Source organism: Haemaphysalis longicornis, unplaced genomic scaffold (assembly GCF_048455015.1).
Source record: "Haemaphysalis longicornis isolate Haplotype H1 unplaced genomic scaffold, Haemaphysalis longicornis Haplotype H1 scaffold_29, whole genome shotgun sequence".
NCBI classification, from domain to species: domain Eukaryota; kingdom Metazoa; phylum Arthropoda; class Arachnida; order Ixodida; family Ixodidae; genus Haemaphysalis; species Haemaphysalis longicornis.
Window position 1 is genome coordinate 2285273 of NW_027526331.1, and position 144179 is coordinate 2429451.

At 48.3% G+C, this 144179-nt stretch overlaps 3 protein-coding genes and 1 pseudogene across 4 annotated transcripts; 3 read left to right on the forward strand and 1 right to left on the reverse strand.

The window, feature by feature from the left end:
* Positions 1-14855: 14855 nt before the first annotated feature.
* On the forward strand, positions 14856-71536 carry LOC144173115 (uncharacterized). Of its 2 annotated transcripts, XM_077701629.1 has the most exons (3): positions 14856-15256; positions 28455-28703; positions 70153-71536. In XM_077701629.1, exons 1-3 carry the CDS (start codon positions 14972-14974, stop codon positions 70633-70635), a joined length of 1017 nt encoding a protein of 338 aa, XP_077557755.1. In that variant the 5' UTR covers positions 14856-14971; the 3' UTR covers positions 70636-71536. The 2 variants fall into 2 exon arrangements, 1 of the variants encoding a protein (XP_077557755.1); XR_013323159.1 differs by lacking the exons at positions 14856-15256; positions 28455-28703 and adding an exon at positions 51266-51722 and having other exon boundaries at positions 70153-70515.
* On the forward strand, positions 51652-62414 carry LOC144173127 (uncharacterized). The gene is made up of 4 exons (XM_077701644.1): positions 51652-51722; positions 54532-54624; positions 61109-62063; positions 62145-62414. Exons 1-4 carry the CDS (start codon positions 51652-51654, stop codon positions 62301-62303), a joined length of 1278 nt encoding a protein of 425 aa, XP_077557770.1. The 3' UTR covers positions 62304-62414.
* Positions 62764-67765, forward strand: LOC144173128 (uncharacterized; annotated as a pseudogene).
* A 29276-nt stretch (positions 71537-100812) lies between the features above and the next one.
* Positions 100813-135182, reverse strand: LOC144173094 (uncharacterized). Its single transcript, XM_077701607.1, has 5 exons — positions 135046-135182; positions 107345-107477; positions 106227-106366; positions 102425-102545; positions 100813-101954 (listed from the first exon to the last, which is right to left on the reverse strand). The coding sequence occupies exons 1-5, from the start codon at positions 135107-135109 to the stop codon at positions 101744-101746; spliced, it is 669 nt and encodes a 222-aa protein (XP_077557733.1). The 5' UTR covers positions 135110-135182; the 3' UTR covers positions 100813-101743.
* Positions 135183-144179: the final 8997 nt, after the last annotated feature.

Genomic DNA, 144179 nt, shown 5'->3' on the forward strand with positions numbered 1-144179 from the left:
GCGGTAAAGACGGGACAAAAGTAGAGACCACACAGGACTAGCGCTAGACATCAACTGAAATTTTTACTACACACATCAAAAGATATACAGGAAGGGCGCATGCGTGAACATGCTCAAAGCACAAAGAAAAAAGACAAGGTCAAGTGGTGCATTTTGTTACGCACGTGGCAAGTTCGCATCCAGATAATCTATTTCCTTTTTTGATGAACTAATAGATGCCGTGCTTACACACTTTTCACCGGCTTTCATGATGCACCACGCTTCAAACAATTCACGGCTGGCTTGGTCCTTAAAACAGCACAATGTTACTGTCTTCTCGTAAACTGGAACACAGTGTGGAACGCACCGGCAGCGGCGGCAATGGTCAGCTAAATGGCCCCCCGCAGCGAGCGCTTGAACAGCTGTACGGTGCTCCCAGAGCCTGTCATTTATGCACCTACCAGTCTGCCCAATATAGCATTTTCCACCAGATAGAGGCACTTCGTATACAACACCTTGTTTGCAACCAACAAACAGCGTGGCATGCCTCTTCTTCGGTTACCCTCCTTCTCACCATTCACAGCAGAGCACATTCGTGCTAGTTTTTCTGGGGCGGAGAACACAACGTCGGCACCACATTTCCCCTTTCTAAGGCGGTTGGAGAAATTGTGCACGTAAGGGACGACCACAGGCCTCCTTTCTTTGCGAGGTTCATCTCCGCCCTTGACGCCGTGCCCCTGACTTGACGTCACGCAATAGGCTTTCAACCACTGCTGCTATTACTTCCCGAGGGAAGCCGGCATCTTTCAAACGTGCAACTTGGTGCTGAACACTATCGGCGACTTGGTGCTGACAAGACTTCTCGAGGGCACCGCGAAGACAGCTAACACCAATACCCCTTTTCACTATCTTCGAATGCGCTGAACGATAATCCAAAATTGCCTTTTTTGACCATGGCTGATATGCCCAACACATGTGTGTTCCACAGAAATAAAAACACACATCGAGGAACTGCAAGGACCTATCATTTGGTAATTCATGAGTGAATTCCAAGCCGTCAGAGCACTCCAGAAATGTTTTCTTAACTGTCTTGACTAAAAGGTTTACTTCTTCTGGCTTCACCGACCTAGTAACAATCATGTAATCATCGACATATCTAAATATCTTTGCTGTCTTAGCCGTGTCAATATATGCCTCAATGCTGCAGCGCCAGACAAACGTCTTCAAATTTTCCATCTTCCCACACACCATATCCAACTGGAATAATCTGCCTGTATCTGTTGTCTGCAGCATTGATGGGATTGAACATATAGAAAATTGAGACAGTATGTTGTTACAAGTTACTGTATTTTACCCTGTGTTGTCGGTTTGTTTATATTTGAGTGATTCCTGCTTGGGTCCTGTGTGGGGCCTGCAGTATGTCATAAATAAATAAATAAATAAATAAATAAATAAATAAATAAATAAATAAATAAATAAATAAATAAATAAGCTGGTCCGCAGCAACACATGCAATGTACACTTAACTCTTAAGCCAAATACAGCCACCATAGCACATTGTTTTCACCTGTTTTGCAATTCACACAGTGAGAGCAGAACTGCTTAAATATGCTCCTTCTGGAAGCGTCTTTTGGTAAACTGGTCTATAGGAATGCAATAGTCATCACTTCAAAGGCTCTGTGACAAGCTTAATAACACCCACGCTTTGCAACTGGTCAGCTGTACACTGAATTTGCATACCAGACACTTTCCTAAGCGGTCGCCAGCGACAAAGAAAAAGGGGGGTGGGGGGTCACAAGAGATTTGAACCCTGGAACAACACATTTAGCAACGGAAGCGCACACCAAAGGGTCATCCTGTCTGACTGAGGAAATCGTCCGAGCAGTAGTAAATCATTGAAGGACTCAGGCCAGTTATCATTGCGCCTGCCGAAACTTTAGCGAGTTACAACTGCCGTTTCGTCAGCACGGAACGCTAGTGAAGGAAAAAAAAGAACGAAAGCAACATGGTCGTTTGCGCTATCACAGAAAAACATCGGGGCACAAAATGCAATTTCCGGGCCAAAGGTTGAGCCGATCACATGTAGGGTGAACGGTAGATCTACGTTTGAGAAACAGCCGCTCCAACTACGCGGCGACTGGCGAACGGTTGAGGCACTTCGAAATCTACAGCGCCGGCCAACACCCGAGAACGCGAAATCACGCACAGAGGCACGGTTGAAGCACTTCACGTAAGAGCATGAGGAGAGGATACAGTAGAGCGCACACTGCGTATCCAAACAGTTGCCGCTTCACGTAAGAGAACGCGAAATATCCAACACAGGCACGGTTGAAGCACCCGTAACTTCGCTAGGATACGAAGGATTAAGCGTTAAATCCAAAGCGCGGCCGTCGCAGAGAGCGAAATAAAACACGCCGATTGATACACTTGTCGCTTCACGAAAGTGCCCGAGCAGAGGCTAGCGCAGAGCGCACACTTCTCCGGCGATATCAGGGCGGTCCCAGAGCGCGGGGAGTGTGCACAACGGCGGAAAAGCCAAGCGCCCTTCGCCTTTCCCACTCGCACTTCTCCGTTTCACCCTTTCGCGTCTGAGCGTCCGGGCAATTTATTTCACGCCTCCCGGCGCTCTGCTTCCGTGTTACCGTATCCGGAGCCCGCAACCGGCTTGCGTTGCTCTGGTCAGCTCGGGTGTTGGGAACTTTAGGCTTAGCGTCCTGGCGAATATTTGATCGCCGCTATCTGTGCAACTGCGAATGACAATCCGTAACACAACTTTTCACCACACTATCATCCCCTTTCTCGCATGTGAAACTTTATTTTAGCTACAACTGCTGTTTGAGCGATCGGTGACCGAAACATCTGCGTAGCCTGTCTCGATGCTTCCGCGCAGGTATCGCCAACTCTCGGCCGCTCGGCGCACCGCGCGCCGCGTCATCCACAGCCGTCAGCATAGGCTTGCTTCGCGGCAGGTATCTGATCGCCGCTTTTAAAATAAGTCCTGAGAACAATCCCTAGCACAATTTTTCACCACACTAACACCTACTTTCTCGCAGGTGGCACTTCGTTTTAGCGATCAGATTGATTCGTAAGAGCAGCGACAAGCGGTTGCTACCGTGGTCTGCGCCGGTTCGATCCGCTGAGTGTGCCGAGCTGGCAGGCGCGACCGGCGTGTGCGTGGATTGTTTCCGATGCAGAAAACGCTTCACGATTGCCTGCTTTATCCATTCCTTGCGTACAAACGCGCGGAATCTACAAATTCAGCTCAGCGATCGTCGTAGTTGACCATGGAGCAAAAACAGTTGGCGGAGCGGCGCCGACGAGGCATCGCACACCCGCATCGGGCCATGTGTCTCAAATTCACGCGTACGACTAGTCGTGGGGACAGTCGTAACGATCAGTCGCATACGAATCGCGTGTACCAATCGTACATGTGTCTAGCGCTTCAATCGGGCAAGGCCAAGGCCATTCCTCCACGTGAACGGCGCGAGACCATGTCGTCACCTGCGCTCGCTGTGGTTCCGTCGCCGCCGCCGCAGCCGCCGCCGCCGCATCCCCCGCCTCACAATGCGTCCGACCGAGCGCGATTTATTTTAGATTTGCAATGCTTTATGGGAAACTGTGTTGTTTATTTCCGTATTTTCAGCGTGTGGATTTTTGCAACAACTCGGATAATCAGCCGTCACACGGAACGAACGGTACGACGCTACGGAGTGCTAAAACACGTTTTCCGTCTCACTACACGGAAAGAACCCGGTACGTGCGCGCGCATGCGCAGTCGGGTTCCGGTAAACCCGGTAGCAACGTAACGAACGGAACGGCCGGAGCATACGGACTGCTAAAACTCTCTATTGAGGGGACTGCGTAAGCCGGTCCCAGTCGATGACGACGTTGGCGTACTTGTAAAGCGGCGTGGACTCTAGGTGTTTGAGCCAAGCGTGAATGTTGCTTCGCCGGAGAACGGCACACCGGTTATATGCGCAGCGCGCCCGAAGGAGAGGAAACCGCGGAAGAGAGAGTACTGCACATGCGCCGGCCCCAGCGCGTCTGCCGCGGCTATGACGCAACACAATCCAACACAATCCACTTTAATCCAATCCAAATCCAATCCAAGCCAAGCGAATCCAATCCAATCGAATCGAATCCTATTCAATGTTCCTCGCGAGAGAGTGTTCGCTATCGGAGAGGAGAGGGGGTGAGCGGCGGAGAGCGTAGCTGGCGCGGCGAGGAGAATAGGGGAGGGGTGGACAACGCCGACGACGACAACGACAACAACGACGACGCCGGAGGGACAAGGCGAGTGAATCAGATGCTCTGCATCTAAAAGAACAAACCGACTAGCCCGCGAAACCGCACTCCGGGCTCCCTGCAACCGCATCCAGACCCAGAAAAACCGCATCACACCAAAACCCATCACACTGAAAGATCTACAACACAACCCGGAAGCTTACCCTAAACGAAACACACACTTAACCACGGAAGAACAAGTCTTATACCCTAGTTACACGGCGGAAGTAACTGCAGTTAATTTTAGCCTTGGTTACTAAACTTCAACCGCGGTTATCACAAACTGCGGTTTGGCTGTTACACGCGAAATTCCGAGTGTGGTGACCGCGGTCACTTGGTTGTGAGCGTAACAAAAATAAATTACCATACTTTTAACTTCACGATAAAAAACAAAAGAGACAGTGCAGACAAAAGGAAATATCGTTAAAGCAGTCGCTTTAGACCCAAACGCAACGCACTAGCGTGCGGCGAGGAGAGCGGCTTCCCCAACAGCTCGCAAAGGCTTGGTTTGCTTACGTCTGTTCGGTGTTCGGAACTTTAGGCTTATCATCGCGGTGGATATTTGACCGCCGGTATCTCTACAACCTTCATAGCCTTCATAGATTATGAGAAAGCATTTGACTCGGTCGAAACCCTAGCAGTCATTCAGGCATTACGGAACCAGGGGGTAGATGAGCATTATGTAAGAATACTAGAGGATATCTACAATGGCTCTACAGCTACCATCATCCTCCATAGGGAGAGCAGTAAAATACCTATAAGGAAGGGTGTCAGGCAAGGAGACACAATCTCTCCAATGTTATTCACAGCATGTTTACGAGAAGTATTCTGAACGTTGGATTGGGAACAGGTGGGAGCAAGGGTTAATGGAGAATACCTCAGTAACCTCAGATTTCCTGATGACGTTGCCTTGTTAAGCAACTCCGGGGACGAATTGCAAAGCATGCTTTCCGCACTGGGCGAACAGAGTAGAACCGTGAGCCTGAAAATTAATATGCAGAAATCTAAAGTGATGACCAATAACCGAGGGACAGCACAGCGGTTTGAGATAGGTGGCGAGGCAGTGGAAGTGGTATGCGAATATATCTGCTTAGGCCAAGTTGTTACCCCAGATCCCAACCATGAGGTAGAGATAATTAGAAGGATCAGAATGGGGTGGGGTGCATATGGCAGACATTCGCAGATAATGAATAGCAGCCTACCATTGTCGCTGAAGAAGAAGGTGTATGACAGCTGCATCTTACCGGTACTCACCTACGGGGCAGAAACTTGGAGGCTCACAAAGGGTTCAACTTAAATTGAGAACGACTCAGCGGGCAATGGAGCGGAAAATGATAGGTGTAACATTAAGGGACAAGAAGAGAGCGGAGTGGGTCAGGGAGCAAACTGGTGTTAAAGACATATTAGTAGAAATTAAGAAGAAGAAATGGACGTGGGCAGGGCATGTAATGCGAAGACAAGATAACCGCTGGTCATTAAGGGTAACAGAGTGGATCCCTAGAGAAGGCAAGCGTTGCAGGGGGCGGCAGAAAGTTAGATTGGCAGATGATATCAAGAAGTTTGCGGAGATAAATTGGTCACAGTTGGCACAGGACCGAGGTAACTGGAGAATAATGGGAGAGGCCTTTGCCCTGCAGTGAGCGTAGATAGGCTGGTGACGGTGGTGATGATCTCTACAACAGCGAATGACAATCCATAGCACAACTGTTCACCGCACTAACATCCAGTTTCTTTCATGTGGAAGATTTTTCCAGCGATCAGATTGATTTCGAAGAGCGGCTATAAGCTGTTGCTTCCGTGGTCTGGGCCGGTTCGAGGCGCTAGCCGTGCCGTGCGTGCAGGCGCGCCGGCGTGTTTCCAGGCAGGGCCGACGTGCGCGGATCGTTTCCGAGTGCTGAAAACGCTGCATGATTGCCTGCTTTATCCATTTTTTTGGCGGACGGCGCACGCAATTTACAAATTTAGCACAGCTTTTGTCGTAGTTGATCGGGTGGATCGGGAAACGAGCCGCTGCTGACGGGCAGTCGCGCTGATTGCGAGAGCGACGCAAAGAACGCAAGCGCCTCTTGGGGGCAGCTTTGGGGCGCCCGCTTTCTGAGAACCTTCCTCTCCTCCGAACGCCAGGTGATCTTTTTTTTTCTCCTCCGCTGATGCGGTGCCACTTGCGTCCGAACTGACTTGTGCGATTTTGAGCACTGCGACTGCGGGAACTGCGGTTACCGTGACCCAACTGAGGTGGCCATGCTCAGTTTGCGTTCACCGTGGTTAGCGGGGTAACCGCAGTTTCGTCTGTCGTGTAACGCAGCAAACTGCGGTTTTGTCTAACCGCGGTTCGCTTAACCGTGGTTAACTGTGCCCGTGTAACTAGGGTATTAGTGAGTCAGGCGCAAACGGGAACCCTCATAACCCCAGCAAGAATGGCCTTTTACCAAGGAAGACGACTCGCACAGTGGTCAAGATGCCAGGGTGTGCTGGACCAGCGTCACCTTTTCAGCAACTGCAACAAGGCACCAGGACAAGAAACCATTGTGGGACTCTCGTCACGTGATGACCAAACCGCCCTAACCGCTTTCATCAAGCAAAACCTGGATCGCCACCGCTAGGGACATCGACAAGCCCCCGACAAAGACTCAACCTTGTCCACACGGCGCCGCCTAGGAAGCCACGACAGGCAACCTAGAGGCTCCCTCAACAGAGGGCACCTATATCGACAAAAGATAAATAGAATAAAGCTTTCATTCATTCATTCATTCATTCATTCATTCATTCATTCATTCATTCATTCATTCATTCATTCATTCATTCATTCATTCGGCAACTTGTTTCTATTTTTAGCCGCGGGCACACATTACCATTTGCTAAACGGCTCCACTGTTAACAAATGTGAATTCCTGTTCGACACCGCAAACCACCAGAGGCGAGTGCCGCATTTACCACGGGCAAAGCTAATCGATCACCTACCAGTCGCGCTTCACCTTCCAACGCATACTCAAAGCTGAAGCGCATATTGAAAGCTGCAAGCTGAAGCTTAAAAAAAAAATAATGTTAGACGTAAACGCTCGAAGTGTCTTAAATTAGGTACAGCAGTTTCAAAACTTGTGTACGGTGTTGCACGGATTCCTTTGAACACTAAACCGTATACTGCGCAGCGGTTCACTTCAAGCATAAAACAGGGCTGAGGCGCTGAGGATTACTGTGCTGTGCTAGGACCTCTGACACAGATGTCGCAAATGAATGCGGATGGGCTGTGCGAGCATGAGTAGTTTCCTCCTCTACAGCTGTTCTTGCTGACCGGATTTATTCTCGTTTCAACTGTATTCACGGGGGCCACCCAAAGTTTCTCCCGAAAGTACGCTCCCAGTCTGGCGGACTAGCACGAGAATCGGAATAACTTTAGATACGTGTCGTTAGCGCCTATATGCAAATACCTCAAGGGCCGGGAGATTTCCGCTGCACCGCGGTTTTTCTGTAACTGAATAACCTTGATTGGTTGTAGGGTTTAACGCGCCGACGCAACGCAGGAGATGAGGCGTGCCGGAGTGGAGGGCTCCGGATTAATTTCGACAACCTGGGGATCTTTAGAACGTGCCCCGAAATCTCGTGCACACGGGCGTTTTTGCTTTTCGCCTCCATCAGAAAAGCGACCGCCGCGGTCGGGAATCGAATCAGCGTGATAGTAGTGCTCAGCAGCGCAACGCCTTAGCCACTGAGCCACAGCGGCGGGTAACTGAATAGACTTGCTATAGGCAACCGGCACTGTGCACAGGGCGCTGTGACCAGAGCTCTCACAGACATCGCAGGACTGTACGGCCTAACTCAAGCCGGTGTACTTTGGCCGGTGATTTTCTGTCCGACCTTTTTCTGGCAGACGTGTTCGGCCCGTGTCCAAATGTGGGCCTTTTGGCCTTATACGGCCGTACTCCCATGGCTATCCAACGGCCAGTGACCGTCGGCCAGTCGAACGGCTTACGTTCATACGGCCAGATTCCAGCCATAGGGCTCCGGCCATTCCAAAGCCACCCGTGTGCAGCCGGAGTACGGCCACCGGAGAACAGCCGAGATGCGTTCGTCGGACTCCAGCCGGACTAAATCTGCCGGAGGTTCGGCCATGCTACGGGCACTGGAGTTCAGCCATAGTAGGTTAACTGTACTGAGGCCGGTGGACGACCACTGCATGCAGCGCAAGCAGATGACTCAATCGCGCTGTTCAGCAGCACAAACCCACAATTTTGGGTTTACTGCGCCCACCTCAAAGCGATCCCGCACGCCAGCATCAGCCGTCTAGCCTTCAGCGCAGCCTTGCTTAAGTATCAGCCTGAGTTGACAGCAAAATTTATTTATTTTACAGGGCTCACAAATGGTCGTTACTTTATTGCTATACCTCTTGTACTGTCAGATGCAGAAAATATTCATTTCTTTGCAGAGATGCAACAGTTGTATTGTCCAGGTCCTGATATCTTCTGTGGGACGGCTTACCTGTGATAAACGGGGGAAGGAAAGGGGAGGAGACGGGAGGTGCATAATTTTGTGGGTTCAATTTCACAAAGATGAAAGTGTCGCTTTTAGCCAATTTCTTTTGGGACAATCTTCCTGAACACTTCCATGCTCTTACTAAATCAACTATTTTTACAACAGTTGTTTGACCAGTTTAGTTGTATATAAAACCGGCGCGAATGCCTTTACGAAGCGTTTTGATACCCCACAAAGTACTCAGGCGTATTCAACATAATTTCTTTCATACAAACATTATGTCTAGTTTTCGACCATTTTTCTTGCAAACAAATTTTCTACTCGATCAACTTTTCTGTTGATATTTCGCAGGGCTGATCGTAGGAGAGATCGAACAAGTACTTTTATTTTCAATCTATTGTTCATGTTTTTTTCATGAGTTACGTGCACACCACTTAATAGGCCAAAAGAACTTAAGTTTCCTCTAATGTCGTACTACGTTAAAAAAATTCCAGACGCGTTGCGAATGACGCCCTGCTTCTGGTGGCTGCAGTTGTATCCTGCTGTGTTCACGCAAGGAAAGGCGTAAGACTAGAGTTTCATAATTTGTTTCAAACCAATAACATAGCAATGGTAGTATGCATACAGCAAACCTTGCATACCGCAATAAATAAAACAATAAATATTTGATTGGTTGAGTTTGAATTCGTCGAGGGCGAACTGGCGGCTCCGCAAGTATATTTATTTATTTATTTTTCTATTTATTTATTTATTGTTATTTATTTATTTATTTAATTCATACCGGCTTCGCATTCGCATGCATTACAGCAGGGAGATACATAACACTAAGAATGAAATTTGAGACCAAATAACAAAATAATTGTACAAAGCGTGGTGAAACTCGTCATTATAAAGAGGGTATAAAATCATACATGATTTTACACTCTCGTAGTGATCTAAGATAAAATTAATCGCGCAAGGCGTCTCCTTTAAAGGATAGTTAATAATTTGCTTTAGGACTGCGGTCCCACTCTGGGACATGTAGAATGGCGCTTGGATATACTTCTCCCGTTCAATTCCAGTTTTCGAATGATAGATATTACGAAAAAATCCCAACCTCAGGTTTCGTCTGTGATCTTTCACGTCTTACCATTTAAGTTTACTTTTACTTTCCCTCATTCTAAGTTGACAGTGCCAATTACCTAATACGAATAGCACTGCCCTATTCCGTATACATATGTTTTCGAGCGTACCAACCAGCTCTTTGGCGCAGGGATCCCAGAAAACACATGCGTACTCCAACTTTGAGCGCACATGACTGAAATACGTTTGTTCTTTTGAGTAATATAGAGGTTCGCTGAAATTTTGTCTGAGGAAGACAAAAACTCATCCAGCCGTTACTTTTATGTAGTGAACGTGCCTTTTTAACCTCTAACCTCTCGTTAAATACACTCCTAGTTATTGATATTTCCCGGCCGTAATTAAAGCAGCGTAATTTACAGTATACGTATTCAATTGGAATGAACGTTTTCTTGTAAAGGTGACGTTAACACACTTTTTAACTTTCATAGACTTTTCCGAATCAGCACAACCGGATGTTATTAAATTCGAATCATGCTGCAGATATATTCGAAATCACGTTCATTCGCTACAGTTATGCAAACTACACAGTCGTTCGCGACCATTTTGAACAAACATTTGAGGCCAATAGTAATATCATTTATGTATACAGAAACAAAAGAGGGCCCGCAACTGAGCCTTGGGGAATTCCTGAGGTCATAGGAGCATATCCGGACAAACAACCATTGAGAGCGACCGACCACTTTCTTGGAGAGAGATACCGGGCTATCCATGCAATAACCGATTCATTCAGTTTATAGACCGCAATATACTAATAAGAAGCTCATATAGAACACCGCCAAATGCTTTTTTGCAGTCTAAGAAAATACAGTCAACTACTTCAACTTTATCTATTGCTAGAGCGAAATCGTGCGTGAACTCAGCAATCTGCGTTGAGCAAGAAAAACCTGACGAAATCCGTGTTTGCTACGATGCTGGCAATTATGTCTAACAAAATGAGTCATATCCGAAGTGTAGCTAAGCTCACCTTTATACACAGAACTATATTAGCATCCAGGCTTCGTCATTGACAAGGCTCTCTTGTTATCGCAAATTTAAAACGACACTTGGTTTTAATTAAGCAGTCATAAAATCCGAGGAAGTATCAAAGTGCAGTGCACGAAGGTGAGCATGAGCTTAGCCTCTTCTACGTTTATCACCAACAAAATAGTGCAACATTGTTTTTCGCAGTATTATTGTAAGAAGAATCATCGAAAACTTGCGCTTTTGTGCGCCCCTGCCTTTCTTTGGTGGGGAGTCCTTGAGATGGCACCGATTGAAATCCTGCGTGGTGGCCGCTTGCTTGACGCCCTTTAAGGCCAGTTATTTTCGGTGAACCACCCGCCGCGGTGGCTCAGTGGCTAAGGCGTTGCCCTGCTGAGCACGAGGTCGCGGGCTCGATTCCCGGCCGCGGCGGCCTTTTTCTGATGGAGGCGAAAAGCAAAAACTCCCCCCACCTCCCCTAAGGGGATCGTGCAGAAATACGAATTCATTGGGTGCACCGATGAGTGCGCTGCGAGTAATTATTATTAATGGCGTAATTAAATGAAGAGAGCCGTGAGTGTGAACGTACCCATTTATTCATTCATCAGCACCTGTTTGTGTTATCGTTGTACCTGACGGCCACAATGACCGCCTTGTGGTCGCTAAAGTGCACGGTCAAAGGGTCTTTGAGAAGCATACGCGCGTCACAGTTTCGCGTAAAGACCAGATCAATGCAACTCCCGCGAATGGTAGTGGGGCACGTGTTGGCGGAGCCGGAAGAGAGACACCGCATAGAGTGCTTGGTGTGCATGGTTCATAGTCCGAGCGCGGAGAGGATGAGCGCCCGAGCTCTCTCTCTCCGCCCGAGCGAGCTACGCGATGCGAGCGCCCTCACCCGACCGCGCACACTCCTCCTCTCGCTTACCCTCCGCTGCTCCGCGATGCGAGCGCCTCACATGCCCGCGCGCGCTCCTCCTCTCTTTACCCTCCGCCGCTCACCACCTGCCCGGTTGCTAGGCGCGCCACATCCGTTGATAGGGCGCGCGCGGGAGCGGAGAGATAACACCTGCGCGGACGCCGGCCAACGTACGCAAGACAACCCCCGACTAAGAAATGCATTCGCAATTAAAACGCCCGTGTGTACGAGATTTCGGCGCACGTTAAAGAGCCCCAGGGGGTCAAAATTAATCCGGAGCCCTACACTACGGCGCGCCTCATCGCCTGCGCTGCGTCGGCGCGTTAAAACCCTACAATCAATCAATTATTTTCGGTGAACCACGGCCATCTCGGGTCGGACATCTCTGCCGGGTCGATGTCTCCAATGCTCTGCCTTTATTAAAGGGGCGAATAGCGTGGAGTTATGCGTCGAAGCCGGCGGGCGGGGAGGGGTATAGCGGCTATGACTGCCGAGGCTTAGCTCACCCGCCCGTGTGGCACAGTCTTCTTGCAATACATGGCATTACGATGGCCTAAAAGGTTACCTCGTAACTTCCAGCGAGTCTTTGAACCTTTCCCGTTCACCTATAACCACTCATTACTGTTTGACAAACGAAGTTCGTTCACTTAAAACGTTGAAGCACCGAGCGGATTAAACGTGTCTGCGTCGTTTAGCTCCCTAACGGCTTTTTCTTCTGTTGCATCCCTCGGGCCGCACAAAGGCGCGCCGAAGAACAGAGCTTACGCCGGTCAGCAAGAGAGCAGAACGTCCCTTTATTGTCAAAGCCAGGCTTGCTTATATGTGGTTCGAACGTAAGAGAGGAAGGGGGACGAGGGAGAGGAGCGGCGATAGCTGCCGCCGCGACATAAAGAAAGATGCGCACGTAACCGTGCGCGCCACGGAATGGTGACGTCGGCGCAGAATATGCAACATCTTCACCCAGGAAAAAACCGCTCCTACACCATCCTGTCTTTTTTCAACCAATAGGGCATGAGATCCGGCGCCCAGACGCATGCCGTTATTTTGCTGTACGCCGCTTACCGAAAGAATGGCGTATAACCTGAGACCTTACGTCGGCTGGTCTGCTCCTGAACACCGGTTGCCAAATATTCTGCGGCCGTTCGCTTGCCGTGATTAGGCCTAGGACCGCTAACGGAATAAAAAGCGTACATTCTGGGGCCGTACGTCGGCCGGCGTCCATCATAACGCCGGTTGCCTAAAGAAAACGAATATTCTGCCGCCGGGCGCGCGGTTAACCGTTGAAAGAGCTGATGCGCGGCAGCGGCGCTCCGGTCGGTCTCTTTTCGAACACTAACGGCAACAAGAATACGAATAATCTGTGGCCGTTCGCTTTCCGTGCTTCGGCTGAATACCGCTTCCCAAAGAAAAAAGGGATGTCCCAAGGCCGTACTTCGGCCGTTTTCTGTATGAACATCGGCAGCCGAAAGTGAACTTAATATTTGACAGCCGGGTACCTGCCGTTGTGTGTCTGAACACCGGCGGCCGAAGAAACACCGCAGCGCTGGTTGCCGAAAGTTGGCTGTTAAACGAATGATCAGTGGCTGCCAGAATCTGGACGCTGGCCGAACATGCCAGAAAGCGGCCGTAGACGGGCCGGTCATGGGACACACTTTCTGTACCGCCTGTTTCTAATAAAGTCACCTATGGGACATGCTAGGGCGTCGTTAAAGGAGTGACCCATTCTCAACGAGTTATACCCTAGTTTCTGCAGGGGGAAGTGCCAGCGGTCAACGGTGGTGACACTGAGGCGAGCCGTGAAGATTAACAAGCGTGATGAAAACGTAGGGTCTCACTTAGATTTTTTATTATCTTGTCATCTGCGCCACTGAAACTTGTCGTTTGTCTCGGTTTTTGTTATCATGACGCCGCCCGAAACGACTACTTCAACGGGTTAATTAGTGTCACTAGATTCAGAGTTCTGTCACTGCGGCACGCAAGTGAGCAACGGTGGCCATTCTGGTGTTGCCAGATTGCCGCTTTTGCGGCCTCACCTCTTAATTTGACAAGGTCATTGGTACACAACACTGCCGAAGACGCACAAAACATGGCCTCTTTGTACACACTTTTGCAGGTGAAATGCAGCAAAGCGCGTTATCTGTGATTCGCGTTCGGAACGGCGCCAGTAGCGCGCAGCCGCAGAGTAGGGAGGACAAGCTGGGACTGCCACTGTTGACCGACAGAAAATGCATAAACCACAAAATGGCGGTGCCCATCCGCGTTGGTGGCGTAAACAAATGTCACGTGATGCGAACTGACGAATGATCACCGCGGCGGCAAGAAACAATAGAACAGAGTGCCAATACTCTGTTATCTTATCTAGCGGCACTAGGGTTAATCATGGCTGTTGGTAGGGTAAAAGCGCCGAAGCTTACGTAAATTAAAGGCTACTAACAGAGCCCGAGTTGAAGACGGTATCTTTCACGATAGAAGTGACGTCCCCAACCACCATGATATAGAAAAGGACACTGCTGCTTGGGCTGAAAACATCAGTGCAACCATTGTTTCCTGTATTTTATCAATGCCAAACGCATCTGACCCCAGCGGCCAACCAAGCCCTACTCCGGCCACTCTCCCCCAATTGCTAGCCTTCCCAGCGCTTTAGTCACGTGACCGGTTAATGTCGGGGCGAAGCGTGGTAGAAAGCGATAACGTCGGAAAAATGTGCTCCGGCGCGACGCTGAGTTTTTTATCGCTGGCCAGAGCTCCGCAACTTCAGTAATCTAAAACGTCGGTTGCCTTGGCAACCAGGCACAAGCCGCTCTCGAATTAAGTTACTGTTAGGTGATCCCGGTTAAGCTCACGTCCCCACCTTGCGATATGTGGGCGAAACAGGTGATCTAGTCCTTCCCATTTTGAAGCGGGCGATGCGTTTGGCATTAAAAAAATACAGGAGGCGATGGTGCAGCTAGCCTATACAGCTCCAGATTGTCGTTATGATGTTGTCTTTAAAAATTCCCTTTCTTCAATGTGAGCGAAAGCAGATTGTTCAGGCACTATGGGGTTGCCTTCATCTTATCTATCATGCGCTGGTCGTGGTCGGTGCAGCCACGGCGGCTTATCGACGCTCTTTTCTCGGAAACCAAACAACGCGCGTCAGCCGCAGACTTCGAGAGGCGGCTGATTTTTGTCGTGCATATCAGATGCCCTGCAACGAGTAGAGTGAGCGCATACGCCCTCCGTCTGTGCACGCCATTGAACATGGCTCATAACAGACAGGAGTTCGCACTGGTTGGATATTCCGAACACCTTGAAAGGAGGCCCCTGAAGTTTGTGGATCCCATTCCTGCGTCCAGAATCTGCAGTGCGTGTGGCAACATTCCGAGACTGACCTACATTCTTATGTGTGGCCACGCCTTCTGCGAACCGTGCTATGAGAGCTGCGCCAGCACTTCGGAGTGTGTCTGTCCACTGGACGGCGATGTTTGTGACAGAGATGACGTCACCAGGAAGGAGTACAAGGTCGAGCAGCTACTGGGGAGAAAGGTGAGGATCCATGGGTGGGGGCGGAACCACCCGAATTATTGTATGGGGATAGGCATGGCTCCTTTACTAAAGAGAACAAGTTTTTTTAGGTCTCGTCTGTACGTTTTTCGGGGGACGTGAATTGCGATTGTATTGAGTATTTTGTGTCTTGGACCTCCGTCAATCTCCCGTATGTCTCCCCATTGAATCGATGCTCCCTTCGGACGCTTTGATGCGGTAACAACTGGCGGGCATACTGCGATTCCGAGAACTTCGGAAAAGGATGGACGCGTTACACAAAAATCGGCGTTTCCGTGTTGGTAATAATGCGAAATAAGACGGCTGGGAAAAAGTGATACGGCTAGCCCAAATTAGCTTTAAACTTTCCTTTGGTGCACACCTAAGTTTTGCCCAGGAAGCCGAATATTTGCTTCCTACCGTTTGGCCTTCACAGGAAGATGTGCTGATGGAATTAAAGGACAACGAATAAACACGAATCTGAAGACTTTCATGCCACAGCGGTAAGCAAAGAAATAGGGCAAAGCCCTCTAAGCGTATTTTTTCTTGAACAGCGCTGTATTAATTTAAAACTTCAACAGACAAGGGAAGAGCACAAAGGGACGGAACGAAGCGCTTCGTTCCTTCCTTCTGTGCTCTTCCCTTATCTGTTGAAGTTTTCATACAGCGCGGTTCAAGAAGATGTATAACCAACAAGCCCCGTTTTAGCCTTGCCCTAAGCGTAGCGCAATCTAGCTGCCAGGTTCTAAAGATTTGCGCTCGTGCTGGAGGCTTTTTCAGTGCCACAGCCAGTTAAGGGGCATTCATGCGGGGGATAAAATCCATCCGATCCTCTCCGCGCCGCCTATCACGTGATCGCACGTCACTCATGCGTGCCTAGACATGAGGGGCAGCCGGCAGATGCGTGGGCGGCGTGCCCTCCTGAGCGGCGCCGCCAGGATCCGTGGCGGCCACGGCAGGGATTTGGCTGTGCTCGCAAGTGCTTTTCGCCCGTCTGGCAACTTTCTTTCATCGCTTTTCGCGATTCGCTCTTGTCGTAGTTGGTGCTGATAACTGATACGGAGAAAACGCCGGGCCGAAGTTTCTGGCATTCGGTCGCTGTACCCAACGTACCTCACATCAGCGGTATAGGGACCGGGCGGAGACGGTATGGCACCACCTTCGCTTCAGCGAATAGCGCCGGCCGTGTGGAACCGCTCGTCAGTGGAATGCCGGCGGCGTAAAACTCCTCGAAAAAGGTACGCCTCCTAAACAAAAAATCGAATTAGTTTGGGTCCCAGCCGACTCCTCTGTTGAGGGCACCCGCCGCGGTGGCTGAGTTGCTAAGGCGTTGCGCTGCTGAGCACGAGGTCGCGGGTTCGATTCCCGGCCGCGGCGGCCGCTTTTCTGATGGAGGCGAAAAGCAAAAACGCCCGTGTGTACGAGCTTTCGGCGCACGATAAAGATCCCCAGGTGGTCCAAATTAATCCGGAGCCCTCCACTACGGCGCGCCTCATCGCCTGCGTTGCGTCGGCGCGTTAAACCCTACAATCAATCAATCCTCTGTTGAGGGCAACGAATATGCTCATCAACAGACCCGCGCCCTCAACTCCCGGGCCACCGGGGAGGAGGGAAGGAAATGGCAACCCATCACCCGTTACACAGATATAGTCAAGTATTACAGGGACGGTAGGAAGACGTCATGGACGGTAGGAAGAACCCACCACTCCTTGACTAGAGCCGAACAACCGATATACAGACACCCCCCCCCCCCCCCTGTCTGCACAATAGAATGTACCCAGAGATACACGAGAACAGATGCCCTCACTGCAATGCACTAGGCCCCCTCCAGCACGTCATAGGAGAGTGCAATTTCTCAAAAGACCGCTCCCCACCTATACCCATAAGTAATCCCCCTACTATCCTTACCCTTGACGAGCGATGGGAGATTTTGCTATCCGGCCCCGCCCTGGAAGACCAGCTGCGACTGATCCACAGGGGCCGGGAAGCCCTGGAAGCATATGAAACCCGTGAAGAGGAGCCACCCCATCGTGAGCTTAACGCACTCTATTTCATAATAAAAGTTCTTTCCTCCTCCTCCTCCGGCGGCGGCCAGCGCGGCGAGCTTGCTCATGGCTTTCTGTCGTCCTCCTGCGGTGCGGCTTTCGGAGCCTCGATAACCACAAGGACTTTTTCAGATCAGTAAATCTTGAGTGGAGGCGACTTTTAGGAGGCATGCAATTTGTATAATTTACGCCCATACCCAGAAATTGCAAATCTCTGACTAAGCTTAGCACCCAAGCTGGGAGTTCAGCGGGAAGTGGAAATCCGTTCTCTTTGCGGAAATTTTTCTCACAGCGCAGTTTGGCGCATCGAGGAATATATTGTAGCTAAATGCTCCTGGAAAGCCAGCCTGGGCAGCCGATCTAAGTACGCTTGCAGTTGGTGAAGAAATTGGCCTCACGGACGAGCAAAAAACAAAGCTTGGACAGCTAATAAGATTTACCCCAAAACATAAAGGCTAAGGGACGGCGCTACTTCGATACTCACGGTGAAAACGTAGTTAATTTCACATAAATGCATTTGCAACAGCCATCGGGAAACGTTTACAGATAAATTCCCAATGACAGCGAAAAGGTACGTCTTGACGCGGAAAAGCATTGCTTTATGCCTGTAATAAGTCTTTGTTGCTGGCTAGCTGGTTAATAGTTTTGAAAAAAAGAACAATTACTTTGTGGCTGAAGGACGAGATATGTCTTGAGGCGGAAAAGCATTGCGTTATGCCTGTAATGAGACTTTGTTGCTGGGTAGCCGGTTAATGGTTTTTCAAAAAAAGAACAGTTACTTGGTGGCTGAAGGACGAGCGACAGAAGCATGATAAAAACCAGCCCTCCGTTCCACAACTGAATGCTCCGGTCGCGTTTTGTATACGCTTGGTTAAAAAAACTGCTCCGCACCGAAACCGCTGTCACAAGTTGTAGGATCAAACAAAACCCACGCTATAAAAAAATTGCAGAAATGCTGACAATAGTCTGTTAATGCATAAAAATTCTTATGCGTTTTTTTTTTAGTTTCGCCAACCTTACGGTTTCTGGGAGGCATTAAATGCATAAATCCAGACAGCTAATCAAGTTTTAGCGCAGATTTGTTCGTACTCAGTTTTCTTTTCTTAACTGTTAGACACGCATGAAAGTGCGGGATTACGTTGAACTGCAACGTTAATTATTTTCGATATATTTTTATTTTCGTGCGTTTCTTGCAACGAACAATAGCTGTCAGATTTGAAAGGTTTTGCTGTCACTGTCCTAATTGGGCGACTTTTCTTTCGCTTGGTCATATTGTAGTTTTTTTGGTTTAATGATTTACATTTGCTCTTATTACGTTAAATGTATTGCTGAGACATTACGCGATTTGCGTTGTGGTGGAAATCTTTGTTGCGTTACGTTTGCTGGAAGAGGCTTTCGTCCTGCAGTGAACACAAACAGGCTCATGATGATGACTGGGCCGACAATGCTTAAGCAATAAAACACACCGGCCAGCGCAAACACTCTGCCCAATTTTTTAAGGCCTTGGCAGCCTACCAATGCCTGCCTTTATTTCACACAGGGGGTTAAATGGGGAGAAGAGAGAAGCATTGTAGCTTGGGGTGTTAGGTGGTTGAATAACGTTGGCTCTCGATACAATGCAAACGCGGGAGTTCCGATTCAGACCTCAGCCTCCCATGATGTCACTCAGAAAAATTGAAGGCCCGAAGTGTGCGGTTTCAGAAATAAATTGTAAACTGCCGCGACAATTTCACGGCTACACGGTAATCGAACAACTCGTACGTAAGTGATTTCTATTCAAGACGCACTTATCAAGGTATCCCACCGTTACGGCGGGTGTCAAAACGGTTGTTATTGAAACCAGGGGGAAGATTAAACTAGTAGAAATAGGTACTAATAAATTTCTTCTTTCGCAAATCGGGAGCAGCCAGGCGTACAGCGCCCGCAAAAAGCGCCCATGCGAATGAGGCGCGCAACCGGCTGTGGAAGCGTTCGGCGAGTTTGTTGTCGTTAGTGAATCTAAAGGCTGCATACATGTGCTAGACGTCCTTCCACGGCACATATCCGCTCACAACACCTAAACGTTAAAAGTACAGGCGCAAACGCGACAAAAACCACGGAAGACTGCGTTGTCCAGTGCGGCGGCGCATTCCAATTACGAGGGGAGCCCCAAGTATACTGCCACCACCCGTCCAGCTGCCCGGACCGTATGGGAAATTCCACGGAGGAAGAAAAGATTTAGGAGGGAGCATGACGTCAGGTGGCCCAGCTTTGGCAAGCCTACCTCCTCTGGCGCCGCATTCTCCTCTCCTCGGGCTCTTCCCGCGCAATGCATTATGGATGATTGACCACTTTCAGCCCCGCCGTAGCATTTAGTGGCTGCGGCTGGCTGCTGGTGGAGAGAAAAAGAGAGAGAGAAAAACGTTTAATAATACGACCCATGTCCGGGTCCGTGCTCTAGGAGGTTGAGATCAAACGACCTCCCCCTGATGGTAAGCAGGTGCTGAAGGAGAGTTGTCCACGAAGAGGTCGTCTTGCCGAGGTGGGCAACCCAGGCCTCCCAGGAGGAAATGTGATGAGGTAGTGAGCGACGTTGCGGTGTGTGGGCTCGGGGACAGGTCCAGTAAGTGTGGGTGAGTGTGGGTATGGCGCCGTACACTTGGCAATGTGGTCTACAGTTGTCGTTTGGTAGGAAGCGTGCTTGTGCTTGCATTAGGAGTGTCGCGTACTTCTTCGGAAGAGAATCAGGTGGTGTGGGGAGTTCTCTGTGGGCTATTCGTTCCTGATGGCGCTCTTTCCTGTCCTCTGCCGGGAAGTAGTTCTCGGGCCAGCCCTGGAAAGTGTCGGAACACCAGGCCGTTGAGGCTTTATCTGGTGAAGGTAGAGCCGACCGGCGTTGCTGAAGACGCCGTAAGACATATTTCGGCAGTGTTGCGGTCTCACCCTCGTTTCGTGGATGTACTGTCGCTGTTCAAAGCGACACAAGACGTAGATTCCTTGCTCAGGAAGCACCCTCATGATCTGCGAGCCGAATTTGACTTTTGTGATGGAGGCGAAAAGCAAGAACTCCCGTGTTTACCACATTACGGCGCATGTTAAAGAACCCCAGGGGGTCACAATTAATCCCCAGCCCTCCACTACGGCGCGCCTCAACGTTAGCGTTGCGTCGGCGTGTTAAACCCTACAATCTATCAAATTTGACTTCTGACGTCTATTGTTCGAACCATGACCGGCTTTGCTGGAACACGTGGCAGTAACCATAAACATCCACAAGCATGGAGCAGCCTATGGCTACGCAGCGTTTGCCTGATTTACTGTGACGATTGCGCTTGGCACTCTTCTAAAACTTATCGCGTCACCTTCCCTTTGCATCACAGCGCTGTAAGGAGTGTCCTATCACGTGAGAGGTGGTGCGAAAATCTTTGGTTTCGCTCGCGTGCGCATTTGCATACGGTCACGTTATCGGTGCTCCGGCATGGTGGCACGGTGTATGTGCCACCATCGTCGTGATGTCGTTTGTGGTGCGTTGCTGTGTACTTCAGTGCACATGCATTGGAAAAAAAAGCTGCAGAACCACTGATGGGGCTCGGGGGACGCGAGAAGAACGGATCATTTTCCAGCCCCACGTCGCAGACAGTACGCGGACTGGTTGTCCGAGGACTGCTCAATCCGTGCTATACGTTTCCGGGAAAAACGAATGCTAGATTGCGCCTGGGAGGAACTATCGTGAGTTCTGGACTGACTGCACCCTTGAAAATAAACGGTGGGTTACGTAGAATGGGGCCTGCGCGGAAAAGTTGAAAATATAAAATGATCAGAACCGAGAAAGTGCGGTGTGCTTTGTAAAATAAAATGTAAGTCGCGGATGTCGTACTCTGTCATCTCCACTTTTGCACGGCGGCGGACACAAATTCGACAGCGGCGTGAACTTCGGCGAATCCCAAAGCTGAATAAATAAACGTGTTTTCTGTCGCTCCGTCCAACCACTTGGCCCGCACGATCAGACCGCTGCGCGTTTCGGGTTGCAGGCAGTGCTGCGCGCAAATCCCGGGACGGTGACTCGTCGCCGAAACTCGAATACCCTGACGGAACGGGCAGATGCAAGCACGCAGCGCGGGCAGGCGGCCACATGAGGCTCAAAGAACTACCGCTTGCCTGTCACGTGAAGGAGGAGCCCCCTTGAAGTTTTCCTTTTTTATCTTCTATGACTAAGCTTCACAACCTTCAAGTGATGCTCCCTCCTAAACTTTTCTTTCGTCCATGGGAAATTCCTATAAAAGCCAGTCAAGGGATCAGTGCTGCCAGACAGGTGAGAATTCCGCCAACAGCGAAGGATTCTCCGATGAGGAGGGGATTGTCTGTTCAACTTCAAAAAATCGTACTTGATACCAGTGGCGCCGCTCTCCGAGGGCCCTCTGCATTCGCTCGTGCCAAATACCTCGCATGTTTATGCGCGAACGCGTGACGTGGGGTCACGTGATACGCCAAGTGGGAAGGGAGGCTTGTTTCCCCCGTATGAATCTCTCGTTACGGGTACGAAAAGACAGCATCATGTTAAATCGTTGGACTGTTCAGCGCAACGCTTGTGTGTTGAATCGCTCATTTCATCCCGCATTGCGGCTTAACAGGCAGGAAGCTGCGGGCAAACCATTCGTATCAGACAAGGTCTATTATGCTTGCGGGGTTAAAAAGGAGTGGTTCGAAAGGCTTGCTTGCACTTATCGGTAAGATCCATGCGCTAAGCTGACGCTTGTTTGTTCAAAACTAGATGGTGGTTTTAAGCGCAGGGTTTGTGTTCTTTCTTGCCTCCATCGATGACATTTGAGGGAACACGAAGGCTAGATTTGAAGTGATGCATGCTGCGGCCGCAAATTCGCTAGGCACCGCAGGAGGATAACATGCGCACCTGAATGTATAAGCAACGTCACCCCATTGAGCAGACATTAAGTTAGCATTGAGCAGTATTCCTAAGCAAGGTGAGATAACCGCGCATGCGCGGATCTTGTGAATCCATCAATCTTATCGCGCACCATGCACCAAAGGCTGGCGCCGCGTTTTTCGTATTTCCTTGTAACCCCCTGTACAGGCGACCAGTGCTTTAGCAGTAACGGGCGAAACAGATAGGCGTGCATGTGAACGAACTATTGGCCAGGAGATCGTCCTATAGGTGGCGCCGCTTAAGTTAGGGGGCGCCACGGTCAAGTTTCTATAGAGAGGTAACAAACGACAAAAATACATGGTTTCTATACGGCACTAGTCGGTCAAACAAGATTCCTTTAATGCACGCGGAAATTATGCGCAATGGGGCAGTGGAAATCTACAAAATACACATCAGGCATTAGCCTGCATAGCTTTCCGCAGCCGGAAACCCAACGCAAGCTCTGTTTATCAAAGCTGAAAATTTGAAGGAACGTTGGACTCGTTCTGTAGTACACTTCAGCGCAGAGTGTTTCAGGCGCATCTCAGACGGAAAGGATAATAACAGCGCAGAAATCGCCCGACACAAAAAGCCGACCCAAAAGGCTTTGCAACTATTCGAGGAGGTGAAAAGGCTGATTTTTTTAAAAGAACAGCTGTTCCGTCAGACAATTTACCCGTGGTTAACATGAGAAACCGCCGAAATTTGCAAGATTTTCGAGAATTCGCATTCAACGTTCCGCCTTACCGGGCAAAAAAGGAGTTTGGCTCTAGGTCAATTTTGATGAACGCTGTGTGTACGTAGTACGTTCCATACCTACGAATTTAGTCGCGAGTCAGTCCGGCAATTTATAAGGCCCCGCTTGCGAAGACGATTGTACCCCACAGTGCACGCTACGCCGAAATAAAACTTAAAACATGCTAAAAGCTGCTCTGAAAATATTTTGTTACTAGCAACCTTCACTTCAAAATAACTTACGCGAGAGTTGTCTAAAAACGCTTTCATTTTATTAAAAACGCGTGCAGGTAACCTCAGCGCCAGTGACCTGCAACGCTGCAGGCCGCAGGCCACCGTTAAAACAAGCTGATGTTTCCAACATGAAACCGCTGATGAAGAAATGGCAGGATACGGCTCCGCGAACGAACAAAAAAAAAGTGCATAGCACAATAACACAGAACGATTTATTTTTAATTTTGCACATGCTGCGCAACAGTCAGGACCGCGGTACTTACAGGTAGCAACGCAAAACACGCTCCCAGCGCGGACGACCTGTGATCCGCACAAAATAGGCAGCGCTACACGTACCCCACACTCTGTGTTGTGAATCGGTATCTAATGGTCATTACATGTCGTCGGAGAGCCGGCAGCTCATATAAGACGGGCGAGCTGACACGCAGACAGTGATGGACCAAGCACAGGTAATTGAAGGCAAACCGCGAGATGAACACACCATATAGTTTCATAACATAACTCTATGTGACATGCACAACGACAGAGACGAGCTAACTCAATGAGCGATAAGCGCACATTTCCCGCGCAGCCTTAGCCCGTCGAGAAAATCAGTACGTTTCAAACAGAAGCTGTCGCCGCGACACCAACACTCATTAGTCTAAACAATCACGCGACCCGCAACATTTTACTGTAAGGTCGAATCCACAAACCGGTATTCAAAACGACGCCTTCGAATTCACAGCAGTTCATGAACTACTTTCTACATGCTCTTTTGTCTATATGGCATCATCGCGTTCAATACAAGGACGCCTAAGAACGTTCACCTACTCGCGACAAGTTTGCGGTCTATGCGTAACTGGTTCTCAAATATTTTACAGCTCTCATGAATAATCCTACAGCACCATATGCAGCAGAAGGCGTAGAACATACCCGAGCTGGACTCTAGCGTCCATTGTCGTGAAAATGATCACCTCCTTTTCCTACATCAAGGTCGCTAAACTGGCCGGAAATGCAGCACGCGCCTAAGGGATGCAGGCCGCCATCTAAGGGGGAGGAATTCAGGGGGACTCCCACTTCTCCTTCCTGCTCCCGCCCAGTTTTTGACCAAACCAAAGCCATCATCATCATCATCATCATCATCATCAATATTATTATCATCATTTCCTGCATTAACGGAGCAGCTTCCCTTCGTAGTGTTTACTGCATCTCTCCGAAAACATTTTCTGGAATAATGAGCTTCTTTATTCTGTTAGGTTATTAACTCGTTTAATGATTCGAGTGAACATGTGGCTTGATATAAAGCGCACGGCAGCAACACCTCGTTGTTGAGACATGGTTTCGCTTTGTGCGAGCATATGAGGGAGATTGCCTTAACAGCTAGGAAGATTCAACGGATTAGATTAAGAAGGGGAACGAAGTAGAGTCATTCCCTGTAGCAATCACTACTCTGCATATTCTATATAAATCAGTTGTTACCTGGATGATTTCGTATCCTTGTGATAGCACTCAGAATACTATGTAACTCCTTTTGTAAACCCTGCGTCCTTTTTTTGTGTTATTTTTTTAGATTTTGCTCGCGCAGTTTTTTTTGGGGCTATTGCTATAATGTTTGTCTAACTGTAGTGTTGATGAGCGTATATTATAGTATGAATTGCTTGCACATGTTTCCAGTGCGCTGGACACCTGCAAACGTGGGGGCCTGCGGCTCGGTCAAAATGTTTTTCCTCAGCATTTTCCGCTGGCATCCAGAATCAGGCTCCCCGTAATGCAAAATAAACGATGCTAAGTGAAGTGGACAAGAGCGTTCAGTGACAGGGGGCAGAGAGAAGGGGAGAAGGTGGTTTGGGGATGAGGAAGTTGAAGGTGGATAAGAGAGGAGGTCAAAACAAGAAGGAGAGGGGAGGGAAGTGGAGGGGTAGCGTAATTACCTCGGGAGGGAGGCCTCCTGAGACTCTAACATCTGTCTTTAAAATAAAGCTTACTCACTCTCTCTCTCACAGAGGTGGCCGAAACTGTATGGTTCGACCTTCCTTTCACCAAAGCAAGAATGTACGCTGGGGATTTTTTACCCTAAACCAAAATATACTCGTCACACTTGAGCTACGGTTGCCGCCACAAGCATTGTTGGCGGATCTGTGAGGCGCAAGGCAGAAAAAATGAAATCGGGAGCTCTGCGTTTTTATGAAAAATAATCTGGTGTGGTCCTTCAGACTACTCAACCTCCAACGGGAGGCGGAAACGAATAAAGGAATAAAACATTTATTCAGGGAGATAAGAGCATTAGCTTGTTGGTGGAAATGCTTGTGTGATGGTAGGGCAATTCCTTATGGGTGACGGCACGAACGGTGGACCGGGGAGCCTCGACCGACGGATGCAGTGAAGCAGGATAGACAGGCCTTCATGAACGGGACATCCTATACAACTTTAGCATTAGCCCATCTTGTTATGGACAGCACGTGTCGAAAGGAACGCATGCGTAGGCTCCAAAGAAACGGACCCGTACCGATGTCGCGAGTTCGTCTTCGCCGGCTAGCATCCATTATCCTATGCACCCGCTGTTTTCCTCGAAGGAGGCGCCTAGGCGGCTTCGAGGTCGATTTCGAACCTGAATGACTCCAAAATCCAGAGGCTGCGGTAATCGTTCCCATGATCGGCACACACTCGCCTGAGTTCAGTGGTGCTCATTTCTCAAATCCAAGCAGTCGGCTGTGTTACGGTTCTCCCAGCCGGTGTAGGTTTAGCGGTGGAAGATTTTTATGCTGCTCCGCACGTTGAGGTCACGGACGGTTGTTTGCCCGGCAAATCATGCCTCCGTGTAAGCGCAGGTTTGTCAATCAAAAATTCTCATCAACGTAAGTGATTGTTGAGCGTGATTCTTATCCTTGCTTTTCATACATCAAGAAAATATTGAAACTGCACGTCTTGTACTTTCTCTAAAATTCGGGTTCTGCGGTGAAACGAGAGTTACGGATGAACTTCGACCTCCTGGCTATTCTTAAGGTGCGGGAAATATTCCACGTGCAGGCCTTTCTTGTTTCCCCAACGAAAGAAGTCCTGATCGAACAAAAAGCTGATAGCCGGCCATAACACCAGCAATACGGACAGCTTACGTTTCCGGCACCCAGAAATAAGGATATCAGGATCCAAAGAGAAACAAGCACGTGCGCGTCAGTGGTGGGTATTTAGCTGCAACTTTGAAACGGGAAGCTGTCACCTGGAAGCTTACTGTTTATTCGGCTTGTTTAGGGAACCCACGGGTGCTAGTAAACAACAAAAAATGTGGCTGATCGTTTTTTAATTGGAATCGGTAAACCACGAAAGGGAAATGAGCCTTCACAGGAGCATTTGAATGGTAATCGTGCATCGATATGAACGTGTACATCGCTATGTTTATATTTCGTCGATATGGCACCGCTAGGCGCATCAACATTAAACACTGGATTACACGAGCCGGAACTTAGCGTAAATCGGTTTGAAACCCCAGGCGCTCGCCAACCATGCGAACGAAACCGAACAGGTTTGTCGGCGAATCGTTTGGGGAAGTTACGGTCCGCTACAGCGACAGGAGCATGATTTGCGGGTCGGCAGCAATCTTGTGGTTGTGCTTAGCAAGCGACGTCCTGCTGGCGGCTCGCTTCGCAGAGGTGCGACCACATTGGTCCTGCTCCGTGGAGTGTACGCCAGACGCTTGCGTTGCGACGAGCTCACCTTGTGGAACGCGGCGGCGCTATTCAAAAGTTTCACATAAGCGGCGGACAGATAAACACAGCAGCTTCTATACGCTGCCCTATCGAGGCGCCAACTATCGGCGCTCATTAGCGTCATGACACACTACTTCGCTACAGCTCTCCTAGACGGCACCACCATAATGGAGAAGTTAGATAAAGGGACATCAGGCGCGTTCGTACAGCTATCCGGGCGTGACTTCATGGCTCAGTTCGCAGAGCGTTTCGCACCTCCCGTGTAAGCGAGACTGACCGTTGGCTCGAATCCTAGGGCCGCCGCGCCGAGGGAACTTTTTCTGGTGATGTCATTTCCGTACGGATATGACGTCCGTGAGGTTCGTGTAGGCCGGCAAAAAACACTTTCCTGTTGAAAATAAACTTGACGCAGCATGTTCTTTCGGCTACAAAATTCAACGTATCACTTAAAGACGCACTGACACCAATTTTCGGCGTTAATAGTATTGCACAGTTCGCTTCCTTCACTCAACAGAATACCCTGGCTGAAATATTAGTGGCCTGCGACGAGAAGAACATAATTCAATTCGATCTCATTTATCGCGCCCAGGGAGCAGCGCGCTGAGCGGTACTCAGCAAATGGACATCAGCGTGACATCACCCCGTGAAGCCAAAAGAAGTGACGCGACAGCGCTGGTCAAAAACTCGTGACGTCACTTCACGCGCGTGGCCCCACGAGCGGCGAGCGGGCGCAACGCCCTCTCAAGCGGGCGCCGGTGACGTCCGCACAAAGCGGTCAGGTCACGCCGGGATTCTGTCATATGCGCCGTTCGGGATAAAAGCGCCGGAATTTGAAACAAACTATTTTCAGGCCGTTCAATGTAATTAACTATCGCGCGCTGAAGTATTTGAAGTGCTGTTTCAGGTTCGCCAGACCATTAAGCATCGTTAAAAGCAATAAAAGCGTAACATAAAATTTTCGTGTCAGTGCTCCTTTAAGCTTCACACGCGGTTCCTAGTCCATGTTTACGGGAAGAAATGCAATGACCACACATCTGCAAACTTCGGTCGTACTATACTGGGACAGCGGGTTGCACTCAGCCTACAAAGCCAAGGTACGGTCCAAGCACCAGCCTTGTAACTGTATTGCAGGGCCGTAATGCAACCGCCCCTTCGGCAGCACGCAAATTTTTATGCGTGAGTACCGAATAACATACTCATCTGAGTCATCACCATCGCCTTGCAGCCCGGTGCTGTGAATAGCCAGCCTGCGTATGTTAAAAAATCGTCACATACCTTTTCTCTTCTCAGCAAATGTCGTCGAAAGTCAATAGTGTTTTGCCTCTGACACGTAGGTGCCTCCCCTCGCCCTCCTCCCTCCCGCCCATCTGCTTACCTTTCATGGTGTTAATCTTCTCCAGTCTCGTTCCTCCCATGACAAACGTAATGAATGTTTCCTGGATAGAGAGAAGAAACATTTATTAGAGCAAACGGTGGTGTTTGAGAGAAATTCAATTTTTTTGCGTTGCGGTGCTATGGCGCAATTTGTTGGGGCCTTTTCTTACTGAACCTAAGAACAAGTTGTTTTCTTGTTTTCTCACTTTTCATTTTTTGTGCCCTCCACACAGGTGCATTGCTGGAACGAAGTCAACGGTTGCGGTGTCGTCCTTCCAGCTTCGCAGATCGCCGAACACGTTCGCCAGGATTGCCAGCATCACGTGACCCACTGTCCCAACTGCTCGGCGGTGGTGCTGAGCCACAACATTTGTGCGCACCTGAAGACTCGATGTACTACATGTGTAGTGCATGCTGCAGCTGAAGCACGTCAGGGGGCGGATAACAACGAAAATTCCCATTTGGCGGCTTTCGAAAGAGAGGTAAAAGAGCGAGTACGCGAACTAGATTCCAGGCTGGCTCAACTGTCGTTGGATAGTGGCTTACAGAACGACAAACTCGCTGAAATTTGCCACAATATTAATCACTTGAACGAAACACTAAAAGGAAAATTTGGGCCAGCCTCAGTTCGAACGCTCAATCGCTTGGAAGAGACCGAAGAGGCGATAAAAGCCATTCTAGCTCTCGAAGAAACGAGAGAAGTGCGAGTGGGCGAACTGGATTCGAAACTTTCTCAATTGTCCTTGAAGAGCGACTGTCTTAGTGACAAACTTACTGAAATCTGCCTCATCAGTAATCATTTGAAAGGAGCACTTACAGAACAGTTTGGTCCAGCCTTAGAGAGCAACGTAGCTGCGATAAAAGCCCTTTACACTGAAAAAAGCGAATCGTTAAGGACCACAATAACCTCAGCATTGGCATCGATTCCAAGCGACCGGGGAATGCATCACCAGGTCATAAGAGGATATGCAGCACTCAAGGCAGAGGCACTGAAAGATGGTTATTCTCAGAGTACGAGTGACAAGGTATACCTGCGGCGTTACCTGATGTCTTGGGGAATTCGCTTCCAGAAAGAGGGTGACACCATTTACGTTGCTTTGCTTATTCAACAGCACGAGGGTAGAGAGGATGACTTTGTTGACTGGCCATTTACGAAAGAATTGAAGCTTTGCGTCATCCACCCGGACACTCGACAAGAACGGCACCTTTGCGGGAAACCAAGCACCGAGGAGGCTAAAAGGAAGTGGTATTGCAGACCAGTTGGGGGCAGCAACAACGCCGTTTATTTTGCTTCAACGTGGGTTGAATCAAGCGACATTGAACGTGAGGGTTATGTTAAGGAAGATCAGTTGCTGCTAAGGCTCGAGATGCTTTAATGATGGTATGTGCGCATGCATAGTGTGTATGAAATATTGCTGATACTGAACACCTCGTGCATACGACATGATTATAGAAACAATCGCTTCGTTTAGTGTGCCCTAGAATCAAGCACACGTTTGCACAGCTAGTGCGGTGTAAGCAGGGATCTGGTAAAATATTGTACATTCGAAACGCAAAGAAAGCTTTGTCTGAATAGAGGTAATTCCTATCGGCATGCTCAAAATAAGGTTCGTAGTGATGATATGCTCTCTCCGTTTTGATTTCTTGTTGAACAAAGAAACGAGAAACTTGGCAATGTGGGCAAAGAAGAAATGAACGAATTAAGTGTTCGCTAGCAAAAGGTATGCGGACAATAAACTGGTACTTCAAGGGCTTGTATCGGCCTTTAATGCAGGAGTAATTCAAGGCTCAGAAACCATTCACAGATCTTTGTCTCGACATTTATCTTGTTCCTTGGAAGAATTTTGGTGTTACATTAAATGTAAAGCTACTGGGATGTCTCCAGTTTTGTTCCAGTGGTGATAACAGCGATCCCAAGTAAAGAATGCTACATAAAGATGCTACGAGCATTCCTCCGGAGTTTCGGAATGTTCGGTCTGTGAATTTGGTGTGCAACTATGTGGTGCACTTTTTTTTGTAAGTTTCCCTACAGTATTTTCGGCGTTTGAGATTGTCTGTAACGCTTTACTGCTATGCTGGCAAATTATGTTAGGCTGGGGGCGCATATGTTGCTCTACCTTGTTTCTAGTGCTTTAATACTGTGCTGGAAAATTATATTCGGCAGGAGACGCATATGTTGCTGTACCTTTGATGTTTTCATCTCTCTACTTAGAAACACAACATTTTTCAGGAAGCTGAGTGGAACGGGATAAACCATTGCTGTGCATTCAACATTTCTTTATTGACCCCATCTAACTTTCCGTTGGTAACCTTACGGGTTCGCCCGGTACGCAATGCTAACACTAAAAGACAGCTTTCTATGAAGCTATAAAGTGAATCAAGCGAAAATACATCTTAGCACACGCGCACCAAATAATTCCAGTAAGCATGTATATTGAAGGTTAAGGGGCCATTGAATAGGCACTCTTAAAGCCGTACCACGCAAGACAAGTCCGTTTGTCCTAAAGAATAGAGGAACAAACGAAATCTGCAATGAACTAGGCAGCTTGGATTTGTTTTCTGTGCTGACCAGTGGGTGTACCTAAATGTTTTCTACGACGAAGATGGAACCAACAATTGGGTGGGATGGAGCTTACCCCCGAAGGAGGATTGGAGGGCTGAGAGGATCCTTCGATGGTTTAGTTTGTTCAAGTGCAGCGGTGGTGGTGGCAGAACTTTCGTCTGATTCGGTAATGTGGACCGGTTCAGAAAGTTGTCTCTTCTTTATCAAACAGGGCGAAGCATTGGAATCAGTGTTGGATTTTCCTACAAAGAAGCTTCTGATGTCCATTTTAGCTTGGCAGTGACACCGCACTTGTCTAAAACTGCTCCTAGATGCTAGCAGAAGCGAGCTCACTCTGGCGCATAGAGGCTGCGAGGTGCACTGTGCCCTAGGACCACTTTTTTCCGTTCTCTTTACCCTGCGAAGTACACTTCCAAGAGTGGGTGAGATTGCAGGCACCAACGTTGAGCCATTTAGCCAGCTGAATGGCTGAACGTTGGTGCTGCCGATTTTATTTGTCGCTGCTACCTAGCAACACAAAAAAAGGTGGCTGACGCCTCGTTCACAGGAATCGGTAAAACACGACAGTGAAATATGCCTTCACTGGAGAACCTAAATTTTTTTTTGCATCCGTATGCGATTGCACATCGCTAATAATATTACGTCGGTATGGCCCCGTTAGACGCATGAACGTTAGACACTGGATTGTACGCGCCGGAGCAATGCGTAAATCTGACTGAAACCACAGCTCCTTTAAAAGCGTGCGAACGAAACCGAACGGAAGCCGAAACCGAAAGCAGTAGGTGGCCGAGGGTGCCCCGATTCCCCACGTCCCGCGTACACGAAGACGCTGGCATCGAGGCGCCAACTGTCGGCGCTCATTAGCGTCATGATGAACTACTTAGCTTCGCCTCTCCTGGATGGCAGCACCATCTGAATCCAGAAGAAGGTATTGGGGAAGATAGAAGGTGCGTTCGTACAACCCTTGCGCTTGCATTCATAGCCCAGTTAAAGGAGCCATGAACACAAAATACAAGTTGGGTTTATTAGAAAGACTGCTTAGGCCCGATAACAATGATGCCAATATCATCGCAATCTTTGAACAAATAACGGAGATATTAAAGAAAACGCGTGAAGCCAAGGCGACCCCCTAGCCAATTTCCCGCAACTTTTCTATGACGTCACGGAACCTTGTTTGTGCGATTGGCGGCCGCCTAACTGACCTGTCGCGACGACACATGACTGGACGTCTGTAATGGGGCCTCTAGTTCCATTTGACCGCATCAGTTGAATGCTAACGTGCAGTTAACGCACTGAAAATTATGTTTTATTGTTGGTCCGTATGACGTCATTCTTGCTCATAACACGTCACTGTGGCGCAAAATTTGAAAGTTTTTAAATACTTCTTGCTTTTTTTCCGTTAAAAAAACATCTTTTGTGGCTCTAATGGAGCTGAGTGAGATACTGAATCCTAGTTCTTTCAAATTAAATGAAGTTGTATTTTCTCTTCATGGCTCCTTTAACATAGCGCTGAGTACCTCCCGTTGCGACGAGAGAGTTCGTGGCTCGAATCCGGGTGGAGCCGCGCCGATAGCACTTTTTCTGGCGACGTCCTTCCCGTGAAGGATATGATGCCGGTGAGATCTGGTGTGTATCCGGGCATTAAACACTTTCGTGTTGAAAAAGAGGGGACATGAATTCTTCGCCTTTCGAACAGAGGTCACAAGTTGGACTTCAGGTGGCCCCGGGAACTCGTAACTCCACTTAGAGAGCAAAAGTGGTATCGAGAGGCGACTGGCGAAGCCACAACACTGTGAAAAAGTAGCACTCAGCAAATATCTCTTCGACTACATACGCAGAAGCACCTTGCCCGAGTTTAAACAGGTAGGACGTGCAGCTGACTCGCCTGCAGTCGCTCTATTTATTTTCTTGGTGTTGATGGCTTTTCTGGACTATTGCAGCGAACACGCCAGAGCCTGCCGGATCAGAACAGATTACCGTGCTCCCCGGAACTCGTTTCATATACTCATGACTTTGAAGCTTTAGGAAAGCTTTGCGGTAAAGGATAATGTACGTTCCCACTCCGATAAGCACATTCCCACCAGTATGTTTCGTTGAAGCAAATGGGACAGATTCCCGCACTTCGAAGACATTTGACACAGGCCAAGGCCCCAGAATGGCTCAGCACCTGCAGTTAGGCGAGGGGCCTTTAACAAAGTACCCAGGCTTTGCTAATCCAGGGAAGAACATAATAAAAAATGAAGCAGCTTGCACCGGCGGTGCCCGGCTGGAGAAACAGCAGAGCTGGCGAACCCCTCTCCCCTCGTCAGAGACCCGGCGCATCATACGAGTTTTCAAACTTGCCGCTTTAGGTTTTATATGACTGGCATGCCGAGATCGTTGTGTCCGCAGGCTTTTACACCCCTCCCAAAGTGAACCACGTTAGCTCGCACTAGAACCCGGGGCAACGGGCTTCGCGAACTCGGTGTTTGTAGCGCGAGCTGTTATGTGCTCTCACACGAAAGATCACGCCAAGAACGCTGGGCAGGGTGTTCTCCAGGGTCGATCGGTGACGGGAGGGGGGGCGCGATGACGTCATAGCTAGGTGAGGCTTGGCTGCGCCTACACGGCTCGGTTGAGCCGGGCGCCTTGCGACGGAGGAGTTTGTTTTGCTAGTGTTATTCTCTTTGCTAAAGACAAAGTACCGAGCTCAAGGTTACGCAGCTCTGCTGTTAAAAACTTTGTTTTTTTTTTCAGGGAAAATACCAGCTGTAGAATTTGCTCGGTGAAGGCTACCAGAGGTGGCTTGCTTACATTTTTGTTTGTTGTGTCTATTCGCGATCTCGCCCAGGAAAGAAATGCCCTATCGCCTCCCTGGGGACGAAATGAAGATTCTGGAGAGTATATAATTACCATTTTCAGAGGGATATAAGCAAGCGCGACCGTAGCGGAAGGGCTGAGGATAAGTGGAAGGGGGCAACAGCTGGGAGGGGGGGGGGCAGTGCCCTTTTTTAACCCCCTGCTTACGCCCATGGATACGGTGGACGCACTTCCCCTTGTCAAGGCGTTCGTCCCGCTTTTACGCTGGAGCGGCGCAACTGTGACCTCAATCACTCTCGAAACAAGATTAAACTGCCCAAGGCGGATGCACTGGAGCACGATAGCGCACGTGTGAGAACCGGCCACATCCGACCAGATCTGAAATACGTACTAGGGGGCCGCCATGCACAAGGGATAACTGTGGCTGTGCTGTTTTCCAGTCTCCAACGCGATGGCGTGGTCTAAAAACCAAGCTCGAGCCCCGCGTTGGGTTCTTTTAGTTCGCAGCCCTTTGGCGGCCGTCTCTGGGCTGAGTCGCGTCGCATCGTCGCCGTAACCGAGTGAACGATGGCAAGACCGAAGAATAACAGAAAGCGAAGGCGGAGGGTGTCGCGAAATTCTGAGTGGAGGGCTGCTCGCCGTGGCGGGTCGAGCCCTCTACGAAAGTGTGCGGTTGAGGAGGAAGGGGGGGGGGGGGGTAATTATGCGGTGCTGGCATGAGACGCTCGTCTGCACTAAGCTGGTGAAAACGCGAGGGGGAGTGCGCGTGACGATAATGTGCGTTTCCTGCCCTAAGACGCGGGTCACGGTCCCTTCCTGATACGCACTTCGCGCCGCCGACGCAGAGGCTCATGATCGCTGCCGTCGAGAGAACCCACGAGTGAGTGCTGCCTCACCGCGCCGCTGCTGCGCCGAAATAACGAATAAGGGAGTAGCGTATTCCCCGGCTAATTTTTTTTTTCTTTTTGTTCGCAAGTATGCCGCAATAAATCTGGTTCTCCACCGTCGGGCGTCGACAAGCTGCGTCGGCCTGAAGCACAGCTCAGCTAAACGTAACAACGCACAAAAATATTGACGCCATAGCTTACGGTCTCCTTAACAACGCAAAGCTCAAAGAAATCAACTCGGCCGATCGTGCATCTGTCGAGCCAAAGGGTAACGGTGGGGACAACAGAAACGGGGAGGCTCATTCTCTTGCGCCTGGAACGGGCGACCCTACTCAGAAACCAGGCTCTCCTCACTAGAAATGTGCCTCATACGATTCGGAGAAATTTATTTGGGCCTGTCTTACCCCGCAATGTGCATCCTGTGCGTGCATTACGAAGATCGTATAGACCCGAGCCCGAAAGATCTTTAAAATCACCGGTATACGCCCTTCATCAGCGACACGGATGCGGCGTTTTACCCCAGAACAGCAGCCACTGTCGTTTGAATCAATAAACACCGATGCAGCCTGTGAAACCGCGAAAGAAGTCTCCTTCAAGCAGAGGAAGCGGTGATCGCTCTTACGCTAATTCAACGCCGCAGAAAAGTCAGTGCATACATGGCTCCCAACACGCGTGTTGCTAGTTTGCAGACAATCGACTGCACGTCACAACGCTTCAAATAATCTTTCAGACTACGGACGAGAATAGAAAGAAGTATTTTTTATTGGTCGAGCAGGGGCTGATGTTATGGTCCTCGCCTCGTGAAAGGTAACCCTAGCTAGTACGGGATTCCTTGTCTTCGACTTGCTGCCCTTGCTTTGTTCGCCAGGTTGAGCTGGCTTTCCAGGTCTGAGCTGGCCAGGGTAGCCATTCACTGATAGAAGGTGGCATTGGAAAGTGGGGGAAAATCTGGAGCGCGTTGGCACACCCATACCATGTGGAATAGGGTGCCAGGCTGCGTAAAGTGAGCATAGAGGGAAGGTTGTTGGGTGGGGAAGATGAGGTGGAGGTGGGAGGGATGGGTATTCATTTGGAGCCACCGCAAAGTTGTACCTTTGTCTCGGGACTGCCGCCAGTGTGATGGTGGGAGGCTGCGGCTAGTTTGCCTGTGATGGGCGAGAATTTCTGTGTAGCCAATCAGTGGGGGGAGAGATCTTTGGGGGGGGGGGATGCAGAATGGCCACCGTCGGCATGGGCTTGGTGTATAAAATCGCAAGCCATGGCCTGAGTCGCTTCATTGATGGGGATGGCGGCACGTCCAGGATCACAGACGATGCGTATGTCAGGGGTTGTCGAGCAGTATTCAGTGAGGAAGAGTAGGTCTGATAAACAGATGCGGCCAAGCTGACAGTTTCGGCAGGCTGTCTCCAAATCGGAGAGAATAGTGACAGGCTCAGGGCGGGAAGTGGTGGCCAAGGAAAGCGACATCGACTGAGGTTGTGATAGTAGTGGCTGCATCGATGCGGTGGCCAGTAATCGTAACTACACCGACGGGAGCAGTGGAGGTTGTATTGGCGTTAGCTCACAGCGGCTAACCCGGCAGGAGATCGTCAATTCTGTGGCTCGACATCCGACCCGCTGAGCCAGTGTTGATGGCACCGCTACCGAGCACATGCATCCTCACAGTATTCTCTCCGGTAGAACACATCCTGCATCTCACAAATCACTACTCAGAAACCAGCAAAGAAAATTCTGCGCCCCTCAAGTTAATTTCTTACTCCAACAGAAGGCGCCTCTTTTATCTTACAGTTTTTTCAGCTTGGCCGCTTTTGGGGAGTACCCGGAACCTTCAAACACATGGTAGGTGGCTGCAAGAAACCTACACTACCCCAAACCTCCACCTTTCCACAGTTCTTTGGTAGAGAGCCTTCGTCACTTCCGGCGTCGAAGATCCGCTGCGCTTAATCGGAAGGTGTGCCGAAATGGCCCGAGATCAAGACGTCTGGAACGAGGACGCCGCTCTGAAGTTTTACACTGAAGCTGTTCTTCATCGAGGCTTTCATGGAAGGAGGGCGCTGCCATGTGGAGAGGCCGTAGACTAGCGAGAGGGAGAACAAGCGCCTGGCGCAGGAGGGCGGAGCCAAAACGCGGGTGAGAGCACGCGCGAAGCGCTGGTGGGCGTGGTTTAGGAGAGGAGGAGAAGAGTCCGCCAATTGGAGAACGCGCGTTCAACAGATGGTTCGGAGGGGCGCGCATATTGGCCGCGAGGCCCACCACTGGAGAGGCCGGCGCTGCGATCGTTTTGACGTCACTTGTAGGATCACCGTTCCTATCTTGCTGCGTAGCTGGCTTGCAGCGCGTGACACTTCGCTTAGGAAGCGCGTTCTAAAAGTATTTTCGTGTTAATTTCCTTCGTTTGAAGTTAATTCTCAGTGCGTCAAGCGCAGTTCGACCTAATGGTGACTGTATAACTGTATCAACTGTAGTAGATTATCCGCAAACACCATGAACGTTGTGGTGTATTACCCATGCGACCGAAGCGTAAGCAGCGGCTTGTTTCCCCGATCAACAATCTGGACTAAGACGATCGCCGAGTGAAGTTTCTAGATTTTTCTTGTTTGCAAGAAATGTATGAAGCAGGAAATCGTGAAGCGTTAACTGCTCGCAGAAGCACACACACCCGCCGTGCCTGCCCGCACAGCCGACGGTGCGGCTCGAACCGACGCAGGTCGGTTCGAGCCGCGGCCGAGGCCGTGCAGGTATCTTGATCGTCGATCGCTTCAACGGAAATCACCGCGCTTACAGAGTTCCCAGCATGGTGAAACGTTCTGTTAGGGACTGTCACTCGCAACACTCGCAACTCTAACGGCGGTGAAATATCTGCTGAGCCGCCAAGCGTAAAGTTCCCAACATCCGATTACGTGCATCCGAAGCCGGATGCGAGCTGTTGGCGAAGGCCCCCCCGTCGCGCACGCGCGTGTTGTGTCTGGGTTCCTCGAACTTCTTGGGGTCCCCAACCTCGGTTCTCCTATTCTAAATATCCCCATTACCCGAAATCATTAACGACGTGTTTCTCCTCGTGCGCAGCCTCGCCTTCTGTGAGCAGTCGTGAGTTTCGAAATTGATGCTTCAGAAGTGCCGGCTTACTGTAAACATACAAAACACGCTGCAGTTATAAATTACCACGCCGAGCACCTAATGAAAACTAAATATAGCCTTGTCCGCACCCGCTCGAAGGCGTTAAAAACTCGCGTTCATACCGTTCATACATTGCGGACAAGTCGCGAAAAGTAAGCATCAGCTGTGCAGAGTACAGGCTACGGCAGTGATCGTTAATCAAATCCGGGCATGACCATAAACACATCATAGGGGAAATAGGCACTGATTAAGCCAAACTGCAGACCAGAACAATACTTTTAAGCATGTGCGGCGAAGCAATCTGATCACCGTTCTCGCGTCATTCATTTACCAGGCAATACGAGCAGTTCGCGCGGTGAGATCAAAAAGTGAGCGACGCGTTTCCGTCGCTGTTACGAGGTGTTTGCTTGCACACACATGTTCCGTCACAAGTATTTCATAATGAATTTACAGCATACTTTTCTCGGCATCAGTTGCATCGTCCTTGGCGTTAGCTGGCTGCGTATGTAAGAGCTGTGGGTCGCGATGGTAGCAACTACCTAAACGCGGCGGTGTCGCCGGGAACAAGCGAGTCACTGTTTGCTTGCCCGCATTATTTGGTTTACAGAAAACTTTTTGGGTAATTTGCATCAAATCCACAAGGAGCGGGCGAGACGGTGTCCACAACAAAAAACACGCTTCCGCATACGCACGGGAAATGTGTTGTAGCAGACGACAACACAATTCGGCGTCCTACAAGTGACGTCACTCGTAGTTGGCGCCACGGTATGTCCTCGAGGCCAATACAGACGTGTGCGCTTGGCGGCTGTTTGTCGATTGTTCGAAAATGGGTAGACTCGCGCGCTCTCCGGAAGAACACGCCGCCGGTCGGTAGCGTCTCCGAGAGTTCGCGCGTGAACGAGAATCACTCTGCTTGCTTTCAAGAGTTCTGCGAAAATTGACCTTGTGATTCGGGAACGCCAGGCAGCTTCGCTTGTAATATAAGCGTTTAATAATAATAATAATAATAATACGTTTATTTCATCATCATTGTACATAATGACAGAAGCCCGCATTAATAACAGGTGGACTGAAGCTGCTGATTCCTAACTTGGCGAACAGCAAGGATCAAGAAGAGAAAAAAGACAACCAAATGTACAGGGCCGTCCACGCTAGGTGCGAACACGGCGCAGCGTGGCCGTGCTCCGCGGGGCGCCAGCGCACAAGCCGCGGCCGCGCATCGAAGCTCAGCGGCGCAGGCGTACAGGGGCTTGGAGGCGGGACTTCGTGTCGTCTGCTAGCGCGGGAGCGCGCCGTGCTTGCTTTTCTGTGAAGCTCGCCCAACTCTCGGCATGCTTGTAGAGTCTTTGCGGGCCGTGACGCGTTGCGAGAAAGCACACTTCGCGCACTGAGGCGCGCTTGTAGTTTCTGCGTAAGTCAACATAGCGCTTCCTTTTTTCCGTGCCAACATCCCAGTTCAATGCATATATTGTTACAAACATTTCTGGACTGGTTTGGTTTATTTAATGAAGAGGAGAGCTGCGGATAATTTTGACCACCAGGATTTGTTTAATGTGCACTGGCATTATGCAGCACATGAGGGTCCGTGCATTTCGAGTCCATGGAATTTTGGCAACATGCGGCTGGGTTTCGATCCCCCGACACTGGTCTCGATATCTGTTGGCTTGTTTAACAGCGGTGCTGTTGTTGCAGGCCGTAAATGTGTGCGGTGTGCGGCGTCATCAGAAAACTTCGGGTCATGGTGACTCCCGCAGTTTACCGCTCATGTGAGCCCGCGCCTCACGACGAGCGCTTGGAGAAGCCCAGGCTTGCGCTTGGCGCTCGCAAAATAAATACCAAGGAAACAGTTCACGTGCGTCAGGTACCTCAACGGGGGGGGGGGGGGGGGGGGGGACAATACAGCTTGCTCTACAGACGCCCATTTCGCGGATGCGGTTGCCGCTGGTTTTAGCGCGTCCTGACGCATTCCACTTTGGGCGAAATGTGCAAACTTGCCGACAAAACGTTCCGGGCCCGCCAGTCATGCATGAGGAAGAAGATGGATATGACGATGACTGCTACTACCGAAGTGGAAAGCGGCCAGAGGCCATGAAATAAACAATTTCAAAGCTAATGCAATGTTTGGTGGTGTGTCTTTCAGTGCTTAAATAGAAAGAAATCCTTCAGCTTCGCTATGGATCACGCCTTGTGTAACCTTGGGCAAGCTTTTTCAATTTTTTTACAAGATCATCGCCCATTGTCGAGATAGTTCAAGCAGCCGCCCAGCAAACGGATCTCACGCATCCAGCACGATCATCCTACTCTCCGGCAGAGTCTTGGGCTGGTCCCACTGTGGCCTGCTGCGTTATAGTTCATATATCATTAGTTGCGAAGCATATACCTGGCTAATTTTTGAGACACAGGGGCCCTACCTACGCTTTCTTTCCACCTGCTACGTAGCCTTTTTTCTGTTCTGATTCGTAATTTCCCGCAATAGGCCTATGTGAGTAATGAAGCTCTGGTCACTAGTTCCATGCCCCACCGTTGTGTAACAGCTTCTCCGTTCTTGCGGTCCATCACTTCTGCGTCCTTCTCCTTACCATCCCAAAACGCATGGCCTATCAACGCCACGAACAGAAAAATGACCAGTATGCTCAATATGCCTTCAACCCAATCGCAAGGATTGTGACAGCTTACTGTAGTTCATCCCCTTTCCATTCCGGCACTGCACGGCACGAAACGACTGCTTTAAATCAATCCTGCTTTGTGCTCAACCTAGGCGCTACCTTAGCCGCTATGCTTCAAATTTCTGCTGTGAAGTCATTCGAAGTCGCGTCGAGCCACCCACGAGCGCTTCCGAGCTGCACAGAGCATGTAAATACTCTGACAAAAAAAAAAAGTGAGCCAGACGCCATATACAGGTAAATATGGCCATATGCTTTAGAGAACACATGAAGAAAATAAAGCTTTGGTTCGTGACCCTCTTTAGTTCCAAAATGTCGTCAAAACCCGAGAACGCCCCACAGCCGCGGTTCACTGGTTATGGTGCTTGGCTGTACTGAGCGGGGAGATCCATGTTCAATCCCGGTAGCAGGTGCAGCATTTCAACACAGGCGAAATGCCAGAACGCGTGTTTGCTGAGCTATATCACTGCTGAGCTTCGGGTGGTCATCCGGAGTGCTACTCTACAGCGCCTCATAGCCAGAGTCGTTTTGCGGCATTAAACCCCATAATCCCAACCAAACCAGTCCTGAACTGTTTGTAACAATATATGCATTGAACTGGGATGGTGGCACGGAAAAAAGGAAGCGCTCAGTTGTCTTACGCAGAAACTACAAACGCGCCGCAGTGAGCGAAGTGCGCTTTCCCGCAACGCGTTGCGCCGCGCAAAGACGCTACAAGCATGCCGAGAGTTGGGCGAGCTTCACAGCAAAGCAAGCACGGGGCGCTCCCGCGCTAGCAGACGACACAAAGCCCCGCCTCCAAGCCCCTGTGCGCCTGTGCCGCTAAGTTTCGATGCGCGGCCGCGCCTTGTGCGCTGGCGCCCTGCGGAGCACGGCCACGCTGCGCCGTGTTCGCACCTAGCGTGGACGACCCTGTACATAAGACCAATACACAGGAACACTGGGTTAACATTTCTAAGCCTTGTTACAAGCTACGACAGAAAAGAAAAAGAAAAAGAATAGAAAAAAAGAGGGAAAAGAAAGGTACACAGTGCAACAAAATTTGGAATAAAAAGCTGCAATGGCTTGTATTTGCAAAAAAAAACACAAAAAAGAAACAGAGAAGACATATTCAGAGGAGGTACACTTATTAGGGACAGAAATCACGAACAAAGAAATAACATGATTTATGAAAGAAAAATGGTACTAACTCTCTATTTGTCTATCTTTCTTAAGTCAATCTTTCGTTTGTGACGTTAAGTCAATGAAGCTGGGATAATTCTTTCCCAGCTTTCAGAAAAAGCTCGCTCCATTTCTCTCTCTTTCTATCTTGTGTAATGGTTAGCATAGCAGAGATGCACAAACGTCAGTGTTTGTACACCTGAAGATGCACACCCTGTTCTCATTTACGCGTGCACGCCACGGTCCTGCCCTGCCTTACATTGCAGTTACCGTTACTAGATTGGGGAACAGGTCATCACCGTCTGTCATTGTCTATCGTCATGGCCTGTCACCGGCAGACTCAGCGGAAGAGAGGAGTCACCACCACCAGTTATTGCACCGACAAAGCAGAATAAAGTTGATCCTCTTATTGTGACATAAGCTTCAATTGTAAATACGTTTTCATCTTGAAAGGGTTCCTAATAATAACTAATCTGCTAAAAATGCCCATCCATTTGAAGAGAAGTACATGTTCTTCAGGATACTCAGGGGCGACTGGGACTTGCCGCAGTGCCTGTAGTTAGATGAGGGTGCTTGCAAAGGCTATGAACAAAAACATGTTTTCGAAGAAAGCATATGACAAAAAAAATTACCTAGATCGGGTACTATTACAACCAGAGCCAACGAGAAGTCGAAGTTGCGCGAAAGGTACATAAAGCCATAAAATACCAACATTAAAAGGGCGTCGCGGGTTCGTGTGACGATGCGAGGCGAGGTGCGACAAGGCAACGATGACAACGTATCGCGTGTCGGGACGTCGGCAAGTTGGAAACACTGTTGCCCTCCGAAGAAACTCATGCACTGCACCAGGTCGTAACCGGGTGTCGGACCACAGGAGGCAGCGGGCAGCATGAGGCAGCAATATGCAGGTCGCACAGGGGCCCGGCGTGCCAATGTAGTCGCGACGGGGCAGGAGGGCGGTGGAACGGACCCTGGTATACAGTATGGAAAGGCGCCAGGTGGACCCCTCACTAGCTGGTGACCTCTAAACCAGACGAGCTTCAGGTCTTCCACATGGACGTAGCTCTGGTTGGTCTTACTTTTTGCAATCCTACAGGCGGTCTCCCGTTTGAGCCGGGCCTCGCTGGTTTCGCTTGTAGCGAGTCCTCATGAGAACACGCTGGACAACAGCATCGTCTTGTGTGGCCTGCCTCTTCTTTCTCGGCTCTCCGCTACCACGTGTCCACGACGTTGCCATCGTGTCTGCTAGCGCGAGCGCCTCACATCACGCCATCTAACATTTGACGCATATAGGGTGAGATTTGAAATTTCGCGTTTGGGTTTAACGCAAGACGCATCTGAAAGATGGAGGCGTACAGTTGTCGGAAAAAGACTGCGCAGTCTTTTCACGAATGTGCGGATCCGTCCTTCAAAAACGCTGCGCATTATTGAGGCCAAGATTACATTTTCCTCTTTCAAGTTTTTTACTTGCGTTATCCCCCGCCACCCCTCCCCCACTTCCACCACAAACACCAATCGTTACTTAGCGTTTTGAACGGCGACCGACTGTGGTGGTGACCCCGTGCTACTATAACCGCACACACACTGGGATGTTCGTTTCCAAAGCCCCGTGCTTCAAAGCGGGGGATCTGGATAGGCGAGGGCCTTATTTGTCTTACTAAATGGGAAAAGTGGCCGTAGTCGTCATCGTTATCAGCGTCAACAGGAATGGCACCCAAATGGCCTCCGATGCAGAGAAAACAAAAAAAGTACACAGTTTGGTTCGTGGGGTGAATTGAAGGCGGGGCAGAGCAGGCCGCGAGTGCGAAGCGGGAGGCAGTGGTCTCGCAGGGCAGCGTTCCTAGAGGAGGTAGAGGGGAAGGGAGCTACGCGCCACTGACGTTTACTGCCGATTCCTTTGCGCGAACTGTAGAATTTGCGCGGTGACGGCGCTGGCATTCTCGGTCGAGGGCCCGTTGACGTTCGAGCTGACACAACGCAGGCCCGGCTCCGCTGCTCTAGGACATTTCAGAATGATTTGAACTGTGTTTAATTGTTTTTGCACTCATAACTAATAGAGAAAAACCGGCGAGGCTAATCTTTTCGCAGATAGGTAGCGCCATGAGCTCATATGCAAGAGATCGGCTCTGCGAGCATACCGCGTTTCCTTCTGTATTGCTGCTGTTGCCGCATTGGTCTAGCTGTCTTCGATGTGATCCCGACGGAACCGCCCGCGAGGAAATCAACAACTGTTGGAATAAGAGACAAGTACGAAGAGTTCTGGGCCTCTAGCACTGACAGAAATTCAGCTCGGATGTGCAAACATCCCAGATACCACAGCTTGCGTACTCCATTCGGCGGATGTTTTGCAGCAACGGAAATATAGCTAGATGGAGAGTTTTCGCTCACCTTTTTGTGGCGGCCCGCTCAGCTGCTGGTGGCTCGATCAGCGCAATCAGAGCACCAGAAGCAGAAAGGCTTTAAGTTCACCTATAACCGTATCTCCCTCGAGGGAGAAGGATTCTCGCCGCTGGGCATGCTCTCTGGGTGTGTGTAAGAACTACAAGAATTGATGCTTAGTTCATAAAAATGAAGCAAAATGCCGTTATTATTGCCATTTTTATTTCTTTTCAGATATTTTTTGTCGCAAAACCTGTGTAATTGTTACAAAGAAGTTTTAAAAAGCCGCTCAACTTTCGAAAGCCAGGACAAGGCTGGCTTTTGGGGGCCGCGGTTCTTGGAAAGTTTCTCACCGATTGCGTTCTAGACATCGTAGAGGTGTGAGATATCTTGACGTCTTTCGATGCGCTTCGGCGTTTTAGTCGCTGATTTTTAACTGGATAAAACCGAAAAAAATACGGAATCAGTTACGGTTCGGGCTCAGGCATTCCTTTTGTTCGGATTCAATTTGGGTTCGACAAAATCACGTAAGGACCGCATAGAAAGCTTGAAACGGTTGGCGAAGCGGTTCATTAAAATGAATCATCACTTAAATGAGAAATGATGTAGTATTTTAAAACGACTATCAAATCAAAGTACAAAGAAAAACTCAAAATGCTGCTGTTCCCCAATCATAGTTGCGCGATTTCAAAGCAAGCAATCATTTATGCAAGGTATTAGGAACCCAGATAAAGTAGTGACAATTTCGCAACTACTTTCCCGCCAAGACTTCATGTTGTCCCCGCGACTATACACCGCCACGAAATATGATGGTGGGTTATACTTTCTACAATTTCTTTTTTGTTGAAATTGAAATCGCCGCTATGAATTCGCCCATCAGGCTAACTGTCAATCCCTAAATTTAGGCCAGCGTACTGGCCCGTTTAAATACCAGCGTTTATTACCACTGGCGCACATTTCTTATCAGTTGTTGCATAACAAAAAAAAAACTCTACAACAGCTACGTTAATGCTTCCGATAAATTTGATTATATAGTGACCTAGCATAAGTTTTAGATGCGACACTCGGAGCATCTCTTGTCGGCGGCCCCGTCTTTCCTGCCTACGCCCGTTGTTGTCCGCAGCCACACTCCCCCTCTCCTCTCCGATAGCGAACACTCTTGCGAGGGTCATTGGATTGGATTCGATTGGCTTGGCTTGGCTTGGCTTGGCTTGGATTTGGATTCGATTGGATTAAAGTGAATTGTGTTGGATTGTGTCGCGTCATAGCCGCGGCACTCTCTCTCCGCGGTCTCCTCTCCTTCGGGAGCGCTGCGCATATAACCGGTGTGCCACTCTCCGGCGGCCTTTCGGTCGACGGTTGCTCTCCGCTTGCGCTTGAACCCCCCTCAGCGTCGCATCACACCAGGGTACCCGCGAGGGGAGGTGGGCGTAATTTTTTTAGCTGTCACGTGATGAGGGTGTAAGCCACGATTCTGTTAAAAGTAGGCTTTAGTTATAACTCTCAATCATCGCATTATTGGTCTCACCATTGGAGTGCATTTTGCGATAGCTATCACGGAAGTGTGTGTGACAAAGATTATGTCATCGTACCTCCTGACCATCGGCCATCGTTCCGTCCGCTGCATTGCTAAGTCTCGTAGCAGATTATACCATTACAAACTGAAAAGGAAAAACTGGCGCCCGAAACAGGAGATGGAACGGCTTTGGGGAGACGCTGTTTAATTCGTCTACGGCAGTTCACCCCCGCCTGAACGAGTAGCGAAAGAAGGAAAGCACCGACTTGGGCTCTCAGTAAAAAGTTATTTCTTTTGCAGTGCGCAGCCAGAAATGGCGAAGACCGGAGATGCCGAGCGGAACGCGTTCCGCTCCCCCCTAGCAGACGACGCTCGCTTTCCTAGCGCAACTCGCAACCGCAGCGCCGCGGTGGCGAGAGTCGCGGCCGGCCGCCTTCTCTCCACGGCCGCGGCGGGGAGATACGGAACTGAAACTAAAGCGTGGCAAACTGTTCGCATGGCGACGCAGTGAAACATCCCCCTCGCGAGGGGCACGATCAAATGCAGAGCATTTCCGGGGGCGTACGACGTTAAGTAGTTTGCGTTAGGTTAATGTTGTTGCACTTGTGGCAACTGCTGACGAGAGAGCGCTCGTCAGCAGTAATATTGGCAGCCTCGGCGCACGTTGAGTCCGAGAGACGGGAGAGAGTGTCCTTGAAACGTGCCTGGGCGCGCTATCGAATGTTGATCGCGCCGATAGCGAAACGTCTGAGCCGGGCATGTCGAGGCGAGCGATGCGGACAACTACGGACGCCAAGAACGGGTGACATCGTGAGTTAAAGAAATGCTCTGCATTTAAAATCTACCTCCGAAAAGAAACTAGAGCTGAGAGCTGCAGAACCAGCAGACAAAATGAGCGCCGGGCCTGCGCTTCTGCATGTGTGATCTTCTTAATTACTGTTTTTCATTCCGAGACAAAATACGCAGTGCCTGAAAGGTCGAGTGATGCAGTTTTCTGCAAAATGTATAAGTGCGCACTATACGCTAAGAGTTTTCCCTCCTATGTCGCTTATCCTTTCTATTTGTAAAAAGCGGAACTTTCCGCTCAACTTTTCAGAATAACGAACGATCATACTTGACACTACGGCAATCGCTTCCTTTGCATTGATCACAGGCGTTGTTGGGAAACGTCTTAGAAAGAAATGAATAGAGCAATATCAACGTTTTGGTTTTTTTTTTGGTATTGTGAATTTAGTTGTTTTGAGGGAAATATTTAAGAAAAGGGGTGTGTATTTTTTTGTGTACACACATTTTTTTTTTTTTTGATAATTGGTGTGCTTGATGCCCCGCGCTGCAGATGTCAATGCTTGAATGTGGGCAAGCTGGCTGGAGCAGTGAAACACAGCGAAACTGCGCGGCAGATACGGGACAAACGCCGTACCATCTCTACCGCGCCGTTTTATTATGTTTACCGTGCTTTAACCCTGCTTCTTGGCGCAGCTTATGTTACGGTGCGGCAGAGTAATTTAATCCACCCGGTGAATATGTAACCTTGCTCGATATCTCCGCACATGGACGTTTTCGCTCCGCGGGGAACACCGATCTTACCCGGATACTTGTGGTCAGTAGCAAACGGCTCAGACACTGAGCAACTCCAGCGGTCACACTTGTCAAGCATTTTTGCTTTGCAGGAGTGGAATCTTTTGAACAAATTATGAAACACGAAAATTCTTCACTAATTGTGCGTGGGCCTTCGCCGCTGAGCAGTGGAGCACTCTTGCAGCCTGATTGCTCCAGCGAGGAAGCACTAAGTAGCTTCATATCGCCTACAAGCTGCTTAGAATAAGATTTCGTTTGATTCCGCCTCGCGCTCTGCTCGCGCTGTCAGCAGAAACATACCGTTGCTACACTGTTGCGTATTTGTTTCCCCTGTTGCCACAAAGATAGCGTTGAGTGTTCAAGTGGTCAGGAGGGGGAAATGCGCGAGAGGTGGCGAAGTTTATAGTAAGAGAAATAAAAAGCCTGAATGGCTTTTACTGCGCAATAACAACAATGGATGGTCCAACCCATTCTTCGTGAACCTGTGACCGTTATTTCTGTTTTCGGTTCAGTTCCGATTCGCGTTCAGCGTGCTCAAAAAATAACGGTTCTGGTATGGGTTCAGTTCCACCCCCCCCCCCCCCAAACCGCGATTGGTTCCAGTTGATTTATTTAGAAACAATTATTTTTATTTATTTATTTATTTATTTATTTATTTATTTATTTACAGATACTGCAAATTCCATTTGAGATTTTAGCTGAAAGGGCGTTTCATACTAAACTAACAATACAAAACAATCATTTGCACTTTCAAGGTATCCTAACATATACATACATGAGGGGGATGCATGTTAAGGACTAAACACTTTTCAACACCGGACAATCGTTTGTTGGGGCAAAATTTCCACATTTAAAGAAAAAAAAATAAGTAGGTGCAAGAATGACATTTCTTATCGTAGTTACTACAACGTAGCGTAAAAAAAACCCACAATATGTATATAAAAACAATGACAGCAGCAACCCGTGACAAGCAGATAACAACAATATTCCTTCATTGACATTACACAATGATATGCAAAGACGTATAGAACATAAATAATTGACGGAATTCGCAGGAGAATGGGTTAAACGTTGTCATGTTTTAAGTACTATTTTAGTAATGCGGTAAAATTATTTAATGAAGTGCAGTTTGTTATGAAACGACTTAGCCTGTTCCATTCCCTTGTTGCAAATGGGAAGAATGCATATCTAAATGAGTGTGAGTGAAAGGAACACTCGTTAAGCATTTCGGAATGCGTGTGGCGAGTCATTCGTGTTTGTGTCCTAGAAATGTATTTGGATTTATTAATTCTTATCTCGCCATGAATCAACTGATACATGAATCTTAATCATGAAAGTTTGGCTGTGTTTTGAATTGTTAGTATTCCAGCTTTTCTAATAAGTTCACCGGGCGACTCAGATAGCCGGTACTTATTGTAAACGAACCTGATTACTTTCCTCTGTATGCCTTCTAACTTCTTAATTTGAGTGAGAGTAAAAGGAAACCAAACGATATTGGCGTACTCTAACACAGGTGTGATGAAACGTCCGTATGCAATTAGCTTTGTTTCTGCAGGGGCTAACCAAAGGCGTCGTCTAAGAAACATCAATCGCCGTAACGCGGCCGAAGTTACTACAGTCGAACACGGATATATCGAACTCCAAGGGGATCGCGAAATAGTTCGATATATAAAAAATTCGATATAAAAAATATGGGCTCTGAGACGTCACTTATGTCAGACGATCACTTACCGATCGTCGCATTCAAGAATGACAACTAATTCCGCACTCACGACGCAACAGGACGCTTTATTTCCGTAAAAAAAATCGCTGATCTTGGCCTGCTTCTTCGTCCTGGAAATGAAATTAAAGACGCTGGTCTCGATCTTCTCGAGGCTGCACAACTAGAACATTCCAGCAGTACGCTGCGCCTTCGCACACCATGCACAACACGCACGCAAAAGAACAGCGCGCGCGTACCACAAGGACTTTGAAGGTAACAATTTCAAGGCTCTCTGAACGGACTCCAACAAAGCGCTCGCGATGGTCATCTCTGAGAGAAACAGTGATCTCCGAAAGGTACGGGACAACTCGCCAAACAGCAGCAACAGCAGCAAAATGCAAAAGAAGGAAGAGGCCTCACGCGCCTCCGTTCCCTCTTTCCTTTCCTGAGACGACATCCAGAGAGAGAAAACAAAACTCTTTTTCGGCAAGCCGGGGAACGTACGCAGCCGAAAAAAAAAAGGACGTGCGCAGTCGGGGCATCCCAACTCGCACTGTCAAAATTTTCACATTTTCCCAGCGTTGGGGCTTGTGTGCCAAGAGAGATTTAGCATACCGCGCTCCATCCGCTAACGCTACGGAGGCCGGTAGCGGGGCCCGACTGGGCAAGCGCAAATTCTTTCCGGTAGGGGGGATTAGTTCCGCGAGCCAGTCTTCGCCATGCCCGCGCATTCATCTACATTCTCCTCAACCTCAATCGGGGGTGCAGCGACCGCCGAAGAGCACCTTCCAGCTCGCGCGGCGTTCGATATACCCAATGTCGGGAAAAATACGGTTCGATATAAACGTACGAATTCCTATACTTTTATACAGAATTTTCAAGGGGATAATTTATGAGTTCGATATAGACAATATTCAATATACCCGTGTTCGATATATTCGTGTTCGACTGTACTAGTGATGTGTGAGTGTCCCACCTACGATCTTGAATTATTGTAAGGCCGAGGTATTTATGTTCGTATACTCGCGTCAAGTATATGTTATTAATGGTGCAGGAAAATTCAGACCTGTGTTTTTTTCTGTTTATTGTCAGCAAAGCGGATTTTTTAGCGTTAATTTTCATTTGCCAATTAGGGCACCAGTTTGATTCGGCTTCCAGGGAATTGTTTAGCGCTATGTGATTGTCGTGGGAGTTGATTTCATTATATAGTATGCAATCATCTGCGAAAAGCTTTACGTTCACGGGAATGCTTAGGGGCAAGTTATTCACAAATATAAGAAACAGCAAAGGTGCTACGACGCTACCTTGAATTACTCCGGAAGTTTCTGCTGCTATTGAGGACGTTTCATTGTTTATCTCCACGTACTGTGTCCTATCTCAGTGGTAACCTTTAATCCAGCCAATATCCCAGCAATTTCGTATAGCTGATTGTAATTTTATAGTTATTGTTTGTGCGAGACACGATCGAAATCTTTTGAGAAGTCTAATAAATTGAGGTCTACCTGTTTTGGGTATCAATGCAAGAGGAGAAGTCGTGTATAAGTTCAGCAAGCTGAGTTACCGTCGATAGCCATCTACGAAATTCTTGTTGGGACGACGACATAAAGCTTTTCCGTTCGAGTGAAGTAGTCAAATGTTTAATAATTATGTGTTCCAAAATATTGCATACCGTGCATGTTAGAAAAATGGCTCTGAAGTTTAGGTCATCATTGTTTTTTCAGATTTAGGTATTGGGATTATTTTTGCCTTCTATTCCCTTGGAACAGCACAGGTCAGGAGAGGTTTGCTGAAAATAAATCATACATACTTTGCTATCCACTCAGCATACCTTCTTAGAAACTGCTTTGGTATCTTGTCAGGACCAGGGCTTTTTCTTTCATCAAGGTTCAGCAAAAGGTTCAGTACGACTGCTTCAGTTACAGTGATGGTTCTAGTTGGTTTTTGTCGCATGATTCAACGTGAGGTGGTTTACCGTCAGCGATAGTAGAAACAAATGTAAAGTGTGTATTCAATGTTTCAGCTGTTACGCGGTTTGGTCCTGTGGATGGTTTGGCGGCAAGTTTTTTAGAATTAAGGTAGCCCCAAAATTTACTGGGCGAGTTTTTATAAAGCTCGGAATGACGTTTTTGAAATAGTAACATTTGGCACTTTGGACCTTCGATTTGATGTCAGCAATGGCAGTACAAAGAAGATTTCTAGAAAGGTTCGGTTTGTTCGGTTCAGTTCTTATTCGACACCCTGGGGTAAACGGACTTCGCATTAGTGCTCGCCTTGAGGGGGACAGACATCTCGCAATTAAGTGCGGGAACGCAAGCTGCCGCGACGGTCCGCTCAGCAAGCCCGGCGAGGGAGGTAGACCGTCGAGGGAAGTATGTGAACTTATCTGACGCTTTTATGTCGAACAGCGCTGATAACGCTGAGAGCAGTGCATCCGAAAGGGCGGAGGTGCCGTAATGCACATGTCATATGATTGTTCAGACACTTTGCGGACGAATGCCTCCTATCTAGCAAACATTAGCGATTTTTGGCTGACCGTTTTTCACGGTCCGATCCACCCCGATAGCAAGCGGGAGCGGGACTGCGCATGCGTGGTGCGCTTGGCCACGAACGGCATTGGCTCCGGTTTCGCTGAGCTTGCCGCCTATGCCGCAGCGCACCGTCGAAAACGGGTAGCTAAAACTCTCTATTGTTTGCGCACAGTACCGCCATCGGAATACGTCACGTCGCTTATCTTAAAACGGAAGCGATTCACGTCTGCAGCAGGCGTCGACAGACCGGTTCGTCGTCGTACTCTCCTAGGCTTGCTACGAGCAGGGTTTCAGCTCATGCTCTCCGTATCTGCACGCCGTTGAATATGGCTCATGCCAGGCAAGAGTTCGCGCTAGTCGGATATTGACCTCGATAAGAGGCCCCTCAAGTTCGTGGAGCCCATTCCTCCATCCAGGATCTGCAGTGCGTGTGGCAACATTCCGAGATTGATGTATTGCCTCCTGTGCGGACACACCTTATGTGAACCGTGCTACGAGAACTGCTCGACCACCTCTGAGTGTGTGGTTGTCCACTGGATGGTGAGGTTTCTGCACCAGCTGATGTCATCAGTAGGAAGTATCCAGCCGAGAACCTGCTCCGACGAAAGGTGAGGCGTGGGGGGCGGATTTACGCCTGGTTCCGAGGAGATAGGCGCTTCTCAGTGACTAAACGGAAGAAAGTTTTTAGTTGCATCTGTGCGTCTCTTCGGGGGTGTCACAAGCGAACCTATTGATATCTACGACGCCTATAATCAAGTCATTTTCACTGTTTTTCCTTATTGAATTGATGTTGTCTTCGAACGTGCTGATGTGAAGCAGCTGGCGCGTATCTGCAGCTATTCCGAGAAATTGGGGAAAGGATAAGGCGTTTACACATGGCCTATGATTTTGCTCACTTTTTTTACGACTGTTGTGAATAACGCTAAATTTAATGCCTCACACAAAATTCGCGTTTTTTTGCAAATTAGTGTAAACTGGCCTTCTGTCTTACGCTAATAATAATTATTTTCTGAAGAACTCACGGTTTTCCCCATGGGGGTTGTCACTCGTCGGCATATCAGCTGCTCGATCTCAAGGACATCAGGACAGGGAGTGAATGAATTCGATGCAGAGGGGAGGGCATTCGTGCGTAGAGGCCTCTTGTTATTCAGTAGCAATCGGCTTATATCGGCGGTGCGTTCATGTATCATCGCGACATAAAGTAGAGAAATCGCCAGGAATGAGCACCGAATCCGCCGCGGTGGCTCTGTTGGTGAGGCTTTGTGCTGCTGTGAGCAAGGACGCCGGTTCGTTCCCGGTCTCCGCGGCCCCTTTTCCTAGGTACACGCAAATCGGAAACGTCCATAGGCAGAGATTTTGGGGCACGATTAATATCCCCCAGGTGGCTTAAATCAATTAGGAGGCCTCCACTTCGGCGCAGCTCACAGCGGTACTTGATGTACGCTGTGAGGTTGGGCTTGGTGCGTCTGCACGGTGACGTGGTCAGCAGAAATGGGGTACTTAATTAAAGGGGCCATGCGGACAAAATACAAGTTTGTTTTATCCGAAGGATTCATTATTTTATAGGGGCCTAAGCGCTCGTTCGGCTGCAAACGATGCTATATTCAGAGAAATTAAACATTTTAAGTCAAAATTGCTATTATCCCGCTCAATCATCTACTTTCGTGGCGTCGACAATGACGTATTGAGAGCAGGTCTTTAAAACTAAGTATAGCATTCTGACCAGAGCTGCTACCTTCTCACACGCGCCAGTTTGATCATGGACTTCGCAGGGTGATCTCAAGCGCGGGGTGATCTCAGAGGCCATGGTTTGAATATCTTGTTTATCGCCCACTTTCACAGATGGCGCTGCAATGCTGCTGAAGTGTCAGTGTTCGCACTTTGCTTCTGATCGGACTTTTACACCTGCGGTATTTTTGTTACAGTTAATACTAATCGTTTCCTAAAACTTAAGCTATGACTCGACAAACAAGGTACACGTAAGCGACCGTGCCGCTTGTGTCAGTTCGTCAGCGTTGTTTCTGACAAGTACAGCGCGTCCGACAGCTGTGTTACAGGTGTGAACGTGCAAAGTGCCGCGCTAACTGCTTCTGTGTTTACGTGTTTGTTTGTGACTTTAATTGTTCACCCCGCAATTCTAACTGCTATAAAAATGTGCCCTACATTTAGGCGCAAATAGCTCGTTCGGCAAGCTTATAAAAGCCCGGCCTAATTTGCGTTTGTTTTTGCCGGCCTCAGCCAAGCGCACAGCAGGGCTGAAAAATCGTAGGCTCTGGGGCTGGAAATGAGCGAGTGGGTCGCATGGCCATTCCCTTTGTTCCTAATTATGTAGCTTATTTAAGCGAAATTTAAGTTAATAGTTGTGTCAGCATAATTTTAACGCGGCAGTCTTTCGAATCAACCAAACCTGTGTTTTGTCTGCATGTCCGCTTTAAGGGAAGATTGCGCTTCCACTTTCACTGAATAGCTTACATGGCAATGTTGAAGAGTGTTAGCTAAAAAAAAGTGAGCCTTGATGAAGGCACTCTGACATTCTGATTTGCAGTGCTGGTCGCCTGGCATGAGCGGTTTGATAGGTGCGGCCTCACAAGACGGCTGCTAAGATGCTATAAGGCCTCACGCATAACTGGAGCTCTTTGGTGTTTGTTAAAATCGTCATAGGCGGAACCAAGTTTAACGCCTTTCTACTCCCAAAATAAAAACGTGCACGAGGCTAGTTAGGATGCTTATCCAACACATATAGCGTAGACAGTCCAGATTGGAAGTAGACCTGTGTCGGTTCCGGCGGCTGGCGTTCTTCCAGACACGAAGTTTGCCATGCTCTCCGTGATTTTTGGCAAGCACGATACCAAGGCGATTGGACGAAGGCTGGCCAGAGAATGAGGAAACGTGACTGGGTTCATCATGGGTTTCACGATCGAGAACTTTCAAATTGCTGGTAGCTTGCCACGGTCTCAGATGAATTCCGTTTCATCAAAATAGAAAACTTGCTGGTGTTTATTGATAAGGCATGACAGATGCACAACGCATTGTTCTTCAGCACTTGTGCTGGTGCGAGTGTTTGCTCGTACTAGGGCATGCAGCAATTCAGTCTTATCCCAAGGACTTCGTAAGGCTCCTTACCGGCCGAAGCATCGTGCCGATTGTGGCTTAACATGGAACTTAATATAATACATGGAGGAAAGAAAGCTTTTATTTCCTCCATGATATATGTTTGGGCCAGGGAGAGGAGGAGCGCGGGCAACGGCGACTACTGGACACAGCTACGGGGAACAGTGTTTATTTCACGCCAGGTTCGCACGAGAAACATAATTACTACTGTTCCTGTATATACCTCCTTAGGGGAGCAGAGTTGTGCGTCCATACGCCATCTTTAGTCCTAACGTCGTGCGGTAAGACCACCCGTAACGCGTGTAGGAGCCGCTGCCGGGCCAGTGGCTGCGGCGGCGAGTGGCAGCGGCGCTGGGTGTGCCAGCACTGCAGCTTCCGGGCGCCGAGCCTGCACGGACAGTCGGCTGCTTCTCATCTGAGTTGCTCCCGCGGCGGCCGCCACCGCAACCGCCACCGCTCACTTGAGCAGAACTGACTGGAAACGGGGTCTTCTGCGCAGGGCTCAAAAGCAGGCGTTCCTGCCGCAAGGTGGAAGCCGCGGCATGTGGAAATCAGACGTTCGAGTCTGGCGCTACACGATGTGCAGCTCTAACAATATGAGATGGCTGTGATCGCCTGACGAGGTGAGGTGAAGGCGCCCGCCAGAACAGCGCTAGCTCGGCCACCGTGCTTGCATGATATTAGAAAGGGCGCTTCTCGCTTCAGAAGAGGCGTCGCTCGCAACCGGCTTGATGGGATCCGGGTGTGCGGGGTCGGCGAGCACACCGGCTGTTCGGTCATTTAAAAGCATTTCTCGTTCCGTCGGTGACAAACAATAAAATTTCAAGCGAACTTCATCTGCCAGATAAACGTTCTCGGGAGCCGTCCATGGCTTAGCGAAGTCAAAGCTACTGTCGCCAGCGCGAGAGCTCCTAGCGCGAACCGTTAACGCTCTAGACTACACCAGTTCCTCGCTCCCACTATGTGACACAGTGATTGTCACTAAAAAATGAAAGGAAAGCGGGGGAGAATAATATCTGCTTTATTTACTTATTTCTCAACAAAAAATTCAAGCCGTTCCACTCAACGTGAAAGTTGTTGCAAGTGCACAGCAGTGATTCGCCTTAATGGGCTGTGGCGCTCTTATCCGCTTACGGCTACCACCAATAACACTCTTCGCCTCCCTGTCTCACTCCGCTCTCGATGAATTGAACGGGGGTTTGTCCAATGGAATTCAAATCCCAGGCGAAAATGTGAAACTGGTTCTTAGCTGGAATCAAACTGGTTCCACTTTAACTGGTTTATGGAACTGTACCCAGCTGAGCTGGTCCCAGCTGGACTGGTCCCAGCTGGGAATGGTTCCAGTTGAACTAGTCCCAGTTGGGATGAAGTTGGTATTGTGCCAGCTGGAAATCAGATGGGAATGGTCCCAGTTGGGATGAAGTTGGTATGGTGCCAGCTGGAAATAAGATGGGAATTGTCCCAGTTGAACTAGTCCCAGCTTCTTAATGGTATAAAAAGCTGTGCTTAGCCTAACAAAGTGTGCACACGCCAGGAGTAAGTGAGAAACAAAAAATTTTATTGACTGAGTGGCACTGAATGTTAAGCCTCAGGCTCCCCCAATTCTGCCCCGTCCGCAACCACGCTCTCCGTCTCCGCCTCTGTTGGTCGTGTCTCCACTTCGAGAGCTTTTTTCGCGAGCTCCGCCTTCTTGCGTAGGGCCCTTGTCACATCTTGAATTTTCTCAGTCAAAATGCGAGGCAGCAACACAAGCGTTCCGCTGACATCCAGTTTCCTGGTACGTCCCCAGTGCTCCACAGTGGCTGAAAACATAATTATAATTTAAATACAAAGCAATCTAAGCAATAGTTGCCATATTGTAAATGAACGATGCCAACTGCTACCAAAAAAAACATTTAGGTTATACTTTCTAACATCTTATTCCTTACGTATATTTTTTGCTAGGAATATTGCATTGCCAGTTTGATTGCTGATATAAAACTGAATTTTAAGCAATATTTTGGCAAGAATTTATTAACAGTCACATCCTGCATTACAACCAGGGAAGGGACATTTTCAAGCAAGGCCACCTTTGCTTACCTGCCACTACATCCACTTTCAGGGGTGTGAGGGGATCCTTCGGCGCCACCCCCGACGATCTTTTCGCTGGTGGGAGGTGCCCACTGACGCTTTTTGTTGCCAGCACCTCACTCGTCCAAATGGCCTGGGCGGCGTCCTTGCATACTAAGGTTGCCTTTGTGTTCCCAAGAATTTTGGCAGCCTGGACCGCACTGACAGTCACACCCTTTGCTAAATGGAACTGCAGGGAAACAGATGCAAATGTCAAGAAATTCCAGTAGAAAAAAGTTATTCACACCAAGCAACCAGGTTTTCAGCTTTTCCACCCGAAAAGCCAGCTGTACTGTAGTGCGGCTTGCACTATGAAGTGCGCCCTCAAGCACAGCATTCACATAGTAGTGCACTCTTCACAATATATGCAATCATGTGGATATGCTGAGTAGGTTTCACTTTGGACTTAATTATGAGTAAAACTGCACACACTATGCCCCTCTCCAGCCTGGCAGGCTGCACTATATGCAATAGATCTAATGATGAATGCTTTCTCCAGCTTCAAGTATTGCCACCATGCCAGCAAAAAGAACCCAATTACTCGCTAAATTACCAAGAATTCTACTTACAGATCCATCAGCACGGTAGCTGAAGTCTTGTTCTGCAAAAAATATGAACATTCAATATGATATATTTCACCACGCTTGTGTAAAGATATCCCATCACTACCGATTGGTCAAATGAACAGCTTGACCTACTATATGTATTAGTCGTTGCAACACCCCAAAACCATAAACTGGATCAGCAAGACATGCACTAGTAACTGCAATACAAACTGAAGATTATGCTCAAGAATGTGCAATAATGTATGTCCATACCAGGGGCTCCACTTGGCTGCTCTTTGTTACCAGGACTTTCATGTGCCCCGTTATCTGCAATGGGAGCAGTGGTGGCCACTGCATTGAAAGAAAAGTTTCTTGATTATTAGAAATGCCCGTAGGTCCTAAAACGAAAAGTTACTAGGAACCAAGCAAGCAGTGCATGTTTAAATATTAATATTGCCATTCACAGCAAAGCATTGACACCCTAAAGAATGCTGGGACCAGTACAGCTACTGTACTGACAGCCCTCTTTACTGCAGCAGCCCTTCGCTGAAAGGCATACTTCAGCATTTTTGAACATATCTGCCTTCTTTCAATGTGTGGTCATTTACTATCCACACATGGCCTCATACAAAAGCACTCAAAGTGAAACCAGATTTGCACATTGCAACCAACATCAACAAATAAATGAACAAGATCGCTGTTCATTAGCATTAAAGATAAGGTGTTGGCTAATTGTAAAAAATAGCTTTAAACAGCTACTGCTTTTAAAAGTTAAAGCAGTATTAGTAGCAGCCACATTGTACAGTGTTAACATATGCTAGGTATAGTGCAAGGCTTGCCAGTTTTTGTAATGCCGCGTCTTTCTTCGGACCCAGCGGCAGCAGCAGCAGTGGAGGCAGTCGCACCATTGCTGACCTGACGTTCGGCTAAACAAATGACAAAAGTACAGACAAAATCACAGACCATTCATGCATCTTCACCTCCAGTAAAAGACAGCAGTAGTCAATGCACACGTTACACACAGAACACAATTTACATATTATAAGCAAGTAGGATAGCATTCCTTTGTGCACAAACATTAGGTTACTGAACTAGGCAAGAAAATAACAAAAGTTTTATACATCAAAGCAGTGCTCAGCTACAATGCAAAGTGTTAATATATGCAACTATAGTGCTACACATAGGACTTGCCAGTATTTGCCGGCACCAGTCTTCTTGGTGTAGCAGAAGATGTGGTCGCACAACCAGTGTGAACAGGGCCCAATCTTTGCGCCGAAGTTGCAGAAGAGGTTCCACCATTGCCAGCACGATGTTTGGCTAAAAAAAAAGTATAACTGAAGTTACAGCAGTTACAGACCATGCAAACATGTTGGGCTCTGGTAACAACACCAATGTTTTACATATAGTATGCAATTTGTGTATTTTAAAGGAGTAGGCTGGCATTTCCTGGGGCTTGAACACTATACCAGGCAACATGTCACAAGTTATATATACAAAATTATGCCCAACAAGTAACATCACATATTATATGGTGCCATTATATGCTTGCCATTGTTTGAAGCTTGCAGCCTAGCTTCCGTTCCTTTTGATGTGGCCTCGTTGGGAGTGCAGATACGACGTTCCACTAAAAAAAATGATGTAGTACAGATGAGAGACAAAATTAAAATAATTCAAAAAGGCTATGTCAGCACTCACGGTCGAAAATCTTCGAGTGCAGGCACTGTTGTAGAGAGGTCAGCTGCTCAAAGAGGGCTTTTTTTTCTTTCTCCAGGGTCAGAGCCCTCTCTTTCCAAAATTTTTTGTCCTCCAGGACTTTCCGCAGTTCACTCTTCGCACAAAGGGAATCACTGTCACGGTCGGACTCGCTAGTTGTATCTTTTCGCGCTCTCTTCGCCCCCTAAAACGTAAAAAAAATAGTAAGTGTTCACATGAGCAAATTAAATGATTTAGAAGACTTGAAATATAAATGTGGCCCGTACCAGTCCTCTTGATCCAGTCCGTGATGGACCCGCCTTGTTGTTGTCGAGAGCACTTTCCATGGTCCTTTCAAGTATAGCGCTGTAAGTTTTGGCTTTTACGGCTGCCTGGTTTCGTTTTCGTTTCTGAAATATTGTAGAACATTTAGATGCTGTATTCTATTAAAAGTTTTCACATTTTTCAAAAAATTACCACAATGGGAGTGTTTTGCTAACTGTACAGCCCGGAAAATCTGATGCAACAGTGTAGAAAGAAATGCATTTATTGCCAAATATACGCAATAATTCAGATAACAAATCAGTTCCTTTGAAGATATTTTGGAAAAACCGTTGGCTTGATGAGTATGCAAAACGTTGCTCGAAGGTAGCTTTTTGTGGGCTTTTTATTTATAAATAAGGCAACAGTAGCAATTACTCCTTTGCAATATCAGAACCCTGCTTCCGTCTAAGGGCGAAGCCTACCCCGTTTTGGGCTTTATACATGTTCTACAAAAGAAAAAAATTAACCAGCAAGCAAGCTTTCCTCGCGTGCACAAAAGCTGTTTTACCTTTTATTATTATTATTATTTTCAAAAGGGCAGCCACAAATAGTGACCCAAATGGAAAACTGCAGTGTGAAGGTGCCAGGGGAAATTTGCAAACCCCTGGCACCTTCCATCCAACATCCAACACATCTTTCATGTTGATGAAAGATGCGTTGGATGTTAATTGGTTGATGGCGAATGCACCGAACGTGCTGTCGCGAAAATAAAAGTCGGTACAATACTTTTCTCTACTCCTCTACGGAATGCCGTGCAAATTCGCACACCTGCTTATCGGTTTTCCGCTGACTGGCATTCAGCTCGTCGTGGTCACCAGGCGGTCCGACGTCCTGTGGAACCTTCGGTATGGGCAACCTCTTTGTCAACATCCGCCGCTCAAGATCTTCTTTGGTGTCTGTAGTATGAATAGAGCGCAAGTAAACATCATTCGGATGAGTTTGAACAAGGGGTTTGTGATCATGCAGCTTACCGGCAAGCATGAGCACTTGGGCGTCGTACAATCCCGTGTTGGCGTCCTCCACAGGGTCATGCCAGTAGACGGAATACACGAACTTCTTATCGAAGTCAAACTCGTTGTTCGGGAAGAAATCCGCAATGTCGTCCACGGGCACCACATGCAACTTCTTCGCCTCGTCAATTAAAAATCTAACCACAGCATGCATGACTGTGTTTGCACGTGTGCATGCGCATGCAAGTCACCAATACAACTTATCAGTAAGGGGGACGCGCTAAAACCAACAATTTTGACTTCGCCGCCACACAACAGGCGTGCCAGTACTAAAAAACCTAGCTAGACCTTCGGCGAACAAAGAACGAATGTGAAGAACATTCAAGCAAGCTAGACAAAAGGCAATATATCAACCAAGCAAGCACGCACGCATGGATGCTGAAACCATTGAAGAAATGCAGTAGTGAATTCGCTTGACACCAGCCGAGAAGCACCGCAAGAGGAGCAACGTCAGCGGCGCAAAGCTCTGTAGTGAGGTGCTGCAACTGGGACTGATTGGGTTCCCATTAATCAATTAAAGCCTATAATTCCCGTAACATGGCGATGACGTGAAGAGAAAAAATGAAAATGCGCAATTTGTGAATTACAAGGGTTTCATAACAGCGGTTCTCTCGGACACAACCAACACGTCGCTTGCAACACTAGCGGCGTGGTCCTTATTGTTACTGCCAACCCACTCCCCCCTTCCAAAAAAAGCGTTCTATTTCTTCATATATTTAAAACAAAACGCAATTTTTTTTAAGCTTACTTTTTGCACATTCTTGTTCTGGGACATGCGGAACACGGAATATACGACACCTAGCGCACCTAGCTTGCAACGCGCTTTCAGTTGCCTCACTGAGTGCACTGTCACATCGAGTCGTGCAGGTTGCGTAAGCGGTGTAGGCTCACACACAAGGTACTGGAATTTTTATTTAATGTGTGGCTTGTGCTAACGGCGGCGGCGCATTGCATTGTGCGGCGAACTAGTGAACTGCTGAACGAGATGAGGCCGCGAAAGCGGTATTTGGACGATTTTGATGGCGCGACGAAGGATCTCCCGAAGACTACACGATGCCGCTTAATGAAATGCGACCAGCAAGACATCGCTTGTCTGGCGAGTACCGGTTGTCACTCTGCTGAAACCAGCGCTCAGTGTAGAAACAACGATGTCACACAACCGTGCGATTTCGATGGCACGATTTCTTCTGATCATAACGGCAGTGAGGAGCGCTCACCACCCCTGGATGACGATGCCACACAACTGCGTGATTCTGACCTGAATTGGAGTTCCGCCCACATAGACAACGACGAGGAGCCACCCCTAGATGACTTCGGTGATTGTGATGCAACGTACTGGAGATACGGCCACAACGACGATGAGGAGCCACCCCCAGCTCCCGGTTGTGCACAGGAGGATCCAGACGTTCTTTCTCCCTACGACATAATGGCCCTTACTGTGAACTTTGCAGTCGAGTTTGGCCTGCCCTGGCGAGGCGTAGAAGCTTTGCAGAAACTCATCTGTTATATTCTACGGAGAAAAGACGTCCCTGCAACCAAACATCTGTTTAAGAAGTTCGTGGGTGCAGGAATTGAAGCTGCAAGATTTCACTTCTACTGCGATGAGTGCATGGCGTCGATATCGGAAACATCAGGCCGCCTCGTGGAAAGAAATTCTCAAGAAGGCCAGTGCAGGGAGTGTGGCAAGCCGTACAGTGGTCGCGAGATGATGCGTGATGGGCAGTTTTTTGTTAGCTTGCCTCTTCAGCGGCAGCTTAGTTCGCAACTGGCTGACAAGGAAGTTGCCAGTGCACTTCTGGATCGCCTGAACGTGATTAACCAAAACCCTGGTGAGGTAGAAAGCAAGGCTGATATAACGGATGGAGACATGTACAGGCGCACCAGAAAGGAGATTTCAGAACATGACCTTACCCTGACGCTCAATGCAGATGGTGCACCGATATTTAAGTCGTCAAACTACAGCATGTGGCCAGTGCAGGTGGTGGTGAACGAACTCCCGCGACACATGCGGCAGAACAACGTGCTCGTACCACTGTTGTGGTATGGGCAGTCACGCCCCGATATGACCTTGCTCTTAGGAAGTTTTGTGAAGCAAATGGATGAACTGGGACTCGACGGTGTCTCATGGACTGTGGGCACACAGATGATCCATTCGAAGGTAAGTTTATTAAGCCATACAGACCAATACCAAGTGTGCTGTAGTTGTTCTGCATTACAACCAACTTATGCCATTATGCAGGTGTACTGCGTGAGTTGTACGGCGGACTCTCCTGCACGAGCCATTATGCAGAATATGGCTCAGTACAACGGGTACTACGGCTGCGGCTGGTGCCTGCACCAAGGTGTACCTATCGATCGTAAGCAATATTTTTTTCATAGCTTTCCAGACTTTGACTAGCCCCTTATGAGTGTGGCATTGTTATAAAACATCATAAAAAATGTAATGTACCCTTAATTATTGCATTGGTACTGTAAGAATTACCTTAAGCATTGCTGGGAAGCCCTCAGGCATTATTAGCAGCTTCTGAAAAGGCTATATTTTCTCTGTAAACTCCTATTCATTTGCTCATGAAACTGGGGAAGTAGGTTCTAATTATTCATTTCGGGAATGAATTTAAGGTAAAGAGTGGTCAGGAAAAATTCAGGCAGATGAGGAACTTGCTGGCATGTAATAAATCCTTTCTCATTAGTTGTTTCTAATGAATCCTTTCTCATTAGTTGTTTCTATTTGCACTATTTGCTATCTAAGGACCTTTTTTCAAAGCAGTTGCTGGTTTTATTAGCTTTTTTCACTTGTATTCATTTTGTATCTCATTGAGTTCAGGAATGCTATATTTCTACACCAAACTAAGCTTGACATGGTTCTTCCCACGGTAACAGGAACCATAAAGTACCCTGTTGGTGGTGCTGTGGAAGAAAGGACATCACAGCAAACCCTCAGGATGATGGCTGAAGCTGCAGCTAGCAGTAAAGCTGTTCAGGGAGTTAAGGGGCCCTCTGCCCTGATCAACCTGCAGCACTTCGACATTGTGTGGAGTTTCACTCCGGACTACATGCACTGTGTGCTGCCAGGGGTCACCCGCCAGCTCACTGAACTTTGGCTTGCAAGTGTTGGTGAGCCTTTCTACATCGGCTCACCAGACGACCTCTACGGGCTAGATGAGCGGCTGCTGAGCATAAAGCCACCATTGTGCTTCCCACGTCTGCCACGGTCTCTTCTTCAGAGGAAGTACTGGAAAGCCACTGAGTGGCAGCAGTGGTTGCTTTTTTTTCACTGCCTTGTGTTGTGGGCATTTTGCCTGCTAAGTATTCAAGGCACTACTCACTGCTCGTGCGAGGCATTGCACTGCTGCTGAAGGACACCGTCAGTGATGATGACATCACCGAGAGCACAAAGTGCATCGTGAGGTTTGTTGTAGGAGTGTAGTTCCTGTACGATGAGGCAGAGATGACCTTCAACATGCACCAACTGTTGCACCTGCCTAAAAGTGCTGCATTGCAGGGTCCCCTGTGGGCACATTCGTGCTTTATGTTTGAGTCAAACATCGGCCAGGTGAAGAAGTTGGTGACATCAGCGCATGGAGTCTCGCAACAAATTGTTGAGCGCTTGATGATGACGGCAAATCTTGAGAACTTGAAAGCGCTAGCAAGCACTCAAACGCAGGAACTTCTTTCAAAGTCCCCCACAACAACTAAACAAGCTGTTGTTCCACTCGGAAAAGCACGACCGGTGTCAGCTGCATTGCTTGCATGGGTTCATGAGGAGATGGGAGACATAATAGCTGGGCCTGTTGTGGAACATGACAGAGTTTCAGTGTCTGGGTTTGTGTTCCACAGCCAACAGTACAAACGGCCATACAAAACTGACTCCACAGTTCTGCTAATGTCAGGAACATTTGTCAAGGCAGAGACTCTGCTGTCAGCCACTGATCACTTTGGCAACAAGAAGGTGTTTGCAGTGTCACAAAAGTATGTCACCAAAGCAATCCTGAAAACATCACACATATTGAAGTGTGAAAGCCTAGGTGGAAAAAAGCTTGTGGAGGTGCTGCCTACAGCTCTTCCATGCATGTTCATAAATTTTGGAAATGAAATGTTTGTCACTGTTCTTATGCAAACAGTGCTGTTTGCAAGTTCCTGAGTGGTGTTAAAGGGACACTGAAGTGATATGTAAACATTGCGGGATTACTTGCGCAAATTGTAGTCCGGAGTCCCCAGGCCATGTTTCGGCCACCCTGGGCGCGTTTATGCGATTTTATTTAGTAGAAAAATTAATTCGAAAATGCTGTCCTCTTCTCTTTACGCTCGCCCATTTTCTGCGGCGTTTTCGTGTGACGTCAGGAGGGGATAAGCTGGCAATTGGCTGCGCTACTGCACGGCTCACCGGCCTTCAGACAGAGTCAGTCGGCCCAGCGTTTCGTCCGCCGGCCGCCGACGGGTCGTCGCAATTCGTTCGGCCAGTTGAAACGAAGCCAGGACACGTTTGTGAACGGTAGAATTTGCCTTTCTTTACTTGGTTAGTTTGTACACTGTATCTAGCTCCAAGTCAAGTTCGCTTCACACAAGCGCACATGCGATGCTTCGCTGACTGGTATGCCAGTAGGAAAATATAAGGCCTCTTGAAGGCGAGAGAAGAGTCAGCGAAGTCAATATAGGTACTAAGCAAATAAAATCAACTGATATTTTTACCGTACAGCGTAAAACTAGGGTGCGGGAAGCACTTTTTTGCGCTGGGCGAACAAGCACAGCGGTCAGCAGCACGACTACGCATCTGCGAACGCTTTTCCGTCTACGAAATGCAATTGCTAGACGTGAGCTATTGTGGAAACTCGGGCGACGCTTACTGCACGAGCGCAATACAAGAAATAGTCACCTAAGCTGCTTGAAATGCCAAAACTAAAGAAAAGTGTAAACTGGTTGTACAATATATACCTTATATTACCATGGCAAGGGGAGCCCGCTCCGTGGCCGAATTGTTTGGGGCGTTAGATATGCCACCGCAAGTTCGAAGTCAGGAGTTCGAATCCCCCCGGGTACGTGCTTTTTTTTTCTGTAAGTTAACTTTTTCGTTTTCCGCCGATGTTTTCTATATTGAGTTCACCTTTTTTGGGCCGCAACGTTCATGGCTCCACGAACTAGTTCACAAAACGCGCGCAGGCCGGCACTGGCGCGCTAGCGAGTTCTCGTTGGCGTGCTGTTGCCATAAGCACCGACTGCTTGCAGGCAGTGGGCACAGGCCAGAATAAACAGACCCTTGGCCTGGTGCGAACACGCTTTTTACGACACAGGCATGAGGGAGGCAAGCTCCAAATATGGGGGAAAAGCGCATGACATTTGGGCGTCTGCGGGTACGCGGAGGGCGTTCATGCACTGCGTAGGTTTCGGCTAGTGAATGCTACGATTCCGATCCGTCCTAGGAGGCTTATCTTTATGCATTTTTACAGCTGACAACATGGCAGAAGCGCGGTACGATGATTACTGAGTTATTGAGAATGCCCATCCAACAACACCAACAGTTGTGTTTTACAGAACCGAAACCGAAACTTGTTTGTTTGCTCACCTTGGGCATCGTCCAATCACGGTGTCCGCTCCTCCTAACGTCACAGCTTTAGTTGGTGCGGCCGCCGCAAACCGCGCATGGTAGTTTTTCTTCTTTCGCGCTTTGTAAAATAATTACCGATTTGTCAACCGAATAAACGATGAAAAGTGTGCTAATTTGAACCAGTCTACGCAGTGCAAGCAAAAACGGGAGCTTGACAAATTCACTTCAGTGTCCCTTTAATGCCGTCTGTGGTGTGATTGTAGTGTTGATTGATTGTGGGGTTTAACGCGCCGACACAACGCAAGTGATGAGGCGCGCCGTAGTGGAGGGCTCCGGATTAATTTTGACCACCTGGGGATCTTTAACGTGCGCCGAAATCTCGTACACACGGGCGTTTTTGCTTTTCGCCTCCATCAGAAAAGCGGCCGCCGCGGCTGGGATTTGGATTGTAAACTTACCTAACAATTTCAATGTGATCGCTACTCTGATGGCATATAATGTGTTGATGGCTGGTACGCTTTGTAAACTTGTGCATGTACCAAGGGTTCAAGGAGTGTAGGTGATAAAATGAACCAAGCAGTGTTTCCCCTGTTTTTGAGGTGCGAGTCCAGTGGGCTCTTTTGTAATTCGTACATGTGAGGCCCACAGCCTATTTTCGCTGAGTTTTCTGAGTGTGCCATGATATGTGAAATAGAGACGGTATGTTGAGTGTTTGAATGTTTACCTTGGTGTGCACAATGGCTTTCCAGCTGCCCCCGTATAAGTGTGAAGTCTTGACTCGTACCCCTTTGGTCTGATTTCCTTGTTTTTGGTAAAGAGTCAGGTGTAATATAGCCTTCCTGATCTATCTGTGTTGATCCCTCTGCCTTTTGAGTTGCATGCATCATAGATCCAGGCCATGTTTCTTATGTAAATCGTTAGCCAGCAGGCAGCTGTAGTGGCACAAAGGCTTTTGAGCTGGAGTGGGGACAAAATGTTTTTTCATCTTTTCAGTAATGACATGTATATTTTTTTGTCCTTTGTGGTGTCTGATCTACCAGTGATAAGTTCTAGTGTGAGGTGCTTTGGTTCTGCCTGCACCACGACTAGAGTTGCGATGGTTATTATTTCACCTTTCACTTCATATTTTGTATGTGCAGTAACCTATAAGTGTAAGTGTGCAACCTGTTTTTTTAATGGCATGACATTGATTTACATTAGACTGTGGTATGTATTCTGCAACAAGGCCTTGATTGTTTCCAAAACCTCACCATTTGTGTTGCGAAATGTGTAGCCCATACTTTTGGTGTTCGGTGGTCTTTGATGTTTCAACGAAGTCGAGATATTCTAAAATAGTTCCTCTGAACTGAAATTCAGTTGGATTTTGTGTGCTGTACCTTTCGCCCAGAATTTTCTGCCATGCACTTTGAAATAAAAGTACAATTAGACCCCGTCTCTCCTTTCCCTGCATAAATCAACATTTCTACTGAGACTACACAGCTTCGAAGTCCTACACATCATTGAAAATGTACTTATAAAATTATTGAAGCATTTACTTAATGTGCACCTAAATTATGTTTACTTAGCCAATTGTTTTGGAAACAGAACAGTTGTAAAGATATGTTAGTTGAACAGAACCTGCAATTTACCGAAGTTTCATTCTGGATATGTTAACCTGCCGGCTGGGACACCACCTTGGCTGTTTGAAGTGCCTGCATGTTTGGCTGTGCCTAGAGGGCAAGGTCCCTTCTTACGCTACTGTGTATATACTATTTTAAATTCAGCATGGGTAAGATTGCATGTGTTTAAATTGCATCATAACCTACCGTGGTGCACTGGTGACTCTGGCTAAGGCATTGTGCTGCCGAGCCCGAAGACTCGAGCAATCCTTTCCATGGTGGCTCTTTTTCTGATGGAGGCAAAGAACAACACCTCTGTGTTGATATTTTGGTGCACGTTATAAAGGTGGTATAAATTACTCAGAAGTTGTTTACGACATTATGCCACTCAGCTTCCTTTTCTTTTTCATATATCAACATGACTAAATGTGGTAACTGTTCATTAGTTCATTCCAGCTGATGTCATTTCTTCGGACTGGTTGGGATCACCTGTTAGACGCTCATCCCATCTGGCTTGGAATTTATTCCAGTTGGGATCAGCTTATACCAGTTGGTTTCCAGCAGGTAAATAGCTGGTCCCAACTGGCTGGGATTTATTTCAGCTGGGGCCAGCTGGGACCTGCTGCTCCCATCTGGCTGGGAATTAATTCCAGTTGGGACCAGTTCATTCCCAGCCAGCTGCCTGTTGGTCCCAGCTGGCACCAGTTTATTCCCAACTAGCCACCTGTCGTCCCAGTTGGGACCAGTTGATTCCCAGCTAGTCGCCTGTTGGTTCCAGTTGCAGCTGGTAGTGGGACCAGCTAGTTCCCAACTGGAACCAGTTTATTCCAGTTTGCCCCAGCCAATTCCTAGTTGGGACCAACTAATTCCAAACTAGGACCAGCTGAAACCAACTGAAAACCAGCAGCACATTTTCGCCTGGGATTTCACGTTTTTCGCAGTGCCCGCGCGCCCCCTGCGGAACAGCGCGAGCGGAATCTCCCCCGTGCCGGCCCCTTCCAGTGCAGTTTGCAACACGTCGTTTTTGGAGACGACTTGTTTCGCTTACTACGTGGAAAAACAATCCAACGGCGTTGCTAACTAAATGGACGCGAGAGCTGCCGGTTATATGCACAGATTTTGCCGCAAATGTACCTGCACTTTTCTTTGCGCTAAACAACGGGGAGATACATGACAAGAGCCAGCGGTTCCGACGTTTCCCACGGTTATGACAATATAAACCGCTTGTTTTTTGAAGCCTTTGTTTGGGTCCATTACACCGAAAAGCCGTAGCGCTCTACTTGGGTCCGTTATCTCGCTGTGACGCCCGATTCCGGCAGTGGCTAGACATTAGAGAGTTTTAGCAGTCCGTCCGTTCCTTCCGGAACATTGTTACCGGGTTGACCGGGACCGGTCTGCGCCAGCGCGTGCGGAAGGGCGAGGACGAAGGGAGAGGAGGCGCGGACGTGGCGAAGGCAGGCCCGCGAAACTAATCCCCTACCGTGACGAATGCCCAAGCGCCCAGACGGGTCCCGAACGAGCTACGACGACAAGGCGGGCCCCCAAAGTGCTCTGCACTTAATTAGCCGTCGTCGCTCGCGGAACAAAAGCCGAGAGAGCTATGAAACGTATGATCTTTCAGTTAAAACAAAATCTAATGCAGCCTTTAGTGTCCCTTTAGGTGTACGCGTCGAAGAATGCGTAGTTGCAGGCGGGTTAGACATTGGTCTCGAACAACAAAGTGTGGAAGAGGTGCTCTGATGTTCTATACTCGGTGGCAACTTAAGAACGGCACCGGAAGTTGCCGCTGTGCCTTATCACCGTAGCCGGATGTTTCTCCGCGCGGGGTAAGTGGGCGTTACTGGGAATATTTTGAACATGGCGTGAGCCGTTCCCGTGATTTTTTGGACTTATTATGCTTATAAACGACTCCAGTGACGACAAGCAAACTGCGTGAGACAAGGCAGACGATATCACGCATTCATAGCAAACCCCTTTCAAAACGCGCGCGCACTGACGTCACGGGTCCGGTGCTTTGGCGGAGGGATACACTACAGAGGTGGTGCCGTTCTTGTGTTGCAACCGAGTATAGTCGTCATCGTCATCGTCGTCGTCGTCATCGTAGTCATCGTCGTCATAATCCGTCAAAGCAGAAAGCCCAAAATATACATGTTCTCATGGTGAAGCTTTATTTATTGTCTGTAGAGGAGAGTAGTGTTGCAGTTCTTGGCGTAGTTTGGCGTTCGCATGGTCAATGCAGACAGCCTAAAGTATTAACGTTCGTTCACTCTGACCACCTCGAACGCAGTCTGCTTCTTGCTCCGAGGCACAGAGGGATAACAGAAACGAGTGTGAGGAGTGGGATTGTATGTGGAAAGTTTGCAGAGTTCGTGGATTTTACATGGGTAACATCCGCTTCGCAAAGATTACGAGACACGGTGCGTCACCACACGCGGAAGGCTTTGCTTCAGTTTCGAATTTGTTGAAATATTTTGCCTTTCTGTACAAGCACAGCCAAAAGGTGAATATGGGTGAACCCCAGAAAACACCGCGCCTACGCATTGGTACCAGATTTGTGTATGTACATGCCACAGCCAGCGACAAAAGCAAATACATTTTAGGACAAACGGCTAGCTAGCAGGATGCGGAAGTCGGAAACGGCATTTCAGCCACAACTTACGCATGCATTTTTTACACTGCCCTCCATGCGCCAGCACATCCTTTAAGAAATGGCATACAGTGTTGGGGCTTGATGAACGGTATAGCCTTGAAGCCACCATTTCGACGTAGCTTTAAAAGGGCATTTTCTTCTTGGCTTCCAATCTGTGCGACAACATTAAAAGCCAGTGACCGCAAGCTTTCAGGGAGACGGCGCCCATAGAATAAACTGAGGCCACGGCTCTCTCCGGCTCTTTGTGTCCTTGCGTTCAGTCTTTGCGGAAAAATTCAGACGAAAACAGCTAAGAGCAATGCAACCTTAAATAGTTTAATGCTTAGCAAACAAGGCATCCTTGGTCGTCAAACAGAACCAAAATGGGATACGACACGAGTAGTGTTTCCGTGGTTTGGATGAAACTTGTTGTTGGTTTAATGTTTTCTCGCTGCTTCCTTTTCTATCGTTCCTGTAGGTGCACTGCTGGAACGAAGCCAACGGCTGCCTTGTCGTCCTCCCAGCTTCGCAGATCGCGGAGCATGTTCGCCAGGATTGCCAGTACCACGTGACCCGCTGCCCCACATGCTCGGTGGCGGTAGTGGCCCGTGACGTGTGTGCACATCTGAAATCTCGATGTACAGCGCTGGTACTTGATGAGAGGCCTGAACCACAACAGAGGGCTAATGTCAACGAAAGGACATATTTGGAATTGTTTGAGAGGAAGGTTGAACAAAGAGTACGTGAACTGGATGCCAAGCTCGCTCAACTGTCACTGAAGAGTGACTCTGTGAGTGACAAGCTTATTGAAATTTGCCACAACGATAACCATTTGAAGGAAGCACTAACAGAGCAGTTTGGGACAGCCTCAATTGGAACACTAGATCGTTTGGATCGGAACGAAGCGGAGATAAAAGCATTAGCAGCGCAGGGAAAAACGATCGAACAGCGAGTAGGCTAACTAGATGCTAAGATTGCTCAAATAGCTGTGGAGACTGGCTCTCTGAGTGAGAAACTCATTGAAATGCGGAATAGCATTATTCATGTGAAGGAAGCATTAACAGAACAGTTTGGATCAGGCCTAGATCACAAATTAGCTGAAATGAAAGTCTTTTATGCTGAAAAAATTGAATCTTTGAGAACTAGCGTAACCTCAGCAGTGGCACCGGTTGCAAGTGATCCAAAAACGCATCAGAGGGTTATTACGGGTTATGCGGAGCTCAAAGAAAACGCAATGAAAGATGGTCTGTGTGTTAGCTGGAGCGACAAAGTGTACCTACGGCGTCACCTGATCTCCTGGGGACTGGGGTTCAGAAAAGAGGGTAAAATCGTGAATGCATTTCTGCACCTTCAGTTGCACGAGGGTAGAGAGGACGACTTTATTAACTGGCCATTTACGAAAACATTGATGCTCAGCATCATTCACCCCGAGACGCGACAAGAACTCCATCGTGAAGGCCAGGCAGTTTTGCGTGAGGCTACCAGGAAGTATTTGTGTAGACCAGTAGGTCGCAGCAATGAGCCGGCAGGCTTTGCTTCTACCAGGTTTAACTCAAGTGTTCTCGAACGTGATGGTTACGTTAAGAATGATCAGCTCTTGCTAAGGGTCGAGGTGCTCCTGTGATTGATTTGAAACAGCAACACTTCCTTATAAGAATATGGGGGCACAGAACAACTGGCGCATACAAGATAAGTTCACAAATATTTGCACGTTTTATACAACCTTGTTTAAGCCCTCGTTTGCATCGGTATTACTGTACAAAACCAGAGTGAATAATATTGTGTGTTAGAACAAAAACACCCTGCGATTAACAGTAGACATACTTCGGATATATTTCCTCAAAATAAACTTCCTTCCAACGATCTGCTCTCTCCGGTGTGATTTCTCTTTTCTAAAACGAGAGGAAAGATTAGCAATCAGAACTACGAGAAAATAGAAAAGTGAAAGTGGTAGGTCCACATAAGTATGTGTAGAAAAAAACTGAAATTTCGGGGGGTTTTAATTGACGAAGGGAGGTCCGACAGGAGGCACCCACAAGAGGTTCTTGTTGTGGCCTTGTTTTAAAAACAGTTATTTTTGATGGCCTATTTGAGCGATGAAATTCTGGTCTATCTGTTACTGTATTTATCACCTAAATCCTCGCAAACTAAAAAACTAGTACGCGTTAAATTTTATTCGAGCAATTGTCTATAACTAAAGAGCATTGTTTGCATAGGTGGAATTTTGATAGGGAAGATTTCTTACGTATTCGCACGCTACGTGGTGTGTGCGAGCGACGAGGGGCCGGAGAGCCACATAAGCAATTTTATGAAACGTGATAAGCCATCAAAAACTTCTGCGCAAAACTGCTAGATTCGCCATGCCGGCACTGGAGCGGAACCGCGGAATATATTGACCGGTGTTAACTTCGGCGGACGGTGGTTGACATTACGCTTTAACGGTTCGTACGCTGCTTGGCGTAGCGAGCCGCGGTATTTCCGTTGACCATTTCACTGGTACGCCCCTTTCACGGCTCCTGCCTGTCTTCACGCAGAACCTATACCGGGATTAATCGGCGTCAGAAGGCGTTGTACATACCGTATTTGCTCGCATAATGAACGCACTCGCGTAATGATCGCACCCCTGAAGTTTGTAGTCAAATTTAGTTTTTTTTTTATTTCTCGCGCAATGAACGCATCGCGAACTTGCCGCAGCAGTATGTCCTATGTGTGCGAAGCCTAGCTGATGATAATCGTGCTTACCTCTGTTTCCTTAGCTTTCAAAACAGCCATGGCTACGTTATTGCCGCAGCGTTGCAGATATTAGCGATATCGACAAGCATGCGTTCAATATTGATGAGGAAGAATCTCTCACTAAATGCACATAATGTACTCACAAGACAAAGAAAAAATGCGCTCAGCTTGCTGCGTCGGCCCCGATGTCTGTTTTGATGTCCCACAGTGGGACGGCGGCAGCCAAGGAGGTTATACAACCTCCTTGGCGGCAGCCACTTATTGGTCACCCCTTTGTCACCTCGCAGCAAAATCTTTCCGGCGCGTTCCGTAATTCATGAAAACACTGCATTTAGCGTCACTTTGCAAAACGGCTGGTGTTCGTGTGCGGAGTTTTCATTATGTTTTTATTTATTATTTTCTTATGTTCGTGAGACCTATCGTACAACTTTTGACCCGCAACTTGCTTGCCTTTCTGTGCTCAGCAGATTTTTGCGAAAAATTAACCCCGCGTAATAAACGCACCCCTAAATTTGCATCAATTTTTTGGAAAAAAAAGTGCGATCATTACGCAAGTAGATACGGTATGTTATCCGATGGGCTATGCAAATAAACTGCACAGCAAGTTCAGATTTATAGGGCGTACGGCGGGTATCAATGTTCGTGAAGTCCGGTGAAGGTATCAATCACACTTAATGGGTTAATTACGTGCTTTGGGAGAAATTCTTGATTGCATGTGTTTACGGACATGTCGGGGAAATGCGGAGCATACTATCGTTGATACAGAAGCATATTAGTTTGAAGAGCGTGGTACGCATGTTTTCTGCATGTTTTCCTGGGCCAAAGGAATACGGCACAGATGCTTCTCAGGTAATTGCGGTCCTGTAAGGGCTGCTGCGTGTACATGCTGCTGCCGGTACTTACAATCAGAATTTACGCTTATATAGAAAATAACCTATTCACGTTTCCACCCCAATTAATCGTTTTATGCCAAGAAGCTGCAATCCGTACATATTGTCTTAAAAGAAGTGGATGTGTTTAGCGAAACAAATATGCCGTGAATGCGAGCCATGTCACCATTGCTGTGCTCTCCAAGTGCTAGATGAAGCACCAAGATTCAACGCGGGTATTGCAGGCTTGTTGTGTGTGATGTACGGGCAAAGTCAAAGGTATGCGGGTAAATTCAAGGGGGGCAAATGGGGAACGAAAATGTTTCAAGGCGGCATGCAACCTCTGTAATCATGTTTTATTTGCGTCCTGGCGTAAGTGAACGTGGCCTCTATTTTATTATTCCGAGGTAATGGGAGGAGAGGAGTTAGGGTGATGTATTTTAAAGTTTGCATAACGCAAGTTCAATTCTCGCTTTCATTTTTCCGTTGGAATTTTGTAGTACACATGTTAGGGGGTGATACGCAAAGTTTCAACTTTGCAGTATTGTAAGGTTGTTGGAGCCGTTTCTACATTTTGTAGATGCTTTCGCTCTAGCCGAACATATTTTTGCGAATTTCCCAATTTAAGCGAGTGCACTTGGAATTTTTTTCGTTTGGCATCTTTATTAATGATCCGCATTTGCATTGTTATATCCAATTAATGCCTTTAGTTGTGAAATTATATCTGTTTGTGGCGATACATGGTGTTACACGATTTGTGCTTTCTCAGGATTTTTCTCGTCTTTCTCTTCGTTTCTGTTCTAGTTAAAATATTTTTGTCTTATTCTTTTGGGGGCAGCGTACTAGATGAAAACTGTCGGTAGGCTTCATTACTGCGAAACGCATTGGTTGGAATTCGTGTTTAGGCCCCGTGTATGTGGTCTTACATCATAATATGGCAGCCTTAGGGTGGTTCATTCAACAGCATTTTGGTGTGCGGCGAAAGCGAGACACGTCAAGCGTTACACATGGACCGAAGGCTTTGCTCGTCGATTGCACGTAGAAATGCTTATGCATAAACAATTAGCCACCGCCGTGCTCCTGAAAGTGCAACCGCACACGGAAATGAACGTGCCCACAGCGGTTAAATTCAAGGTATTTTCACGTCTATGCTCGACGTCCACATACCAGTGCTCGCGCACAAATTTGGGGCCAGCAAAAGACGCCTTATTGGGGCGGTCAATCCCTCACATGCCCAAAGAAATGGCCGGGGAAGAATCTTGGAACGGGGGTAAGGAGTATAAAACAGCGTTTAGGGCAGTAGGGATCCTTTGCTGGCGTGAGCCTCATCGAGTTGAGTATCGCAACACTGCACAGGTGAGCCATAAAGGAATGACATTTCCCTGCCGTGCGTTCTATGCCAGAGAAAAGAAGCTGCAATTAGAGAGTTATCGCGCGGCTTGAGTCTAAAATATTGTTTCATAGGCTTATCAGAGGACTTCGTCACTAGCCTTGCGTCGATGTGCTCGCGAATCCACCGTAAGAGAATATCCGCTCAAATAGCGTGCGAACCCCCAAATATCGACTCCTGAAGACTTAAAGGGACACTGAAGTGAATTTGTCAAACTCCCAGTTTTTCGTGCACTGCACAGACTGGCTCAGATTACCACACTTTTCATCGTTATCCGGTTGATAAGTCGGTAAATATTTTATAAAGTGGGAAAGAAGAAAAACTACTATCCGCGGTATGTGGCGGCCGCACCAACTAAAGGCTGTGACGACAGGAGGAGATGCACCTTGATTGGACGATGTCCAAAGGCTTGCATTCAAACAAGTTTCTGTTTCGGTTCTGTAAAACAACATGCTTGACATCCGACGGCATCGTTGGATGGGCATTCTCAATATCTCAGTATTTGCCGTACCGCGCTTCTGCCATGTTGTCGGCTGTAAAATGTCTAAGATAAGCCTCCCACGACGGCTTGGAATCGTAGCAATCACTAGCCGAGGACTACGCAGTGGAGGAACGCCCTCCGCGCCACCGCAGACGCTCAAATGCCATGCGCTTTACCCGCATTTTCAGAGCTTGCCTCACTCATGCCTGTATCGTAAAAAGCGTGTTCGCACTAGGTCAAGTGTCTGCTGATTCTGGCCTGTGCCCACTGCCCGCAAGTAGTCGGTGCTTGTGGCAACAGCACGCCAACGGGAACTCGCTAGCGCGTCAGTGTCAGTCTGCACGCGTTCTGCGAACTCGCTCGTGGAGTAGTGAAGGTTGTGGCCCAAAAATGGTGAACTCTCTTTAGAAAACGTCGGCCGTAAACGAAAAAATAAACTATAAGAAAAAGCATGTACCCTCTGGGATTCCAACTTGCGACTTGAAAAAAAAATAATCCTAGCGCTTCAGACCACTGGGACACGAGCCAGCGCTGCCGAGGCTGGATACATAAGGTATATAATGTAAAACTATTTTACACTTTTATTTAGTTTTAGCATTTCAAGTACCTTAGCTGACTATCTGTTGTATAGTGCTCGTGCAAAAGGCGCCCCCCAAACTTCCACAATGTCTCACGTCTAGCAATTGCATTTCTTAGACGGAAAAGCGTTCGCAGATGTGTGGTGCTGCTGCTGACAGCTGTGCTTGTTCACCCAGCCCAAAAAAAGTGCTTCCTGTTCCCTAGTTTTATGCAGGGGCGTTATGCAGGAAACGTACAGGATTGGCAGCAGCAAGGCGGTTGTGCCTAGCCTACCGAGCGTTATTGATCAACATCACGCGAGAGATGACGCCCCGAACGCTGGCCAGAGTGTTCTCGAAGGTTGAGTGGTGCCGGCGCGCTCGAAGATTTCATAGCTAGGCGACGCCTGTCCAATGTGCCGAATGTTTTCGTTTTGCTCAACAATGTTGACCAATATAAATAATAAACATTGACACCAGATTAGAAATGTAGAAATACTTTGCCTATATAAACGCCTCTTTCGAGAATGCTTTTACCTTCTGGCTGGGCGGCTGAATAGCGGAACAGACAGACAGACACACAGGCAGGTCAAAATTTCGGCGTTTAAAGGCCAAGTGCACTCAAATTTTCTTTTATATGCTGTTTATGCTCTGTTTATGCTGTTTATAAGCTGTTTATGCTCTCAAAATCCTCACGGTGAAGTTCTGAGCCCGACACCGCCCCCCCAGCGCAATAACAACAAGCGTTCAAAGTCGCTCGAGCAGACGACGTTTGCACCTGGCGGAGAGTCGCCGAAACAAGCTTCGAGGGGCCTGTGACGAAAGAGACGGACCTGTCCCGTGTAACTCATGCTTCTCCGGAGAATGTCAAAACGCACTGCCATGCGCACGGACGCGTCCGCTGGGGCCTTCTCTGCTTCGCTGCCGCGCTGTACCGCCGTCCGTATCCCATGAATTAACACTAACCGCATAGGTAGCAACACTGACATTTTTTTTTTCAATGCAATAAAAGAGATTTTAATTAAGGCCCACAGTTGAGCTCATTAGTGCTGACCTGAAACCATATTACCAGCGATGAAAGACAGGGACAAAGAAAGAAGCTGACAGTACGAGTAGAAGCCAACAAACTATACGCGCACTTACGGTGCTTGATAAGTTAGCAACACTTTCTTTACTTGAGAGAGAGAGAGAGAGAGAGAGAGAAGGCTCTTTATTGGAAAAGCAGAGAGGTTTGCCGGCATTTACAGACGCCTACATACTTCTCTGCTGTGGGTTGGGGATGGGGGAAGAAAAGGCCCAGAGCAGAGCTCGGCAGGAAAGAAAAAGAAAAAAAAAACTGTCGTGTACTTGGCGCGGTAGCGGACTTTTGTTCTGAGCTTGGGCCACATAATTTACAATTTTGAAATCAGGCCAACTTCATCCAAATAAGGGAATAAACTCCGTAGAGCTTGGCGCTGCTTTGACGGATGAATCCATGGTCCTAAAATAATTCTGAGTAATTGCATGGTCCCTGTTTTAGACGTTCCATGCTTTCAAGAAAGTGGGATCTAGGTTCCATGTAGGCCGCACATTCTAATAAAATGTGTTCAATTGTTTCGACACAACCACAATTGTCGCAGTGCGGATTTGGCGTCGCTCCAAGGCGAAATAGGTAGCTATTTGTGTAGGCACAGTTCAGGTGTAGACGATGGTACAACGTTTCCAGGTTACGAGGAAGCTGTGTCGGGAGTCCCGACTTTAATTCTGGGTCAATAGTGTGCAAAAAGCATCGAGTATTTTCTAAGTTGCTCCATAAACGGCTTCTTTCAGTCACCGCAAAGTGGTGAGCCATGGCAGAAGCTTCTGTTTTTGTGAAATACACCTTGGGGTATTTTCGGTAAAGCAGGCCCTTACGGGCCGCTTCATCGGCTTTTTGGTTACCTTGATGCCGCTGTGTCCAGGTACCCACTGCGATTTAATGTTGTGTCCGGTAGACCAGGCAAGATGGTGAATGTATGGTATATCACAGGCTGCGATTTTGTGGGGGGAAAATCTTCTTCTCCTACATAGAATTTGCAGAGCTGCCTTGGAGGCCGTGAAGATACTCCATTGGTGCGGCTAATGGCGCAGGATGTAAACGATTGCCTCCTTCAGAGCGTAGAGCTCAGCCGCTGTCGAAGATGTTCGTCGCTCCAGACGAAATGAAAGCATTTCACCAGTTTGTGGTATGTATAGACCTGAAGAAGAGGTATGCATGGTTGATGAACCATCGGTGAATATGAATGTTCTTGCTGAATGCGCTCTATACATGTAGTCTAAAACGATGTGGAGGATTTCTGACTGAGGCATAGTCTTCTTGGGGCCAATTCCTGGGATACCACATTCAATTTGTAGGGGAGCAACGTTCCACGGAGGGAAATGCGGCGGAATTATTGGTCAGGGCTGGGTTGGAACAGACAGTGGTATGCTATGAATGGTCTGGGCGAATCCGGAGCTGCTGCACTTGGAGGGGACACGACTTAAGAAATGACTTCTTGCGTGTAAACGATGCCTCAAGTGCACTCGAATGGTCTCGCCTCTGCCACGGTTCCAACGCTCGAAGATCCCTTCGGAAGTCCAAGACACGTGCGTAGGTTTTTGTTTCTGGCTGCCTCAATGCTTTTCTTGCTTGTCTCAGATATTTTATGCAGGATAGGGAGGCTGTAACGCCGCACTCCATCCACATAGCTCTTGTGCAGCTTGACCATTGAATGGCAATCACTGCCCCATCGAGGACCCGCAAGACATTTAAAGACCTGAGCGGCCGAATAAATGCAGCTCCGTATCCGTTTGGCTTCGGGTGACCAGGCCAAGTTGCGGTCTATTAAAAGTCCTAGAAATTTTTTAACTCGTGCATACGAAAGTATGCGCCCGCCCAGTATCAATGGATAGCGATCTATATTTTTACATGTGAACGCCATGACCACGCTCTTATCTGGAGTAAGTTGAAGGCAGCGGGCTGCGAGCTAGTTAGAAATGTTGTACAGGGCTCTCTGTAATCACTGCTGTGTACATCGTCGGGAACGAGAAGCACACCACACACAGATATAATCTGCGGACAGCGTGATCTTAACTCCACGCGGAAGGATTCTTTTGAATGAAATGAGGGTCAGATTGAACAGGTCCGGACTTAGTACGGCACCTTGTGGTACACCTTTTTCCACGGCGTAATGCGAAGTTGAGCTTTCCGGAGTGGTCATGAAAAGGTGTCGACCATCAAGGTAGCCCGCTATCCATGCGTATAACTTGCCCCCAAAGCCATGATCTTCAAGAGCGGCAAGAATTGCTGTGGGTAGGACTGAATCAAACGCGGCCTTTATGTCCAGGAAAATTGCGGTTGGTATGCATCCAGAACTAAGTAATTCTTCCAGTGAGGACACTAGAACAATGATATTGTCTATCGCTGATCTGTTCTGACGAAAACCATTCATTTCCTGGGGATAAGCCCTTCTGTTCTCGAGAAACCATGCCATCTTGGTATGTATCATCTTTTCCAATAGCTTTCCGATACAGCAAGGCGATAGGTCGGAACGATGGATAACTGGTTGGCGTTTTCCCAGGTTTTAACAGCGGCACAGTTTTTGCAAGCTTCCACTCGGCGGGAACTTTACTTTTTTGGCCATGTTGAATTGTAGAATTCCAGTAGACGGAGTTTAGAGGACCGAGATAGATGCGCTATGGCTTAGTAGCTGACGCCGTCATGGCCTGGTGTGGAGCGCTTGTTCGCATCAAAGATAGCCGAAGAAAGCTCTTCTATAGTGAATAGAAGATCAAGGGCTGGCTCTAACACTTTCGCGGTAACGGAGGAAGAGGCACATACGACTCGTTGCGGAGGCATTGTTGATGATTAAAGAAATTTATAATACTCTTCGGCCACTTCTTACAAAGTTGCGCGCTCGTGCAGGGAGAGGGCAATGAACGGGTGCAGCTGCTGGGTGCATTTTCGCATTCCATTCACAATTCGCCATATGCGTGTCAGAGGCTGTCTGACGTTCAGCGTAGCGCAGAAGCTCTTCGAACGTTGCTGGCGCAGCTTGTTCAGGTGCCGTCTGACATGCCTTTGCGCTCGCCGAGAAGCTCGCAGGTCCTTCATGGTTTTGGGACGCAACGCCTTCCTCTCCGCCCGCCTTCGTATGGCGTATAACCTCTGGTACTCTGCATCCTTTTCTGGTATGTCCTGGCGATGGGTTACGCAGCGCGTGGTGTCCCGCAAACAAGATGCAATCGAATCAACGAGTTCGTCATCTCCAGTCACAGCTGTCACACGTCTACTTGAAGCACTCGTAAATGCATCCCAGTTCGTACATTTCACTTTCATAGAGCGAGAGGTCTCCGAGACGTCGAGGGCGGTTATCAAAATGGGGTAATGGTCACTTCCCCTCATTTCCACGTCAGTGGTCCATGTAAATCGTCGAGACAATGGTGCGGAGACGAATGATAGATCGATGCAGCTGGTGACGGTGGGGGACTTGAGGTATGTGATGCTTCCATCATTGAGTGGTTCAATACCGTAATTAATTAACAAGTCAGCAAGCTTCTGCCCTCTTGCGCTCGTGTGCGTGCTCCCCCACATTACATTGTGTGCATTGAAATCCCCACAAATAATGTAGGGAGCGGACGTAATTTTTATGAGATTATCCAGCCGAGACACGTCGAAGGCAGCACCTGGCTCGAGGTAGGCGGATATTAAAGTGAAGCGTTGACGGCCGATTACACTAGCCCCACATACATACTCATTTGTGTCGTGTGGCGTGACGTCAACTTCAACAAAGGGCATGTCATCACGAAAAGCGACAAATAGCCTGCTTGGCCCATTAAATCGCCTCGAGTGCAATAGTTGATGACCGTTCATACGAAATTCCTCACCCGCACGAGACTCTGAGATGACAACGAAAGGAAAGCGGTAGGTGGTAATAAGGTAACGAAAGTCTGCAAGCTTAGACCGCAAGCCACGAGCATTCCACTGAAAAATTGTTGACTTCCTGTAATTGGTTTGAAGTGACTCCCAAGTGCCTGCAGCTTGCGTTGTTATAGCGTGCTTCCAGACGAACGGCGCTGCTCTGAGATGGAGGCCTTCACCAACTGCTCCAATGGAAACACAGCTTCGACTTCGGGGAGGCTTCCGGAAGATGGAAGTGAACGGACGATAGCCTTGACAGCAGCGAACTGCATTGGTATTAGAACCTGCTCGAGGTCAGTAGTGGGAGGGCTGACTGTCGTCATGTTTCGATGGTCGTTCCATGTCCGCAGGGTCCTGGAGGAGCTGGCATGTTCAGAGTGAGTCGTGGACTTTTATTGTATGTCTTCTGATGACAGCGACTTGGCGTTCTTCTGAACAGACATTCCGTATGACTTGTTAGGTGTCGACTTGAATTGCGACGACTGTTCTGCTCGAAGAGGGGTGCCTGACTTGTTAGGTGCCGTCTTGGTGTGCGATGACTGACCTGTTTGAAGTGAGTTCGTTGACGTAAACACCATTTCCGGGTTTGGGGGTGGGTCATGTCGTCCTGGGCGTTTACCTTGCACATGGTCTATGGCTCGAGCGAGGGTAGCAGCTTTTTTCTTTGGACACGATCCGTATGATGCCGGATGCGATCCATTACAATTTGCACACCGTGGATGGGACCTTGATGTGCAGTCCTTGTGAGAATGCGGCCCAGCACACACTTTGCAACGCACAGGACCATTGCAGTGCTTGTCAACGTGTCCGTGTCGCTGGCACTTGAAGCACTGCGTAGCTACACCCATATTTTCATCTATGGGGTAGCTACAAAACCCAAGGTATACCCGCTTAGGCAACGGGAGTCACTCGCGAACTCCAGAATCACTGTGCCACGTCGCGTCTCTTTGACTGTACCATTTTCATCGGGGACGTAGGACACCTGTCGCCTGGCAGATATGATGCCTTGGTCCTGCAGATACACGAGTAGTTTATTGCCGGTGTACTCTCGGGGCACACCGTGAATCTTGCCAAACGTCGCTGAGTAAGAGCGCGGAACCGAAACTCGGACGGCCATACCAGCGACTTCCGTGACTTGTAATAGCCTATTGGCCACAGAAAGTGTTGGTACCGTGATGACGAGGCTTCCATCCTTGTTTAGGCGATGTGTAAGTACTTTTTCTTGAGCCGACGTGACGACTGCTGCGGCTAAAAGGTTCGGATTCACCCTCCAAAGGGAGCTTCCTGGTTGCGTTGGCTGGAACGTCACCGGTATTCCTACCGGTGGCGCTTTTTTATACTTGACCACTGTAAATGCAGCTTCATCCATTGCCTCGACTTCTTCGGCCACCGTAGCAGCGTCCTCTTGCCCCTCGCCGACAGCCCGCTTCTTCTGGGGAGGTTGGTCTTGTGAAGGTCCAGAATCAGTGTCTCTGGGTAGTGATTTCGGGACGTGTTGGTGACTATGCACTGACGTCATTTTTACGCCGAGGCCTTCCCTAATGGCACCATGGAGCAAAGGCGATGACAGGCACCCACTGGACAGCGGGGCCCGCTCACGAGGTTGAAGGATCCGTTTGACGTGCGGCACTGGCCTTGCAGGCGTCTTCAGGCGATTAAAAAGCGGCAGCACGTAGCAATATGGTGCACTGTGCGGTTGAAGTATGAGTGCGAGCTGCCAGATATGCTTTCTTACTGTCGTGCATTAAGCCATGATGATGCGCAGTCAAGTGAATACACCAAAAGAAATGTATTCCACAGCTTTTTTCTGTGCGCGCCTCACATTGCTGCCAAAATACCCATCTTTGTCGTTAACCAACCCGTTATTGTGGAATAGTGCAGTGCTTTGAATGAAGGTACTTGAAGGCCACGTTGACACTTAAACGTGTCCGGTAGTGTATGGGTCAACGGGCCACAATGGGTCAATTCGTACCGCGCCCCGCAAGCATGACATGCACCGTCTCCGTGGGTATTTAACAAAAACTACCTACAGCCATCGTCCTCATCGAAGCCTATTTCGGCCGAATATAGTACGTGGCCCTCTAGAATTCACAACTGACATATCTGGAGTTTTCAGATGCCATTTTGGGCTGCAAATTTCTAAGTTTATGATTGTGGTTGGCAACTTCTTGTCACTCCTCGCTTTATACGGCCTGTCTAAAGCATATCCTTTGGTTCATACAGAGTGGGGCAACTTCACCAATGCCTTCCTTGGCCATATTATTATTCCAATTTCAATTTCTCTTTGGGCATACGTCTAGGTTTTTTCAATGTGCTTGGTGATTGCATCAATTACGTCGAAGATGCTTTGTATATTTTGCCTGATCTAGCCCAAAACGTATTAAGAGCATCGATGGCAGATTAAAATTTCGTTAATGTTGGCCATTTTATGTGTTTTGTGCCTTATTAAAATATTCTTTCCCCAAATGACTGGGTTCATAATTGTATTTGAACCTCTGTTGCTTTTCGTTTCCTCAATTTCTTCCACCGTCAGTAGCGTGTGAGTCACGTGAGTGCAAGGAAAGTTCCCATCCATCGCGAAGGCCGCCAAGCGCCGCTACGATACTGACGTCATCGCCACGGCCATAGCTTCATCTTGCGAAGCTGAGCTTTCTATGCATCACCTGTGCCGTAGATCGTAACACAAAAACGCACTGCAGGAAAGTCAGCTTTGCACATTGGGTTTCCATAAAGGGCTCATGACGACGATGCTGATGATGATGAAATGCGAAGTGCTCCAGAAAAAAAAATGGCTGCGGCTTAGCTCCGCTAACCTTGGATATGCACAGCAAAAGCTTGGCTTAGTCTGGTTGATTCTTGGTTTCGCTTGGTTAACCTTTGATTTAGCTGTGTTGCCGACCACGTCTCAAAGCCGTTCGGTTCCGTGCGACGCTCAGAGAAAAAGGCCGGGCGATCGCGGCGTTCATTTATGGCGAACGCACTGTTCCTCTTCTCCGGGCGCGAGACGAGTCACGTTGCCCGAAACGACCCAGCGCCGCATGCATTGGAGTCTGCGGGGGTGCTCGGCTGCCTCGGCCGCAGCGGCGGTGGCGACCGCTGTCGGCGCCCGCAGGCGCCAGCAGCGGGCCCGGTGAATCACGTGATGCGCTTCGAGGGGTGTTTCGCTGGGGGTGTACCTCCGATCAAAAGGTCATTTACGCATCCCTCACAAAATCGCTGGACGAAAGTAGTAAAGCTTTCCTTTAAAAAACCCTTCCCGCAGTCCGAACCGAAGCTGGGACTCGCCTCGTGAAGCCGAAGTCTATCCGATTGCGCCGTGTGCACACGGTCGAAGCAGTTTTGATATTGGAATTGCACGGAATTGCACGGGAGAAAGCTTCGCATTTGCCATCTTCCTCTGAAGAAAGGGGCTTTGACTTTGTGTTTATTCGTTGGCATAGAAAAAGGACGGCTTGCTAGTTTCAACGTTTCGCTGGTGATGTTAGGGTAAATATGTTAAGAAGTGTGATTAACGAGCTATTAGAAAGCAGTGTTGCGTGTCTAGTCTCTGACGCGTCTCAATTGAAGCGGGAACGAGGGGTCGGAGGTGAGGTAGGCTGGGATGCGAGTCTGAGGGAAATATAAAAATCCCGGGCCAATTCCCCTAACCTGAAATCTTTGGCGAAGCATGCAGTGTATAAGGGTATTCAAATATAATAAGTCTCGCTCTTGCCACTCGACGAGCGCTGATTGGTCGCCGGAGAAGCGCAGGTGGGAGGAGCAATCGCACGGTTGCTGAGGTGGTGGCGCCCTCTCTTGCGGTGAACCGGATTTAAGCAATTAAAAGAGAGACAGCCTGGCAGTAAGTTGTATTTGTGCCACGCGCCGAAGCATGATAAAAACTATGCTTTACAAGAGAAAACCTGGCATTTGAAATCAATTTAGACACGGAATTTAACAAATTTTTATTAAAGGGGCACTGACACAAAATTTTGAAGGCGAGATAACTTCGGAGATAGATTGGTGGGAACACATATACATCATCTGCAAAATATCAGCGGCGAATACAGCCTAGAACATATTTAAAATCAATTTTAAAGTGTGCGAAACGCAACCGAGCAGCCACCAGAGGACCACGCGCAATCGATATCCCGAGGATATTGTGTAAATAAACAACGTCACGAGTTTGTGTTCGCCGCTTCCGCGCTGCCGTCGTTTTTCGCCGGCTCGCTCGGCTCGCCGCTCCAATCGGAGGGCCGGAGGGCGGAGCTTCTGCTCTCGAGAACGAACGACCCGATCGTTGGCGGCGGAGGCGCCGTGATTTCGTCAGCTCATCGGGCAGCTGGCCGCGACCAAAGTTCTACAGCGATTCCAGGCACTCTGTTTCTATTACTGTTTATTACCATTGGATGCGAAAACGCGCCGGAGGCACGAAAAGCCCACTGAGCAAGCCGCACGGTCGCTGTGCAGGCGGCGGCCACGGCCGCGAAGTGGCCCAGGCCGGCGCAGGTGGCTCGAGTGATAGCTTGTTACCGCTGTACGAAATTGTCCCCAAGTCCCGACCATGGTGGCTTACATGAGAAAGGAGTTAATGATGCGATGGCGGGTTGCATTAAAAATTGTCATCTGCACCGCTTACGAGAGCGGCACTCGAAAATCCGCCGCAGTGCTAAGCCGAACACATCTGTAGGCGGACCTGTAGGCAGACCGGCCGGCTGCTCCCAGCGCGCGTCTTGTCACCCACCGTCTCGAGCGTCGCGCGTCGTTCTTTAACCGCGGTAGCATTTGCACTCGCAGCGCCTGCGTCACATCCACGGTCGCTTTTTAATTAAGCGCCTCACGAGATCAGTACGTGGGGCGGTGGGGGCATTCGCAGAAACTTCCGTCGATGCGGATTCGACAGTGCTACGGCGGCTCTGCTCTGTGATATCCCTCTGTCGGTCACGTGGTCAGCTTTGTTAACACAAAACCTACAAAATCCATCGTTTCGCGGCACTCGCTGAAACCGAAACTGTTACTGGCCGCATTGAAAATGCCTCTAATTAAAGGGACACTGAAGTGATATGTAAACATTGCGGGATTACTAGCGCAAATTGTAGTCCGGAGTCCCCAGGCCATGTTTCGACCACTCTAGGCGCGTTTACGCGATTTTATTTAGTAGAAAAACTCATTCGAAAACGCTGTCCTCCTCTCTTTACGCTCGCCCATTTTCTGTGGCGTTTTCGTGTGACGTCAGGAGGGGATGAGCTGGCAATTGGCTGCGCCACGGCTGCGCTACTGCACGGCTCCCCGGCCGACAGAGTCAGTCGGCCCAGCGTTTCGTCCGCCGGCCGCCGGCGGGTCGTCGCAATCAAGGAGGTTAAAAAAAAATTGCTTGGTCGCAATTCGTTCGCTTAGTTGAAACGAAGCCAGGACACGTTTGTGAATGGAAGAATGTGCCTTTCTTTACTTGGTTTGTTTGTACACTGTATCTAGCTCCAAGTCAAGGTCGCTTCACACAAGCGCTGCACATGCGACGCTTCGCTGACTGGTACGCCAGTAGGAAAATATAAGGCCTCTTGAAGGCGGGAGAAGAGTCAGCAAAGTCAATATATGTACTAAGCAAATAAAATCAACTGATATTTTTACCGTACAGCGTAAAACTAGGGCGCGGGAAGCACTTTTTTGCGCTGGGCGAACAAGCACAGCGGTCAGCAGCACGACTACGCATCTGCGAACGCTTTTCCGTCTACGAAATGCAATTGCTAGACGTGAGCTACTGTGGAAACTCGGGCGACGCTTACTGCACGATCGCAGTACAACAAATAGTCACCTAAGCGGCTTGAAATGCCAAAACTAAATAAAAGTGTAAACCGGTTGTACAATATATACCCTATATTAGCAAGGCTTTCGCGTCCCGCTTGCACATTTTCTCCCTGATATTGTGGCGTCTTCGCTGTCTGTGGACGCAGCCCGAAGCCCGCGAGGTTTCCTCAAAGAAGTGGTTGACACAATTCGCTTCTTACAGGCTCGGTTTAGCCTTGAGTACATATTTACTGCTACGCGCGAGTCTATTTCTGATGCCCTGGTTTCTGGGCTTTTTCCCACACCTTTATATCGTGTTCTATACCTACAGTGTCCGTACCAGGATGTCCTCAATAGAGTGTGTAAAATGTGTGTTCCGCCAGGCGTTAAAACATTTTTCTTTAAATTACACACTGGCACGCTCCCTGTTAAAACTTGGATGAAAGATCGGGGTCTGTTTATAGCTTGGTCGACAGACTGTCGGCTCTGTACTCGACCAGAGACAATTGATCACTGCTTTGTAGACTGCAGAGATGCTGTCTTTTTCTGGGACATTCTACAGCGAACGCTCAAAAAAGACATGGATATTACGCCTTTCTCTATCCGATTTTTGCCATTCGACTATCCTGGTGAGCCACCTTATGACATGTTCGTGTTAATTGGTTTGTACAGTCTGTGGCGATGCCGCTTATGTGATAGGCATGCTGAGCCTCCAAGATCAACTAAGTCTCATTTCCGAGAAACTGTGGCATTTGTACATAGTGTGTATAGTTCGCTTGACCAACCACCCGACTGGTTCCCTCTTTTGAACGCTTGTGTGTGTTTGCCTGAATTTTGATGTATATTTGCTTCTCATAACTTCAGGGTATTCTTTTGTTTGCTTGTATTCCTCCTACTGCAACGTCTGAGCGTATTTTCCCATGTAATAAAGAAAAAAAAAAGAAAAAAAACTCCGTAGCCTAGCAGTCTGGGGCGCTAGGAATTCACCGTAAATGTTTTGCGAGTCACGAGTTCGAATCCCCGCGGGTACGTGCTTTTTTTTTTTTGTAAGTTAACTTTTTTGTTTTCCGCCGATGTTTTCTATATTGAGTTCACCTTTTTTGGGGCCGCAACGTTCATGGCTACACGAACTAGTTCACAAAACGCGCGCAGGCTGGCACTGGCGCGCTAGCGAGTTCTCGTTGGCGTGCTGTTGCCATAAGCACCGACTGCTTGCAGGCAGTGGGCACAGGCCAGAATGAACAGACCCTTGGCCTGGTGCGAGCACGCTTTTTACGATACAGGCATGAGGGAGGCAAGCTCCAAATATGGGGGAAAAGCGCATGACATTTGGGCGTCTGCGGGTACGCGGAGGGCGTTCATGCACTGCGTAGGTCTCGGCTAGTGAATGCTACGACTACAAGCCGTCCTGGGAGGCTTATCTTGTGCATTTTACAGCCGACAACATGGCAGAAGCGCGGTACGATGATTACTGAGATATTGAGAATGCCCATCCAACAAAGCCATTGGTTATGTTTTACAGAACCGAAACCGAAACCGAAACTTGTGTGATTGCTAACCTTGGGCATCGTCCAATCACGGCGCCCCTCCTCTCAACGTCACAGCCTTAGTTGGTGCGGCCGCCGCAAACCGCGCATGGTAGTTTTTCTTCTTTCGCGCTTTGTAAAATAATTACCGATGTGTCAACCGGATAAACGATGAAAAGTGTGCTAATTTGAGCCAGTCTACGCAGTGCAAGTAAAAACGGGAGCTTGACAAATTCACTTCAGTGTTCCTTTAAACAACCGTCGCACGCTGAAGCAAATGAGGTTTCCACAGGTTATAAGTAGGTCACTAGCTACTTATCGCAACAAAAAAAAACAAGATGCAAAATTTTTGTGTCAGTGCCCCTTTAATAGTGCAATAAAATCGCGATTATTCCGGTGTTTGAAATTAGTTTAAATCATGGGAGTTTGTTCTGAATAGGTTTTACCCATTATACACTTGTTTTTTGACCATCGTTTAACTTGATTTACGCGACATGAGACGACGACAGGAGACGCCAACCACCCGAGCCACTGAGGTGCTGCGCCCCTAAAAACTCATCCGCTTACCAGCCGATCCCAACTTCTTAACACGGTTTCATGAAGCCTATATTAAGCGGCTCCTTTCGCCTCTCCACTTTCTGCACACATGCTCGAAGACAAACTATCACGTGTTCGCGCTAAGGTAACCGTGCCGTGTTCCCTATCTCTGTAATTCTTGTGAGCTCGTAAAGTATTTTCTTGTTTTGGAAAACGGTGGTTGGCCACTGCAGTCGTTCCTTAACGCATTACTCGCAATAGCTAGTAAGTCACTTTCCCGTAAAGAAAATGAGCTACACATTTTCCGTATTCTTGTTATCCATTAATGAGCGCTAATATTTAGTTACTTTTTGAGACAAAATTGGCTCCAATCGACGGCGCTGTGAAAGTGCTTGGAAAGCAAACCTCCATGCAAACGACGCCCACAACAATTGCCCATGCGACGTCACTTGAATTCACACACGTGGGCCTACAAAGAGCGAAACCAGAGATTCTGCCAGCCGTTACCTGAGAATCGCGGTGGTGGCGTCCCGACCGCAGCAGCGTCGGCCACGGCAGGGCTCGAGCGGCGGGGCCGTGTGTCGGCAGAAATAAAACGGAGAGGAGCGTCTTCCGAAGGGTGAGGAAGCAGCGCGGCACGCGCGGCTCCTGCCTCATCTCTCTCACTGCCTCCCCCTCACTCTTGTTTCATGTCTCACCCCCGAAATGCGCCCTCCTCCTCCTCAGCCGCTGAATCAAAATCAGCGTCTGTCCCCTGTCTCCACGTGTGTGCGTAGCTTCTCTTCGCGACCAGGTTCGATCCCTGGCGGTGCCAGTTTTTTATTTTTCCAGGTTGGCGCACTTTGGCTATCGTTGCCCTTGCACCATAAAACAAACAGATACATATTTAGCTGCAGGTTGGGAGTTTCATGTCGCGCACAGCACGACTAAACCTTTGGATAGTAGAGGTTCAAAATTTTGCTTTAAAACGTGTGCAACTCAGCTGACACAACCTTGTCTTGAACCAGGCATGGCCTATGGCTATTGCGGTTTAAATTGCAATGGCCAGGCGAGTGTCCGATATTCTGCCCAAACACATGAGTACACTGAGGGGAACGAAAACACAAAACTTATTTTCTGTCGTCAGATTTATGGCAACTAGATAAAATTCGGTTTCACTGAATCTTTTGCTGTTGTGCCTTCTGCCATTGATACGGAGAGAGAGAGAGTAAACGTGTTTATTGCGAAAAAAATGGGGAGGAGTCCTGCGTCCAAGACCTCTAGAGCTCTCCCAGCCTCAACAGCCCTCAACACCAGCAGGCGCTGACCATTGAAGTCGGAGCTGGTCAGAGCTCTTCCCTAAAGCTCGTAAGAAAGCGAGGGATCGTGCAAATGTAGTGGGGCGTGGGTGCAGCCCCATAACATATGAAAGAACGTCCCGGGGGCCTCGCAGAAGCGGCGTGGCGGGACATATACGATGGGGTTCAAAATTTACGGAGACGTTTTCGTATTGACACAAAGTTACGACCACATTAAATGCCCCTCCCGCCCCCTCCTCTGGCTGATGCCTGAAATTTAGTATTTTGTGACATTCTCAAAGTTCTCTCTGTTGAACTGGTTATCTCGCATGGAACTCCTGCACTTTGGAAACAGATAAACACGAGGCTGTGTCGAATGCATACACCACGCGCACTTCCTTAGAACGTACGTATGTCCGTTCAACAGCCCCGGAGGTGTCTTTGCAGGGAGTCTAGAAAACAGCGCATATGTTGACTTTCACAGGCAGCTACTTCGAGATTTCTACGGAAGTGTATGGATTTCTGCAACAGCATCAGAACCCGTTGATTTCCATTCTGAGTAACGATAAACGTACTTAGTTACGTTCGAGGCGAGTAATAGGTAAAAATAGTTGGTTACTTCTTGGAGAGACGTGTACTTACTTGTCTGGCAGAACATCACCCGTCTTCCGTGTTCGGAGAAAGGGTGGCGGATTATTCGAACGGCTCCTATTTTTTGTGGGCCGAAGAATTTTAAAAGCATGCGCTCAATTCAAGCGAACCGATGCTCTTTTCTTATCGCCCTTTCAGGAGGCGACGAAACAAATCGTCCTATAGCCATGCTGATGACGGGAAGCATCACGACTGCACCTGGCTATCGACCGGGTGTTTGAACGCGCCGATCCCTTTAGAGGACTCCCGCAAGCACTGGACTTTTCATGCCATAGCTCTACCCCCTCTGCCAGTTTTTCTCTTCAGGTCCTTGCCTTCATCCCTTGATAACTTCATGACGAATGATGGACGAATTTATAAGGAATCAATTTTGTAGTTTTTTGTTGTTTTTATTCATCGCCTGCATGCGCGAAATAAAGATTCTTTTGGTGAGACTTGCTGTTCCTTCTCCACTCCAGCAAATGTGCCGCACGGTAGCGGGTGAGCTTCGAAGGAATGTACACGAATGAACAAACCTAGCGACCTACGAAGTTACACGAATGACCCTCCCTGATATGTATGGTCTGCTTCAAAAATTACGTGGGCACACGCTTCTGACGTTTCGCTACCGGATGAAAACAGCTGTGCATTGCACGGAAGAGCACAGTTCTGCAACAGCGCATACCACGACGACAGTTTGCGAGTCGTCGGCTCGTATTAAGTGTGCGACATTGTAATGTGACATTAGTTTAGTTGGCCCTACCAGTCCACTTACACAAAGCAGACCGACCGGACATTGTGTTGCATGGCTTGTGGTACATGAGCCTGCTTTGCAGAGAAGCCACCATTGACGCCATTGACAGCTTTGGGGCGCCTTCCGTTAGAAAGTATTTGCAAATACGGCTTGACACAGAGGCTTTTGCATTGCCACTTTCACAGACGAGTTTCGAACCGAAGAAAGAGGTTTCGCGAGGATTAAAGCCTGGGCCAAAATATCCCCCCTTCAAAGAAATAGTTACGCGAGAGTCACCAGGTTAAAATGCAGAGAGAGAGGCGTGGCCCATTACTGCCTGCTTTAACGACAATATACCCTATTCCTCTTCGCTTCCTTCTTCCTCCTCCTCCCCTTCCTCCCTGAGAAGTTAGAGTGCGCGCTAAACAGCTACCTGCTTGAGGGCCACGATACTCCGTTGTCTCGGGCACGGACGGCGCCCGTGTTTCAGGGGAACCTGGCCAAGGTTCTCTACCCAGAGGGCGTGGGGGAAAGGGAATAAACTTGGTTGGCGGTTGTGTGGGTTGGGCTCCCAGTTCTGGACTCCGCATTGCCAGGCCAGGGATCAGGCGGAGTTGGTCTTATCAGAGCTGGTCAGGGCTGCCTCCCAGAGCTCGCGAGGAGAAACGGCTCCAGCCACCACCTCGTTTGCCCAAGAAAGTTTCCTCCTCCAACACCCCCCCCCCCCCCCGGCCTAAACTAAACAATATAATCTAGTGTATTGAATGTCTAACCGAGAATTATAACATTGATGGAATAACCAAATTTTTCAGTGCGTATTCAAACTTCCGATTATGCTATCAGCGACGTATTTACCTATCCGCGAGGTAAAAAGCAGGCTGCCGAACGTGAGTCCCAAAAAAGGCAATTTCACTTCAAAGCCGCCACGAACTTGTTTCACACGAGTGGCGGTGTAATTTTGTGCGAGTGCCTCGGCCAAGACGAAGACTGCAGCCTGTTCCAACAACCAATACTAAGGTGCCTTTTTCTGTACAGGTTCTGCTTGACGGAAGCGGTAAGCACGACACTTACGTGTCTCACAACGAAGCACTTCACCTCAATTCCCACATCAGACAATTCCGGACAGTGGCTATTTGTTTCTGCAGAACTATGCCAATTGATATGGCTTACGTTGTTGCCCGAAAAAGACAGAGCTGACCCAATTACAAAACTTCCGCCGCGACTCGGGCCGCTACACTCACTATACTGCTCAATTTATGTCCATCATATACTCACAGGAGTGAAAAAAACATCGGCCTTTTCTGTTAAAAAAAACGAGCCTTGCTTCACCCTATCCTGACATCCAGACATGCATGCGTCTCGTAGGAACACTACGAAATGCGGGTTATCAGATGAGGGTTACGACATAACCAGCGTGAGAGATCCGGGTTAATATCCATCCTCCATAGCCTATAATTCTTCAGAGAGTGAAAAACTGTCGTCGCTATGCCTGCATTTCTTACAGAATTCCCCAATTGCTATTCGCACAGAGCATGCGCGAGTGTCTCCATTGCCGGGAAGTGTGGGCAGTTGGGTGAACTAGCGACGAAACCGGCGTCTATCAAATTGGGCTGTCATCGCTCCTTTCTTTCTTGCCTGCTTAGGCGCAAAACAGGTACAGCCTGAGCGACGACCGATCGGCATGTCAGCGCCTTATCACGGTGTTCACCGGCAAAATAGGCGAGGGTACGCGCACGCGCATGGAACTATCTGTTGTGGGAGCGTCGTCTGCTCCGCTGTTCTTCTCGGCAACACACCCGCTGTTTTTCTTATCTTGCAAGGCCGTTTCGCTATCACCACAGGTAGCTAAGCAGCGTGGGGCAAAGTCGTTCAGATGCAGTGACAGGTGGTGTACCATTCTCAAGGAAACAGCGTAGCAGACAACACTGGTACAGCAGATGGCCCTAGGCGCGTGCGCGTACTCTCGCCTATTTCGCTGCTGAACACCGTGATAAGGCGCTGACATGCCGGTCGGTCGTCATTCCCGCTATATTATTAAACATTTGGGAGGCTGTACTTAACAAAAGCACTAAACTGACACATCAGTGATTTTCCTACCGACGCGTTTACATAAAACAATTTTTAAAGAGAAACTAACCAATAAGAGAAGATAAGATAGGAAGATAAGATTATCGAGAACTAATAAACCGCCTGAGTGCGATGCACATCCCGTAGATATGCAACACTTTCGATGGAATTCTCGCGCACAGGTCGCGCAGTCACATCAGCATGACTCACAGCCATACTTGTTCTCCATATACTATGGAGGCCTAGAACCATGGTCATGTCGTATGGGACCCCCATAATTCAGCACTGGCAGAAAGCGGATGCCGTGGGGCCTGTCTGGTAGTTCTTGTTTCAGTGGTCGTTGTCGGATATCCCAATGAAACATAAGGTTCCTGCAATCAATGAATACATCATCAATGATTTCTATGTTTACATTGGGGGCTAGCATTTCCTTTGGGTTCGTAGCACGGGCGTTGGCATCGGACTTTGGCACTTTGGATTTTGTACTTTAGGAGGGTGGATCGGGGACATCCATTTAGTTCAGTTTGCATGAAAGAAGCTGCGCTTTTTAAATATCTGTGTCTTAAGAAAGGGGCAGACCTAGTAAAAGCCAAGGTAAAGGTAGGGCACAGCGAACATTACGTGCACCGCTGTTTCTACAGTCTTCGCATCTCAATTGCGAAGGTGGTCGAATTTTTCCAGCTCGGCTTTTGCTCTTCTCGAGTTGAATTTCCCGCTCCCGCTTCTTTTCCTCTCGTTGGAGTCTGTTTCGCTCGAGCTGGAGCTCGTGGTCTCACTTTTGGTGCTCTTGTTCCTGTTCTCGTCGCCTTCCTTCCAGCTGAAGCTTTTCCCAATCCACTTCAATTTCTCTGTCCCGTAATTGTCGCTGGCGCTCAGCCACTGCAGCCTGACGCTTAGCGGTGTCCCGCTCACTGATCAGCTCAATGTATTCTGAGAACTCGTAATCGGCAGTGCACCCCCCCCCCCCTCGCGAGCATTTATCAGGTTCGGCTTTCTCAGCACATCCCAAACACACATGCGCAACTCTTTTGCAAGCTCTCAGAACTGCGATTACAGGATCCAAGCCTTCACAGATTTTGGGAAAGCAGTTATCTCAGTCGAAACATCGGCAGACATTCAGGTATTGCGGGATCGGGGTGTATACGGGCAGTACATAAGAACCCTTGAGTACATCTACAATGGGCCCACAGCTACCATAGTCCTCCATAAAGAGAGCAGTAAAATACCCATAAGGGAGGGCGCCAGACAAGCCGACACCATTTCCCCAATGTTGTTGACAGCATGTTTACAAGAAGTATTCAGAACATTGGATTAGGAACAGGTGGGAGTAAGGGTTAATGAAGAATACCTCAGTAACCTCAGATTTGCTGATGACGTTGCCTTGTTAAGTAACTCGGGGGAGGAATTGCAAAGCATGATTACCGCCCTCTACAAGCCGAGTAGAATCGTGGGCCTGAAAATTAATATGCAGAAAACTAAACCAATGCTCCATAGCCTCGGGAGATCACAGCGGATTCAGCTGGTTGCCGAGCCAGTGGAAGTGGTAAGACAATATATCTTCTCAGGCCATGTAGGGACCCCGGATCCCAACCATGAGGCAGAGATCATTAGAAGGATAAGAATCGGAAGAAGTGCATTCGGCAGGCATTCTCAGATAATCAATGACAGCCCAACAGTGTCGCTGAATAGGAATGTGTATAACAGCTGCTTATTACCGGTACTCACCTACGGGCAGAAACTTGGAGGCTCAGTAAAAGAGTTCAACTTCAATTGAGGAGGACTCAGCGAACAATGGAGCAGAAGATGATAGGTGAAACGTTGAGGGACAAGAAGAGAGTGGAGTGGGCCAGAGAATAAACGCTTGTTAAGGACATAATAGAAATTAAGAAGAAATGGGGGTGAGCGGGGCATTTAATGCGAAGGTAAGATGACCGTTGGTCATTAAGGGTAACAGAGTGGCTCTTTAGAGAAGACAAGCGTGACAGGGAGCGGCAGAAAGTTAGATGGGCAGATGGCATGAAGAAGTTTTCGGGATAAATTGGTCGCAGTTAGAACAAGATCACGATATGTGGAGATCTATAGGAGTGGCCTTTGCTCTGCAGTGGGTGCAGAAAGGCTGATGATGATGTGGATGATATTTCACAGCATCCTTCACTGAACTTCCTAGCAACGAATGACACTCACCGCCTTTGTTGTTATTTGCCTAACTGGCATTACATGCTTGCATCAAGAACTGAGCAGTATACTCATGGATAAAATATTCACCAACGTGTCCTACATGAGAAAAACACTTCGCTGATGGTTTTCACTTCACCTCCGTTTTCATAGGGCATCGAGCGACGGCATGTCCTCAGCCCAATACACGTGTGTGCCACCAGTGTGGGGTCAAAGCCCCGAAACCCGGACATGACTGCAAGGCCACCTGCTCGCTATGCGGGGGGGGGGGGGGGGGGTCACCTTGCGGCCACCAAGGGCTGCCCGAAGCGCTTCCGGGAGCCTTTCGTTATTCGTCAACGGCAGTTCGAGCGAAAGAGGACGGAGGAGCGAGCCTCTCGGGTGGACCAACTAGCACTCCAAGCGGATCAGCATCGCAGCAGGGCCATCCAGCCTCACAACCAGACCAGCGAGCCTGGCAAGTGAACCACGAGTCACCGTGGGGGCGGGCCCGCGACCAATCCAAAACCGCATCCGCGAGAAGGAGAGGAAATTCGAGCACCAGGTACAAATCCCGTAACCGTCCACCGAAGACCGGGAAGACGGGGAACGACGAGAAAGAGGTGGGCTGGGCTCGCGTTGTTCTCCCACTGCTCGGCGCGACCCCACGCCCACACCACCAAAAAACACAGATTCCCACCCATGACAAGAATGTTCACCTTTAGGGCACAGTTGGCGTAACAACAGACCATAATTGCGTTATTAGAAAAAAGGTTAGCAGAACTAGAAAGCTCCCGTGACGATTCGCTCCCAGCTAACGCTAACGTCTTTCACGCAACGCCGGAGAAAACTCGAATGTCATGTACACAGCTCCCTCTGTCCCTTCCACTCAGGGCGAGTGCGCGAGTTTCTCTTCGAAAGCTGAAGGCGCAGCGATAGGCCAAAACAAGACTTCGTCGGAGCCCACCACAGACCCCTTCTCGCAACAAAACCAGTCCCAAGGAGGCAAAACCTCCCTCGAAGACCTACTCAAGTCGCTCCAGGCCCAGATACAGACCCAAACTGACCAAATTCACCGACAACTACAGGCGCTATCCGCTCAGGTAGCCCAGAACGGCATACAAAACGATCAAGTTGTAGGTCGGGTCGACCAACTCGGAACTCGCATCGACCGGCTAGAAGGCAGAATGGAGACAGTTGAAAGCACCAGTCTCCGCAGAAGGCTCCGTATTCCCGCCCTCCAGCGTCCGAAAGCAAGCATTTGGTTTCATTCCTCCATGAGCGCGCTACCAAATAGGCAGGATTTCACCGCGTTGCTCCAGTGGAATTGCTGCGGAATCAAACACAAGTCAGCAGCGCTAAAACAGTATCTCGGCACACTCTCACCACCACCTGATATCATTTCAGTCCAAGAGACGAATGGTCCAACCAAGCTTCCAAGATACGTTACTTACATGGATCCGTCTGGAAGACCTACGGCAACCTTGGTCAGGAGTAACATAGCCGCCGTGCAGCACCTTACCCCACAAAGGGAATGTGAGCACACTCTAGTGGAACTCATTCCTCGTACAGCAAAATGCAAAGAGAGCATCTTTATTCTCAACGTCTACTGCCGACCCTCCAAAAAACGACCAGGTATACAAGAGACGGTGTGCGAAGCCCTCAAACTCGCTGGTAGCTCTCCTCTCCCCGTTTCGGGGGACCTTAATGCAGCGCACAAACTTTGGGGATACACACACAACAGTAAGAGGGGGAAAGATCTACTTAATGTTATAGAACTGCAGACCTCACGCTCCTAAACGATCCACGATCCGCAATTGGAGACAGCGCTGTCCAGAGCACACCTCGCCGACCAGGTCATGCTGACGGAGAGGGTGGAACGTGCGAAGACAGCGCTTGGATTTCTGGACTAAGAAGCCATCCCCACGCATATAACTGCTCAATAAAAGTTTTGCTTTCTCTCTATCTCTCGTTGCCACTATTTAAATCATTCCCGTATAAATCTGTCAAATGGATTTGTACAGACCCGCCTTGGATCCGGACAAGGCGTTCTATAACATGAGTACTGTGAATGGTGGGTGTACACTGCATCACTCAGTACAACTTCTATATGTGAACCATCACAAAAAAAGACCTCTTCACATTTCGCATGATGCAGCTCATGCTTTATTCCCGGTGTTTGCACTCACGCTCTTCTTCCTAATACCCCATTACTCCTACTTAAATCACGGGGCATCTTCTTTTTCATCCAAAGTAGCAGTGTAGTTGTATAGCAGTAACAGTAGCAGTAGTAGTAGTAGTAGTAGTAGTAGTAGTAGTAGTAGTAGTAGTAGTAGTAGTAGTAGTAGTACCACCATTTCCACCACCTCGTACCAGCACGAATACTACTACTACTACTAATGCTCCTACTACTCCTGCTATTTACTAAAAACGACAGTTACACAGGAAGGGCAAGCATCTACCGAGCAGTTAATACACTAACAATACTAGCTGGGCCCTCGATGTCTTTTGGAAAGATGTTTATCAGCACTTACCATGGTCATGATACACAGATGCATTGAACTGCACCTATCAAAAAGCCCATGATGCAGCCAGCGTCGTCAACACCCGAGACCAAGACCTGCCACAGTGAAACCATCTTCTCCACTTTTATCGGCATGGCCTCGGAAGCTACCATTTTCGTCGCTGGCACAACGGGCGAGGAGTTTCTGACTGTAATCCCTGACTCACATACCACCTGCAGAAACTTTCTAAATGGGCGCATCTTAAAGCTACCCCTGAACCTTCTTCGACAAGCAGAACATTGCCCGAACTTCACATCATCTTTACATGCCAGGACTGAGCGGAATCACAGGCAACCAAAAAGCCAGTGAAGTGGCCTGTAAAGGGCTCTTCCACAAAAAATACCCCAAGGTAATTCGTGAAGCTTTGCTGAAACTAAGAGAAACAGGATTTGACGTGGAGCTGTAATCAAGACTCCCAACGGAGCTCCCTCGTAACCTGGAAACTAGGTCCTTTGGACACAAAATGTGTGCTCCACTCGGTATACAATCGCCTTCTTATGTAGAAACAGTGGAACATTATTTATTTCAAATGCGCGGCCTACAGGATACCGATATCCCATTTTATTCGGGACAATGAACACCTACAACAAAAAGATAATGAGAATAAACATCTTCAATTTCGAGCATGATGATGCAGGATGGGGCGAGCACCGGCCCGACGGGGGGCGTCCGCTAGTCCCGGAGGCCCTGGTCCTAGCTGGCTGCTCGTACCCTCTCTATCAGCATGCGATGGGTCCAGAGGCCCGAGCTGGACAGCCAGTCCACCTACTGCTCGTACGTAGCACGGGATTGGGTGTGAGGGGTGGGGATTGTTGGCATTCCAATACCAGAATGTACAGGGCGCCTGGTTGGGGGCAAAAGCTACAGGGACTACAATATGGGTTGGGGTAGAGATGGTGTAGGGGGGTAGAGGGTGGATACGAGTTGGTCTGTAGCCGGCGGAGTGGGGTTGCTTCGGCTCGGGAAAGGTGGTAGTGAGGTAAAGGGAATCGTTAACGCTCGTGTCTGAAGTGTGAGGGGATGTCCGGGCAGCCATTGAGGGTGTGGGGTCTTCGTGTCTTGTCTCTCTAGGGTAATGGCCCGGAGGGTCCGTACTATAGGGCAACAGCATGTGCCGCCTTATTTCCGACGAGGGACTACTGACGAAGGGTCCAAACGATATAGATGTCGGGAAACTGCGAGATCTTGAGGGCGAAGGATGATATGCAGCCGAACTGGTAGTTGCGGCGGGCTATTTGCGAATCCGCGATGACTGTGATGTATTCGCTGTTTGTGGTGGCAGTTAGGGCGATGGCGATTTCCTCAGCGGCGTTTGTAGAGGCGGTGCATATCTTGGCGGCTGTGAGTGCGTCGTTGGGTTCCTTGCGTGATTCGACCCGTGCTTTGTTGTAGTGGGGTACAACATATACCGCGACACGGGAGCTACACGAACGCGTTGGCGGGCGAGGAGGGGGACACGTTGGGGCTACAGTAAAGCCCGCTTATATCGAACACGGATATATCGAATTATTGCCTATATCGAACCCTTGTATAATTCTGATAAAAATTACATGCATTTAAAACTTTTTATATCGAACGCAATTTTGCTCAGAATGGATATTTCGAACTCTCCCGCGCGGGATATTTCGCTCTCCTTAGGCATGCGGCAGGCTTTCCCGCAATACATCGGCGCGCAGCGGTGGCGCGGGTTCCGCTTGCGACTCCCGCGCGAGCTCGGGCGCATCCAAACCGTCCGTGGCAGAAAGGACAAGATCCACGCATGCATGCCGTTGGAGCCGAAAGCGCCACATTGGGCGCTGCGGGCTGCGGTGTCACCAAACTTCAAGTCCGCGCCACTCGCTACCCGAACTTGCTCGGTTTGCTAAGTTCACCGTTATTCGCTTGTATCCATGCTTGTCTCCGCTCTGTCGAAGACGCCGAGGACTCCGTACCGGTTCCGAGCACGAGCGAAGCCGTCGCTGCCGTGGCCCTGCTATGGCGAAACTGCATTGCCACTGAGGGCAGCGGTCTTGTGCTTGTAGACTGTTTAGATAACGTGGAGCAAGCAGTCACCGGCAACGCGTTGCGCTCCAAGAAGCAGGCTACACTCCCGCAGTTTTTCCGTCCCAATAAATGATTGTTTTCTTTCCGAGAAAGAAAGTGTATCAATAGTGAACTGCAGGGTGGTAAGAGCTCAGCGTTAGCTCTTGGCTCCATCGGCAAGATGGCTCTCATGTAAGTTTTTTTTTTTATTCACTTTCTATATCGAATTTCTGCTATATCGAACTATTTTACCATCCTCGCGCTGTTCGATATAAGCAGGCTTTACTGTAGTCTTCTTTGGGCGGTACCGGGCATCCGAGGCGTGTAAGGGTGTCTCGTCCGGTAGGTGTCAGCTGGAAACGGGGCAACGATGAGCTTAATTCAATTTTTCGAAGGTGTTGTGTACTCCTATCTGGAGCAACTTGCGTGTGGATGTTGAAGGGGGTAGGCCTAGGGCAAGGTTGTAAGCTTGGCGGATGAAAGTATTCATTTTTTTCTTTTTCGGCGGCTTTGAGAGCCAGGGATGTTGTGCCGTAGTTTAGACGACTGGCCAGTATTGCTTGTGTTATTCTGATAGTGTCCTTCTGATGGCCGTAGCAGCGGTAGGCGTTGCGTCGCACGAGGTGTGGCAGTTGTGTGAGGCGGCGTTTTAATGCAAGTAATGCTTGAGAACCGTTTCTGTTTTTAAGGAGCATTGTTTTTTTTTTGCGTTCAACATACTACTAATGGCCAACAGTTGAGCATTCCCTCGGCTAAAAGGTTGGAGATTCGAATATTAGGTTGTCATTGTTCGCTATACAAGCAGGCTTCAACTCCAAACGCATTCAAGTCAGCAAAACCACCACAATTACTTTCAAAGTATATATATTTAGGCCACCAACACATTATGGAAAAAAAAAAAACAGGCAACCTTCTGGTCGAATGCACTACAAATAATTTATTCGCATTTTTATACATTCAAATTAAACAGCGTTCAACTATAGTCGCTGAAGTACCGGTGATTTTTTTTTAAGCAGTAAAACGAACCAAACCAAATTTTTCTTCACATTTATTCACTAGGGACGAAATAAATTGCTTGTTATAAAGCTCCCATTACAGTTTTATCTGATGTGTTAATTGAAGGCTGATAGTGTTAAATTCAGGCTTGCACTTAGAGTTCTCATTCATGTTTTGTGTGAACAGGCTATTTACAGTTCCGTCGATATCAAATGTTGAAGTTCACACCTACTACTTCCCGGGCACAAAGGAAAAGCCACGCTAGCGGGTAGGCCCGTTTGTTAGTGGCGCACTCAAGACAAAAAAAAAAAAAGAAATTGGGAGGAGAGGCATGAACATAGTCCATTTTCACTTGGGTTCCTGCTTGTGTACGCCCATACAAAACTCTACTTATGCTATGCCAATCGGAATGAAGTATTGTCTATCTCTCTCTCCCTCTCTGTTAGTATGTATCAAAATATGTACGTTTCGGTGTGCTATCCATGTGCGGCCAGGTGCGGCCACATGATACTTTTATATACCGCCGTTGCTCTATAGGCCCCTTGGCAAATTTCCTTAGGTGTGCATTTACGTAAGACCTAGTGATGATGTCTGGAAAGGTCGTCCTCGCCCTTACAACACACAATCGCGACGTTATGACCGCGAATTAGGTTGATAAAGTTACAGTAAATTCTGGCCTTGGTAAATTGCGTCTTTTTTAACACAAATTAGCTCTGTCCCAAGCCAGCTGCGTTTCAGTATTCCAAAAAAGTTGGAATTTTCAGTAATTGCTTTTCTACTCGCGGTGTTTCAGCCGCCGGTGTCCACATTTTGAGAAGAGGAAGCTTTGCTGCTGCTGCAAGTGTGCTCTCCTTATCGTGAAAGGGCTAAAGATACAAAAAGGGAGATCAATGCAGTCAAAATGGAGGCTGATAACGTCTCTCCACTGCCATTGTTGATCCGCTGGGAATGAGCGAAGAAAACGCCGATGACCTTCTTCATTGGCCTGACGTCAGCACCCTTGCACTCCTCGGTGTCTTCACGGGCTCGATCAACGCACTTGGGAAGCTCGGCGTTGAAGTTGCTGCGATAGACGTAAATTACGTTATAAAACATGAACCATTTAGGTTGTCGCTAAAAATGCGGGCCAAGTTAACAATCCCATAATAAATTTTTGTGGCAATTTATTTCTAACCCTGTTTTCTCTCAATCAGCGCCCCAAAAGCGTGCCTTCATTTGTTACCTATCACAGTTGTTCTACTATATGTCGCAGCATGTACCGTTACTTGGCACCTGAAGAGACACACAAGAACCATCTTAGTACTTGGAATGGTCTATGAAACAGGACATAAGGCATCTCGTGTGCTACTGCCCGCAGCTTGGAACCCAACCTGAAACAGCGAAAACTGCTCTGCGACTGCTACTAGAAAGTCCGTAATACAATCTGCAATACCATACAAAGTCCGTAATACAAAGTCCCTAAACAAATCATCCCCCTCCCCAAAAAAGATGTGCCAGCAACGAGAAGAAAACAGAGCGAAAAAATATTCTTACTCCCAGTCCTGTTGGCTCCGCTTGGGCGTCAGGAAGTCCAGTCCCGGTGTGGTTACGTTTATTGTCTCAACACAGCTTACGATTGCGAGGTATTTCCAGCACTGCAGTGTTTTAACCAAATCTGCGCCAAGAAGCCCAGAAAAAAAAATTCGGTGAAAACAAATCGGAAACATTGTTCTTTGAAGCACCCTTGAGTTCCCCAGAGATTTAAAACGACAACACAAAGTCTGTTCCCTTGTGGTTAACTATTCCGGTGGGCCTCGTTTATTACATTACACGCGCCGTGCACTAAAAGCGACTAAGCTCATTTCTCATGGTATGCAGGAACGAAACTTTGAAGTGTACTGTCAAATAGTCAGGGGCTGCTCACCCTTGTGTGCTTAGTAAGAAACACATGCTGGACACCTGCAGCTTTACATTGATGGCTGAAATAATAATACTGGCTCGCTTTGTTTCTGCACTCAAAGGTGAAAATCACGGACATCTTACGCAACCCATACAACAGTACAGGCATTCTGCCTTTTTACCAAGCTAAAGTCCTGTACAGCCCTTTTGCGTTGCCTTTTCGGCACCCTTGCGAGCTTATCCCCGTTATCGGTGCCCTAGGCCAGAGCGCGGAACAGGCGCATAGGTGCCCCCGTGGAAGTCTGCTTCACGATATTCCGTTCAGTTAGGATTCTGCGCGGCGCTTGCACGTTCGCGCGTCGAGCAAAGTTTTCCGCAGTGCCCCGGTGCGTAACGAAGAGGCCTCGTACAAGTGTCGACGTGCCTGAGAACGGCCGGATCGCGGGCGCCTCACTGTCGGCGTGAATCAAACTTCAACAGCAGCAGACGCGGCGTGCAGCGCCTTGCCCGAATGATGCGGACGCCGCAGCGGACATCTCCTCCCCCTCTCCCTCAAACTCAGCGAGCACCGTTACTTCCATAGAGATAATATACTGACTCCAGCCCATCATGAACTCTCTAAAACGTGTTGTGTATGTATGTACTATGGTCGTGCCGTGTGCAAAACCACTAGGAGAGTTTTTGACCGTTGGCGCTTTGGGCATAAATACGAGTGTCCCCGAGCGCAGAACCGCATTCGTTTTGGAGTAGCGGATTAATGCTTTCACTCTGCTCGAGTCCTGTACAGCAACCTCGCACGGAAGGGTATTGTTTCTGCATTGCTTTGGCTCTTCTCTCGCCATGCAGTAAACCAGTTAAGTTTGCCTTCGGCCTCTTGTCGTCGCCACCAATGCAGCAACTTTTGCTTGCCGCTCGACAGCCACGCTACCTCGAATGACAGAGGGGGCGCAGCCCGCTTCGGGGTCATCTTCCGGTACGTAACAACTGGTTGCCAGCGGTTGGATGGCAACGTCGTAACAGTTCCCATATTGGTACGAGCGCGGCCCTACCGATGCAATGGAGAGCATAAATGAAACGTAGTAATAACCTGCGAACCGCACCTGAACCGGCCTTAAAAAACAGCAGACCATCTTTATTTACAAGAAAAGCCCGTAGAATTTGCCCAGGAAAATGTCATCGAAACGGAAAAGGTAAAGCAATTTTTCTAACTGCCTGGGTTCGTAGACGCCGGAAACCATGAGCATACACATTGAGGCAACGAGACGGAACGGCGATCTCGTTTTAGCAATTTCTCCAGGCACTAGCGGGAGCGTAAAAGTGGACCAGTAGATGGCGGTAGGTTACACAAGCTGGCTTGTACCTACATAGGAAGGGAATGCCGCGTCTGCCTCTCCTGTAGTAAAGCTAACTTACACATTTTGGTAGGTGCAGGCGTCATTAGCTGACGAGAGTGTAAAGTTGGGCTTGTTGGTGATGCATTCTTGTGGGCAAAGCGCGAGGCAGACACAGGACGAGAGAAGAGATGGGACGAAGAGGAGCGCTAGCTTCCAACAAAATTTATTTCGAGAAGCAAACGAATACATACGCCGAGCCAAAACAGTGAAAAATACTGAGAATCATCAAGAGATAACACACTTGCCATGCTCGAACATTCTATAGCCTCAGTAAATGCAACTCTTTATCACAAAGCGCGAGGGAGCGGGTGCTGAGTGCTGACACATTCCGGCCCCACTCTACAAATGTTTTCCGCTTCGATGATTTCGCGCGTGAGCCTGCTTTTGCTTTTCCCTATCACAAAACGTTTTTTGAAAATCCGTCATACAACCATTTACAACACACGTGCTGCAGTGCAGTGCGAGGAAACCATCGCGACCATTCATGACATTGCGTGCGTGTTCGCGGAACCTATCATTTAAACAGCGACCGGTCTGTCCTACATACTGCTTACCACAAGAGAAAGGGATCTGGTACACCACATTTCCTGCACACTAAACGAAGGGATTTTTGTTCTTCTTGGAACATCATCGGTTTCCTTTTGCGTATGAAGGTTTCATCTTGAGTAAGGTGGCCAGTTTTTTCTGGGCTGAAAACACTACTTTTACACTGGCACGTGTTCCGATCATGTTTAGGTTGTGCGATAAGCCATGAATATACGGAACCACGGCACATTTAGGCAGGGATGATGACGTTTCTTGTAGAACAGATTATTCTGAGCTATGCTTGTTGACCAAAGCTTCCGCTACCGAAATCTGTTTTTGCGGGGGATAACCATCATACGGAAAAGCAAAAGCAGGCTCACGCGCGAAATCATCGAAGCGAAAAAGATTTGTAGAGTGGGCCGGAATGGGTTAGCACCCCCTCCCTCACGCTTTGTGATGAAGAGTTGAAATTCCTGAGGCTATAGAATGTTCGCACATGGCAAGTGTGTTATCTCTAGGTGATTGTGAGTATTTTTTCACTGTTTTTTTTTTTGTTTTTTGTTTTTTTTTGGGGGGGGGGGGGTTATATATTCGTTAGCTTCTTGAAATAAACTTTGTTGAAAGTTAGCGCTCGTCCTCATCCGATCTCTTGTCTCGTCCTGTGTCTGCCTCGCGCTTAGCTTACAAGAAGTCATTAGCTGGTTAATACGAGCGTTTGCAACCGCCGTCTTTGAACGTATTAAAAAACATGAACTCAGCAACCGGCGCTGTATGATAACGGATGAGCCAATCCAGGACCACGCTTTCTTATATTAGCATGTGGATTCGCCAGAGGTAGACAAATGACGATGTCGACCAGTCGATGTAAAGTGGTTGATATTAGTAATGAAACAAAGAGGCCGAAGAAAAATTAATGTAGGTGCAGCATGCGGTTCGTGCACTCCTTTATGCTTTTTGTGAGCTTGGTAGAACAAGGCGCTTGCTGTCGTGGGTGCCTTATGCCTAGCTTTCCGCCTCCTTTCTCGAATGCCACTCAACGCCGAAATAGAATTTTCCACATAACCCGGCATTGAACAAGGTATCTTCTAGATACCGATGCTAAAAGATGCCTGATAACTGCAAGCAGCAAGTGACGCTGTTAATCATGAGCAAGCCTCGGTGGAGGCAACGCTCTCTTGATTGGGGTGTCATTGACGAACCCGTCAGCAACCGTGCAAAGAGCAGGCGCGATGCAGCCCGTCCTCCTAAGGACTTCATTTTTTTTCTGTTCGTATTACGCTGCAATTTGTTGACGGCAAGGAAGCTATGCCATCGTAAATGCCATGACTGTTATAATGCAATACATTTAGAAGATGACGGAGGTCGACTTGAATTTCGCAACGGTCGACCGAATTTTCACAAAGGGGAAAAGTGGGTACCCAGAGTGCGTTCCAAAATAAACTCCATAATCCTTGTTATCGAATGCATTGTAGAAAAATAAACCAGTATTTGATTACCCGTATGGCCTCCCTGCAAAGAAATTTTGTAATGACTCTCACCTTTCAACAGGGTTGCATTTTTCTCGCACAGTGCGTCAAATGTCTCATGAAGGGACTTTTCCAAAGTGACTATACGTGTTTTAGAATCTTCCGGGCATTTATCAAGAGGATAGTTCTCGGTGCACGGCTTCTCTTTCGCGCTGCAAAACGCAAGCATCTCAGATTAATTCCACGTGCAGTGTTCCCCCAAATGAAGCGAAATATGTTCAGTTCAGGCAAGTGCACTGGTCACAGTGCTGACCACTACTTAGTAATTTACTTAAAATATCTATCTCATACCCCTTTTTCATTATTTTATAAGTAACGAGCTAGCGTATGAAGTAGCTGCAGTGGGCGTAGATAGGCTGGTGATGATGTATGAAGTAGCAGAATGGTCTGCTCCTAAAAACACTGCCAGCTTATCAAACGGGTGTACTGTGGACAGTTAACTTAAATAATTTTCAAATTAATTTCTACACATTTTAATGTATAATATGATTCCAAATTTTAAGAACATATTTTGAGCGTAATAAACAAAGGAGGATGTCCTCTTCCCGAGACAAATGCTTGTGATCGCTTTTCATATCCTCATACATCTCGACGGGAAACAAAAAGGCATAATCTTGCGAATACATATTTGCAACGCTGTTTTCCTCGCAATATATCTCAAGAACCGTTGGTGAGGAACTGTCGGTCTGGCTACTGTTGATCCCTAGCAAAAAAATTAAGAGGACAGCCAAGCACCTGCAAACCGCAAACTGCCCTTAAGATAACCAACGTGCAAAAAGATTTGTCAGCATGGACCTAAGTTTTTTAATCCATTGCCTAATGAAAAAGTTACAGTTCACGCTTTCCACCGTAAGTCAGAACACCCCCACTACTTCTGCTTATATTTCTGGTTATTCCCGTGACGTTATTATATATAGAACAAAAAAGCTCCAGCAAGAAGTATTGTCCCCTCCAAAGTGTTGAATACCAGTAGAAAAACATGAAAATGACAATTAGGTTCGCATATTGGGGACGCCGCTTACGAAAACACGTCACGTCCAACCAAGTCGATGAAGCATTCGCTTCACTGTCGTTATGGCAGAAGAATTTAACTATGAATGTACCAAACGCTTACCAATAATGTGACTTACCTGCACACTTTCTCAATAAGAGCAGGGATGTCATTCGCCTGGGTATCGTAAGCGATGAACTCAACATTTCCTTCCATACACGTCAGAACGCCATTTTCATTGCATGTGCGTTCATTGGGGGTAACAGCGCCATCTGGAGATATGGTAGTAACAAAAACAATCGAATTGCCGTCAGTGCAAGTAAAACGCACGCCAGCATTCCTTGTATCTTATTTTTAGTGGCTTAATTGTGTAAACCTACCGTTTTGCATGTAGTAGGCAATGTGAACTATGCCGACAACGCCACAACAATAAGAAAGTTTATCACACAGCCAGAGTTCTCTGAGAATGCTCTAGGAATTACAAAATGCTTGTATAGGAATTACAAAATGCTTGAAGTGCAGATTTCATGCAGTCGAGCATATGACAGCCACAGTAATCACGGACACTTTGACGCAGAGCTGTCTTGAGCTCAAACACGTCAACAATGATATGATTTCGCACAGTACTATTGTAAACGCACTACTGAGGAGAAATTGTCTATTCTTCATTGTAGAGGAAGCGTTGCAAGTTAAATTTTGAACATCTTCAAAGATAAAGAGGAGGCAGATTTTTTACCTGTTGTAGTGCAAACTGAAAAGCCTACTTTTACAAAGTTGCTAATAAGAGCAACAGACAAAATATTTAGTTTAAATTGGAAACCTTACTCTTACAACGTTGCGTACACCGAGAGGTCGTAGAAATAGTTTCTGAACTATTATTTATTTATTATTAATCCGACACAGCCATGTCAATAGGCCCCGCAATATTCTTGTTGTGATCCGACGGTTATTCCCATTAATCTTCTATCTAGGTATCACCAATATTAGTGAGTGTAACGCATATAGAAAGTAAAGCCAGTCTAAATATCCACATCACTAAGACAACTTTCCTGCGTATCTTCTTGAGGATGGGTTCTGTGTGTTACGATTTCCAGAATGAATTAGAACCAAATAATGGCGAAAGTGGTTCACAGAGTTAGCAGTCACGTGTCGGATGGTGTGGTTACTGCTCATACATGGATGAAGTCACAAACGTTTGTGGTTGCACTCGTTACAAGCCTAGAAACTTTAGTTCACCTTATTTTGTATGGAGGGCCTTCTTAGTTAGAGAAAACGCAAACATTACGGGTAATGATTACAACTTGCTGAGCATGTCAACGCGAGAGACAGTTTGGACCTTCTGTTGAATTGCTGTTGAAGTTTCTGTTCAAGTTTGTGTCAAAATTTCTGTTGAATTTTCATGTTGCTGCAGCAGTTTCACACAAGTAGCTGCTTCTTCACCGCGGAGGTTGCGACTATCGAGCTGCTCTGCCCTTTCCAACCAGGCCGCACTTTCTCGGCTTTCCACGTTAGTGACTATATGGCCCACCACGTCATAGCCCATATCGATGGGGAATGAAAGTCTCAGCCAGGTCTGAGAGGAACTAAACAAAATATATATCAAAGTAAAGTAGCAAATTTTGTGGCTGGTTATGTATTTGAGTTCGGACATTCACTGCTCTTGAGTCACAAAATATACCTAATGTACTTATATTTATTTTTGCATTAGAGGAAGATTGATTGATTGTGGGGCTTCACGCGCCGACGCAACGCAGGCGATGAGGCGCGCCGTAGTGGAGGGCTCCGGATTAATTTTGACCACCTGGGGATCTTTATCGTGCGCCGAAACCTCGTATACACGGGCGTTTTTGCCTTTCGCCTCCATGTGAAAAGCGGCCGCCGCGGCCGTGCATTAGCGGCAGCATACAGCCTTTTTTCTCTGCGGTAAGCAGCACAATACAAGCAAAAAATCCCGCCATCTCCACGAAGTGCATAATGATGAGAGGGGCGAAGCTAAAATGCTTATCGGTAAAACCGTGAAACATTCGCCCACACATCATATAAAGACTCGACACGTCAAGCTTTCCACCGCTTCGTTGACAAGCCCGTCGACGACGTCAATGTTTGTGGTGATTATGTAGGGGTTGTTTGGGACGATGAGAATGTCCATGGGTAAGTTGGCGAATTCGGTGTGTGACATTTGAGCCACCTTGACCGTCACCTTCTGCAGAGCGTCTTGTGTCGCGTACCCCCGGTACGTGTCTTGAGCTCGCAGGCGACGAACGACAACCTCTTCCTCTCCTCCTTGTTGGGTAGCAACGAACGCGTTGAACGTTATGACCTCTTCGGCCAATCTTTGGTTGGCCAATCCCTAGGGGGATCCTGCCATAATAATCATCAATACAATGTGCCGTGTACGGCCGGGACAGGGCCCGAGCAAGAAGAGCTTCGCCTCTAAAACTCCATGCGCCTTTCGCGATCGCACCACCAACTGCCATAATGATGTTGAACGGGTTTGCAATGTGTTTTCATGCTATCTCAAGCTCCAGAGTTTTAAAGACAATAGTCTTTCTTAGGCTGCTTAAACCCGATAATTTTCGTCTGTCTGTCTTTACGTCTGTCTGTCTGTCTATTTGCCTGTCTCCTGATTCAGCCGCCCGGATAAAACCTTAATAGAATTATTTAACAAGGTGATTCTATAGGAAAAATGTTTCCAAACCACTAATTCTACAAACACATCTTGTCAACATTGTTTAGCAAAAGAAACGTGAGGCATATTTGTGCAACAACATCAATACATGAGTGGTGTTTTCAGGGTTCCTTGATTAAAGAACACGTGACCAGGTCATCTTTACTACAGCAAAGAAAAGAAATGAGCTTTGAAAACGATTTTTTTACCCAAAAATACAAAAAGTGCTTGCACCGAACACACACCTCATGCCGGCATGCTCAGAAGGACAACAGCAACGAAATTTCCCAGCAGATTGTGCACGAACAGTGGAACATGGAAAAATTGAAGTGACTTGAGCAAAGCTCCACCGTGTTTACTGCGAGGCGGGAGGGGCATAGCGTGGGAGGCCGGCGGCAAAGAGAAGAGAGGTATGTGCGTGGCAGGGGTGGCGGACGACTACTATCGACTTTCAGAGACATTGCTGCAAACTGTATTCGACACAACGGGAAGTGCGCATCCCCCGACGTAAAACAACTAGCTTTCATCACCTTCGTACGAAATAATTTGAATATGCCTCAGCAATCTGGCATCCTTCACAAGCCTACCTAACAACTAAATTAGAGTCCATCCAAAATCGCGCAGCTCGATTCATATCTTCGCAATATTCACACAAAACCAGCGTTACCGCACTAAAACACTCTTTCCATCCCACCGCTTTATCGCCCGTATATGCCTTCTTCACCACTTCTACTATCACCCACACTCAAGACATCAATTTCTCCAATCTGCACACAGAACTTCATCGCGCATAAATCACAGCAGACCCATTGCACGTATAAATGGCCGGACGTCAGCATTTATCACCTCATTTTTTTCTAATGAAATACCCTTCTGGAATGCCTTACCGGATGACTCCGAATCATGCGCCGACCGGGAAACGTTCCGCGCAAAACTGAACGAACATTTTTTCAAGCATCTTCCCTAAAAATTTCAACTACTCCGTGTTTATCGCTAATCGTTTTAGAATTGTACTCAGTTTTGCTCTGCAATTGTTTCACATATCTAAAACATCCTTTTTTTGCTTTTGTTCTAGTTACGTTCATTTGATTTCTGGTTCCTGTCTCCTGTGTATAGTTATTTGCTTTTTTCTATTGAACATTGTACCCTATCTCGTCACTTGTCCCCCTTTATGTAATGCCTTTGGGCCCTTAAGGAAGAAATAAATGAAAAAATGAAAAATGAAATATTGGTTTGTACGGACCTCTCAAAAACGCTCGACATCCGCAAGATTTTGTTCTGTGCTCTTGCCAGTGCGTTGACATAGAATACGTAAGCATCTTTATTAGGGGAATGGCGCGGGGAAAAGGGAACTTTCAAACGCGTTTATGTCAGTCTAACATTGATGTAAATCAGCCTTTGAAAAACTCATACGACTGTTCACGCATCCCATACTTTTTTGTGTATGGTGTGTACCATTCTTGCGACTCGGTTCGTTGATTTTTTAACACAATTTTGAATTGTCAGTGCTTATTGCTATAGGAATTCGCAAACTGAAGACTTTCACATGACTCGATGAACCCCTTTTCGTTATCGGTGTTATCAGAGGTCCTAGTATTCTTCGGTGAAGTGCAAGTGCTCTAGTTCGTTCACTCATCTCTACACGAATTATCCCCGCATTCGGTTTCTCACCCTAACCAGTCAGGAATAAAACCTGTTGCCGTAATTTTGCGCCTCTTTGTTTCCAGTACTGTTGAACTCCCTGCAGTTAGGATGCCTGAGCGGAGATGTCCCAATAAATGAACAGATTGTTTCCTTCACCTGCTTTACTTTTCTGCGCTTTCTATTAGGACCAAGCAAGGCGAATGTTTGCATCAGTGATCAGGTATACCCTTGGTATCCGCGGGTACTACACTTGAGGTGTTTTCGCTTCAGTAAGCCTTTGTCGATAACTCCGTCTCGGTGGCATATCAGGGACCTCAGAAGAGCTGAAACTTCTGCCGGTTGGTACATAAGTGTTTAAGATTCATGGTGAAAAACAGCGCAAGGAACACAGGGACAAAAAGGAAGAGTGGACGACGCTCAGCGCTGAACTCGCAACTGAAAGTTTATTAGAAAGAAAGCACAGTGTTTGTCTTCTAGTTCCGTCCAGTCTGTTGCGCTGCCTCTGCCTAACAAAGGCATATAAGGATGTTGCAGTCACGTAATGAGGTGTCCCTGACATTATATCAGGAGGCATCTGTTTCGAGCGCGATCGTGGTTTCCGCTAACACAGTAATTTGATACCCTGTAGCTCGCGGAACGAGTTTCCTCGTTAAAACTGGCGCAGCATTTCGAACAGCCCACCACCGGAAGTGCTGCAAGAATAATTGTTCTCCACTAAAAGTAAATAAAGGTTTTTTTTAGATGAGACGCATCTCTTTCACTCGCCTTGTCCCTCCGGCGTCGTCCGGCATAGTCCGCATCCCTCCCCCAGTCTCCTCGCCACGCCAGCTGCGCGCTAGCGCCGCTCTCACCGCAGCGCCATCTGCGTGTTAGCGCTCGCCGGCGGTCTCTCCGTCGCCGTGCCAGCTGTGCGTGGGTGCGGGTTAGCGCGCAGCTTGCGCGCAGCTTGCGCTCGGTTAACACACGCGCATGCGCTGCTATGCGCTGCTCTCTCTGATTCCGCTGCATGTAAACGCGGTAACTGCGCCGCTCCTCTCAGTCGTTCCGCCGCCGCTCCGCCGATGACATCCTCCGATGACATCCTCCGATGACCACCGATGATTTGAATGGAGACTAACAGGCCTGCTATCGCGATGGTCGGCGCAACCGTAACAAGCACCGGCCACCCCGATGAAAAAATTTACACCATCTTCCCGCGAGGGGAACCATGGGGTAGATGCGACGCATCGGGGGTGAACATGCTGCGTAAAATATGGACACACAACAACAATGGACACGCTAATATAACGGAAACGCAACGGAAACCCCCGATGCGTCGCGTCTAATCCATGGTTCCCCTCGCGGGATGGTGCTGTAAATTTTTTTAAGAGTTTGCTGCCCATCGTCATTTTTTTTTACCCTGCGTGCCTTCTTCTACGCATGGATAAGTGCACGCATTCAGGGCATTTAAAAAAAACACTTGCACTGCTACGTACCCAGCTTACGTTACTGGAGTTTGGATGCGAGAATGATTAGCTGTCTGCTTTGTGTCATTTTGTGTGGCCAGGAAAACAGTTGATGTGAAACATAATTCTTAACAGGATACCAACGCATCATCTTCTACTCGAATAAGAAATGGTAACAGTATAATTCATTGTTGGACGATTCAGCAGGGTTGTGCTGGGCTAAATGTTAGTATTATTCAGGCTGCAATTGGCTAAAACGAACCTAACAAAGAGGAAAACTAGGCGATAGCGTCGCAAATTGGCTGTTAGGGCAGGCGTACGTCCAGGTGGAGTCATTCAACTGGAGAATCTGAACGTGTGCTTCTCTACACGCCTTTTAAACCAACTCCGCGTCGACCATGGGACAGGGAGCTCAAGGCTGCGAAAGCGCGATCAACTTTGCACCGCTGCGAGGAGTCACCCCATCCATCCACGTGACGTACGCGTCTTACGACATTCCAAGCCCCTCTCACCCGCCGCGGTGGCTCAGTGGCTAAGGCGTTGCGCTGCTGAGCATGAGGTGGCGGGTCCGATTCCTGGCCGCGACGGCCGCTTTTCTGATGGAGGCGAAAAGCAAAAAACGCCCGTGTGCACGAGATTTCGGCGCACGTTAAAGATCCCTAGGTGGTCAAAATTAGCCCGGAGCCCTCCAATACGGCGCGCCTCGTCGCCTGCGTTGCGTCGGTGCGTTAAACCCTACAATCAATCAATCCAATCCCCCCTCAGCGGCTCTCAAGCAGCGTCTCAAAGGAGCTATTTCCGCCGTGAGGGAGCGTGAAGGTAAAACGGTCACATCTGAGTTATTTCCATCGACGCACATGTCTGAATTTTGTGGAAGGTTGGCTTTGGCGCAAATCCGTTTTTTTTTTTTTCTGCGATGACACAATCACTACTGACAGCCACCAACATCGCGCTGACGCAGCTTCTAGACCATGCCCAGGTCCATCCCTCTTGAGGCTGCGCACCGATGCGGCGATTGGCCGAAGCTCTTTTTGCAAACCCCTTGCTCAACTATTTTGCAGGATAATCCAGTGTAAGATTGTCAATCTGCTTCAGCTTATACAGTGTGAAAAAAATATCGCCTGCCATTCCGCCCTGTGAAGATGGCTGACCTGCAAAGCTCTATTGAGGACACGCCAGTAAGACGGTACGAGAATATTTACAAAACATTATTGACAATTTTTGTTTGTTTCACCACGGGGTCGTAGCCGGGTCGACGCCATCGCTTGTGACCGAGTTTGGGGGCCCGCATCTCCTCCCGCGCGACTGGTTAGGCGCGATTCTGACGCTTTCGCTCGGTGGACAGGCCCCGTTCTGCTTCCCAGGCTGCTGGGATGCCCTGACGGAGACGGATACGTTCGGAAGCGCGGGCACGCTCTCTTCCCGCCGGTGCCCGGCCGGTCGTTCCGCGTACCAACCCGCGATTCGCTGTGACAGCGTTCGCTTTCTCTTTGTGGCTCGCCAACTACGCCACAAGCACGTGGTCATGGCACGTTTATCCGCGAGAGACCCCAACGTTCTCTTTCCCTTTGTGGCTTGACGACCCTCCCACTCGGTTTGTCTTTCGCATACGCTCACTCCATGCTTCGCAGGGTTTCCTGCTCGATTACACGCGCACGGTGTGCCGCGGCCAGAGACGACTTCACTAACCAGCTGCGATCAACAAATGGGGCCTACGCATGCGCGGATCTCGTCCAAGCAACATAAAAGCAGTGCGAACTATGGCAACGATATCACTTTCCATGCTTGCGTCTTTGCCCACTACCATGTCGCTGGCTTGCTGAGTCAGGTGAATTCGATCTGGAAATTTTTATACGCCACTAATACTTTAGAAGACGGTAACGTTTCAGTTTTTTTTAATGGGCATCTTTTCTCCACGCCTAATATTACAGCCATTGATTGTCACTTTTTTTCCTGCATTACTTCACTGACGTATTTTTTCAATGGGACTTTATTAATTTGCCCAATACACTACCCGTTGTTATTATGGTGAACCGATTAGATCGATGTGCTGACAGTGCGCTATGCGATTTATCTATGGATTCTACGCAATTTCCACAACATTTGTGGTACCCTTTTGCAATAATAACATTTTCTGACTTGGTAGGGGGATTACTATTGGTATTTTATATAAAATACAGCCTGTGCAAACTTTACCAAGGATTCCTTTACTTCGCAGTGATTGCTATACCATCATTCTTCAAGTCGCTGGAATTGCATTTACAGAAGTCTATCTCATGTCTCAAAATAAGGTACTATAAGAAAATTACAATCCGGAAAGATATCCGTTAAAGGGCTGTTGGAAGTGCCAACCATAGACCCGCCGAGTAGTAGCAACCGCAAGCTCTCTTAAATGACAGTTTAATTTTTTTATATTGCAAATTGCGAGCTAGTGCGTTATGTCTAGAAATTTTGGAACTCGATGATGTTTGGATGTTTATGGCGCAAGGCCAACTGGGGCAAAGAGCGCCAAAACAATAGTGATATATGAGGGGTGAAACCTTAAACCCTACGTAAACTCAGCAAAACAAAAGTAAAATCACAAAACAACAATGAGCATGACTGGTGTATAGGGCCAGATTTCATTATGCATGATAGGAAATGAGGTTTAAAAACTTGACTTCTGACAAAAACTCAAACACACGTTTCACGGAAACAATGGCATCATCACCTAGAAAAAACGACGGATGTAGGGGAATATGTTGTCTGTAGAGTTCTCTGAAGTGTTTGTGTCGTGTTGTGTGAAGTGCCTTGCATGTGATTAGTATGTGTACTACGGATAGGGCCTCTCCGCACCTGCTGCACTGGGGTCTAGATGATCCCGTCAGCAGATACGAGTGCGTCGCATGGGTGTGCCCTATCCGCAGCCTACCCAAGGCGACTTCCGTGTGTCTGTTGTGTGAGTCAGTTGTGTATCGTCCCAAGTGTGGCTTTATTACGTGTAGTTTGTTATCTGTCTGTTCATTCCACTGTGCTTGCCATTTCCTACGAAGGTGTTGTCGAATTTGTGGCTTAAGGTCACTCTGTGGTAGCATTGTTATATCTACTGTGTTCCTTAGTGCAGCAACTGCGGCGTTCTGATCCGCAACCTCATTGCCAGCAATCCCAGCATGGCCTGGAACCCAGCACAACACCAGAACAAGTTTTTGGGCATATATAGACATAATAGTGTTGAAAACCATATGGACAATTCTGTTTTTGCATGGCTTGTACGATGCCAATGCGCGCACAACGCTCAAGGAATCTGTATATATGATGGACTTCGAGATTTTGTGTTCAAGAATGTGTTGTGCAACGAGTAATATGCCATATGCTTCAGCTGAGTAAATTGTGGTGTATGTGCTCATGGTTCTGCATGCATCAAAGTTTGGTCCATGAGCAGCGCAAGACACTATGGTTGCAGTTTTTGATGCATCACTATAAAACTCTGCATATTGATACTTGTACTGGAGGGACAAGAAGTGCTGCAAAATTGAAGTTTGTGGTACCCTAGTTTTATCAATATTCGTGAAAGACAAGTCACAACACACAGGTTGAAGCTGCCAGGGTGGTAAGACGTCAGTAAAAGAAGATGTGTGAATGTCTAAAAAGGAGATGTCGAAATTTGAAGCTTCCTGTCTCACTCTAAGTGAGAACGGCAAAGGAACAGACGGGCGATTTACAAACAGTGGCGATGTGGATGTATCATTAAGAACACGTTTAAAAGGATGGTCATTCAAAGATGAAATTTTAAAAGCATACAGAAAGTCCACATACGTTCGTTGGTACTCAAGGCACCACTTATCACATTCAACATATAGACTCTGGGCCGGGCTAGTGCGGAACGCACCCGACGCAAGGCGCAGACCCAAGTGCAGTACTGGATCAAGACTTTTTAGCGTTGTTTTCGATGCCGACCCATACACGACACTGCCGTAGTCTAATCGAGACCCGACTAACGCGGTAAAGACCCGGAGAAGCAGTTCTTTGTCTGCACCATAGGATTGGTGGGAGAGGACCTTGAGAATGTTTAGTGTTTTGAGGCATTTCTGTTTAAGTGTTTTGACGTGAGGTATGAACGTGAGCTTGTTGTCAAATATGACACCTAAAAACTTGTGCTCCCGTTTAACAGGAATAGGTGCACGGTTAAGCGTAATCTCAGGGTCGGCGTTAATCCCGCGCTTGCGGGAAAATACAACACAAGTACTCTTGGCCGGGTTCAGTTTAAACCCGTTAAGGTCCGCCCAGCCAGCTAGTTTCTTAACACCGAGTTGTACTTGACGTTCGCATATTGACAGGTTACAGGATTTAAAAGATATTTGCACATCATCTACATAGATGGAACAGGAAATGGTCGGCGGCAATGACTTTCGGAGGGAGTTCATCTTAACTATAAACAAGGTGCAGCTTAGAACTCCACCTTGCGGCACACCATTTTCCTGCAAATATACAGTGGAGAGTGCACCGCCAACCCTCACTCGAAAGGTTCGTTCGGCCAAATAACTACAAAGAGTGTTCATCATGTTGCCAGAGACACCAAATGACTTAAGGTCCCTGAGGATGCCGTAGCGCCAGGCTGTATCATAAGCTTTTTCAATATCAAAAAATACAGTAAGGCAGAACTGGTTATGGACAAATGCATCTTTTATGTAGGATTCCAGTGCAAGAAGTTGATCATTGGTAGATCGCCCCACCCTGAAGCCTGCCTGGCAGCCCTCGAGAAGACCGTTGTACTCCAGAAAGTACACTAGCCTACGGTTTATCATCTTCTCGAGGAGCTTACACAGGCAGCTTGTCAGGGCGATGGGACGATAACTTGCGGGAGAGGAAGGGTCCTTCCCCTCCTTCAGAAAGGCCACAACTATAGCCTCCTTCCAAGACCTTGGAAGCTGCCCCGAAAGCCATATTATGTTGTAGAGGTGTAGGAGTGTCTCAAGAGTGTCTGTGTGTAGGTGTTGTATCATGGTGTATGTAATGCTGTCTGCCCCTGGAGCTGAGGGCTTACAGGTGGAAAGAGCAACCTTCAGCTCATGAAGTGTGAATTCAGAGTTGTAAGCAGAATTCGACTTGTTCTTGTCTCGTAAGGGCTTCTTTTCTGCATTAGTTTTGTGTTGCATGAAAGTATTAGTGTAGTGTGCTGAGCTGGACACGTGTTGGAAGTGTTGTGCGAGTGTGTTAGCCTGGTCTTCCAGTGTGTCCCCTGTTGTACTAACCAGGGGCAGGCTGTGTGTCTGTTGTCCTTTTAGTTTTCGTATTCGTGTCCAGACTTTGTGAGTGTCCGTGTATGAGTTTATGGAAGTGAGGAACGCGCGCCAACTCTCCCTTTTCGCCTCACGACGCACTCGCTTCCCAAAAGCCTTTGCCCGTTTAAAAGAAATGAGGTTATCTGACGTGGGGTACCGGCGAAGGACACCCCACGCCTTGTTCTGGGCCTCTCGCGCCCGCCTGCAGTCCTCGTTCCACCAGGGCCTCCTTGGGCTGCGGGACCCACTGGAGGCCTGGGGAATGGACTTTTCGGCGGCGTCGAGGATGTGCGCCGTGACGAGTTGGGCGGCTTCCTCAACGTGTAGGTGCTTTATGGATGTGTGGTGTAGTTGAGATGTTTGTGTGAATGTGCTCCAGTTTCCTTTTGATTCATTAAACTTTTTATGGGAAGATGGACTGCTCGGGCCTATACCTATATACGTTAATGAAGTGGGGAAATGGTCACTACCATATGGGTCTGTGCCCACACCCCACTCAAGACATGGAAAGAGAACTGCGGAACCAATAGCCAAGTCAAGATGCGAGTATGTATTGTGTCCTAAGTTATGGTATGTAGGCTGTTTTTTGTTGAAAAGGCATGCTCCGGAGGATGTAAGAAACTTCTCTATCAGGCGACCTCGGGCATCCGTTCTGGAGGAGCCCCAAAGAGAGTTGTGCGCATTAAGGTCGCCTGTTAGTATGTATGGTTCGGGCAGCTGGTCAACCAGTGCCTCGAAATCAGAGCTCAGAAGTGCAAAATCAGGAGGAATGTAAATGGAGCACACCGTTATCAACCTATTAAATATTATCGTACGGATTGCTACAGCCTCAAGGACAGTGTTCAAAGTGACAGGGTGGCAGGCTAAGGATTTCCGGGCGACAATTGCCACACCTCCTGAAGAGTGTGTGCAGCCAACCCTGTCCTTTCTGAATACCATGTACCTATTCAAGAAATTTGTTTGTTTAGAATTGAGGTGGGTTTCCTGGAGACACATGATACTTGGCTGACTGGCATGCAGAATCTCATACACATCGTCAAGATTTTTAAGGAGGCCTCTGCAGTTCCATTGGATGATGTTTTCACTTCCCATTATTTAAATTTAAGAATAACTGGAGTGTGTGTGTGTGTGTTTGTTTATGTGTCGTCTTTCGGGGCAGTTATTCTAGGATTTCTAGGCCTTTCTGTCGGCTTGGACATCGGAGGCCGTTCCTTGCGCTGCGTTGCAGGCAGGAACGGCGCGACATCCATCTCCTCATCGGATGCCAGAAGGGTGCCTGGCGGACCAGGCCCCTCGGACTTGGCCCCCTTTCGGGAGCCCTTCGTTTGAGCCGCCACCGCCGAGGGCATCCGGGGCACCAGAGGTGGCACGGGAGGGGCGGTGGCGGTGGGAGCCGATGCGGGGCCCCCGGTGTCCATCCGGTCGGCACCCTCCAACGCACTGGAGGACGGGGAGGCAGAGTCGGGAGCGGCACCGGTCCCTACAGAAGAGGTTGTCACCACAACCGCTGCTGCCTCAGCAAGCGGCGTGGCAACGGATTGGGCTGCCAGAGGCAACCCAGGGGGGGGCGGGAGAGGGACCAGGTCAGACTCGCTGAACTGGGTCCCTGTGGACACCAGACGCCGCTCCGCCCCCCGGCGAGCCGCGTCGGCATACCTCCCCAGGGGGAAAGAGGCGAACCTCTTTCGCGCCTCTGGGAAGGTGATGTTCTCAGTTACCTTCACATTAATGATCGCCTTCTCCTGCTTAAACTTCTCGCACGTTCGAGAGTAGGCGGCATGGGGTCCCTGGCAGTTGGCGCAGGTGAGGGTTGATGATGGACAATTATCAGATGGATGATCATGCTGAGCGCACTTTGCGCAGGTCAGACGACCACGGCAGGAGTTGGTTCCGTGCCCGAACCACTGGCACTTAAAGCAGCGGCGCGGGTTCGGAATGTAAGGACGAATTGAGCATCGGATGAACCCTGCGTTGATATGGTCAGGAAGTGAGGAGCAGTTGAAGGTCAAGATGATATGTTTCGTGGGGATTACCTTATCATCTCTACGCATCGTGATGCGGCGCACGGCTGTGACACCCTGATCCTTTAGACCTTCAAGAATGTCGGCATCTGTCTCGTTAAGAAGATCTGCCTCAGAGATCACACCCTGCGAGCTATTCAGGCTGCGGTGGGGTGTGACCCTGATGTCCAGATCGACCATTTTCGTCTGACCAAGAAGTGTGGTTGCCTGCTGTTGGTTTTTTACTTCAACAAGGACTTCACCTGTGCGTTGTTTTTTGGCGTTATAGGTTTTCCCAATGATTCCATCAAGGTATTTTGTAATCAAAAATACTGATTGTGAAGCAAGAGGGCGGGCTGTGTCAAGGGATTCGATAACAAGGAAACGAGAGTATTTGTCTGGCTTTGGGAAGCTCATGCTTGGAAGTGGAGGGAAAGATACTTCGGTGCGGCCCCTTTTCAGGGACCGATCACGTTTGGGGGGGGGGGGGGGGGTTTGAATTTTCCATACAGCATAGAAAAAAGCAGGGGACGGGGGTACTTTCTTCTCAAACCTTACCCTGATAGCCTGAGAGGTCCCGGAGCTCCCTGCCTGGTAAACAGACAGGGAGCCCATCCGCCGGAGCTTGACCTGGGCTCCGACGGCCACCGTTTGAGGCTTCTACCCTTCACCTTTAAACACATCACCACGGTAGGTTACAGTTTATGTTGGGGGCTCGGGGTCCGCGGTGTCGCCAACACCGTCACCATGAATACTCAAGGTGCCCCGTGCGGGGAGAAATTTTGGAACTCTGGGATTGTACCCTGAACGACTGATCCGATGACATTGTGCAAATGAAATCTAGGAGAACTCGCCAAAAGTGAACTCTTCACAGGCAACTCATGATAGGTGAACTCGTCACAGAGGACAAAGTTGTGATAGACCATCTCGCACTAGGGAAACTCGTAACCTAGGGCAACTGGACATTTGGCCAACTCGTCACAATTTACGTTTTGCATCTATCATGTTCGAAGGAAAGAATACATGAACTCTTGCAATTCTCTTTTTCTGCGTAAACATTCTTACCCTCATCCTTCAATTCTCCAACTGTATTGTTTGCTTTGTGGCCTTCGAGGAAGACGCCAGACAAGACAGCCTATCTTTTTTTCTTTTTTGCTTTGTGCAGCTGGTCACGCGACTCCTTATATCAGATTTAGTTTGCCTGTTCTGTTTTTTAATTCATTTTTTTTTATTTCTAGGTAACTGGGTGACCGCTCAATATGGGGTATACCTTTGTGATTTCGTTCTGCATTTTCGGTGTTTAATATTTTCATCTTTTGTTCCAATATTTTTTGTTCCTATGACCTATATATGGGAGCAAAAGTCAAGGCTGGACTTCAAGTTGACCCTTCTCCGCCCTCCCCCCTCCACACACACACACACACACACACAAAAAGTGTGACGAATATTTTTTGGAAGGAGTAGAAAAGTAAGAAAAAGAAACCGGAATTTATGTGACAGACAAGAGGCCAACATAGGAACTACGAGAGGTCAACGTGGGTCAAACTTTCTGGTTGAATCAAGTCAATTACCCTCTCAGTAATTGAATTACCCTCTCAGTAAGCCGCCGCGGCCGCTTTTTCAAAAGCCGCCGCGGCGGCCGCTTTTCTGATGGAGGCGAAAAGCAAAAACGCCCGTGTGTACGAGATTTCGGTGCACGATAAAGATCCCCAGGTGGTCGAAATTAATCCGGAGCCCTCCACTACGGCGCTCCTCATCGCCTGCTTGCGTCGGCGCGTTAAACCCCACAATCAATCAATCAAATTACCCTCTCCTTCCCCTCAGCGATATCCATCAAAAAGGAACCATAGAAGATAAAGTAAACAAAATATAATCTCTGGGTCAAAAAAACTACAATAACGAAAGCAGCGTAACTGAAGACAGGTCAAAAGACTGCCCCTTACACCGTAAAAAACAGCATCTTTTTTGCGACAAGAAGGGAAATGGGAAAGGGACAGAGGAATTTGTGTTTAAATGGAAAAACCTTTTCAACCACCACCTCAAAATAAAAGGAGAAGACCCCAAGGACACTGATGAGGTCAACGTGGGAGTAATTATCATTGTAGAAGCCACTAACTCCCTCCCCGTTTCTGCTCGACATCCGCCAAAAACGCAACTGCGAGACGACATTTCCAAGAGAAGGTTCCTAGTACGGGATCCCCTAGAACGAGATGCCCTCTTTGACCAGTTCTCCTAGGACGAGTTGGCTGCGACGAGTGGACCTGTTCCCGTCCAGATGATGTTACCGTTCAACGCGAAAACAGACGCTTTTACGAAACTGCTCCAAAAAGATTTTTATAAAGTTAACTTCATCAGATTTCCTTTGACCAGGAAGTATTTCTGGCGATAAGTCGTTGCGTAATACCAGAGTCCTTCAATGCTTTTCTGGTCATGAAACTACCGCCCAAGTTTCGTTTGGGGACAAAGGCTACCGCGAGGGGCACCACCGCAAATCGGAGGGCATCGGGCGGCCGCCGCTGCCCACTGCGTGCAGCCGCGCGGCAGAGCCTGCTCCCGCATTCGGCGGCACTTTCTCGATAGAAACGCCGTGGTGGTAATTATACCCTCCATTCGTGCTGCAAACCAAAGCCGACAGGAAAGTCTTATAATTGCAGCCCTTACGGGAATCCGTATCAGGCAGAACGCTCGCTCAAAACTGTCGACTGATGTCGGGTTTGATTCTGAGAAATTTTTAAGTCCCCAGGGGTGGCAGATTTTAGGGGCAGTTGGGTTCCGAGATGGTCTAAATTCTTTTCCGACCTTTGACAGCGCTACTCGTAGCCTTCCCCAGCTCCAGCTTTCAACCTTGAAAATCGATTTCACAGCATCGCCATCGAACCTCTGGAAACGGCGTTGTTCGCTCCTAGGGAAAATTCACGCGCGTCGAAAGCCTAAATAGCTTGGCCGTGGTGCTCCGCGCGTGCATGCCGCAGGCGCCGAAGTTCGAGTTATTTTCTTTTAACTCGCAATGATGTGGATATAGTGAGTGACATGCGAAACTACTTTCTGACACCAGCTAGGACTGCATGAAGCCCATGCGAAAAGCAGAAACAGTTCGCACGGGTAGATATTTATTTATTTCCAGCTCCCTTCGGACTGATCTTCAATGTTTTCCTTTGGCGTATCCTTAAAGTGCAGTGTAGTGTCATCGTGCGCTTTTTCAAAACGCTGAAAGCCTTGGCATTATTGAACACTATAAGACAGATTCGCGAGTGCCGTTGGTTTCTGTTGGAAACAAGTTGCTAATAGAATTCGTGTTTTGAATGGGAATGGTAGTTTATTTATAATATTTATTTTATAGTAATTCTCAGTATTTTATAATAATTCTCAGCTTTGTACTACATCGCTCTTACGCGTGTGCTCACAGTTGGGCCCCTCATACCACTAATATCTGTTCAGCTGCCGATAAACAAGCTCTTTGGTTTCTGCGCAGAAAACAAACTGGCAACGCCGTTGGTGAAGCTATCTGCCTATATAAAAATTGTTAGGCCAACATTACAGCACGCTAGCACCACCTAGGATCGGTATCATAAAGTATTAATTGATAAGCTTGAGAAAGTGCAAAGAAAGCCGGCTCGGATTATATTATCATAACACTACTCGTGCACTGAAATGCTTCAAATATGATTGAAATTCTCTACTTGCCAACCTATAGCACACCACCGCACTCATGCGCGACTCAAGTTTGTCTTTTCCCTCACCCAGAATGCCTTCAACATTACAACTACACAACACCTAATTCGAAGACAAGGCAGAGACATCCGAGGCACAAATAGCCGCGCTTACAGAGTACCATGAACACTTATGCATATGCCTTTATTCACGCACAATACATCACCAGAACGCCTAACCAGAACCTTCCGTCCAATCTCGAATTGCTTCGGAATTTGAGCACCGCATTCATGCAGTCCCAAGTACAAATCAATCCTAACTGTGTTGTTATAGTTTGAATGTATGTTTGCCAACATGTGGCTGCAGTTTGTCATTATGCTTGTATGTTAACACAAGGATTTTGTAATCCACCCTGTATCGGCCTCACTGACCAACAGTATGAGTAAATAAAAAAACTAATTCACAGCAAACATTTATATTTACAGATTTTTCCATATTTATCTCGCATAATACATTACCATAGTTGAAATAGTTACAGGCGTATGGTGACGTGGCCTTTTATATAGCGAGGTTATTTCTGGCCTATTAACTCCAAGAAACAAAGGTCTTCGTGGTGATATAAAAGAAAAGTGTTCGCAAAACAAAAATGCCGTGGTTTCAAGAGCTCATTTAACATCCCGGCAATATGCCTGACTACAAAGCAATCAACACCCCCCCACTCCCATCCCTAGGGAATGAAAACACAAAAAGAGGACAATGAAAAAAAAAGAAATATCCATAGCAGCTCTTACTGGCTCGGCTTCACCTTCAATTGCAGGGCATCACGATCGAACCGCTTTCGACGAAACCGCATTCATTTTGGGAGTTTGGGAGTATAAAACTGAATGAGGCACTTAAAAAAGAGTGGATCTTTTCTGCTGATGTGCCCACAAAATGCAATGTGCATCCGACAATTGCAGCATTATAGTTCAGTTGCCGAGGAGCATATATCTAGAATGTTTGCGCACACAACGACGCGCTATTTATCTCCATTCACGACACGTTCGCCAAGCTGTTGTGAAAATGATTTTAAATGCAGAGCATTTCTTAGCCTCGCCTCTTCCTGCGTCGGACGGCGTCAACAGCTCCGCGTCCGCAGCAGGTGCGCCACTCCTCCTTCCCTCCTCTCTCTCAACAGCAGCTGGCGCGCGCATGCGTCGTAGACAGCCCGTTCGCTCCGTCGCGGTCTAGGCGTAACAGGTGCGTGATAGCAGCGCGGTGGGGCGTGGAAGGGCGCGCGCTGCTTGTGCATGCGCGCTCTCCCCCCCGTACTGCTCTCCCTCTACTGCGCCGGCTGCAAATATAAAGCGGCTAGCGGTCGCTCGTGCTTCAGTCACTGCGTTGCTTCTTCCATCCTTGGTTGACGCTCGCTCCACCCTAACGCGACTTTACTCTCCTCTCTCTACCCCAAACCAACACCAACGCAACTACGACCAAACTACCCACCCTAACGCGACTTTAACGACCCCCAATGCTCTGCATTTACTCGTGTTCCCCTCGCGGGAAGGCGCGGGAATTTTTTTTTTTTACGTACGCGGGCGCGCAGTAAATAAAACATCAATTCGAAACTTTTTTACTGGGAATGGAACGCTTTTAATTCGCGAGCAGCTCGGCGTCAGAAGAAGAGTGAAATACCGATGCTTTTTCGCCGTTTCCTAGGTAGCCAGATCGGCAGGCAGGAACGCAGTAACAGCATGACCATTCACACGACATTTTTAGGCACTCCCAAAATGCTGTCCGTTTTGGCGGCACACGAAAGTAAAGCGAACGCGGAGTTTCATGCCCACAAGAGCATTGAAGGACTCTGGTATTACCGTAATTACCCGATTCTAACGCGCACCCGATTTTCCAGGCAAAAAACCGAAAAAACTTGCACCTCGTTTGTAACGCGCAAGGAAATTTGTGAGCAAGAAAAGCCAATGCGAGAGAAACGGGCGATTTATTCCCCGAAGTAATATCACTCATCTCACTCCCCGTCGCTCTCCGAGAGCTCCTTGTCGCCTTCCGCTGACCGCAACATCTCGTCATTGGTGCCGTCAAGCGCGCTCGCGATGCCACACTCCTGAACGAACGTTCAACCATGTTCGATGGTATCGTGGCCCACGCCTCGCATGCCCATCCCGCGAGCTTCTCCAGAGGCATAGAGGGGGGCGCTGCGAGCGGCCGTCGAGTGCGGACGTGTGTCGCATCGGCTCCGCAAAAGTGTCGAGTTTTGGTGCGGAAGGATTTCGCCCAGCCTTCTGAAAAAGTGAGTAGTGCTTCAGTTCGATCGCCGGCTTCATCCGGTGAAAGAATTTGGAAGATCGGAGCATTTTTCGGCGTTTTACGCCCACTTCAAGTCTCAACGTGGCCGATCGGCAGCTAGGCCTAACGGACCAGCGGTTAGGCCCAGCGACGGCCTCGGCCGTCGCAACGAACACCACTCCCGGCGCGGATCTCCTCGGGCCCAGGAACGCCGCCGATGTGAAGAACGGAGCAACGGAAGCATCCGAACATCTTCTGGCGGCAATGGAGGTGAACGAGATGAAAGACTCCGGTGACCACGTGGGCCGCACCGCCGGCCGTATGACCGTTCGAGTGCGGGGAACAACGATCGACGAGGCACTCTCGGCTAGCCAGGAGGAGGAAGAACACGCGGGATGGGTCGTCGCTACCCGACGTAGACGAAAGAAGAGCGAAGAGAGCACCTACAAGGACGGGCCGCCGGGCAAGGACGGGCAATCGCAGCAGCATCGTCCTCGCTCTCCCGGTAAGCGATCGCATGCAACGCGGGCGCAAATCACGCAGCACGCAGAGAGCTAACATCAAGCTCGCTAGAACGGCGCGCATGCCGAACTTGCCTGAAAACGACCACAAAATCATCGTCCGCCCGCGATGCGGCTTCGCTCTCGGGAGGCAGGATCTTCTTGCATTCGTGGCGGCCATGGCAGCCTCCGCCCAAATACCATTGGAAGAGACGCTGAAAGCCACTGTCTGTCCTAACGTAGGGCAGAATATCATCTTCATCAGTACTCCAAGCCAAGAGAGAGCTAATCGATACGACTAGGTCAGGACCATCGCACTTCGAGGCAACAGATATGAAATTTTCGCATATCGTGCCGCGCCCAGCGGCACAGTCAAAGGCATCATATACGGTGTCCCGCCGGCATACACGCCGGCAGACATCAATGCATGCCTGCTGGGAGATCGCAATCCTACTGTACTCGCCGCTCATCGAATGGGGGAAACGAGCCAATCATCATCTTATTCGAAGGACACAACGTTCCTCAGTACGTCAAATTCGCTAGCCTCATGATGAGGTGTCGATTATACAAGCAACACAAGGAAGTATGCCGGTCATGCGGGGAGATTGGGCATCGCAAGGACGTCTGCCCCGCCCGGAAAAAAAGGTCTGCTTCGATTGCGGGTTACACAACCCGCCGGAAAACCACCAAGCTAGCTGCAAACCGCGGTGCAAACTATGTGGAGGCCCCCATCCATCCAGTACGGGAAAGTGCCGTAACAAATATAAAACCCATTTTGTCGTACGCCAACGGCAAGCGGCGAGCAAGGAACGGCCACATAACGGCTCGAATGATATTACGGTCGGCTTCGACTTCCCAAAACTACCCGACCGGAGCGTCTGTGCTCAGGCAAGGCAAAGGTCACAGAGCAGACACAGAGGCAAGAGCGCGGAAAATAATAATGAACGAGGTCGTAGTCTCTCCAATAATCGAGCAACATGGGCGACGGTCACCTCTGGTTACCCTCCCCCAGCGCGAGGCGAGAAGAAACCAGCGCAAAGAAAGGGAAGCGGACCTCCTCCCGGCGGAAACAGAGAGGACAACGCCGGCGGCAGCGAAGTGGCCGCGCTCCGGGAAATCATAGTACAGCTGCAAGAGACTGTCAAGGAGCAGAAAGAAATGATTAATAGGCTGCTGGCGGCGCAATTGGGGCGCACGGCGGCACCGACGGAGAGAGCTGAAGAAACAGACTGGCAACTCGGCAGTGTGCAGAGACCGCCGACCCTCACGCCAGCCCGCGAGCCAATCACTACATCGCCCCATCACCAACCGCCCAGTAAAATCAGAAAGCGAGCGGTGACAACGAACAACACCGACGAGGACGAAATGACCGAAGAGCCATCTGCAGAGGAGACTAACAACGGCAATGACAAGGAACCTTTCGTCAGCGAAGAGATCAGGATCCCATCGGTAGAGGACGCCGGCATCAACTACGGCGTCCGTATACATAAATTAGGCAAACGAGTCGACAAACAGGCCGGGCAAATCAAAGCACTCGGCGAGAAAGTCGCCTCCGTGGAAGCCAACATCAAGAAAGAAATTGCAGAACTCAAAAAACTCATAATCGACTCCCTTGCGGGTAAACAACATGGAACGCCTATAACAACCCGTGATGATGGCTCCCAATAGGACTTTCTTCCGAATCTGGCACTGGATCCTCATGAAAATGGACGTTGAGTTTTAATAGACCCCCTATTGAGTTCCTATAGAGTCAATAAAAAGTCAACTAAAACTCATAGCTTATAGACTGTGCTCGTTAAAAAGTCAACAAACTTTGTATTGAACAAACTCAACCAACATTTTATTGCCTTCAAGACAATGAGTTTTAATACACTTCATATTGCGTTTCTATAGAGTAAACCAAATCTTAATCATAAATACTGCGGCCAATGTAAATTCAATTGCCTGTTTATTGCAAAAATGCAACATGAATTTTATTGCCTTCCCTATATTGAGTTTTAACAAACTCTGTATTGCCTTTCTATAGGGCCGATCGAACTCGTAATGTGTGGACTGTGGTCATTAGACAGGCAATAAACTTCTTATAAAGAAGACGCAGCAAGCATCTTATTGCCTTCATTATATTGAGTTTCAATAGACTCTGTAGTGGGTTTCTATAGCCACCCACGGAGGTCTGGTAGCTTATCGGTGCATATATGTGGGCTGCTATTGCGCCGCCTGCCCCGCCCCATCAGCCAAGATCGCGCGATGGACGTCCCATCAATACGTCTTGGGAGCACTTGGTAGCGGTGGCGCCTGACAGTTCGCCACCGCCGGACAGTTCGAGCCCCTACAAAGCTCCTCTGTTAAAACTTGCCAGAAAACCTGACTCACAGGCAACAGGATATTACGACTATACTCAATAAGAATTTTATAGAAAGCTAATAGAGATATATTTATAAAAACTCATCACACATTCGGTTCAGACTTATATGCGACAGGTTGTGATGACTGGGCACTATAAGAATTTTATAGAAACCTAATTGAGATAAATTTAATAGGAACCCGTCAGAGACTCTATTCAAAGCTGACTCAGACGCAACAGGTTGTTACGACCATACTCAAACATAATTTTAAGAAAGCTAATGCAGGCAAATTAAAAAAAAACTCTTCAAAAAGTCTATTCAAACTTTATTCACACGCAACAGGATGTTACAACTATACTCAACAAGAATTTTATAAAAATTAATTGTAATAAATTTAATAAAAATTCGCCAGAAACTGTATTCAAACCGGACTCCCATGCAACAGGCTGTTGCGACTGTACTCAGTAAGAATTGCATAGAAAATTTATTGAATTTATTTTATAAAAACCCCATAAGAAACTCATAAGGAACTCGATTCGAAACCGATAAGGTCTACTGACTTGGCTCTATAGACTTTTAATTAAAATGCGGTGGCCAATTTGTAATGGAAACTCAATAGAAATATTCTATAGAATGTTGACAAGAAGTTTATAGAACGCTTTTGAGCAATCTCTATAACAAGTTTATTAAATCCTGGTAACCATTTTTAAGAGGGGCGCGAACGCCAATGGCTTCCAGCGCCGCAAGGCATTACTACAACAAATCTTGGGCACCATTGCGGAACCCCCGGAAATTATTATGATTCAGGAAACACATTCGGAAGATCCCCCCAAATTACCCGGATACCGCGTGCACGCTGCGCCGCCTAGCGCGCGCGTTCACGGCAAAGGAGCGGCACAAGGTGTGTGCATATTCATCCGCAAAGGGATCACTTTCATCCCCCTCGACCCACCTCAGGGAAGCCAGACAGCACTCGAAATGTGTGCTATAGAAGTGGTCGTGGGCAAAAAGAGTCACCGCGGACTTCCCTGACCGCCGTGAACGTGTACAGCAACCCGCAACACGGCCACCATAGATTCAAGACGATGTTTCAAAGGGCCCGACAACTCAACGGGGGGGGATTTCAACTCGGCTCACAAGGAACTAGGGTACCCGCGTACGACGGCCAAAGGCAGGAATCTTCTGGAGGAAGCGGAGAATGCCGACTTCAACCTCTGTACAGATGCTTCGCAGCCCTCACGTATCGGCACCTCAACGGTACGGGACACTACCCCAGATCTCGCCTTCATCCATGCGCCGACCGGGACGCCGGCTCGATGGAAAAACACGGGCATGAACCTCGGGAGTGACCACTATATTATAGAGGTCGGGCTTGAACTCCCCGTCCCGAGCGCGGCTCCTAGGGGACGAACGCATAGAATGACGGACTGGAACGCTTTCCGTGAGCTCAGCACCCACACGAGCTGCGGAAGCGTCGTCGAGTGGGCCGCACAAGTAAACGAGACGGTCCGGCGAGCGACCACCGAAACGGTAACAGAGAGTGACATCCCCGCGTTGGACTCCCGCTTGGCCCACATGCTGGAGGCGCGAAGGTCGCTGCAGCGCAGATGGAAGAGGAACAGAACGAACAAGACACTACGCAAACGAGTCGCACGCCTCGGGAAAGAAATCGAGGCGTATAGCCGACATCTATCTAGACAGCATTGGTCTGCCATATGCAAAGAGGCAGACGGGCAGCTGCACGTGAGCCGCACCTGGCGACTCCTCCGTCACCTTCGGGACGAGCAGCAGAGCAAGTCGTATCAAAAACACAGACTTGAACAGATCCTGCACGCAGCCATCAAGCAGCAGGGCGAAGCCGGAGTCAAGGACTACCTAAGCAACAAATACATACCCTCAGCACCGGCAGTCACCCATCCGGAATACACTGGAGAGGACAACGCCATACTAGACGCTGAGATTAGCGAGTTCGAGGTCCGCCGAGCCCTCAATGAGCTAAACTGCAAGTCGGCGGCGGGGCCAGACAGAATACAGAACAAGACGCTGCGGAACCTAGCGGATGGCGATGTCACAACGTTAACCAAATTCTTCAGTGAGTGCTGGCGAACGGGATGCGTGCCCAAACAATGGAAGACTGCCCGCACAGTTCTGATTCCTAAACCGGGCAAGCCACCCAACATTGAGAACCTCAGGCCAATATCTCTCACCTCCTGTGTGGGAAAGACCCTGGAGCACGTCTTAAATAATAGATGGCAGGACTACGTGGAAAGCAGGGGTCTATACCCTTGCGCAATGCTGGGCTTCCGCAGCAAGCTCAGCACCCAAGACGCCATGCTCCTATTGCAGAACGACTTGCTCGAACATCCCAGCACTGTCGACTGCAGAGCCATCTTGGGGCTCGACATCAAGAGCGCGTTTGATAACGTGCGCCACTCAGCCATCCTTCAGCAAGTCTGTCGAATTGGCCTGGGGAAGCGATCATACGACTACATACGATCTTTCCTGTCTTGCAGGACGGTGCAGCTACAGGCCGGGGAGCTGCAGCTCGAGGAGCGCGAACTAGGAGGACAGGGAACCCCACAAGGAGCGGTCATATCTCCATTCCTCTTTAACCTTGCCATGCTGCCAATCGCCGAGGGCCTGACTCGCATACCGTCCGTGAATCACACCATCTATGCGGACGACGTGACGATCTGGATGAACGGGGGCACGATTGGACACCTACAGACCACCCTACAACAGGCCATCGACTGCATCGAAGAACGACTTCAGGGCACGGGGTTGTACTGCTCTCCCCAGAAGTCTGAACTTCTCATTCTTCCCCCTGCGGGCCACTGGCGCCAGTCTGCGGCGAAAGAGGCCTCTGAGATCACGCTACGCGCGAGAGACGGCGGCGTCATCCCGCACGTGAACGCCCTGCGTGTCCTCGGAATGCATATTAACACCGGCAGCGGAAACTCTTTAGCAGTGGACCGATTGATCACAAAGATAGGCATAGCGACCCGCCTCATAAAGCAAGTCGCCACCAGGAAGCAGGGAATGAAGGAAGCCAGTTTGCTCAGGTTGGCTCAGGCATTCGTCGTCAGCCGCGTCGCATACGTAGGGTCGTTCCATAAATGGCTCAGACATGAAAGGGATAAAATCAACGCCGCCATACGCAAGGAGTATAAAGCGATCATGGGTCTGCTCCCCGGGACCAGCAACGCTGCTCTAGCGGATCTGGGAATGCATAATAGTTTGGAGGAGATCGGCGAAGCCCAGCGCACCTCGCAGCTCGTGCGACTCGGAGTCACCAAAACTGGCAGAACTATCTTGCGCAGACTGGGCCTAACCTCTCCGGAGGGAACCAGCTCAGCAGCGGAAGAGAAAGAAGATGATTACCCGAAGCATGATGAAAGACGAAAGCGTCTCCATTCGTTGCAACTAGTCGTCCCTCCGCCTCCCCGCAACGTCCAGCTGGAGACCGACGACGGACGCCGGAAGGCGCGAGCAAACGCTCTGGCGCACACGTACGAAAACGACGCTGACGCGTACTATGTTGACGCAGCAGCATACCCTCACAGAGTAGGGACATATGCGCTCTCGGTCGTACGAGCAAGCACCGGGGAGTGTGTTGCCGCTGGCAGCGTACGAGTGGATACGGCAACACAAGCCGAGGAGGCGGCCATCGCACTGGCGCTCACGTGCCGACCCCTACAAGTCAGAACAGTTCTTAGCGACTCGTTGACAGCACTCAACAACTACAGCAGGATGACGGTGGGCCGTGTCGCTCACGAAATACTACCTCCGCACAGAGGCGGTCGGGTTTACCTCCGATGGTTCCCGGCTCACGTCGGTCGACTACAGAGAGGCACTCCCAACCGAAACGAAGATGCCGACACCATCGCGCGCGAGCTCGCACACCGCGCGACGGCATACGGACCTTCGACAACGGACGGGGACGCGGTTGCCAGCCGCGACGACCACGAGAACGACTTCAGCCCTATCACCGGGTACAGTGACGTGCTCGAGTGGTACAGGGCGCGAAGGCGAAAGATGGCCCGACCACATCGTAGTCTCACTAGAGAAGAAGTACATCTCTGCCAACTCCAGACGGGATCGGTGCTCACCCCAGCCTTGGCGCATCATGTGTGCCCTGGACTCTATCCGTCGAACATGTGCAGTGTGTGTGGTGTGGTGATCGCGGACTTCCCCCACGTGCTATGGGGATGTGATGAACATGAACGCAGGGGACATCCACGGACCATCCCCGAGTGGAAGGACTTCGCATCGCAATCCGCGGTAACTCAGCTGCTGGCGACGGCTCTGGGTACGCAGCGGCGGACCGAGCAGGAGGCCGGTCGCCTCACCGGCGCCCCCGGCACTCCTCGCGCTCCGCTCGCGGGACCTTGAAGACGATCGTCCAGTCCCGTGTCCCTGGACACTAAGGTCAGGGCGGAACCCTGTGAGGTGCTCCCCCTGAAGCCGGGTTACTTATAATAAAGTCTCTCTCTCTCTCTCTCTCTCTCTCTCTCTCTCTCTCTCTCTCTCTCTCTCTCTCTCTCTCTCTCTCTCTCTCCAGAGGCATACGCTTCAGCCAACCGCTCGTTGTGAACGCGTGGGAGCCGCTCGTAAGCCACGGAAGCGGCGCACCTTCGTTGCCGCTGCTGCCATTGCTGTTATCAAGCGCGCAAGTGGAATAATTTGACGATTTGTGTGAACGCCGAAAGAAAAGCCTAGGCGCCTAGATCCGAAAAATTGTTGCTAAAAGCTTTGGCGCCATCTTTAGATGGCGATGGGTGGAACGAAATTTCAGCTCTTTTGGCAGTTTCGGTTTCGAATCCGATTCTAACGCGCATGCGATTTTTCGGCCTATTTTTGCGGAAAAAAGGTGCGCGTTAGAATCGGGTAAGTACGGTAAGTTTAACTGTAACGGCGCTTATTGAACGCGGCCGGAACAGCAAATTCAATAGCTTCCATTTTTATGGCCGTAAGGCGGTACACTACTCAAGCTGGCTTCGTTTCAGCAGTCAGAGCAGTCTTCGTAAAAAATAGTTTGATCACAATGCTCTCCGCGGTCATCACACGTTTGTGGCACAACGTTTCCGCCAACACTATGCCCCTTTTGTGCGAGATTGCTAAACCACATGGAGCACACAACATTAACGTTGTAGCTTTTATTTTACCTCGAAAGCCTGCCAAACGTGTGTTCTAAACTATCCAGTCTGTGAACAGGTCCCATGAACTTCTTTTTTGCCTCAAATGCACGCAATGTTTCCTTAATGGACGAAAAATTGCAACTAGTTTTTTTGTGTGCGGCCCTGTGGTCACAGAACTTTTCCCTCGTCCATTCGCTTGGAATGTCTTTGTTTGAGGCTCAAACAAGCGACTTCACAAGAAGAGACGCCAAAATCGGCACTGTCGCATTTCTGTTACAGTTTGACCAGCTAAGCCTCGTCGAATTAAGTAATTCAGTATTACAGCGCTATATTCAAAAGGCTCGCTCAAGCAGTAAGCTACAAATCACTTTGCATAGTCTATAGCTCGTATAGGTGCGGAAAGTCGGATGCTCACGGACATTCGCGTTTTCTATCCCATATCTTATTAGATACGTACAGATGTTGGCGCCCATCAAAAACTGAAGGATGGTCAAAATGATCTACCGACGCATTAAAGTACCGCACAACTCACAACTAAGGTTTAATTTCACCACGCAAAATCATATATTGAACACCAAACTACATCCTGACTACAGTCGCAATCTTCAGCCACAGACGCCCAAAGTATCGCAAAACAATCCCTTGACAAACCCACCATGCCAAAACGCTCCGTACTGCGGATCCAATCGAATTGCTTTTCTTGCATATAACCGTACCTGAAATTCGCTCAAAGTTGCCAAACCAAAATGACGCATGTATGCGTGATGTAGAATAAGGCCACTGCAATTATTGTTCCTCGTTCAGACATGCAAGAAATGCATATTTCAGATGTACAAAACAATCCCAAGAAATACGCCAGTGGCCCACAGGAGCGAAAACAGAACACTTCATAAGAAAGGCCATACCTGTTGTCCTGCAGAAGATGGCAAGAAGTATGATCGCTCTGGCGCAAACGCTGCGAATCGCCATAGCTATTCTGTGTAACGACGACTGCACTGACGCGCACACACACGAATATAAGCCACGAAGAGCCAGGATGCACTAATCCCGGCACCTTATCTTTTAATGACGCCAGGATAACCGCGTGCTGATAAGACGCGTTTCGCCGTCTAAATAAAAGCGCATTACCTCGAACATAAAAGGAAACCCACGCGCCGAGAAATTTCGGCCATTTCGGCACGCGTGTTACAACGAGCTGTTTTATCTGTATACCAGGGGTGACTGCCTGACATTTACGGAGGAATTCTTGCTTGGGATGAAAGTGATATCGAATCTTCCAAGACGTGCAACTCGTTTCAGTGCCTCAAAGCCTAAACTTCAGCCTCCGATTACGCAAAATAACGTGACATTGCGAGACGTGACTGCGCACTGCATGCACGTTGACGGTAGTTCTAATGATTTCTTCACCTTAACAGATGAAACACTTTGATTGCTTTTACATGGCTGCTAGAAAAGCGCTTCGCAGCGAGCGATCGCAGCAGCGGGATGACGCGTCGAAGCCTGCTTCCACGGTGAACTTTTTTACACCCTCATTGGCCGAAAAGGGTGTAGAAACGGTATACCGGGACACACAATTATAAAAGGTATTTTGACGAAAGAAGGGTGTATGGATGAAAAAATGGTGCGCTTGTGAACACCCTAAATAAGGTTGTCGGCAGCGCAGCTAGCCGTGGCAGTATGAATCGACTGAGCGCGCAGCACTACATACAGATGCATTTAACACGCAAAAACGATGAATGGATAAAAATTCCCCCACATTTCCCCGAAGGGGAGCATGAGGAAGTGCGAATGCACGGGTGATGCTATGAGGGGGAGTTTGTTGAAATTTGGTGGCATTTGCCCGTTAGTTACATTAACACCCCCGCGTGATCACGTTCGGGCCGCGACAGCCTCGCCTTTAAACCCTCGCGCAGGGCGACGGCAGGCGAACGAAGCGGGAGAGAAGGCGAGAGCGCGCAATGGCAGGCGAGTGATAGGGGAGAGGAGGCGAGAACGCGCAACGGCAGACGAGCGAAGGGGAGACGGAGGCGAGAGCGCGCAAACGGCAGGCGAGCGAAGGGGAGAGGAGGCGAGAGCGCGTGACGTCACGGCGAGCGGAAGGGGAGAGGAGGCGAGAGCGCGCGACGTCACGTGGCGTACTACGTCATGGCGCCGTTGCTACGCACGCTCTCCCCTCCGCTCCGCGCCGTTGCTAAGGGCGAGGAGGCGCGCGCGCGATAACACCTGCGGCTGAAGACGGACGGCGGCAGAAGCGTGACTCAGGGTAGCGTAAGAAGTGCATTCGCACTTAAAAAATCCCGGGTCATCTCAACTGACGCGAAACCTGGGGAGGGCGAAGCATGCAGTGTATAAGTGCATTCTTGGCGCCTTGACGTTTTTGCCCACGAAGACGAAACCGTTGCGGGTAAGGGTGTACAGCTTTGCCGGAACAGCCTCGTATCTTTGAAGCACAAAGCGTTCTAGCGCGAGCCGTTGGAAAATGAGTGTCCAGGTCTTTTATTACCATGACTTCATGAGACAACGATGACAGGAGACGTCAACAGCCCAAAACCCTAAGGCACTTTGCCCCTCAAAAACCAAGGGTATGCACTGGGAGAGCGAGCGTATAGTTAGTTACCTTAGAATTGCATCTGCTCTTCTCGGTTTTATAGCCAGCAGAGGAAGGTAATTTTGTGGAGTGGGTGGGCTCGTCGCTAAAATGAAATATTTTAGCTCTAATTTAGGAAATATGCATTTCAATTTCACATATGCAAGTCAGCATGCGGATTTGCAAGAACTTCTTAATCGTGAGCCACAGTGGGAAAAATGTAGTAGTTATGATGTTCAATAAGTCATGAAAATTTGTTAACTACTGAACACATCCTTCCCCGCCCTCCAAGAAGAGTGCTATGTTACCAGCCTTTATTGGGCGTAAAACGATGTTGGCGACACAAAAAAAAGGTGTTACCACCTTGCAATAGTTTTCACGGCCCTTAGGGAGGACTGGAATGCAAAACATTTAGAGTGTTTATCCAAGGTACTCATTCTTCAATACCTTTGAAAAGATACCAACAAACTATATAAGACTGTGCAAATATTGTGTTACTCTACTTGATATCCGACAATATTCAGTCTCATTAGTACTAACAAGGAAGAAATGTTCAGGTGACTAACACTGATTGGTGTGTTTCGTAATTATAACGTACGATGTGTCAATACCACAACGATAATTTTATCCCCATGTATAAGGAGCCATCCTGCTTCGACTTGAGGTGCTAAGGGCGTGTACTTGAGCATTTTCTACGAGCGCGGGGATGTTTTGCACCTCACAATTTTCAAACAAAATAAATCGGCACAATTTATTTACATTGAGCACCCATTTAACACGCTTTCAACACTACACAGGAATTGAGGGTGAACAGTAGGTGTAACTACACCCATAAACAAAACCAGGCTGTTGGAACACAAAGGAAAAAGGTGTAACCACCTGCCACCACAATAATCACACCTATACAACACCTTTTTAGATTCAAAAGGGTGTTGGGACAACAACAAAAACGGTGTAACCACCCAGCAACACTTTTCCCCGATTTTGGAGAGGATTAGAGCGGGAAAAGAGCTTAGTGTGTGCATTTAAGTCCATTATTTTTGTGTACCTTTCAAACGAAATTCATTCGTATTGACAGAAGTAAACCATCTGTACAATATACAAAAACTATTTTACTATTCTGATTGACTCACGACCTAATTCTCCAGTTCCATCAGTACAACAAAAGTCGAATTTGTAGGGAATGCCACTGGTTGAGCTGTTGTATAATTATTATGTAACCACTGTTAATGGCATTAACATAATTTTATAGAAATACTAACGGTAGTACCCGGCGGTGCCCGGGTGGGCCATTATATTAGGGACAGCAATTGGTATTTGTTAGTCGCCATATTAGGCTACTTCATTGGGAAGTGGTACACACTCGGGAGCGCCTGCCTGCTATCAGTACATAGGCTCCTACTGCAGGCGCGTCGTGGTAATGTGAAACGACTGGTACTCGTGTTTTACTTCAACTCTCGCTAAACAAACTGCACCAAGATGGCGCGTTTGAGCGAATGAGTCAGTGAGTGAAAAAGGTTTTATTGAGCCGGCGAAGTGGAAGTGGTTCCCAATTTCAGAAAGCCATGTGATGAGTGGGCAGCCTTCGCTCCGGAGGAAGTACTGTCTGGACATCCAGATCGCTGTTAGTCACCAGGTTCTCCCACAGCTCAAGGTTTGGAAAAGTGCATGGAAGAAGGAGGAGTTTGGTTTGCTTGCACTCTTCATATGATATGAGGAAGAGTGCCAGGTTGCAAACACAACTTGAATTCGGCAGGAGATTGCGCTGGGAACAAATGATGGAGGCAGGCTGGGTTGAGGGGTATTCTTCCTCGTAGGAAGTGCTATCTCAGAAGATATGAACGATGCTCATCGGTACAGTTTTATCATAAGTAACATGGGCTCCCTACGGGAGGTTGCAAGAAGTCCCAGCAGATGCCGAGGGCTAACCTTTGCGCTTTTAAAAACGATAGTCTTTCTTGGGCTACGTAAACCCAGAAATTTTGGTCTATCTGTCCGTCTGTCTGTCTGTCTGTCCATCTGTCTGTCTGTGAGTGGACTCAGCCACCCGGCCAAAGTAAAATGCTTACTGAGCAATAGTTTATTATACTCACAGCCACGTGTAAACGTCTAAACCCGGTTTATATGTTCATGCTTGTCAACTTTGTTGAACAAGAACAAGACATTACGCAAATATAAGACTGGAAATTAGTACACAAGGAATATTTACAGTGTTCCTTTATTTAAAAAATCCTGGATGCTTGGTTTTTCGATTGCAAATTATATCCTACATCTACTGCAGAAAAGCAGACAACCGCCGCCTCCTGGCGGCATATGAAAAATCACGCGGCAACAGCAACGAAAGGTTCCACTTGCTAGGTTCCACGTTCTGCTTGGAACGCACGTGGAGCATTGCCACGCGGCTCTATAAATCTTCTAGTCGACCGCCTCCATTCACGCGCGTCTCCGTCGTACTGCAGCGCTGGCATCGAGGAGCCCGGCCTGTAGCAGTGGAACGCGGTAAATTCAAATCGCCTTCCGCCAACCTTTAATGTGTTTACGTTTACCTTGGAATGAGCGTGACGGTACAGGAACGGCATGAGAACTGAGCGGGAAAGCAAAGGCATTTTCTTGGCAAATGTCTACAAAGACTATCGTGTTTTGACATTTGCAACGAAAGGAGCAGATACGCGGCCAATTTTTTTACTGGTACATCTTCTATTTTACATTTATGATATATGACACCTGCTCCTACGGGAGATGCGTAGTTGCCGAAGGTGTCAACAGATGGCGATGCTAAGCGAACGCGGGAAAACTCAACTGAATTTTACGTCCAAAAGGATGCAGATTAAAAAATCTCGCTGGCCTTCTTATCCGCATGTTAGGAAAAAATCCTGAAAGTGGGTTTGGGGCAAATAAATGGCCAGCATTTTCAAGAAAAAACGAATGGGAGATATCAACTGGCTGGGTGGTTATTTACGAAAGTGTAAAAACACAGTGTTTTCCCGAAATCCCGCTTGCCTCTATTGGGAGGGTGTCATTGAAAAATGTTGTATAACAGTGTCGAGATACGTGAGTAAGTTGCCTATCTCAACAAAAACCAGTTCGATATCTCATATGGCGGGTGGTAAAAAAATTAATATCTGAAAAACTATTTTACCGCTTTTCACTCTCTCCATGTATCTGAAAAACTATTTTACCGCTTTTCACTCTCTCCATGGCGAAATTTTTAAAATTTTAAGAAATAGTGACCTCCAACACCATAATCAGAATGTGCCCTTGCAATCTGTAGTCGTTTGAAAGACAGTTGGGCTAGACGTGTACATAACCTGTCAGGCTTTTTTGCCTCATCAGTGGACATCAGTGGACAATCAGTGGACAGTGGACAAAAAACAATTTGACCCTTTTAGCGGTGTCACAGAGCGAAATCCTTAAAAACTGTTCTGTGCATTTGTATGAGTAACATATTCTAGCAAAAATCAGTTGGATTACTGAATCGGTGAAAGATTTATTTGAGAATCTTTAGGAACACCATTCTTGTTCCGAAATGCGGAATCACCTCGCTGGTGTAGGTTAGGGTGAAATCCAAAAACTACTTTTTAGGTATTCTTAAGGGCTACTTATATCAGCAAAAAGCCCTTCGATATGTGAATGGATGACCGAGAAAATCACCAATTCGCGAAACCACAATTTCGCCCTTTTCTTCGCTTAGGAGGGCAATTTCTGAAAAACCCGCCTAACCTCCATGCAGCGAAATGTCGGCGAAAAGGCGGCGAACGTCGCCCGGCGGCGGCCGCTGCGCCGCCGGCGTCGAAAATACGGCTGTTCGCCGGCGATCTACGCGAGCTAGATGTCGAACGCGCGGCGGCGAACGCGACCGGAAGCGGCAAACTGAATTTTGACGCCGCAGCCAATCACAGCCTCGTACTTCGTTGTACTTCCTGTCCTGTCTTCCATCGGCGGCGTTCGCCGCGTCGCTTTGCATGGAGGTTGGGGTGGACGAAAACTGAGCGGCGCGTCAAACCACGGCGTCCGCCGCGCCAAGTTCGCCGAGAAACTTCGCTGCATGGAGGTCGGCCTTTAGTGAGCACCTACTCAATGACGCAAATAAACTCGTGAAATTTCAAGTCTCTAGGTCTAACAGTTTAAGCTTGGCGTTGTTGAGTCAGTCAGTCAGTCAATCAGTCAGTCAGTCGGGCACTTCTTTTTATAGGTATAGATGAAGGGTGTCGTACTGCTCGGAAAGGAGAACCTACGGCAGTCGACTTGAGCATCTTACACAATCGGTGAGGTGATAGTGTTTAAAACTAGTTACATGGCCCTAATAATCATCGCTGTAATCAAATAAAAGCACCCATTTCCTGAGCTTTTCAACTTACTACAAAAACCCAAAGCTGTTGGAGTAAGTCAACACCATTCTTGCCACACGAAAAGGGTGTGAAGATACAAATTATGGTGTAGTAACGTAAGAAAAAGGGTGTAATAGCCTCCTAACACTCTTAATACATCTATACTACACCTTGTTAGGCCATAAGAGTGTAAAAACGTTCAGGTTGTATGATATGACTACGCTGCAACTGCTGAGCGCAGCGTGCCGTTTGCATGACATCGACTTGACATTTATTGGAATTTGCTGCGCATCTATCAAAGCCATGTGAGCGTGGCTTTCGATATAGGAATTTTTTTATTTACTGAACGATTTGCCGCCTAAATAAGTATGGCTAATTAAGCGTTTAACGAAGTAAAGTGGTGTCGACACAACAAGGAGGTGGATTTGAGGAATTGAGACTATTCCACTACTTCGTCAGTTTCTCTTCAATGGAACCATGAAGGCAATAGAAAGTTTTATACAATACTTCCAATCTATAAAAGAATAAATGTAAATTTCAGAGCAAACTTAAAACGAATAATCAGCGTAAAATTTTACAGAAATTCCGAGAATTGCTTCTCAAGCATAAACATTCCTGCCGCGCTCCCCTGTTTAATTATCTATAATGCTTTCACGGAGGCATAGAAATAACACGTTTCGCCGCATCGCAGCCCTTGGAATCCATCGCGTCAAACTTGCCGAAACACCTTTCCATCGCTCCTTCTGCATTTCTATAGCGCGGATGGCTTTTTAAAGCGAAGCTTGCTTGGTCTCTCTCATGTTGGTGTCGTAGCCAAAACGCACGGCATGAAGCCCCAGTTTAGGCAATGGGAGGGCACATGATGACGATGACGATCAAACAAGCAAACAATGCTTCTTGTGGTTGAAATTGAACCTGAGTATTTCGCGTTATGAAGCCGACATCTATCCGATTTGGCCATCATCGCATTCGGGTCCCCCAGCATTTCCTTTGTGTTCGTTAAGCAGGCGTTGGCTTTGGACTTTGGCAGTTCGGATTTTAGACGATAACGATAGGTGAGGGGGGTTCTCAGCTTTCTCGGGAAGGCTATCGGAGTGGGAGTTTGGACTGAATTTCAGGATATTTGTATTTTGATGTTTTAGCATTGACTTTGATTGCAGTGGCTATGAATTAGGCACTAAGCTATTCTGTTTTCGGACGCCAAAAAGCTTCGCGTTTCAACCGTCGTCGTCGTTGGACGCAGACTTGTGATTTGTTTTTTTTAATGGCATTAATATGGAAAATTATATTATAGAAATAAACCACTTTCTCGATAGATATGAAAGGAGTCTCAAGCAGATATTGGCAGGAGCGGAACACCTACAGATGTGTACCTTAGAATGCTACATCAACAGCTAATAACTCGATCATGATAGTCGGTTCACAAATACAGTCAAGAAAATAATGAGCCGTTCCTACCTGTGAGAGAGAATACTTCATTCCGATTAAAAGGAAATGAGAAAAGAAGCGCCGGGGAGGCAATTAAACCCGCCACGTTCCAGGCAGCTCCTGGCGGTCTCGATGATGAAGCTCGCCAGGCTCATTTGCTACTACAACTTGGTTACAGCAATCAGCCACTCTCTAGGTGGATGACCCCAGGGTAGCTCTTTAGTACGCTACACAAAGGTCGGAGAATTGAGTTGAAAGGAATGAGCAACTACATTTCCGTTGTGCGTTGACAGCAGTCATTCCTAAGAAAGACACACTCCCACACATACCTTTATTTTGTTTCTACTGATGTTAAAAATGGTAGCTATTGATAACTAATATATACTAGATGCAAATCCAACTGATGAGGAGTATAAGCTTGATCCACAAGTCATTTTCCGAACTGCGTTTCAGTTTGGTGGTGATCGGGTTAGCCGATGAAGCGGCCCGTATGGGCCTTAACCACCGGAAATACCGCAAAGTGTGCTTTACAAAAACAGACGCTTCTACCATGGCCCATCGCTTTGCCGTAACTGAAAGAAACCGGCTATGGCGCAACGAACCGAATAACTAAGTATTTTTGCATGCTATTTACCCTGAATTGACATCAAGACTTCCAAGACAGCTCCCTCGTAGGCTTGAGTCATTATATCATTGCCTACGACTGAACTCGGCCTACACCAACAGTAACCTTTTTCGCCTCGGACCGACGACCAAAGCGTGTATATATATATATATATATATATATTTTCATAGAAACGTTGAACATATTTTATCAGAATGTATGGCCTACTTGACACCAAGATTCAGTTTTTTTTTAAGATACTGAACGCCTAAATCAAAGGCGGGTAACTTTGAAGACCATCCTAGGGCCATGGACTTGCCCCTCAAAGCAGCGTCAGGCTCTAAAAAGTTTGTTTTCATATTTGGAGGACATTGGCCGCATTTCAAAATTGTGAATTCTGTGACACAATATACAAAATAGTCCGTCACGCCTGTCTATCCACGCCAGTCGTTTTTTGTTTGTTTTCGTTTTTTTTTCCCTGCCCACCCCTCTCTAGGGCCTGTTTTCCCTACATCCCCGACCCCTAGCAGAGAAGCATGTAGGCGATCGCAAACGCCCGCAAAACTCTCTGCTTTTTTTTGATAAAAAGCCTTCTCTCTCTCTCTCTCAGCACAAATTCTTACGTGTCATTTATGACTACACATTGACATTTGCGGCACACGCCAACCAACTCAAAATGACATGCATGAGAACACCTTAACATACTGACAATTCTGTCGCACAAGTCATGGTGCGGACCGTGCATACATGCTAAACATTTATGGCTAATTTGTACGGTTATGGTCTTGGTTATGGCTGTACTGTGTATGCGTCGCCCGCCAGTCAGTTCTTACCTCGCTCGACTCAGTGCACAATCTGGGCCTCGGACTTTCCTCTGGTGCATATCGATAGATTTAGGTTGAGTGTAATTAGTGGTCCCTGCAGTACCGTCGAGCATACCTAAGTAAAATATATGCAGCCGAAATAATATGCAAAAATGACCATCCTTGTGCAGCTGAATTGTTTCAGAACAGGTACAAGAAGCTGCATGAAAACAAGCCGAGAGTGATCCGCCCTTTTGTATTCCGTTGGGTGGAGTACCTGTCTCAGTAT

Coding starts and splice junctions, on each gene's coding strand:
- LOC144173115 (XM_077701629.1), top strand. CDS start 14,972: ATGGCTCATAACAGACAGGAGTTCGCACTGGTTGGATATTCCGAACAC. Junction 15,257..28,454: donor AGCAGCTACTGGGGAGAAAG/GTGAGGATCCAT, acceptor CCCTCCACACAG/GTGCATTGCTGGAACGAAGT. Junction 28,704..70,152: donor TGGCGGCTTTCGAAAGAGAG/GTAAAAGAGCGA, acceptor TCGTTCCTGTAG/GTGCACTGCTGGAACGAAGC.
- LOC144173127 (XM_077701644.1), top strand. CDS start 51,652: ATGGTGAGGTTTCTGCACCAGCTGATGTCATCAGTAGGAAGTATCCAG. Junction 51,723..54,531: donor AGAACCTGCTCCGACGAAAG/GTGAGGCGTGGG, acceptor TAACGCGTGTAG/GAGCCGCTGCCGGGCCAGTG. Junction 54,625..61,108: donor GCGCCGAGCCTGCACGGACA/GTCGGCTGCTTC, acceptor TCATAACGGCAG/TGAGGAGCGCTCACCACCCC.
- LOC144173094 (XM_077701607.1), bottom strand. CDS start 135,109: ATGGCGATTCGCAGCGTTTGCGCCAGAGCGATCATACTTCTTGCCATC. Junction 107,478..135,045: donor CATCTTCTGCAGGACAACAG/GTATGGCCTTTC, acceptor CCATATCTCCAG/ATGGCGCTGTTACCCCCAAT. Junction 106,367..107,344: donor CTTATTGAGAAAGTGTGCAG/GTAAGTCACATT, acceptor TGCGTTTTGCAG/CGCGAAAGAGAAGCCGTGCA.